The following is a 144,179-nucleotide window of genomic DNA, read 5'->3' on the forward strand; positions in this document are numbered from 1 at the left end:
CAACCAGCAAGGAAACTGCAATGAGCCACAGAAGCCCAACGTCTACACCAACATATCCAAGTATCTTTCCTGGATCATTAAGTAGGAATGAAACAACATAAATGTAAAGTTTTATTTCCAAAACACGTGTGTAAAAAATTCTCTGATTTTTAATTCATAGATTTCAGATGTGCATGAAAGTTTTTTGTTGTTGCATAAAGATATATACATTGTTTAGCTGGAATGGAATGTTTATCCTGTATGTTGGATTGTGAAATGTGGTTGTTTCATTTACATTACATTTACATTTAAGTCATTTGGCAGACGCTCTTATCCAGAGCGACTTCAGCTAGCTATTTTAAGATTAATTTACTTGCTATTATCCAGAGCGACTTACAGTATCTGCTTAATGACTAAAATGTCAAATGTAAATGTTTTACATACAGATCTCATATTACTGTATTGAATTTATATAATATAGACCATGTATGTTGCCACAAATCTAATGTTTGTATATTTCTTTAATTGTTTTTATTTCTTACATTTGACTGCGTAAAACCTAGCAGTACTAATTATTTCTGAGAGTGAGGCAGATGTATAACATTTAAATCAAATCAAAGTTTATTTGTCACATGCGCCGACTACAACAGGTGCAGTAGACCTTACAGCTTCATGCTTACTTACAGGCTCGAACCAATAGTGCAAAAAAGGTATTAGGTGAACAATAGGTAAGTAAAGAAATAAAATAACAGTAGCGAGGTTACATACAGACACCGGTTAGTCAGGCTGATTTGAGGTAGTATGTAGATATGGTTAAAGTGACTATGCATATATGACGGACAGAGAGTAGCAGTAGCATAAAAGAGGGGTTGGTGGGTGGCGGGACACAATGCAGATAGCCCGGTTAGCTAATGTGCCGGAGCACTGGTTGGTTGGGCCAATTGAGGTAGTATGTACATGAGTGTATAGTTAAAGTGACTATGCATATATGATAAACAGAGTAGCTGCAGCGTTAAAGAGGGGTTGGTTGGGGGGGACACAATGCAAATAGTCCGGGTAGCCATTTGATTACCGTATTTAAAAAAATATATTTGTCTGAAATTAAACCAAGTGCTAGAATTAACAAATGCATGTACTTCAAACAAAAGTTAACAAAGTTAACATTTCTGAAAAAGGATAAATCGTGCCTTCGGAAAGTATTCAGACCCCTTGACTGTTTCCACATTTTGCTACATTACAGCCTTATTCTAAAATGGATTAAATTTAAAGTAAACTCAGCAATCTACACACACAATGGCAATGTGAAAACAGGTTTTCCGAAATTTTAGCAAATCTATTCAAAATAAAAAACATGCCTTTATTTACATAAGTATTCAGACCCTTTGCTATGAGACTCAAAATTGAGCACGGGTGCATCCTGTTTCCCTTGATCATCCTTGATGTTTTTACAACTTGATTGGTTCGAAAAGTTCAGACACCTTTTACTCTTTCCACATTTTAAGTTACAGCCTTATTCTAAGATGGATTAAAAATCTCCCCCTGCACAAGGCTGGGCGACAGGACAATAGGCAAGCAGCTTGGTGAAAAGGCAACAACTGTTGGCGCAATTATTAGAAAATGGAAGAAGTTCAAGATGACGGTCAATCACCCTCGGTCTGGGGCTTCATGCAAGATCTCACCTCGTGGGGCATCAATGCTCATGAGGAAGATGAGGGATTAGCCCAGGGATCAGCCCAGAACTACACAGCAGGACCTGGTCAATGACCTGAAGAGAGCTGGGACCACAGTCTCAAAGAAAACCATTAGTAACACACTATGCCGTCATGGATTATCCAGAGGAGGAATGGGAGAATGTCATGTGGTCTGAGACAAAAATAGAGCTTTTTGGTCTAAACTCCACTCGCCGTGTTTGGAGGAAGAAGGATGAGTACAACCCCCAAGAACACCATCCCAACCGTGAAGCATGGAGGTGGAAACATCATTCTTTGGGGATGCTTTTCTGCAAAGGGGACAGGACGACTGCACCGTATTAAGGGGAGGATGGATGGGGCCATGTATCGCGAGATCTTGGCCAACAACCTCCTTTCCCCAGTAAGAGCATTGAAGATGGGTCGTGGCTGGGTCTTCCATCATGACAATGACCCGAAACACACAGCCAGGGCAACTAAGGAGTGGCTCCATAAGAAGCATCTCAAGGTCCTGGAGTGGCCTAGCCAGTCCCCAGACCTGAACCCAATAGAAAATCTTTGGAGGGAGCTGACAGCCCCGAAACCTGAAGGATCTGGAGACGGTCTGTATGGAGGAGTGGGCCAAAATCCCTGCTGCAGTGTGTGCAAACCTGGTCAAGAACTACAGGAAACATATGATCTCTGTAATTGCAATCAAAGGTTTCTGTACCAAACATTGAGTTCTGCTTTTCTGATTTATCAAATAATTATGTCATGCAATAAAATGCAAATTAATTACTTAAAAATCATAATGTGATTTTTTTAATGGATTTTTGTTTTAGATTACGTCACTCATAGTTGAAGTGTACCTATGATAAAGATTAGGTGTTACAAACAACAGATGTAATACACTGACATATTGGCCATATAAATACTCTGACTCTCACACCCTGATCTGTTTCAGCTGTCTTTGTGATTGTCTCTATATTTGCATTATTTAAACCAAATTAATTTTATTGATGTATTAAGTAAAAATAAGTGTTCATTCAGTATAGTTGTAATTGTCATTATTACAAATAAATGAAAAAAATTGTCCGACCCAATCGGTATCAGCGGTTTTTTTTTTTTGGTCCTCCAATAATTGTTATCGGTATTGGCGTTGAAAAATCATAATCGGTCGACCTCTAGCATCAGCCCCGCTCTTCCCTAAGCAGGAAGAGGAGGTCGGCATAATGTACCTACTGTTGTCCGCCGCTGTCGTCATGCCTGGAGGAGAGCCCGGTCGGTCCTCCTCAAGACCACCTACAGGTATCGACGACAAGTGGATCGTCATCGGACCCCGGCTTCCCGGTATCGTCTCGGGCAGAAGGTATGGCTGTCCACCCGGGATCTGCCCCTCCGGGTGGAGTCTCTCTAACTGTCCCCCTGGTTCACTGGCCCTTTCCCCATCTCTAAGATCATTAGCCCATCTGCTGTCCGCCTTCTGTTTTCCCGTAATCTTCGTGTTCATCCTACATTCCATGTGTCTAGAATTAAGCCAGTGTCTCACAATCCTTTCCTTTGTCTTCTATTTCCAGGCCCACCCCTCCTCCCCTGTGTTGTGGATGGCCATCCGGCATACACGGTGAGACGCTCCCTGAGAGCAGGGGTTTCCAGTACCTGGTTGACTGGGAGGGTCATGGCCCAGAGGAAAGGTCCCCGCTAGAGACATCCTGGACCCAGCCCTCATCGCTGACTTCCACCGCCAGCACCCCGGTCAACCAGGTATGCTCCCGGGGGGGGTACTTTCACACCCTGATCTGTTTCACTTGTCTTTGGGATTGTCTCCACCCCTCTCCAGGGGTCACCCATCTTCTCCATTATTTATCGGAGAACACAGGTCTATTTATACCTGTGTTCTGTGCCAGTCATGTTTGTCAAGCCAACCAGTGTTTTTGTGTCCGCTCCTGCTTTTCCATAGTCTCTTTTCTCCTCCTGGTTTTTGATCCTTGCCGGTCCTGACCCTGTACCCACCCGCCTGACCACTCTGCCTGTCCTTGACCCTGAGCCTGCCTGCCGTCCTGTACCGTTGCTGAAATAAACATTGTTACTTCAACACTGTCTGCACCTGGGTCTTACCTTGATACATGATTGTATGAACTGGCCATGACTGACCCAGCAGACCCGGGCCAGCTGCACGACGCCATCTCCTCCCAAGGAGCCACCATCGGTACTCATGAGGAATTGCTTCATGGCCTTGTGGAGGGGGTACAAACGTTGGCTGAATGCCATGCCCGGGCGTTGGCCGGTTGCTGGAGTAATTCCACGGGAGTCCGCTTACCACAGTGGTAACCCTTCAGCTCCTCAGCTGCTAGCAGCTCCTCTCACCTGACACTGAAATATTATTTTGATTTAAATAGATTGGTTCCTATTTTGCCCATTTCTCTTCTCTGCCGGGAAAAGACATAGATGGACAATCTATTCCTAGTATTAACTGAATATCTGTCTCTTACCAACTGAATCCTGTTGTGAATGGAGTTTGGCCGTTTTAAATTGTGTGCACTGAAATAAAATAAGCATTTTTTTTGTATTTGGAGTGGTGTGGCAACACAATGGTAATGTCTATTTGTTCATGGTTCTACTTTTAAAAATCCACCTCTCTAAAAACAAGTCTCTCACTGTTGATGCCTGCTATAGACCCCCCTCTGCCCCCAGCTGTGCTCTGGACAACATATGTGAACTGATTGCCCCCCATCTGTCTTCAGAGCTCGTGCTGCTAGGCGACCTAAACTGGAACATGCTTAACACCCCTGCCATCCTACAATCTAAGCTTGATACCCTCAATCTCACACAAATTATCAATGAACCTACCAGGTCCCACCCCAAAGCTGTAAACACGGGCACCCTCATAGATATCATGCTAACCAACTTGCCCTGTAAATACACCTCTGATGTTTTCAACCAAGATCTCAGCGATCATTGCCTGCATCCGTAATGGGTCAGCAGTCAAACGACCTCCCCTCATCACTGTCAAATGCTCCCTGAAACACTTCAGCGAGCAGGCCTTTCTAATTGACCTGGCCAGGGTATCCTGGAAGATTATTGATCTCATCCCGTCAGAGGATGTCTGATTTATTTATTTTTTAAATGCCTTCCTCGCCATCTTAAATAAGCATGCCCCATTCAAGAAATTTAGAACCAGGAACAGATATAGCCCTTGGTTCTCTCCCGACCTGACTGCCCTTAACCAACAAAAAGACATCCTATGGCATTCTGCATTAGCATCGAACAGCCACCGTGACATGCAACTTTTCAGGGAAGCTGGAAACCAATATAGACAGGCAGTTAGAAAAGATTAGCACTAAAGTCCATGGAGAATAAAAACACCTCCTCCCAGCTGCCCACTGCACTGAAGATAGTCAACACTGTCACCAACGATAAATCCACTATAATTGAGAATTTCAATAAGCATTTTTCTACGGCTGGCCATGCTTTCCACCTGGCTACCCCTACCCCGGTTAACAGCACTGCACCCCCCCTCCCCCCGCACACAGCAACTTGCCCAAGCCTTCCCCATTTCTCCTTCTCCCAAATCCAGTCAGCTGATGTTCTGAAAGACAGGCAAAATCTGGACCCCTACAAATCAGCCGGGCTAGACAATCTGGACCCTCTCTTTCTAAAATGATCTGCCGAAATTGTTTAAACCCCTATTACTAGCCTGTTCAACCTCTCTTTCGTGTTGTCTGAGATTCCCAAAGATTGGAAAGCAACTGCGGTCATCCCCCTCTTCAAAAGGGGGACACTATTGACCCAAACTGCTACAGACCTATATCTATCCTACCCTGCCTTTCTAAGGTCTTTGAAAGCCAAGTCAACAAACAGATTACCGACCATTTCGAATCCCACCATACCTTCTCCACTATGCAATCTGGTTTCAGAGCTGGTCATGGGTGTACCTCAGCCACGCTCAAGGTCCTAAACGATATCTTAACCGCCATCGATAAGAAACAATACTGTACAGCCGTATTCATTGATTCATCACCACATCCTCATCGGCAGACTCGATAGCCTTGGTTTCTCAAATGATTGCCTCCCCCTGGTTCACCAACTACTTCTCTGATAGAGTTCAGTGTGTCAAATCGGAGGGCCTGTTGTCCGGGCCTCTGGCAGTCTCTATGGGGGTGCCACAGGGTTAAATCCTTGGACCGACTCTTTTCTCTGTATACATCAATGATGTCGCTCTTGCTGCTGGTGAGTCTCTGATCCACCTCTACGCAGACGACACCATTCTGTATACTTCTGGCCCTTATTTTGACACTGTGTTAACAACGCTCCAGACGAGCTTCAATGCCATACAACTCTCCTTCCGTGGCCTCCAATTGCTCTTAAATACAAGTAAAACTAAATGCATGCTCTTCAACCGATCGCTACCTGCCCGCCCGTCCAACATCACTACTCTGGATGGTTCTGACTTAGAATATGTGGACAACTACAAATACCTAGGTGTCTGGTTAGACTGTAAACTCTCCTTCCAGACTCACATCAAACATCTCCAATCCAAAGTTAAATTTAGAATTGGCTTCCTATTTCGCAACAAAGCATCCTTAACTCATGCTGCCAAACATACCCTTGTAAAACTGACCATCCTACCAATCCTCGACTTTGGCGATGTCATTTACAAAATAGCCTCCAATACCCTACTCAATAAATTGGATGCAGTCTCTCACAGTGCAATCCTTTTTGTCACCAAAGCCCCATACACTACCCACCACTGCGACCTGTACCCTCTCTTTGGCTGGCCCTCGCTTCATACTCGTCACCAAACCCACTGGCTCCAGGTCATCTACAAGACCCTGATAGGTAAAGTCCCCCCTTATCTCAGCTCGCTGGTCACCATAGCAGCACCCACCTGTAGCACACGCTCCAGCAGGTATATATCTCTGGTCACCCTCAACCAATTCTTCCTTTGGCCGCCTCTCCTTCCAGTTCTCTGCTGCCAATGACTGGAATGAACTACAAATATCTCAAACTGGAAACACTTATCTCCCTCACTAGCTTTAAGCATCAGCTGTCAGAGCAGCTCACAGATTACTGCACCTGTACATAGCCCATCTATAATTTAGCCCAAACAACTACCTCTTCCCCTACTGTATTTATTTTGCTCCTTTGCAACCCATTATTTCTACCTTGCACATTCTCCCACTGCAAATCTACCATTCCAGTGTTTTACTTGCTATATTGTATTTACTTTGCCACCATGGCTTTTTTTTTCTTCTGGCCTTCTTACTTCCCTTATCTCACCTTATTTGCTCATATTGTATATAGACTTATTTTTCTACTGTATTATTGACTGTATGTTTGTTTTACTCCATGTGTAACTCTGTGTTGTTGTATGTGTCGAACTGCTTTGCTTTATCTTGACCAGGTCGCAATTGTAAATGTGAACTTGTTCTCAACTTGCCTACCTGGTTAAATAAAGGTGGAAAAAAGAAGAAAAAGAAAGGAGGGCATCGACCATGTAAGAAATATAGCTCTTGTCTTGAATGAGGGAGAAAGCATAGACTTTAGAAAATGGTAATAACAGGGGATAAGCTGGTGGAATTCTCTGATGTTATGTAAAATACACTCGGTTAATGTTGCACAGTGCATTCTAGGAGGGGAGAATCACTGAATGTGGGTAACCAGCACCATGTTGATTCTTTCCACTGGGGACGCTGCATAATCTTTTGGATGTAAGACTGGATAACTTTCAGAAATATTTGTGACTCTTGTCCCCCTCTGCTGGATATACTACAGTAGCTGAGACACATGGCTGACAAAATGAGTCTACAAGCATTTCTTAACTAAATACAAGCATTACAGTGATATTAAACCATGAATACTATCTGGAATTACAAATACTTTAAGCTATTTTTCAAGTGAAAAAGTAGTGATTAAAACAGTCCATCTGTCTGATCAAAGAAAGGTAACTTATAGTACAATTAGGTAGAAAAAGATATTATAATCCTTCTTTCCAGCAAATATTAAGTCACAATGTGGTAGATGATCTAGGCCTATAAGAGGTGTCAATTGATAGTACCTAAGGAAAGTTCACACTCTGATAGGTGAGATCCTGTGAAGCTAGCAGGTGGTACATCCTGTGAAGAAGTTCATAGAGACACTTCTAAACCCACCAGTCTGAGAAGACAAAGACCCCATCACACTCTCTTACACTCTCTCAAACACGTTCACACGCTCTTTGACAACATGGCTGCCACATCTCTCCTGCTCCTGCTCATCACTCTCCTGCCTGCTCCAGGGCTCACAGGTAAGACCAAACTTAACCTTTTATGTCTACACACTCTTGGGTCAGAGGGCAGCAGAGTGGGACATTTTACCTTCTATTCTCTGGAACAGCAAAGGGACGCTAGGGACATAGACACACAGGTCTTCTTTCTGGTTTTACAATGTAACCTGACAATTATGGTACAATGAATAATTTAGTTGTATAGTAAACGCACAAATATGGAAAACCCTGTGCTGACATACATTTGAAAATATTTTGGTTTCCAGCGAGACAGTCTTTAAACAAATATGAATTGAATTGAAAAGGAGAAGAACCATTGAAACAAAACGTGGAGGGGGTGAACGATGAAGTTCTTGACTTTTGACTTTTGATTTCATTCTCAATTTTTCTTTACAAAGAAATGTAAATGTAATGTATGGTATTGATGTTGAATGAGATTTTTAAAGCAAAAAAATAAAAAATAACAGTAATGTAATAAAAACACAATTTTAAAAAGTAAAGCGCAGTTTAAAAAAATACTCTACCGTTCCAACTAATATATATATATTCTACCGTTCAAAAGGTTTGGGGTCACATAGAAATATTATTGTTTTTGAAAGAAAAGCAATTTAAAAAAAAAAAAGTAATTTCCATTTAAAATATCAAATTGATCAGAAATAGTGAGACATTTAATGTTGTAAATTACTTCTTATTTCCTTAAAATCATTCTCAATCTCTTTATCAAATGTAAATGTGATAATGTATTGATGTTGAATGAGAAATATTTTTAAAGCAATAAAAAATAAAATGATAATAAAGTAATAAACACAATTTTAAAAAGTAAAGAGCAGAATCCAGGCTGTATCACAACCGGCCATGATTGGGAGTCCCATAGGGCGGCGCACAATTGGCCCAGCGTCGTCCGGGTTTGGCCGGTGTAGGCAGTCATTGTAAATAAGAATTAGTTCTTAACCTTTACTTAACTAGGCAAGTCAGTTGTGATACTGCCTGGATTCTGCTCTTTACTTTTTAAAATTGTATTTTTATTACTTTATTTTTCTTGCTTTAAAAGTCTCTCATTCAATATCGTACATTATATCATATTTACATTTGATAAAAGAAAGATTGAGAATGATTTTAAGGAAATAAGAAGTAATTTACAACATTAAATGTCTCACTATTTCTGATCAATTTGATGATATTTTAAATGGAAATAAAAAAATAAAAAAATAAATGCTTTTCTTTCAAAAACAACTTGCCTAGTTAAGTAAAGGATCAAAAATATATACACTACTGTTCAAAAGTTTGGGGTCACTTAGAACTGTCCTTGTTTTGTAAGAAAAGCTTTTTTTTGTCCTTTGAAAATAACATCAAATTGTTCAGAAATACAGTGTAGACATTGTTAATGTAGTAAATGACTATTTTCGCTGGAAATGGCAGATTTGTCATGGAATATCTACATTTACATGTGTACAGAGGCCCATTATCAGCAACCATCACTCATGTGTTCCAAAGGCACGTTGTGTTAGCTAATCCAAGTATATCATTATAAAACCCTTTTGCAGTTATGTTAGCACAGCTGAAAACTGTTGTCCTGATTAAAGAAGCAATAAAACTGGCCTTCTTTAGACTAGTTGAATATCTTGAGCATCAGCATTTGTGGGTTCGATTACAGGCTAAAATGGCCAGAAACAAAGCACTTTCTTCTGAAACTCGTCAGTCTATTCTTGTTCTGAGAAATGAATGCTATTCTATGCAAGAAATTGGCAAGAAACTGAAGATCTCGTACAACGCTGTGTACTACTCCCTTCACAGAACAGTGCAAACCGGCTCTAACCAGAATAGAAAGAGGAGTGGGATGCCTTGGTGCACAAATGAGCAAGAGGACAAGTACATTAGTGTCTAGTTTGAGAAAGAGACGCCTCAAGTCCTCAACTGGCAGCTTCATCAAATAGTACCCGCAAAACACCAGTCTCAATGTCAACAGTGAAGAGGCGACTCCGGGATTCTGGCCTCCTAGGCAGAGTTGCAAAGAAAAAGCCATATCTCAGACTGGCCAATAAAAATAAAAAATTAAGATGGGTAAAAGAACACAGACACTGGACAGAGGAAGATTGGAAAAAGGTGTTATGGACAGGCAAATCTAAGTTTGAGGTGTTTGGATCACAAAGAAGAACATTCGTGAGACGCAGAAAAAATGAAAATATGCTGGAGGAGTGCTTCACGCCATCTGTCAATCATGGTGGTGGCAATGTGATGTCTAGGGGTGCTTTGGTGGTGGTAAAGTGTGAGATTTGTACAGGGTAAAAGGGATCTTAAAGAAGGAAGGCTGAAACTCCATTTTGCAACGCTTAATTGGAGCCAATTTCCTCCTACAACAGGACAATGACCCAAAGCACAGCTCCAAACTATAAAATAACTATTTAGGAAGAAGCAGTCAGCTGGTATTCTGTCTCTAATGGAGTGGCCAGCACAGTCACCGGATCTCAACCCTATTGAGCTGTTGTGGGAGCAGCTTGACCGTATGGTACATAAAAAGTGCCCATCAAGCCAATCCAATTTATGGGAGGTGCTTCAGGAAGCATGGGGTGAAATCTCTTCAGATTACCTCAACAAATTGACAACTAGAATGCCAAAGGTCTGCAAGGCTGTAATTGCGGCAAATGGAGGATTCTTTGACGAAAGCAAAGTTTGGACACAATTATTATTTAAATTAAAAATCATTATTTATAACCTTTTCAACGACTTGACTATATGTCCTAGTCAATTTGCAACTCATTTCATGGATGCTTTAATGGAAAACAAGGACATTTCTAAGTGACCACAAACTTTTGACTGGTAGTGTAAATATATATTTTTAAATGTCATGAAAAATAATTAAATATCTTGTACCGATGTGATAGCCTACCACTACCTACGTTTCATTTAGGCAAATCTCTCTGTCTCAGCCTACCAGGACTCTGGCATAGTGAATGGAGCAGAAGCCACACGCCACTCCAAACCCTACATGGTCTCTGTACAAGCAAAGAAGTCACACATCTGTGGAGGGTTCCTCGTGTCTGAGAGCTTTGTCATGACAGCCGCCCACTGCTACAAATGGTAATTGTGTTTTACTCTTATCCTATTGAACTATTTATGTAAGAAAATGACATCCTACAACTTCAACTACTCACACCTAAAAGTCATAAATAATTCTGTGGTATCTGTTTAAAAATTGCAGATTTGTTTTATGCTGTAGAATGTTCTGTGTGCTTAGCTGCTCAGTAAGTATACTGTGGTTTCCTCTTCATAGGGCTGTGAATCTGACGATTGTGGTTGGTGCTCATGACATCACAAGACAGGAAAGTTCTTCTTACAGGGTTGATGTGAAATATTACCACATACATCCTGGTTACAATGCTAAGAAATTGGAGAACGACATCATGCTGTTGCAGGTACATGACAGAGGAAGTATGCACAATGTGAGAATGTTTCTTAGCTTAGCACCCCATTCCCCAAATAATAAATGCCAAATGTACTGTTATAAATAACATCTATTAACATTTCAATTTTTTTCAAACAAGGTGTAATTTACATCTACATTTTAGTCGTTTAGCAGATGCTCTTATGCAGACTAACTTACAATATTCATACATCTTCATTTTTTCACTTTGTTTGTACTGGTCCTTCCTGGGAATCGAACCCACAACTTTGGCAACTTACAAGCGCTATGCTCAACCAACTGAGCCACACGACCCATAGTCATGTATGAAAACCTTTGACCATGTGCGTACATAGTGGCTATTGATGTTGCATAATGTATCCTATAGCTTCTTAGAAAACCTAACTCCAGTCATGTGCTCTAACTGTAGCTTGTCAAAACGACCCCGAAGAGCAAAGCTGTGCAGCAGATCCCTCTCCCTAAGAAAGACCAGGACATCAAGGCCAAATCCTTCTGTACTGTGGCAGGGTGGGGTGCCACAGAAACAGGGGGCACTGCAAACCCACGCCTTCTGGAGGTGAATGTCACCGTTGTAGACAGACGTTCCTGCCAGAGATCTTGGGGGAACTCTGCCACCATAACTCCGTCCCTGATATGTGCCGGTGGTACCGCTGCTGATTATAAGGGTGTTTGCCAGGTATGGTCATAGAATGTAGTTAAAGGGCAACTCCACCACTTTTAAACCTCATTTTCATTATCACCAGCACAATACCAGTGTGAACATGGCACATGTCAACACTTTGTAGTAAAAAAGTTCTACCCAATGACATCAAAAATGTAAACATTTTCAGTCACTATGTGATTTGTGGTGACACGGGGTGGAAGGAAATACCCTCCCTTGGCCTAGAAACTCGTTACAGGTCTTGAAAATACACTGCTCAAAAAAATAAAGGGAACACTAAAATAACACATCCTAGATCTGAATGAAAGAAATATTCTTATTAAATACTTTTTTCTTTACATAGTTGAATGTGCTGACAACAAAATCACAACAATTATCAATGGAAATCAAATTTATCAACCCATTGAGGTCTGGATTTGGAGTCACACTCAAACTGAAAGTGGAAAACCACACTACAGGCTGATCCAACTTTGATGTAATGTCCTTAAAACAAGTCAAAATGAGGCTCAGTAGTGTGTGTGTCCTCCACGTGCCTGTATGACGTCCCTACAACGCCTGGGCATGCTCCTGATGAGGTGGCGGATGGTCTCCTGAGGGATCTCCTCCCAGACCTGGACTAAAGCATCCGCCAACTCCTGGACAGTCTGTGGTGCAACGTGGCATTGGTGGATGGAGCGAGACATGATGTCCCAGATGTGCTCAATTGGATTCGGGTCTGGGGAATGGGTGGGCCAGTCCATAGCATCAATGCCTTCCTCTTGCAGGGACTGCTGACACACTCCAGCCACATGAGGTCTAGCATTGTTTTGCATTAGGAGGAACCCAGGGCCAACCGCACCAGCATATGGTCTCACAAGGGGTCTGAGGATCTCATCTCGGTACCTAATGGCAGTCAGGCTACCTCTGGCGAGCAAATGGAGGGCTGTGCGGCCCCCCAAAGAAATGCCACCCCACACCATGACTGACCCACCGCCAAACCGGTCATGCTGGAGGATGTTGCAGGCAGCAGAACGTTCTCCACGGGGTCTCCAGACATCTGTCACGTGCTCAGTGTGAACCTGCTTTCATCTGTGAAGAGCACAGGGCGCCAGTGGCGAATTTGCCAATCTTGGTGTTCTCTACCAAATGCCAAACGTAATGCACGGTGTTGGGCTGTAAGCACAACCCCCACCTGTGGATGTCGGGCCCTCATACCACCCTCATGGAGTCTGTTTCTGACCGTTTGAGCAGACACATGCACATTTGTGGCCTGCTGGAGGTCATTTTGCAGGGCTCTGGTAGTGCTCCTCCTGCTCCTCCTTGCACAAAGGCGGAGGTAGCAGTCCTGCTGCTGGGTTGTTACCCTCTTACGGCCTCCTTCACGTCTCCTGATGTACTGGCCTCCTGGTCTCCTGGTAGCACCTCCATGCTCTGGACACTTCGCTGACAGACACGGAAAACCTTCTTACCACAGCTCGCATTGATGTTCCATCCTGGATGAGCTGCACTACCTGAGCCACTTGTGTGGGTTGTAGACTCCGTCTTATGCTACCACTAGAGTGAAAGGACCGCCAGTATTCAAAAGTGACCAAAACATCAGCCAGGAAGCATAGGAACTGAGAAGTGGTCTGTGGTCACCACCTGCAGAACCACTCCTTTATTGGGGGTGTCTTGCTAATTGCCTATAATTTCCACCTGTTGTCTATTCCATTTGCACAACAGCATGTGAAATTGATTGTCAATCAGTGTTGCTTCCTAAGTGGACAGTTTGATTTCACAGAAGTGTGATTGACTTGGAGTTACATTGTGTTGTTTAAGTGTTCCCTTTATTTTTTTGAGCAGTGTAATTTTAACCACAGATCCTACAAATGCGTTTTCACACATGAACAGATTATTTCCAAAATGCTAAATCCACAAATGTTTTCACATTTGTGCTTTTCCATCAGAAATGATTGCTAATGGGTACCTTCATGTGTGTGTAAAATATTTATATTCATGTTGACAGAGTCCACCTGTGGTAAATTCAATTGATTGGACATGATTTGGAAAGGAACACACCTGTCTATATAAGGTCCCACACTTGACAGTGCATGTCAGGGCAAAAGCCAAGCCATGAGGATGAATTAATTGTCCGTAGAACTGCGAGACAGGACTGTGTCAAGGCACAGATCGGTGGAAGGGTGCCAAAAAATGTATGCAGCACAGTTTGAAACCACCAAGACTCTTCCTAGAGCTGACCACCGAGCCAAACTGAGCAATCGGGGGAGTAGGGCCTTGGTCAGGGAGGAGACCAAGAACCTGATGGTCACTCTGACAGAGCTCTAGAGTTCTTCTGTTGAGATGGGAGAACCTTCCAGAAAGCCAACCATCTCTGCAGCACTTCACCAATCAGGCTTTTATGGAAGAGTGGCCACTCTTCAGTAAAAGGTGCATGACAGCCTGCTTGGAGTTTGTCAAAAGGCACCTAAAGGACTCTCAGATTATGAGAAACAAGATTATACAACATTGACGAATACGCTGATTCGGTGTGCGAGTTCATTAGAACGTGCGTTGAAGATGTCGTTCCCATAGCAACGATTAAAACATTCCCTAACCAGAAACCTTGGATTGATGGCAGCATTCGTGTGAAACTGAAAGCACGAACCACTGCTTTCAATCAGGGCAAGGTGTCTGGTAACATGACTGAATACAATCAATGCAGCTATTCAAGCTATCAAACAAGCTAAGTCAGTACAGAGACAAAGTAGAATCCCAATTCAACGGCTCAGACACAAGAGGCATGTGGCAGGGTCTACAGTCAATCACGGACTACAGGAAGAAATCCAGCCCAGTCACGGACCAGGATGTCTTGCTCCCAGGCAGACTAAATAACTTTTTTGCCCGCTTTGAGGACAATACAGTGCCACTGACACTGCCTGCAACGGAAAAATGCGGTCTCTCCTTCACTGCAGCCGAGGTGAGTAAAACATTTAAACGTGTTAACCCTCGCAAGGCTGCAGGCCCAGACGGCATCCCCAGCCGCGCCCTCAGAGCATGCGCAGACCAGCTGGCTGGTGTGTTTACGGACATATTCAATCAATCCCTATACCAGTCTGCTGTTCCCACATGCTTCAAGAGGGCCACCATCGTTCCTGTTCCCAAGAAAGCTAAGGTAACTGAGCTAAACGACTACCGCCCCGTAGCACTCACTTCCGTCATCATGAAGTGCTTTGAGAGACTAGTCAAGGACCATATCACCTCCACCCTACCTGACTCCCTAGACCCACTCCAATTTGCTTACCGCTCAAATAGGTCCACAGACGATGCAATCTCAACCACACTGCACACTGCCCTAACCCATCTGGACAAGAGGAATACCTATGTGAGAATGCTGTTCATCGACTACAGCTCGGCATTCAACACCATAGTACCCTCCAAGCTCGTCATCAAGCTCGAGACCCTGGGTCTCGACCCCGCCCTGTGCAACTGGGTACTGGACTTCCTGACGGGCCGCCCCCAGGTGGTGAGGGTAGGTAACAACATCTCCTCCCCGCTGATCCTCAACACTGGGGCCCCACAAAGGTGCGTTCTGAGCCCTCTCCTGTACTCCCTGTTCACCCACGACTGCGTGGCCACTGCACGCCTCCAACTCAATCATCAAGTTTGCGGACGACACAACAGTGGTAGGCTTGATTACCAACAACGACGAGACGGCCTACAGGGAGGAGGTGAGGGCCCTCGGAGTGTGGTGTCAGGAAAATAACCTCACACTCAACGTCAACAAAACTAAGGAGATGATTGTGGACTTCAGGAAACAGCAGAGGGAACACCCCCTATCCACATCGATGGAACAGTAGTGGAGAGAGTAGCAAGTTTTAAGTTCCTCGGCATACACATCACAGACAAACTGAATTGGTCCACTCACACAGACAGCATTGTGAAGAAGGCGCAGCAGCGTCTCTTCAACCTCAGGAGGCTGAAGAAATTCGGCTTGTCACCAAAAGCACTCACAAACTTCTACAGAGGCACAATCGAGAGCATCCTGGCGGGCTGTATCACCGCCTGGTACGGCAACTGCTCCGCCCACAACCGTAAGGCTCTCCAGAGGGTAGTGAGGTCTGCACAACGCATCATCGGGGGCAAACTACCTGCCCTCCAGGACACCTACACCACCCGATGTTACAGGAAGGCCATAAAGATCATCAAGGACATCTACCACCCGAGCCACTGCCTGTTCACCCCGCTATCATCCAGAAGGCGAGGTCAGTACAGGTGCATCAAAGCTGGGACCGAGAGACTGAAAAACCGCTTCTATCTCAAGGCCATCAGACTGTTAAACAGCCACCACTAACATTGAGTGGCTGCTGCCTACACACTGACACTGACTCAACTCCAGCCACTTTAATAATGGGAATTGATGGGAAATGTTGTAAAATATATCACTAGCCACTTTAAACAATGCTACCTTATATAATGTTACTTACCCTACATTATTCATCTCATATGCATACCTATATACTGTACTCTATATCATCGACTGCATCCTTATGTAATACATGTATCACTAGCCACTTTAACTATGCCACTTTGTTTACAAACTCATCTCACATGTATATACTGTACTCGATACCATCTACTGTATCTTGCCTATGCTGCTCTGTACCATCACTCACTCATATATCCTTATGTACATATTCTTTATCCCCTTACACTGTGTACAAGACAGTAGATTAGGAATTGTTAGTTAGATTACTTGTTGGTTATTACTGCATTGTCGGAACTAGAAGCACAAGCGTTTCGCTACACTCGCATTAACATCTGATAACCATGTGTATGTGACAAATAAAATTTGATTTGATTTGATATATTGTCTGATGAAACCAAGATTGAACTCTTTGGCCTGAATGCCAAGAGTCACTTCTGGAAGAGACCTGGCTGGTGCCAGGGATGGTTCCCTACGTAGGGATGGTTCCCTACGGTGAAGCATGGTGTTGGCAGCATTATGCTGTGGGGATGTTTTTCAGCAACAGGGACTGGGAGATTAGTCAGGATTGAGGCAAAGATGAACGGAGCCAAGTACAGAGATCCTTGATGAAAACCTGCTCCATAATGCTCAGGAATTCAGACTGGGAGCGAAGGTTCATGATCGAACATCTCTGGAGACCTGAAAATAGCTGTGCAAAAACTTGATTTGCCACATGCTCCGAATACAACAAGTGTAGACTTTATCGTGAAATGCTTACTTACAAGCCCTTAACCAACAGTGCAGTTCAAGAAGAAGAAAATATTTACCAAGTAGGCTCAAAAAGTAATAATAAAAAGTAACACAATAACGAGGCGATATACAGGGGCACTGGTACCGAGTAAGTGTGCAGGGGTACAGGCTAGTTGAGGTAATGTGTACATGTAGATGGGGGCAAAATGACTGCATAGGTAACAAACAAACAGGGAGTAGCAGCAGTATACATTTAAAAAAATACTTTTTTTAGTCTAATGGCTTGGGGGTAGAAGCTGTTGAGGAGCCTTTTGGTCCTAGACTTGAGGTAGCAGAGGAAAGTCTAACTTTGGAGACAGGAGTCTCTGACAATTTGTATGGGCTTTCCTCTGACACCGCCTATTATATAGGTCCTGTATGGCAGGAAGCTTGGCCCCAGTGATGTACATGGTCGTACGCACCACCCTCTGTAGTGCCTTGCGGTCGGAGGCCGAGCAGTTGCCATACCAGGCAGCGATGCAACCAGTCAGGAGGATCTCGATGGTGCAGCTGTAGAACCATTTGAGGATCTGAGGACCCATGCCAAATATTTTCAGTCTCCTGAGGGGGAATAGGTTTTGTCGTGCCCTCTTCACGACTGTCTTGGTGTGCTTGGACCATGATAGATCGTTGGTGATGTGGACACCAAGGAACTTGAAACTCTCAGCCCGCTCCACTACAGCCCCATCGATGTTAATGGGGGCCTGTAAGGCCTGCCTTTTCATGTAGTCCAAGATCAGCTACTTTGTCTTGCTCACATTGAGGGAGAGGCTGTTGTCCTGGCACCACACTGCCAGTTCTCTGACCTCCCTAAATGCTGTCTCATCGTTGTCGGTGATCAGGCCTACCACTGGTGTGTCGTCAGCAAACTAAATGATGGTGTTGTTGTTGTGTTTGGCCACGCAGTCGTGGGTGAACAGGAAGTACAGGAGGGGACTAAGAACAGCCTCAGTGTTAAGGATTAGCGTGGCAGACGTATTGTTGCCTACTCTTACCACCTGAGGGCGGCCCGTCAGGAAGTCCAGGATCCAGTTGCAGTGGGAGGGGTTTAGTCCCGGAGCCCTTAGCTTAGTGATGAGCTTTGTGGGCACTATGGTGTTGAACTCCGAGCTGTAGTCGATGAACAGCATTCTCCGATACAGTTGAAGTCGGAGGTTTACATACACCTTAGCCAAATACATTTAAACTCAGTTTTTCACAATTCCTGACATTTAATCCTCGTAAAAATTTCCTGTCTTAGGTCAGTTAGGATCACCAATTATTTTAAGAATGCGAAATTTCAGAATAATAGTAGAGTGATTTTATTTCTGCTTTTATTTCTTTCATCTCTTACCCAGTGGGTCGGAAGTTTACATACACTCAATTAGTATTTGGTAGCATTGCCTTTAAATTGTTTAACTTGGGTCAAACGTTTCGGGTAGCCTTCCACAAGCTACCCACAATAAGTTGTGTGAATTTTGGCCCATTCCTCCTGACAGAGCTGATGTAACTGAGTCGGGTTTGTAGGCCTCCTTGCTCACACACGCTTTTTTCGTTCTGCCTACAAATTTTCAATAGGATTGAGGTCAGAGCTTTGTGAAGGCCACTCCAATACCTTGACTTTGTTGTCCTTAAGACATTTTTCCACAACTATGGAAGTATGCTTGGGGTCATTGTCCATTTGGAAGACCCATTTGCGACCAAGCTTTAACTTCCTAACTGATGTCTTGAGATGTTGCTTCAATATATCCACATCATTTCACTTCCTCATGATGCCATCTATTTTGTGAAGTGCACCAATCCCTCCTGCATCAAAGCAGCCCCACAACATGATGCTGCCACCCCCACCGTTCACAGTTGGGATGGTGTTCTTTGACTTGCAAGCCTCCACCTTTTTCCTCCAAACATAATGATGGTCATTATGGCCAAATGGTTCTATTTTTGTTTCATCAGACAGAGGACATTTCTACAAAGTACAATCTTTGTCCCCATGTGCAGTGACAAACCGTAGTCTGGCTTTTTTATCGCGGTTTTGGAGCATTGGATTCTTCCAAGCTGAGCGGACTTTCAGGTTGTGTCGATATAGGACTCGGTTTACTGTGGATATAGATACTTTTGTACCTGTTTCCTCCAGCATCTTCACAAGGTCCTTTGCTGTTGCTCTGGGATTGATTTGCACTTTTTGCACCAAAGTATGTTCATCTCTAGGAGACAGAAAGCGTCTCCTTCCTGAGCGGTATGACGGCCGCGTGGTCCCATGGTGTTTATACCTGCGTACTATTGTTTGTACAGATAAACGTGGTACCTTCATCCCAAGGATGAACCAGACTCGTGGAGGTCTACAATTATTTTTCTGAGGTCTTGGCTGATTTCTATTGATTTTCCCATGTCAAGCAAAGAGGCACCGAGTTTGAAGGTAGGCCTTGAAATACATCCACAGGTACAACTCCAATTGACAAAAATTATGTCAATTAGCCTATCAGAAACTTCTAAAGCCATGACATCATTTTCTGTCATTTTCCCAAGCTGTTTAAAGGCACAGTCAACTTAGTGTATGTGAATGTCTGACCACTGGTGCACGCTTCAGTGTTGCTTGCCTGAAGGCGAGTGTAGAGCGTCTGGCTTTCCCTTTGTGGTCTGTAATAGTTTAAGCTATGATAGCTAATTTACTCTATTTACAGCAACGTCCACATCCAACCTGACAGCTTGAGAGAATTTGCCGAGAAGAATGGGAGAACCTCCCCAAATAGAGGTGTGCCAAGCTTGTAGTGTCATACCCAAGAAGAATCTATGCTGTAATCGCTGCCAAAGGTCTGAATACTTATGCTGAATACGTATACTTATGTAAATGTGATATTTTATTTTGTAGTTTTTTCTAAACTGTTTTTGCTTTGTCATTATGGAATATTGTATGTGGATTGATGAGGGGAAAAATATTTGAAATCAGTTTTACAATAAGGTTATAAGGTAACAAAATGTGGAATAAGTCTAGGGGTCTGAAAAGTTTCCGAATGCCCTGTATGTCTGTCATTGAACAACCCCATGCATTGATTAGATAGTGAAACAACTCAACAATCTCATTGATAAGTTCTTTAAAAAAATAAAAGGTAATTTACCAAACTCTTCATATTTAAACACTGGTTTGGTGCTGGAGATAATGAATATGAGGTTGAAAAGTGTTGGAATTGCCCTTTAATTCTGATAATGCATTAATTATAAATAAGTGATTTTCTTTGCAAATGTAAAGTTGTTTTTTTTTCTCCCGCCAATTGTTTCAACTATCATTGCAGGGAGATTCAGGAGGTCCTCTGGTGTGTAAGGGGACAGCAGTAGGTGTTGTGTCATTCAACCAGCAAGGAAACTGCAATGAGCCACAGAAGCCCAACGTCTACACCAAAATATCCAAGTATCTTTCCTGGATCAAGTCTATCACTAAGTATTAAGGAATGAGACATTAACTGAGTGACAATTATATATCATTGTATCAAATAATAAAGGATGTCCGTTCTTCAATGAGCTCTGTACCGTGTGTGTGTGTGTGTGCTCGAGTAGGATTAGTGTATATTCACGCACGTGTATGTTTGTATTTTAGTTGATTTTCAGTAACAGCCTCAAGTCATTTGCATTTGGATTACTGTTATTACTGTTAGTGCATTTTATTGATTTGTGTTTTTATTTTATTCAATGTGTGTACTTGTTTGACATTTTATTGCATTGTTAGGAGCTAGTAACAAGCATTTTAACATATGCTAAACTGCGTACATAACCAATAAATGTTTGATTTGAGTATACCTCTTCAGACAGCGAGCTCTTCTCGCATCTTCAGCTGTCCTCACCAAACACCACCACACATTGTATTCTTGACCACAAGTTTCCGAGTAACTCGTTTCATGAAGCTGTCACAATGCTTTGGAACCACAACACAGCTTCTGTTTTCAGGCCAGAGGACATGATCACTGTGGTGTCTGTCTTCAGAAAGTATTTATACCCCTCGACTTATTCCACATCTTGTTGTTACAGCCTGAATTCAAAATGGATTGAATCATTTTTTCTCTCTCACCCATCTACACACAATATCCCATAGTCCCAAAGGGAAAACATGTTTTAGAAATGTGTACAAATGTATTGAAAATGAAATACAGAAATATCTAATTTACATAAGTATCCACACCCCTGAGTCAATACTTTGCAGAAGCACCTTTGGCAACAATTACAGCTGTGAGTTTTTCTGGGTGTCTAAGAGGCTTCCACACTTGGACTGTGCAACATTTGCCCATTATTTTCTTCCAAAATTCTTCAAGCTCTGTCAAATTGGTTGTTGAACATTGCTAGACAACCATTTTCAGGTCTTGCTAAGATTTTAAAGTAGATTTAAGTCAAAACTGCAACTCGGACAGACATTCACTGTCTTCTTGGTAACTCCAGTGTAGATTTGGCCTTGTGTTTTAGGTTATATTCCACCTGAAGGGTGAATTCATTTCCCAGTGTCTGGTGGAAAGCTGACTGAATCAGGTTTTCCTCTAGGATTTAGTATTCAGGACAAAAAGTGAATTGCTTTGCCACATTTTTTACAGTATTACTTTAGTGCCAAACAAAGCATGTGTGTTTAGTGCCAGATCAGAGGCAGTAGGGAAGACCAAGGATGTTCTCTTGATAAGTGTGTGAATTGGACCATTTTCCTTTCCTGCTAAGCATTCGAAATGTTACAAGTACTTGGGGGAGTCAGGGAAAATGTATGGAGTAAAAAGTACATTTTCTTTAGGAATGTAGTGAAGTGAAACTTGTCAAAAATATAAAGAGTAAAGTACAGATACACCCAAAAAAAGGTTACATTTCAATGAGCACAACACAACTTCCTCTTAAACTAACATTACATTTTAGAATGTGATTTACTGTTGTTTCTACAGTGACTAGAAAGGTATGGCCCTTTCATAGTTGACATGTTGTTCTGAATAGGTGCACTGTGCAGGCCTATCTCAACTAGTTTTTCATTGTAAGAAGATATGCCCCCTCTCCTCTTCCTCTAGTGCAGGACCACTGAGAGTGGCAAGGTCTTATGACTGTCACTGTGTCTTTCAAAGCATCAAGAATGTCGTCAGCCTTTGTAAACCAAAGGTTGTTCATAGTTGGCATGGTAACACAGGAGAGCATCAACCAGGAGAAGACACGGCTCTTGCATGAGGGAGAGGGAGTTGAGTTGACCTATATGAGGTAAATGCAGCACTGCATGCAACTATGGGTATTCATACACTCCAAATTACCACCAGTCAATCATATACAAACAGTATAAGGACATCAACACGACAACAAGGAGGATTGGCAACAATCAGTGTGTCACGTATAAGGTCCCCATGATAACCCTCCACCTATTCATATGCAGAAGGGCCGACAGAGTTATGGTAAATGCAGAAAACACGTACCTTGGCTTTACAGGAAAACCATACAAGGATCGATGGATCGAGTCATCATAGAAGTGAAACCACAGCTGTCCTCAGATCGACCATCTTGTGTATACAAAGGGGCCAAGGGTGGATCAGGTATTCCTGACAAGCCCTCCAAGCACGATGCACACCACAAACAAACAACTTACTGTACCCCTGACCTATCTGGGTAATTCTCTCCTGAACTTGATGGGCATCAATGAGATCTGAACAAATGCCTATTACCTTGCTGTTTAGTTCATTGTGGCCACTTTTACTATCTTGCACACACATCAGATAAAATGTAATGTTTGTTGTACCTAAACAGTTTTGCAGGCTATTCAAACCAGCGAATGCTGGGAAAGGTTTACATAAGAAAATCCTGGTAAACACCACAATGTCCCAACAATCCCAACAACGGCAAGTGGTAGCTTCTCATTGCACAAGTGCCTGCAGCAATACCACAACATGGAGCCTTTGCAATTTGCTTTCTAAAATAATGCTTCTGCATGTTTGAGTATCATTTAAAAAAAAGATATATATATTTCACCTTTATTTAAACAGGTAGGCCAGTTGAGAATAAGTACTCATTTACAACTGCAGGCACTTGTGCAAAGCAGTGGGACACAAACAACAACACAGAGTTACACATGGGATAAACAAACGTACAGTCAATAATACAAAATACAGTGTGTGCAAATGTAGTAAGATTAGGGACGAAATGCAATAAATAGGCCATAGTGGCGATATAATGACAATTTACAATAATTACAATTTTGATGTGCAAGTAGAGATACTGGGGTGCAAAAGAGCAACAAAAAAAATACAATATGGGGATGAGGTAGTTGGGTGTGCTTTTTACAGATTGGCTGTGTAAAGGTACAGTGATCGGTAAGATACTCTGACAGCTGATGCTTAAAGTTAGAGAGGGAGATATAAGTATTTGGATTGGAGATGCTTAATGTGAGTCTGGAAGGAGAGTTTACAGTCTAACTAGACACCTAGGTATTTGTAGTTGTCCACATATTCTAAGTCAGAACCGTCCAGAGTAGTGATGCTAGTCGGGTGGGCAGGTGCGGGCAGCAATTGGTTGAAGAGCATGCATTTAAGAGCAGTTGGAGGCCACGGAAGGAGTGTAGTATGGCATTGAAGCTTGTTTGGAGGTTTGTTAACACAGTGTCCAAAGAAGGGCCAGAAGTATACCGAATGGTGTCATCTGCGTAAGAGTGTAACAGAGAATCACCAGCAGCAAGAGCGACATCATTGATATATACAGAGAAAGAGTCAACCTGAGAATTGAACCCTGTGGCACCCCCATAGAGACTGCCAGAGGTCCGGACAACAGGCCCTCCGATTTGACACACTGAACTCTATCTGAGAAGTAGTTGGTGAACATGATGTTTTTGTGTTGGTCAAGTGCAATCAAGTCTGGGGTGAACCAAGGGCTTTATCTGTTCTTAGTTCTACATTTTTTGAATGGGGCAGGCTTATTTAAGATGGTGAGGAAAGCACTTTTAAAGAGCTACCAGGCATCCTCTACTGACGGGATGAGGTCAATATCCTTCCAGGATACCTGGGCCAGGTCGATTAGAAAGGCCTGTTTTAAGGAGCGTTTGACAGTGATGAGGGGTGGTCGTTTGACCACGGACCCATTATGGACGCAGGCAATGAGGCAGTGATCGCTGAGATCCTGGTTGAAGACAGCAGAGGTGTATTGAGAGGGAAAGTTGGTCAGGATGATTTCTATGAGGGTGCCCATGCTTACGGATTTAGGGTTGTACCTGGTAGTTTCCTTGATAATTTGTGTGAGATTGAGGGCATCTAGCTTAGATTGTAGGATGGCCAGGGTGTTAAGCATATCCCAGTTTAGGTCACCTAACAGTACGAACTCTTAAGATAGATGTGGGGCAATCAATTCACATATGGTGTCCAGGGCACAGCTGGGAACTGAGGGGGGTCTATAACAAGCAGCAACGGTGAGAGACTTATTTCTGGAAAGGTGGATTTTTAAAAGTAGAAGCTTGAACTGTTTGGGCACAGACCTGGATAGTATGACAGAACTCTGTAGATTGCAAATCCGCCCCCTTAGCAGTTCTATCTTGTCGGAAAATGTTGTAGTTGGGGATGGAAAATTCTGAATTTTTGGTGGCCTTCCTAAGCCAGGATACAGACACGGCTAGGACATCAGGGTTGGCGGAGTGTGCTAAAGCAGTGAATGAAACAAACTTAGGGAGGAGGCTTCTGATGTTAACATGCATGAAACCAAGTCTTTTACGGTTACAGAAGTCAACAAATGAGAGCACCTGGGGAATAGGTGTAGTGCTGGGGGCTACATGGCCTGGGTTAACCTCTACATCACCAGAGGAACGGAGGAGGAGTAGGATAAGGGTACGGCTAAAAGCTATAAGAACTGGTCGTCTAGTGCGTTGGGAACAGAGAATAAAAGGAACAGATTTCTGGGCGTGGTAGAATAGATTCAGGGCATAATGTACAGACAAGGGTATGCTAGGATGTGAGTACAGTGGAGGTAAACCTAGGCATTGAGCGACAATGAGAGAAGTTGTGTCTCTGGAGGCACCAGTTAAGCCAGGTGAGGTCTCCGCATGTGTGGGGGGTGGGACAAAAGAGCGAAGGCATGTTGAGCGGGGTTGGGGGCTCTACAGTGAAATAAAACAATAATAACTAACCGAAACAGCAGTAGACAAGTCATATTGATATTAGGGAGAGGCATGTGTAGCCAAGTGATCATAGGGTCCAATGAGCAGCAATAGGTGAGTCAGGGAGCCGTTCGGTAGTCGCTACTATGCTAGGCAAGCGGGAGACACGACGATTCAGAAAGCTAGTGGACGGGGGCTAGCAAATGGGTCTTCGGCAACATCGCAACGGAAAAGCCTGTTGAAACCACCTTGGACAATTAAGTCGGCAGACCAGTTGTGATGAATCGACGGGGCTGCGTGTCGGAAATAAAGGGTCCAGGCCAAGGGGTATTGTAGCCCAAGATTTAGCTGGTATACTGTTAAGGGATTTTTTTTATCAATAATGACTAATTATGTATACATTTCAATCCGGACTGACTAATCAGAATACTATTATGTTACTGTATAGATGTATGAATTTTCTTTTAACTCTAATACTGAATATAATGTGTGTAAATATAATCAAGAAGTAGAACAATGACTGTCTGTTCCTTGGTAGAAATGAATGAACTTATAGCCAGACTGGCAGGTATTGACCAAGCTGAAGCTGGCTGGTGTCCGAGCTCAGTGGCTAACTGACTAGCAGTGGCTAACTGACTAGTCAGTAGTCAGTTAGCTAGCAGTGGCTAACTGACTACTAGCTAGTTGCTAGTAGGCTGGCTATCTTCTGATGGGGGTTCCAGTTATAAAGTATAAAAATAGCAGATCCGTACCACATTGGGTGAGGCGGGTTGCAGGCAAGTATATTCAGTTCATAGATGAGATTAAAATATATAAGAAAAAAACAAAGAAACCGACTATTTACACGGGACAAGACAAACACATGTCCAACTGCTACGCCATCTTGAAAGCATGAATAAATTACATTAACTTTAACTGACATGATTTCATAATATCACAGCCATCTTTCCTCGGAATACACCATCAAGGAACCCTTGAAACCAGCCACAGAGTAATATTGGGACACATGCTGTGTGTGGCAATGGGGAAACAAAGACCCCGTACTGTCCGGAATTTGGAAAACAGCAAAAGATTGAGAAATACCCCCCACCACCACCACCACACACACACATTTATATACCCGAGAGGTGTACCATGCCATTTGTCCATAAGCACTATGGCAATCCGCTCAGTGGTTCTTCACATAGTGCTGATCATTGCCGTGAATGGTAAGGCATGTTTAAATTCTATAACACAGTAACTTCCATTAGCACCGAACTGACTACACCATGCAGACTAATATTGAAGTATAGTACTAGTTACGAAAAGTATATTTGACAAATGTTAATGCTTCTGCATACAGCTCTAAAGGCAGTTCATATTATATTTGGCAGTAATGAATACTGACAAATCATTTGTTGTAAGCTGTGCAGATACAGTAGCAATGCAAAGCTATAGACAACAGCTATACAAAAAGTATTCTCTACTTTCTGTTCAAAGGCACTGAAGGGCGCAAGGTGCCAAAGGTGGGTATTGTTGGTGGAAGAGAGGCAGCTCGCAACTCTCGTCCATACATGGCTTCCTTACAGTCCCGAGGTCAACATTCCTGTGGAGGAGTTCTGGTGAGAGAAGATTTTGTCCTCACTGCTGCTCACTGTGACGGGTGAGAAGTCTTTCAGAATCTCTCAAACTCATTTATTTAAATGTTTATTTGTAATTTTTTTATTTGACTTTTTTTGACAATAACCAAAAAGCATACATAGACAAAAACAATAGACAACTTAACAATGACATACATTTCAACAAACGTGAATGACACCACACTTGCTCAGATTGACCCACTGTATCCACACCCGATGTTGTTTCCAACACTTACAAGACTCTGCCTCATATGACTTCAGATTATGTTATGTTGTTTCTGTCTGTAGCCAGATTAGATTCATATTTAAATAAAGCATGTGATTCTTCCATTCTCTTGACGTTGGAGTATCATTTGACGTCCAGTATTTAAGTAATAGCTTATTCAATATAAGTGACACAAATAATACTGCCCAAACCACTGGGTATCTCATCGCACCCTCGAGGATATACTATGTCTTGAAATATGCCAATAGACGGATTAAAAGTACATTTACATTGTAAAACGTCTGACAGACAGCTTTCTAACTCGGCCCATAGCTTTTGGACTTTATAGCACGCCCAGAAGGCAATAATGTTTGAGTCATTAAGACATGACTCTGCCATTGTGCTGTAATTTGTGAATTTTGTCTCTTGTATAATACATTCTCTACATTAGTTTATACTGGATTAAGAGTACATTTTTGTTAACTGTAATTTTAGTTTGTTATGTTCCAACACTCCCTCCATCGGGTGCCAATATCAGTTATTTTTAAGTCTTGGTTCCAATAGGCTCTCTGCAAGGTTTTGTACATCTTATCTATCATACAAGTATCTTTTTCTGACTCAGATAGGATTCCCTCAACATTGCTTTGATTTCCAAATGCTTTCAGGTGGACATTTTGTGATATAAAACTTTTAAGCTGCATGTATTTGAAAATGTCTACATTGGTCAGTCCAAAATGCTTTTTAATTCTGTCATGGAAATAATTGTATTTCCTATTACCACATAATTTACGGTTTCTATACCTTTACTTTTCAATGTGGGCCAATTTAATCGGTGAATTCTAAAATGCTATCCAAGGATTGCTCCATGGTTTTTAGGGAGTGATATTGCTTCTCGTAGAATCCGTTTCATGTTCTTCAATGTTGTTATAGTGTTCTTAACTATGAAGTTGTTAATGTTCTTTGAAAATAGACACGTGAAAACATTCTGGGGATGAGCATGCACATCTTCAATATGTACCCATTGTTACTCTTTAGTGCATTTAATTATGACGCAAGTAAAAGCCTTGGGTCGAGAGTTAAAGGTTAAAACCACACTCCGACTTAGAAAAATGTAAAACTTTCCTTTTTAGTTTGACTTTTATTTTCCCATGAAGTGAATTATGAAGGAGTACACTTTTTTGTTTTAAATACATGTCTTTGGGGTATTACTGAAAATAAATATTGATATTTTGGGAACCATCCCTGTCTTGTGCCCCTTTCTAAAGCAAAATCATCAGATAATGTATAATTTGTGTATATTTTAGCTTTAGGATATTTATATAATATATTTATGGCATTTATTATTTCAACTGGAAAGTTGAAGGCTTCCAAAGTGTTTCATAGAAATTGCCATTCAAGAGAGCCAAAAGCCTTTTCAGGTATCAACAGCCATTATTGATAAATCTACATCTTGTTTTTTAGCGTATTGTATACCGAAAGATGTTTGTGATTATTTTTAATAAACCTTGTTTGATTAATATGTATCAAGTCTGGTAAGACCTTTGCCATTCTTAAGACTTTTGTTATTATTGTCACAATTTATTAAATGTATGGGTCTGTCATCAATATGCAAGGGACACTCCAGATTTCCCTGGTTGTAATATAACTGAGATAATTGTTAGATACATGGAACTAGAAAGCACTGAATTGAGTGACATGTGTTTCATCTGATTATATAGGGGCACTACATTGTCTCAGTGTGTTATGAACAATTTTAATAGAAAGCCATCCATACCTGGTGCTTTTCTCTGAGCCAATGCTTTAACATTGTCTAATATTTATTTTGTGCCAATTTCTAATTTTTGTCTGCTGATAGTTGCTTCAGGGTTGTTGAGTCTAACAATGCTGTAGGATCAATCCAACATGTATTTCAATGTTATTACACCAGTCTGTCAAGGTAAATACACAAGTAAATTCTTTCATCTACTGATTTTCAGGCGTTACAGGGTGGTTCTTGGGGCTCACGACTTGTCAGAGGATGAAAATTCACAACAAAAATTCAAAGTAGTTAAATACATTCCACACCCCAGGTTTGGGGACAACCTGGAGAATGACATCATGCTTCTCAAGGTGAGTGATAACCAAATCAAATCAAATCAAATTGTATTTGTCACATACACATGGTTATCAGATGTTAATGCGAGTGTAGTGAAATGCTTGTGCTTCTAGTTCCGAAAATGCAGTTATAACCAACAAGTAATCTAACTAACAATTCCAAAACTACTACCTTATACACATAAGTGTAAAGGGATAAAGAATATGTACATAAAGATATATGAATGAGTGATGGTACAGAGCGGCATAGGCAAGATGCAGTAGATGGTTTCGAGTACAGTATATACATACGAGATGAGTATGTAAACAAAGTGGCATAGTTTAAAGTGGCTAGTGATACATGTATTACATAAAGATGCAGTAGATGATATAGAGTACAGTATATACGTATACATATGAGATAAATAATGTAGGGTATGAGATAGAAGCTGTTTTTCAGTCTCTCGGTCCCAGCTTTGATGCACCTGTACTGACTTCGCCTTCTGGACGATAGCGGGGTGAACAGGCAGTGGCTCGGGTGGTTGTTGTCCTTGATGATCTTTATGGCCTTCCTGTGACATCGGGTGGTGTAGGTGTCCTGGAGGGCAGGTAGTTTGCCCCCGGTGATGCGTTGTGCAGACCTCACTACCCTCTGGAGAGCCTTACGGTTGTGAGTGGAGCAGTTGCCGTACCAGGCGGTGATACAGCCCGACAGGATGCTCTCGATTGTGCATCTGTAGAAGTTTGTGAGTGCTTTTGGTGACAAGCCAAATTTCTTCAGCCTCCTGAGGTTGAAGAGGCGCTGCTGCACTTTCTTCACAATGCTGTCTGTGTGGGTGGACCAATTCAGTTTGTCTGTGATGTGTACGCCGAGGAACTTAAAACTTACTACCCTCTCCACTACTGTTCCATCGATGTGGATAGGGGGGTGTTCCCTCTGCTGTTTCCTGAAGTCCACAATCATAATCATAGCCTATATACACTCAGTGTATAACAGCCTGAATTATTCGGGGCATGGTGTTCAATCGTTGCTCAGTTGGTATCAAGAGACCTACGTGTACCAGGAAAACATTCCCATACCAGTACACCACAGCCACCAGCCTGTACTATTGACACCAAGCAGGATGGGTCCATGGACTCATGGTGCTTATGCCAAATCCTGACTCTGCCATCAACATGATGCAACAGGAACCAGGACTCGTCGGACCAGTCAATGTTTTTCCACTCCTCAATTGTCAAGTGTTGGTGATCGCATGCCCACTTTTTATCTGACAGGAGTGAAACCTGGTGTGGTCGTCTGCTGCAATAGCAGTGACAAGGATCTACGAGTTGTGCACTCTGAGATGCCGTTCTGCACACCACTGTTGACTTGCAGGATTCTTGCCTTTCTCCTTCGACCTCTCTCATCAAAGAGCTGTTTTCGCCCACAGGATTGCCGTTTTTTGTTTGTCACACCATTCTCTGTAAACCCTAGACACGGTTGTGTGTGAAAAGCCCAGGAGGCCGGACATTTCTGAGATACTGGATCCGGCGTGCCTGGCACAGACGATCATACCACACTCAGTCACTTAGGTCACTCGTTTTGCCCAATCTAACATTCAATTGAACAGTAACTTTATGTCTCAATGCATTTCTGCCTGCTTTATATAGCAAGCCATGGCCACGTGACTCACTGTCTGTAGGAGCGATCCTTTTTCGTGAACGGTGTGGTCTACCTAATAAACTGGCCTATGAGTGAATATTTACAACATAGATGAATACATACAGATTTTGTATAGAGTGTGCTATCTCTGTGATCTTTCTTAGTTGAGAGGGAGGGCCACCCTGAACAGAGCAGTGCAGCTGATCCCGCTGATGAATGGTTCGATGGCTGAGGGAAGCCTGTGCACCACGGCTGGCTGGGGGGACATAGATGATAACAGCACCCCACCAGACAAGCTGCAGGAGGTCAACGCCACCATCATATCACCCAGAGAGTGTGGCCGCCGGTGGAGTGGAGTCAACATCTCCAGGCGCACGGTGTGCGCAACAGGCCCCAGAGCTTTCCAAGGCTTCTGCTCGGTATGACTGCACTGTTACAGGCTAGAACTCTCTGCAATTAGTTTTTCCTGGTCAGGACAGGCTATTATTGGCTATAACTAGATTAGAGTTTCTCTTGGACAAGGGACAAACTATGATACATGACTCCTCCTGTTTTTCTGTATCACAAAGGAGAATTAATTCAAATGCATTGTTTGCTACTGCAGGGGGATTCAGGAGGTCCGTTGGTGTGCAACGGGATGTCAGCGGGCATCGTCTCTTTCTCAGGGCAGATGTGTGCCAACCCTAGTACCCCTGATGTGTACACACGAGTGACTTCGTACAGCCGATGGATTCAGAGGGAGTTAGCGAGAAACCCTTAAGGTTTTTGGCACGTCAGCCGCCAGTGTGTGCTTACACAAAATCTCATAACATGACTTATTAGGATTTCGTTTAGAGCAGGGTTGCCCAAAGTCTTTGTTGAAGTGCTAAAGATAACACTTTTCTCTGATTGCATGTTCCCTTGTTGCTATTCTTATTAAACGGCACTAATTTCAGCTTGTGTGTCTCACTTTGGAGTACTTGAGTTCCCTAAACAATTTAGTAAAATACATTGGTCCATATACTTATCATTTCTTTCCTTGGTGTTCAAAGACTAAAAACAACCTCCACTGATTTTGTTAAGTTGGTAAGTTTTGATGTGAGGTAAAAAAAAACAACACAATGTGACAATAGGATACACAGACTCTCTACTTCATTTAGGTCCTTGGTCACTCACCTGTTCTGGCTGGTCAAGCAGTAACCTCTGGAGAAGCTGACCAATGTTACTGAAGTATGGACACACTATTGGCTCCAGGTTCTCCATTATAGTGTACCGGAGGAGAAGTCAGTGTCAGATACTGCAGGTTGTCAGATTATGTCATTGATTGCTGTAATTGATTAATTCATCATTCCTGCTTAATTTCCAGTCTCAAAGCATAATGTACTTACATCTCTGGAAGGGCAAAGTCTGGTCATGAGACATGTGGCATCCCATCTTTGATAATCTTGTAGAATCAGGTGTTCACCACAACATTAGGGTATGGGCTCTTACCTACAAAAGACAACATCAAGTCATGCATTTCAAAATGTTTCTTTGCTCACTCACATATGTTGCTTCATCCAACAAAAGACAGCATTTTCCATCTTTTGATAGTGTAACCCACCCAGAGAGATTTCCCCACAGCAGTATGTCATCGGACCAGACTTCACTTCAGTGGAAGACGGGCCTGGGAGCACAATAAATATCAGTACCCTACACACCACAGAGATCTGGACCCTACACACCACAGAGATCAGTACCCTACACATCACAGAGATCTGTACCCTACACACCACAGAGATCAGTACCCTACACACCACAGACATCAGTACCCTACACACCACAGAGATCAGTACCCTACACACCACAGACATCTGTACCCTACACACCACAGAGATCTGGACCCTACACACCACAGAGATCAGTACCCTACACATCACAGAGAACTGTACCCTACACACCACAGAGATCAGTACCCTACACACCACAGAGATCTGGACCCTACACACCACAGAGATCAGTACCCTACACATCACAGAGATCTGTACCCTACACACCACAGAGATCAGTACCCTACACACCACAGACATCAGTACCCTACACACCACAGAGATCTGGACCCTACACACCACAGAGATCTGTACCCTACACACCACAGAGATCTGGACCCTACACACCACAGAGATCTGTACCCTACACACCACAGAGATCTGGACCCTACACACCACAGAGATCTGGACCCTACACACCACAGAGATCAGTACCCTACACATCACAGAGATCTGTACCCTACACACCACAGAGATCAGTACCCTACACACCACAGACATCAGTACCCTACACACCACAGAGATCAGTACCCTACACACCACAGACATCTGTACCCTACACACCACAGAGATCTGGACCCTACACACCACAGAGATCAGTACCCTACACATCACAGAGATCTGTACCCTACACACCACAGAGATCAGTACCCTACACACCACAGAGATCTGGACCCTACACACCACAGAGATCAGTACCCTACACATCACAGAGATCTGTACCCTACACACCACAGAGATCAGTACCCTACACACCACAGACATCAGTACCCTACACACCACAGAGATCAGTACCCTACACACCACAGACATCTGTACCCTACACACCACAGAGATCTGGACCCTACACACCACAGAGATCAGTACCCTACACATCACAGAGATCTGTACCCTACACACCACAGAGATCAGTACCCTACACACCACAGACATCTGTACCCTACACACCACAGAGATCTGGACCCTACACACCACAGAGATCAGTACCCTACACATCACAGAGATCTGTACCCTACACACCACAGAGATCAGTACCCTACACACCACAGACATCAGTACCCTACACACCACAGACATCAGTACCCTACACACCACAGACATTAGTACCCTACACACAACTGAGATCTGTACCCTACACACAACTGAGATCTGTACCCTACACACCACAGAGATCTGTACCCTACACACCACAGAGATCTGTACCCTACACACAACTGAGATCTGTACCCTACACACAACTGAGATCTGTACCCTACACACCACAGAGATCAGTACCCTACACATCACAGAGATCAGTGCCTGACACACCCCAGAGATCAGTACCCGACACACCCCAGAGATCAGTACCCTACACACCACAGAGAACAGTACCCTACACACCACAGATATCAGTACCCTACACACCACAGATATCAGTACCCTACACACCACAGACATCAGTACCCTACACACCACAGAGATCAGTACCCTACACATCACAGAGATCTGTACCCGACACACCACAGAGATCAGTACCCTACACATCACAGAGATCAGTACCCTACACATCACAGAGATCAGTACCCTACACACCACAGAGTTCAGTGCCCTACACACCACAGAGATCAGTACCCTACACATCAGAGATCAGTACCCTACACACCGCAGAGATCAGTACCCTACACACCACAGAGATCAGTACCCTACACACCACAGAGATCAGTACCCTACACACCGCAGAGATCAGTACCCTACACATCAGAGAGATCAGTCCCCTACACACCACAGAAATCAGTACTCTACACACCACAGAGATCAGTACCCTACACACCGCAGAGATCAGTACCCTACACACCGCAGAGATCAGTACCCTACACACCGCAGAGATCAGTACTCTACACACCGCAGAGATCAGTACCCTACACACCGCAGAGATCAGTACCCTACACACCGCAGAGATCAGTACCCTACACACCGCAGAGATCAGTACCCTACACACCGCAGAGATCAGTACCCTACACACCGCAGAGATCAGTACCCTAAACACCACAGAGATCAGTACCCTACACACCGCAGAGATCAGTACACTACACATCACAGAGATCAGTACCCTAAACACCACAGAGATCAGTACCCTACACACCGCAGAGATCAGTACACTACACATCACAGAAATCAGTACTCTACACACCACAGAGATCAGTACCCTACACACCACAGAGATCAGTACCCTAAACACCACAGAGATCAGTACCCTACACACCACAGAGATCAGTACCCTACACACCACAGAGATCAGTACCCTACACACCACAGAGATCAGTACCCTACACACCACAGAGATCAGTACCCTACACACCACAGAGATCAGTACTCTACACACCGCAGAGATCAGTACCCTACACATCAGAGAGATCAGTACCCTACACACCACAGAAATCAGTACTCTACACACCACAGAGATCAGTACCCTACACACCGCAGAGATCAGTACCCTACACACCGCAGAGATCAGTACCCTACACACCGCAGAGATCAGTACTCTACACACCGCAGAGATCAGTACCCTACACACCGCAGAGATCAGTACCCTACACACCGCAGAGATCAGTACCCTACACACCGCAGAGATCAGTACCCTACACACCGCAGAGATCAGTACCCTACACACCGCAGAGATCAGTACCCTACACACCGCAGAGATCAGTACCCTACACACCGCAGAGATCAGTACCCTACACACCGCAGAGATCAGTACCCTACACACCGCAGATATCAGTACCCTACACACCGCAGAGATCAGTACCCTACACATCACCGAGATCTGTACCCTACACACCACAGAGATCAGTACCCTACACATCACAGAGATCAGTACCCTACACATCACAGAGATCAGTACCCTACACACCACAGAGTTCAGTGCCCTACACACCACAGAGATCAGTACCCTAAACACCACAGAGATCAGTACCCTACACACCGCAGAGATCAGTACCCTACACACCGCAGAGATCAGTACCCTACACACCACAGAGATCAGTACCCTACACACCGCAGAGATCAGTACCCTACACATCAGAGAGATCAGTACCCTACACACCACAGAAATCAGTACTCTACACACCACAGAGATCAGTACCCTACACACCACAGAGATCAGTACACTAAACACCACAGAGATCAGTACCCTACACACCGCAGAGATCAGTACCCTACACATCGCAGAAATCAGTACTCTACACACCACAGAGATCAGTACCCTACACACCACAGAGATCAGTACCCTACACACCACAGAGATCAGTACCCTACACATCACAGAAATCAGTACCCTACACACCACAGAGATCAGTACCCTACACACCGCAGAGATCAGTACCCTACACACCGCAGAGATCTGTACCCTACACACCGCAGAGATCAGTACCCTACACACCGCAGAGATCAGTACCCTACACACCGCAGAGATCAGTACCCTACACACCGCAGAGATCAGTACCCTACACACCGCAGAGATCAGTACCCTACACACCGCAGAGATCAGTACCCTACACACCGCAGAGATCAGTACCCTACACACCGCAGAGATCAGTACCCTACACACCACAGAGATCAGTACCCTACACACCACAGAGATCAGTACCCTACACACCACAGAGATCAGTACTCTACACACCGCAGAGATCAGTACCCTACACACCACAGAGATCTGTACCCTACATACCACAGAAATCAGTACCCTACACACCACAGAGATCACTACCCCACACAACACAGAGAACACTACCCCACACAACACAGAGATCAGTACCCTACACACCGCAGAGACCACTACCCCACACACCGCAGAGATCACTACCCCACACACCGCAGAGATCAGTACCCTACACACCACAGAGATCAGTACCCATCACACCACAGAGATCTGTACCCTACATACCACAGAGATCAGTACCCTACACACCACAGAGATCACTACCCCACACACCACAGAGAACACTACCCCACACACCACAGAGATCAGTACACTAAACATCACAGAGATCAGTACCCTACACACAGCAGAGATCAGTACCCTACACACCGCAGAGAACAGTACCCTACACACCGCAGATATCAGTACCCTACACACCGCAGAGATCAGTACCCTACACACCGCAGAGATCAGTACCCTACACACCACAGAGATCAGTACCCTACACACCACAGAGATCAGTACCCTACACACCACAGAGATCTGTACCCTACACACCACAGAGATCACTACCCCACACACCACAGAGAACACTACCCCACACACCACAGAGACCACTACCCCACACACCACAGAGACCACTACCCCACACACCGCAGAGATCACTACCCCACACACCGCAGAGAACACTACCCTACACACCACAGAGATCAGTACCCTACACACCGCAGAGATCAGTACCCTACACATCACAGAGATCAGTACCCTACACACCACAGAGATCAGTACCCTACACACCGCAGAGATCAGTACCCTACACATCAGAGAGATCAGTACCCTACACACCACAGAAATCAGTACTCTACACACCACAGAGATCAGTACCCTACACACCACAGAGATCAGTACTCTACACACCACAGAGATCAGTACCCTACACACCACAGAGATCAGTACCCTACACACCACAGAGATCAGTACCCTACACATCACAGAAATCAGTACCCTACACACCACAGAGATCAGTACCCTACATACCACAGAGATCAGTACCCTAAACACCACAGAGATCAGTACCCTACACAACACAGAGATCAGTACCCTACACACCGCAGAGATCAGTACCCTACACACCGCAGAGACCAGTACCCTACACACCGCAGAGATCAGTACCCTACACACCACAGAGATCAGTACCCTACACACCACAGAGATCAGTACCCTACACACCGCAGAGATCAGTACCCTACACATCAGAGAGATCAGTACCCTACACACCACAGAAATCAGTACTCTACACACCACAGAGATCAGTACCCTACACACCACAGAGATCATTACCCTACACACCACAGAGATCAGTACCCTAAACACCACAGAGATCAGTACCCTACACACCGCAGAGATCAGTACCCTACACATCACAGAAATCAGTACCCTACACACCACAGAGATCAGTACCCTACATACCACAGAGATCAGTACCCTAAACACCACAGAGATCAGTACCCTACACACCACAGAGATCAGTACCCTACACACCGCAGAGATCAGTACCCTACACACCGCAGAGACCAGTACCCTACACACCGCAGAGATCAGTACCCTACACACCACAGAGATCAGTACCCTACACACCACAGAGATCAGTACCCTACACACCGCAGAGATCAGTACCCTACACATCAGAGAGATCAGTACCCTACACACCACAGAGATCAGTACCCTAAACACCACAGAGATCAGTACCCTACACACCGCAGAGATCAGTACCCTACACACCACAGAGATCAGTACTCTACACACCACAGAGATCAGTACCCTACACACCACAGAGATCATTACCCTACACACCACAGAGATCAGTACCCTAAACACCACAGAGATCAGTACCCTACACACCGCAGAGATCAGTACCCTACACATCACAGAAATCAGTACCCTACACACCACAGAGATCAGTACCCTACATACCACAGAGATCAGTACCCTAAACACCACAGAGATCAGTACCCTACACACCACAGAGATCAGTACCCTACACACCGCAGAGATCAGTACCCTACACACCGCAGAGACCAGTACCCTACACACCGCAGAGATCAGTACCCTACACACCACATAGATCAGTACCCTACACACCAGAGAGATCAGTACCCTACACACCACAGTATAATCATTCAAGGACCTGAACCTTGATTTATTTACACAGCGTCCTACAGCATAGGTCTACATGCAACATACCTCTACAACTTTCAGGTGTCATCTGTCACTCATAATAATTGATGTGCAACTGTCTCACCCAGAGGTTTCACCCAAGTAGCCTAACATTTGTTAAACCATACCTTTTTTGTTAAACCAACAGGGTCTTACCTTTGATCAATATCGTTCGACAGTTTACCAAAACGAAACCTGAGGTCACCACCACAATGACAACAATTCCCATTGTTCAATGCTCTCACGTTCACCTCCCTCTCTACTTTCATCACTCCTCAATGTTCTATGGGGACTGTAGTTTTTTCTCCCATGGAAGTATCCTCCCATTTTCCATAGGTTTCGCGAGGTTTGCATGGGCGGCAGTCTGCATTTCTCTGCAGGAAGAATTGAATATTTTTGGGATGAAATTCGTGTACAGGTAATTTTATATTTTTGATAGAGAATATAGGCCATCGGTGTATAGCTTATTTATCGGGGACATGGACCCGAACAACAGTATTGTAGAGTTGGCATAAAGACAATGATTTTTGATAACATTTTACGATCAAACAGTGCCTGTGGCGCGTATTATCCATGTCTCATCAGCAGTGTATGCGTTATGTTAGATCTTAAAACATTGACGATTCATTTTTGATACAATCGTTGCGACGAATTCAAATAGGCTGCAATCATTTCTGCATGTTTGTCTGATACAGTGGAGGCTGACGTATTTTCTTGAAGTTGAATAGCGCATCTCTTGATCTCTCATAGCCAACTTGCAATCTTTGTTGTTCATGAATAACGATTGTGTTAGTTCAAGTAGTGACATAATGAATTACTATCGATTGACATTTTGAGTAAAGATATATAACTGCGGCAGTTTTGTTCCTTTAAAAAATAAGTGCATTCTGCATTGATTGCAGTGACCTCCATCGATGCAATGCATACAAGGAAATGACCAGGAAGTTATTCAGACATGCTAAGCTATTGGCTGCTCTCTTTGTCTGTCTCAACCACTACTTTACAGCTCAGTCTCTTTCCAGACTAGTATTATTTTATAGAAAATGGCTGTTTCTCTCACAGAATTTCTGAGCATCGTTGTCTGTTTGTTCCTTCAGCAGTATTTGAATTTTTGGAGGGATGTCCAAGAAAAGGGGCAGGTATGTGTAAATATGTAGTTTTCTATAATTATGTTATCATAACATTAACACTTGGAGATTTTCCTCTTTCCAGACGGTCAGAGAAAGCTGCACGTAGGTAGGCTACACTTACAAACAAATATGATTTGTTTAACTATCCCCCAGAAAGCGGAGTAGCGGGGAGCTGAGTGATTCCACAGTGATGACCCCTGACCCCAACAGTCTCCTGGGAGTAAGAATACAGCACAATTGGAGGGAGAAGGGCAACCAGAGCAAATGGAAAGGCACCGTCTTGGACCGTCTCAGTGTCAACCCCTCACTATTTATGGTCAAGTACGATGGGTTTGACTGTGTCTACGGCATCGAGCTATTCAAAGACGAAAGGGTGTCTAATCTACAGGTCCTGACAGAGAAAGTTGGTGAGTGATGTGATGGGTTCCTTTTTTAGTTCAGGCGTCACATCTTCTCAGAGTAATGCAAAAACATGTTTTTTTATTGTATATCTGATACTGCATGATCAGACAGTAGGGACACAGTGGCTATGTGATGTTGGTCTCTGCCTTGATGACATTTATCTGCTTCCACAGTCAACAACAAGATCAAGGTTCCTCACGGGGCGGAGGAGTTGGTAGGCAAAGCGGTGGAACACCTATTTGAGAAGGAGGATGGAGAGAAGAATGAGTGGCGAGGCATGGTCCTCTCCAGGGCTCCCATCATGACTAACTGGTATTACATCACCTATGAGAAGGACCCCGTGCTCTACATGTACCAGTTGTGGGACGACTACGCAGATGGAGATCTCAGGATCTTACCTGAAGCAGGTACCGACCATTTCTCTGCTTCAGCATCATCTCCGCCTGCAGCAGAGTGTTCAGATACTTCTCCCTAAAGAAAACAGGAGGGTGGTTATAGAGTAGAAATGGTTTGGTCTTTACACACTAATTATAAGATCATGGTGGCTTTAGGAGGGTTGCGGACAATATTTGTGTTTGTTCTTACTCATCCTATGTGACTTGTCGAAATGACAAATATTTCTATATTTGAATACATATAATCATGTTGGTTAATATAGCATCTTTTGATAATGCTCCAAAGTAGATTTGAAGAATAGACCCCGAGCATTGATGTTATTCATTGTTTTTCTCTGTAGAAAATAAGCACTTGCTTCCGGCCGACCGAAAGCCCGGCGAGGAGACTGAGAGCTTAGTGGGGAAGCAGGTTGAGTATGTTACTGACAAAGGTGTGAAGAGAACAGGCCTGGTGATCTATCAAGTCCCTGCCAAGCCTTCTGTATACTACATCAAATACGACGATGACTTTCACATCCATGTCTACGACCTGGTCAAGACCACCTAGGACACTTGATTGCTCACTCCATTGCTTACTTTTCACGTATCCTCCTCACTCTCTCTCCATCTCTCTTAAGGCCCTGGACGGTATAACAGTTACTTTATTATTCAGGAAGTGCAATCTTTTATTCCACATTTAAAACTAGTTCTATGGTATGCACAGCAGAACTGTAGCAATGCTATTGTAGGCCACTAGGAGGAGAGTGGGAACATGTACACTTGGAAGGACCTATTTAAACCTCCTCACTTCTTCAGTTACCCCATTTGGTTGTTGTGCTGCACAGTAGATTCACATCTCGGACAGTCCAGGAGTGCACCTTGCCCTACAATGACAGACTTGCTGTAAAGTGCAATAACGACCGCGTTTGAATTGTCTCCCACATCCTGATGCTCAATTATCTTTATTCAAAGCTGAACTGAATTATATATTATAAAACTAATAGTTAAATCTGGCCCCGATAGCCATTCATATGTGGTCCTTAAATGACCAAACAGCAAGCATGATGTATAGGTGAATATTTGTAGAGACTAGTTTGAGCTGTAGTGTTCAGTGAAGCCTTTGAAGGAGAAATGCAATAAGCTGTGATGCCCCTGAACGTATAATATTTTTTTTTTTTTAAATACTGCCTTTATTAATAGGCAACTATGTTTGATTTGTGTGTCAGTCAGTTCATAGACAATCATTCCTTGATGAACCCACAGTGCTATCATTGGCTTCATAGTACTGGGTTGCACTGGCCTAGGAGTACTGATGGTTCAATTACTAGTTTGAACATCAAAAAAATTATTCATAATGCTGAATTAAGACTTGTTAGAAACAAGGAATACAGGTCTTCATAAAGTTCGGGCAAGTTTTTCCTGACCAGACAAACCTGATTAATTTGTAGAGATTGGGAAAAGGCCTTAACAATACCTGACCAGGTTCAGAATCCCAACATCATCAGACGATGATTAGCTCGAGTGGAATAGAGGCAGTGCTTTACACTACATTCTGATCTTGAATAGAAAACAAACATAAAGTGCCTTCAGGCTGATCATGTCGCCATACTGTATATATTTGCTAACCACTCACAATTTTATTCCATTTACTGTTAAGGCCACTATTTGGTCAGTATTAGTCAAAGTAAAAAATGCTTTAATGAAAAGTGTCAAATGCTGCGTACCAGGTTTTTGCTATTGTCTGTTTGTATAAGAGGATATGTGCAATGTTTGGCAGTTAATGCAGTATAAGACTATTTCCTCCAATCGAACATCCATGACCGTTGATTAGTCTCATTCAAATGTTGATATTGTAGGGTGCACTTTAAATTACTCACATAAATATGCTAAAGATTTGGCACATTGTCTTTTTCTGTCAAGATACTTTTTTGTGCAAGAACAAGTGGCATATTGCAGCATCGGTATATCATAATGGTAAAAACGCATGGAGAAAAGAAAAGTTATAACACGCATACAGTATTTAATCTAACTTTTGTGTAGTGTATTGTAAATGTATGCTGTTGTGATTACTCCTGTTATATTGTAAATATCCCATTGAAATACCAGCTTTAAAGTCCATCTAGAATTCTCACCTAGAGGAATGCTGCAAAGACTGCATTCAAAAAGCCTGCAGCCTGGCTGGCTTCACTTTTTAATCTTATTTTAAAGACTTGGGAGCTACAGTACATAATGTAATCCAAGGAAGTCCAAAACGCAAATGTTTTGGCAAGAAGTATTTAAATTTAGTCTCCTGTCCTTAGTCTCACTCCAGGGCATACAGTGCATTCATTTACACAGTGCATTGGTCCATGGTGTACATAAGGTTCATTCTATCGATTGTCAGATTTGCATGCATCACTTGAATGCAGCCTTGAGTGCATTCAAGCATATTGGTTATTTTGACAGTTGCAGAGGTTAAAAAAAATCTTGTGGGAGTCTTTGCAGACCGATTTTACTAAAATGTTTATGTAGAAAATGTGACTGTAAAAAAAAACATTGTCAGTGCTTCTTTGCTACTTATATCACCACCAGTTGTGCTGTGGTGTTTCTATGTACAGTAAAATGAAACTCCAAAAGATTGTGCACTCTTCTGTTCTCCTCCATCTTTCATTCCTCCCAGGTCTGGAATTGTAGCAATTACCAACCCATTTGTGTAATTATTTTCATCATGAGTAATAAAGTTAGTTTTTTTTGCACGTCCCTTTCCTCTGCCATTTTTCACCTATTCAATATACAGTGAGGCAAAAAAGTATTTAGTCAGCCACCAATTGTGCAAGTTCTCCCACTTAAAAAGATGAGAGCCCTGTAATTTTCATAGGTACACTTCAACTATGACAGACAAAATCAGAAAACAAATCCAGAAAATCACATATTGTAGGATTTTTAATGAATTTATTTGCAAATTATGATGGAAAATAAGTATTTGGTCAATAACAAAAGTTTCTCAGTACTTTGTTATATACCCTTTGTTGGCAATGACAGAGGTCAAATGTTTTCTGTAAGTCTTCACAAGGTTTTCACACACTTGCTGGTATTTTGGCCCATTCCTCCATGCAGATCTCCTCTAGAGCAGTGATGTTTTGGGGCTGTTGCTGGGCAACACGGACTTTCAACTCCCTCCAAAGATTTTCTATGGGCTTGAGATCTGGAGACTGGCTAGGCCACTCCAGGACCTTGAAATGCTTCTTACAAAGCCACTCCTTCGTTGCCCGGGCGGTGTGTTTGGGATCAATGTCATTCTGAAAGACCCAGCCACGTTTCATCTTCAATGCCCTTGCTGATGGAAGGAGGCCTTCACTCAAAATCTCACGATACATGGCCCCATTCATTCTTTCCTTTACACGGATCAGTCGTCCTGGTCCCTTTGCAGAAAAACAGCCCCAAAGCATGATGTTTCCACCCCCATGCTTCACAGTAGGTATGGTGTTCTTTGGATGCAACTCAGCATTCTTTGTCCTCCAAACACGATGAGTTGAGTTTTTACCAAAACGTCATATTTTGGTTTCATCTGACCATATGAAATTCTCCCAATCTTCTTCTGGATCATCCAAATGCTCTCTAGCAAACTTCAGACGGGCCTGGACATGTACTGGCTTAAGCAGGGACACGTTTGGCACTGCAGGAGTTGAGTCCCTGGCGGCGTAGTGTTACTGATGGTTACTTTGGTCCCAGCTCTCTGCAGGTCATTCACTAGGTCCCCCCGTGTGGTTATGGGATTTTTGCTCATCGTTCTTGTGATCATTTTGACCCCACGGGGTGAGATCTTGTGTGGAGCCCCAGATGGAGGGAGATTATCAGTGGTCTTGTATGTCTTCCATTTCCTAATAATTGCTCCCACAGTTGATTTCTTCAAACCAAGCTGCTTACCTATTGTAGATTCAGTCTTCCCAGCCTGGTGCAGGTCTACAATTTTGTTTCTGGTGTCCTTTGACAGCTCTTTGGTCTTGGCCATAGTGGAGTTTGGAGTGTGACTGTTTGAGGTTGTGGACAGGTGTCTTTTATACTGATAACAATTTCAAACAGGTGCCATTAATACAGGTAACGAGTGGAGGACAGAGGAGGCTCTTAAAGAAGAAGTTACAGGTCTGTGAGAGCCAGAAATCTTGCTTGTTTATAGGTGACCAAATACTTATTTTCCACCATAATTTGCAAATAAATTCATTAAAAATCCTACAATGTGATTTTCTGGATTTTTTTTCTCATTATCTGTCATAGTTGAAGTGTACCTATGATGAAAATTACAGGCCTCATCTTATTAAGTGGGAGAACTTGCACAATTGGTGGCTGACTAAATACTTTTTTGCCCCACCGTAGGAGGTACAGTATGATTTACAGTTCTTTCATTTAAATTTGACGGAACCTTTACCAACACACCCTTTACGTTTTAGGACTTCATGTACAAATTGTAGCATGCAATACAGACATGACCTTACACCCAAGTACCCCCAAAAGTACATATTTTAGTTGGCCCCAGACAAGCACACCTGATTCTACTTGTCAACTAATCACCAAGCCCTTGACAATTTGAATCAGGTGTTTTTATCTGGGGCTACAACAAAAATGTGTGCTGTTGGGGGGGAACTCGAGGACCGGAATTTGGAAACGCTGTCCTACAGTAAACCTAAAACCCTGTTCTTGGAGAGCTACTGTCCTGTAGGTTTTAACGCCAACTCTAATATAGAGCACCTGATTCTAATAATTAGCTGGTTGATCAGCTGCATCAGGTTAGGTACAACTGGGGTAGCGTTCCAGGACAGGGATCCAGGAACAGGGTTGGAGAACCCTAACTTAAACATATTCAGTTCAACAGACAACGCATCACACCTAATGTCTCACAACTGACATGTTTAGGTTTATTATAGACTCAGAAAATGGATAAATATCTATATACACATACACAAGACAGTCTTTCTGTATAAAATATGTGTTGAATCATGATGGGATAGGTTGGGAATTGGGTCAAAGCCAGAACAATATATAATCGGTCTTAAATAAAAATCGCAAAATTAACAATGTGTACACGCACTAAACATGTCCATCAGGATATACTTAGATTTCTCTCTTGAGTGCAGGTCTTTCTGTGGTACCCAAGTTCTGTCATCATTTGACTCAAAAAAGTAGGGTAAAAGAAGATTGTTATCTGCTTGTGTTGACAAATTGCTGTCAACACAACAAAATACAAATATTGAGTCCTGGCATTATCAGCAACTAGACTAAACAAAAAAAGTATAATTGGCCTAAACCTAATTCTGCAAATGTTACTGTACCACTGCATTTTTTTGCATTCAAAGCAAGCAAGTGACTTTTACAGGAGGGCTGTATGTATTTGCACCAGTCGCGTTACTCCAGAGGATTTGGTTCTTAAATGTCTGCTAGTTGCATGATGTCACTCATTTGGCGAGGTCTTTCAGGTACTGCAAGCCTTGGTTGGTGTAGTCACCCACTGCTGTAGGGCCCGATGAGAGAGCAGATATGGAGGAGTGCACCCCTGGAACGCAATAAGACAAAAGCTCTTTAAAATAGCTCAATTTTAGACTTGGAAGTCCTTTATGAATTAGCGGTCAACCATTTCTTACCCAAGTTCCACGCTTCAACAGGGGCAAATCCGATTTTAGGGAAAGCTGGAAGCTAAAAGAAACAGTGTACATTTTACCTCCCTCACATATTCTCACTTACCTCATACGCCATAACGCATTGTTCTGTCGGTCAGAACCAGCTAAATCAGTACAATAATGGCATATTTACCTCAAAGCCAAAGTACTTCACCCACTCATCCACTGCAGGGGGAATGGCAGCTTTAGCTTTTCCTAGGACCTCGGAGCCCTGCTCACTTCCCCCTAATAGTCCAGAATCATAGGCAACATACAAAGCACCTCCTGCAATGGTCACCTTAGTCGCCAACCTGTAAGAGAAAAAGATAGGGACACTGGGATGAAACAACTTTGTGGATGGTAAGAAGTGCCTCGTTTTAGATGACAGAAATACCGTGTTAATCTACACCTGACTACCCATATGCACATAGTCAATTCATAGCAACATCATGGAGAATAAGTTATCATGATGCATTAACGTTAGGTTTATCTGGCTGTCAATCGGGTGTAGCTTATTGAGCTAGCTAGCAAACAAGCTGCAGTTAGTGTTGTTAGTTAGGTAACATTACATCTAAACCCAGAGCCGCAACATCGCAAGACTTCTGTGAATGCTTACGAAACAGACCAAGCAGATGCACATTTTACAGTGACCTTTATTGTCGCCAGCACAAGGTGCACCTGTATAATGATCATGCAGTTTAATCAGCTTCTTGAAATGGCAACCCTGTCAGGTGGATGAACTATCTTGACAAAAGGTTCAATTGCTCACTTACAGGGATGTAAACAAATTTGTGCACAAAATTTGAGAGAATTTCTGGGATCTTTTATTTCAGCTCATGAAACACGGGAACAACACTTTACATATTGCGCTTATATTTTTGTTCAGTGTACAGTACCAACTAAAAGTTTGTACACACCTACTCATTCAAGGGTTTTTCTTTATTTTTACTATTTTCTACATTGTAGAATAATAGTGAAGACAACACATATGAAATCATGCAGTGAACAAGAAAAAGTGTTAAACAAATCAAAATATATTTTATATTTGAGATTCTTCAAAGTAGCCACGCTTTGCCTTAACAGCTTTGCACACTCTTCGCATTCCCTTTTTGAGGACTATTTTTTCTCAACTTTAGTTAAGTTAGTAAATATTTTCTGAACTCCATTTCTTGAACTGCATTGTTGGTTAAGGGCTTGCAAGTAAGCATTTCACGGTAAGGTCTACACCTGCTGTATTCGGCGCATGTGACAAATAACATTTGATTTCATGGCATGAACAGACGACCATTAGACCCGATGATGTGTTTCTGCGCATGAGCTTATCTCGCCAATGTCGCCTCCGAGCGTGATCTGTGATTTCTATTGGAGCAGCAGTTTCATACTGTACCGTCTTTGGTTACATGTAACTAGCTAGATGGCCAGCAGATCCGACCTGCTTGCATACAGCTGCACTTACGGTCTGAACATTAAAATTAATCGCTTGCGGTATGGTTTTGGAAGCATAAGGCCGGTTTGTTCATAAAAGCAAAAAAATATATATATTAAATTGATAAACACCTTGATAGAATTAGGGCTTGCGTTCCCACATGGCCATACAGTGCATTTGGAAAGTATTCCGACCCCTAGACTTTTTCCGCATTTTGTTACGTTATACAGCCTTATTCTAAAATGGATTACATACATTTTTTCCCCTCATCAAATCTACACACAATACCCCATAATGACAATGCAAAAACAGATTTTTAGAAACATAAGTATTCAGACCCTTTACTCAGTACTTTGTTGAAGCACATTTGTCAGCGATTACAGCCTCAAGTCTTCTTGGGTATGATGCTACAAGCTTGGCACACCTGTATTTGGGGAGTTTCTCCCATTCTTCTCTGCAGATCCTCTCAAGCTCTGTCAGGTTGGATGGGGAGTGTCACTGAACAGCTATTTTCAGGTCTCTCCAGAGATGTTCGAATGGATTCAAGTCTGTGCTATGGCTGGGCCACTCAAGGACATTCAGAGACATGTCCCTAAGCCACTCCTGTGTTGTCTTGGCTGTGTGCTTAGGGCTGTTGTCCTGTTGGAAGATGAACCTTCGCCCCGGTCTGAGGTCCCTAGTGCTCTGGAGCAGGTTTTCATCAAGGATCTCTCTGTACTTTGCTCCGTTCATCTTTACCTCGATCCTGACTAGTCTCCCAGTTTTTGCCGCTGAAAAACATCCCCACAGCATGATGCTGCCACCACCATGCTTTACCATAGGGATGGTGGTAGGCTTCCTCCAGACACGACACTCGGCATTCAGGCCAAAAAGTTAAATCTTGGTTTCATCTGACCAGAGAATCTTGTTTCACATGGTCTGAGAGTCCTTTAGGTGCCTTGTGGCAAACTCCAAGCGGGCTGTCATGTGCCTTTTACTGAGGAGTGGCTTCCGTCTGGCCACTCTACCATAAAGCCTGATTGGTGGAGTGCTGCAGAGATGGTTGTCCTGCTGGAAGGTTTTCTAATCTCCACAGAGGAGCTCTGTCAGTGACCATCGGGTTCTTGGTCACCTCCCGGACCAAGGCCCTTCTCCCCCCATTGCTCAGTTTGTCTGGGCAGCCAGCGCTAGGAAGAGTCTTGGTGGTACCTGACACGCACTGTCAACTTTGGGACCTTATATAGACAGGTGTGTGCCCTTCTAAATCATGTCCAATCAATTGAATTTACCACAGGTGGACCCCAATCAAGATGTAGAACCATCTCAAGGATGATCAATGGAGACAGGATGCACCGGAGCTCAATTTCGAGTCGCATAGCAAAGGATCTGAATAGGGATAATTTTTATTTTTTATAAATGTACAAAAATGTCAAAAATTCATGTTTTGACTTTGTCATTATGTGGTATTTTGTGTAGATTGATTGGGGAAAAAAACAATTTCATCAATTTTAGAATAAAGCTGTAATGTAACACAATATGGAAAAAGGAAAGGGGTCTGAATACTTTCCAAATGCACTGTATCTCCATGTTAGGGCTTGTTTATGGAAAACAGACCGAAGACAAGAGGCTACCACCTGTGCTAATTAGCTGTTTAGCATGCTCCGAACATCTGTATGTAAGAATAACTCTGGAAGTGTAGTTTCGTCAGATGGAGGGGTTGGTTGTTTAGCAATAAAAGCGATGCGTACACAACTATGGGGCAAAACAGATGCGGTTGGCTTAGATTGTTGACAACATGTAAACTATTATTGAAAACAAATACATTTGCACAATGAGCACTTGTTGTCTCAAATACATTGTTACGGTTGTTGGTTAGCTAGCTAGCAAATTTTGTGCATCGCCATGAAATCAGTCAACATCTCAAAACAAGACATGGTATCAAGAACAAGGTGAAACAAGCTGATACAATCCACTTACGATTCCCCACATGGCAGTTTCTTGTAATTGTTGCTAGCTATCTGGCCATCCAGTATCACAACACACGGACTTCTGCCCCATTGAAGCATGCGCATCACCCCCCCACCCCCCTATTTATAGCTTTATGTGCAAAGCTAATTTTTGTATTTGAAGGATTCTCGCTGATGAAAGATAAGGGCCACATGTTTTTTTCGAAAGCCTTATCGCAAGCGATGATTGATGTTTCTAAACGGTAAAACAGTGTCGGGTTTGTAGTTCACGAGGCAGTTGTGGGCGAAGCTAATGGCTGAGAATTGTAGGGAGAAGGCATACAAAGCTCCCCCGCCCTCCATTTGGCAAATCTGACAATAACTTTATCCTCTTTATTCCTGCTTACAAGCAAATACTCGAAAAGGAAGTACCAGTGACGCTCTCAATACGGAAGTGGTCCAATGAAGTGGACGCTAAACTACAGGATTGTTTCCCAAGCACAGACTGGAATATGTTCCAGGATTTATCCGATGGCATTGAGGATTTTACCACATCAGTAACCGGCTTCATTAGTAAGTACATCAACAACATTGTGCGTACGGTCACTGTTGGAACATATTCCAACCAGAAGCCATGGATTACAGGCAACATTCGTACTAAGCCAAAGGCTTGAGCTGCCGCTTTCAAATCCCGCTACTCCCTCTGACGAACCATCAAACCATCAAAGTGTCAGTACAGGACCAAGATAGAATCCTACTAGACTGGCTCTGATGCTCGTCAGACGTGACAGGTCTTGCAAACTATCACGGATTACAAAGGGGAACCCAGCCACGAGCTGTCCAGCTAAATACATTATATGCACACTTCGAGGCTAGCAACACTGAACTATGTATGAGAGCACTAGCTGTTACAGACGACTGTGTGATCACGCTAGCCATAGCAGGTGTGAGCAAGAACTTTAAACAGGTTAATGGCCAGACGGATTACCAAGACGGATACTCAGCGCATGCGCTGACCAGTTGGCATGTGTCTTCACTGACATTTTCAAGTAGTTACCCGTAATATCTGCATTGACCCTTTTTGTACTAATCTCTTTTGACTCATCACATATGCTGCTGTTACTGTTTATTATCGATCCCCTATCCCTACCTAACGGTAACTAACTCACTTTTGTAGATCGTGTTGGTCCGTACATTTGACCTTATTTTAGCACCCCAAAAAAGTAATACTTCCAGATCAACTGTAATATCAATTATATTGTAAAGCACAATTTCTCCCCTTTCCAACAAAAATCAATGACGAGACCTTCATGAGGCCCATCTCTGCATGATTCAAGCAGGCAATGCGCTCAGTCTGGTCTTTTTTTTAAATGGCAGGTGGGGAAGCAAAACCTATTGCGTGATAGTGAAAGGGAGAGATATGTTGTGTGTGGAAACAGCTTTTTTCACCTGATCTGTCCAACTTATCACCTCTTAAAAGGTAAATAAAACTGTAAAGAGTTCATATAATGTGTCATTCCATACCTATTGAAGGTTTGTGTCAAATTTGAATCGGGTTTTTAGGGCAGCGCTAAAGTTATCTTCAGAAGTAAACAGCAGCTTTTGAGAGTCATGATGGCTTGCAGTGATGACGCAAAAAAAATGACTAGGTCAGTTATCCCCGTTACCCTGTCCCTTTCTTATTTTTAAACGGTGAGAGAAGCGCAACACCTGGTGGAGAGAGGCCGTACGAGAGAATTAGTTGCTTTACGCGTGCTGTACGTTACGTCATGAAATATCACAATTTAACGTACAGCGTCGTAGGGGTCAGTTTTTCAACTATTCTCCAATACTATTGATCCATTACCATGTCAATCAACGCTTGACAAGAAACGTGGTTCACACCCCAGATTTTGACGTCAACTCAGTCCCATTAGTTTTCATTGCAGACTCGTTTGCGCAAATTTGTACGGAATGGGGTTAGTCGCCGTCAGTAGGTTGTGTGTTGTTTCACTAGCTAGTTCACGACAACAGAGTAACTATAACTAGCTAGCCAAGTTCAAGGCAAATCTGTAGCTAGCTAAATTTCAACCTGATTCAAGCTTGCCATATTACTTGCTAGCTAACGTTAGCTATACTAATGTTTATCGTGAGTGTGAAATGGAAAACTTACTTTAGAACAGGTAAAATCTTGCCAGCCATAGTGTCACGGGTAAATCAATGTATTTTTTTTTTTAAATGAACGTTTATTTAGTTGCAACAGCAAGCATGAAATAAATGAGCTCGACCACGAATAGTAACCGGCTACATTGAAGGGCAAACGCTGTGACATAGCTGTGAGTCAATAAAGTTTTTTTTTTTTTTTTTTAAACATTACGAGAGTAGCTGATTCGCAAAGATATGAAAGACATCCAAATAAATATATTTAGAGACTGTCATTTTCCAAAGCGATTTATATTTATCCTACAAATAAAATATTTTTTTCTGGATTTCTACTGGGTACAATAAACGAATAAATGATTGAATACGTTTGATGCTATTTGATGCTGCTGCGGACCGGCTGCTGCTGATCATGAGGAGGGGAGGGAAGGGGGATGAGGATTTTTTATTTTTTTTGTCCATTTCAGAACACAAGAAAACAAATGCATAGTGCAAGCATAAAAAGAATCAAGGCACAATCAAAATCAGAAACATATTTATGACAGTGATAATGAAAGTGATAACAATAGGCTCATTTGCATACCTTGCTGTTTGGGTTTTTAGGCTGGGTTTCTGTATACATCTGCTGATGTAAAAAGGGCTTTATAAATACATTTTATTGGTTGATATTAAACAATAATCATCATAATGTTATAATTTTATTGCACTTTATGGTGGAAATGACAGATTGTGTCATTGGTGAAACCTACTTGATTTTGCTTATCATTTCGCAGGCTGCATGAATCCAAATCCAATAATAAAGCTCGCCCTAAAAAAAAGGATACAGTATGAGGATCGGTTTTATGATACTTGAATTTGGGGCACAATGGTAGGCTGTCTCAAGTACAAAAGACTCCGCCTGCTTCAAGTTAAATGAGATAAGCCTTTTATAAAGGATGTTTTTTCACCAACAAAAATGTGTCTATGAATTGTTATTGCTTGTCCTGTGAAGTTTCTGAAGTGCAGAGCAGCCTGAGAGTATAAATCTAAATATCTAACGAGGGAATTTTTAAAAACGTATTAAGTTGTTTGGCTCACAATAAATAGTAGTTGCATGAAACCGTTGATTTGGTTATAGCAGTCGCAAGATGAAGGTTTTTACTAAACTCTTAATAGTTGGTGTTATAGGTGCAGCTTTTGTTGCTTTCCAATGGAGTGGACCCACTTTTGACCCAGGTAAGATGTGTACATAGCTTCACAATCCTTGACTGGTCTGTGCAACCTTTTGTTGGCTACAGGCTATTTTATGATTACATAATTCGTAGGTAGGCCGTCATTGTAAAATAAGAATTTGTTCTTAACTGACTTGCCTAGTTAAATAAAGGTTCAATTAAATACAACATTAAAATGACAGCCCTTGAACCAGTATAACCTCAGAGGGTAGTTGTCACACTTCAGACAGTTGTCACACATTACAGACACATGATATGCTATTGATTTATGAAACTCATAATAATTCAGTTTCACAAAAATTGCACATAAAGGCAGTATACTGTTTTATTAATTTGTCAGATGAGTACAGATGGAACCAGGCTTGTGTCTTTGAGACAAAAAAAATACCAGCACATTAATTATAGAAAACAAATCCCAAAACATTCTGGTAGATGAAGGCTACTAGAGATGTGTTAATTGGCAACAAAACTAAACAATCAAACTGATATAGTTGGGTTCGGGGCTAGACCTCGAACAGGGAAAGGTTCAAATGGTAATAACATCTAACATGTGTAAGCCACACATTACCACAAGTACAGTATTGTATTTGTCAAAACTGAATGAAATCACACTTTGGTTTGTAAAAAAGTTACTGTGATAGCCCTTGATTGTGTGTCTAATTGTTTATGGTGAGTCTCTTGTGATAGTGACCTTATAAGAGGACCTTCTGTTATTAGATCATATGATATCTTCACATGATCAAATTGGATTGAATGATGATCCAGTTCATTAAGTACCACTGTTTCAAAGTGAATCTAATACATTTGAGGTAATATGACTTTGGTTTTGAAATGCCTTGCTGCAAAGTTTTGATTAAATTGTATATCATTTGCGAGAATCTTTTTTATAAGTACATTGGAAATTCCCCTCATTACCAGTGGTGTGTATTCATGGGTGCCAAGGGAAGCTAGCCCCCCACCCACCTACCCACCCCTTTCACAATTGTCCTTCAACTCACAAGAGGGTGAATGTATCGCACAGGGGATATCATCAGTGGCTACCCGGCAATCATTTTAGCCAGGTAGCCTAGGCCACCAAAAAATAACAGTGTACTGCATGACAAAGTGATAGACCGTTTCGTCAATATGAAAGAGAGGAGGATGGCATTGGCTTTTCTCTACAGGTAGGGTGAGTCAACATGTTTTTCTACTTGCACGAACGCGCACGCACACAAAGACACACACACACACACACACACAGAAATCAGAACCATGGACACGTCATATTTAGCTTACGTTGATTGGACTAAATCGTTTTTGGTATATTTTAGTTGTCTCTGTACTATACTAAGCAGGGGGAATTTGATGATGTTGAAATTATGCTGGAATAGTGGAGGCAGCGCCTGTTTTCTTTGAGTGACTTGCGGTAACTCTGTGGTTCTAAATCAATAGAGCGGTCTGAAAATGTCGCAAATATTATCTTGCTCGACCATGCTGTGGGTCATGTAACTGTATGTTACTGTACATGCAAATTGCTTTCTGGACTGGACAGAGGTTGTTATCCGGTTTTGTGAAAAAACAAATGTGCGGTTGAATTTATTCTGCCACTGTGTCTTCTCACTGTCTCCGTCTTAAATCCTATATATCACGGTCGAAAGGCGTATAAATTAAGTGTGAAGCTTTTAGAGCAAACAACGCATGTATGACAACACATACAGTGCATTCGAAAAGTATTCATATCCCTATACTTTTTCCACATTTTGTTACGTTGCTGCCTTATTCTAAAATGTATTACATTTTTTTCCCTCGTCAATCTACACACAATAACCCATAATGACAAAGCAAAAACAGGTTTTTATAAGTTTGCAAATGTATAAAATAAACGGAAATATCACATTTACACAAGTATTTAGACCCTTTACTCAGTACTTTGTTGAAGCACCTTTGGCACCGATTACATCCTCGAGTCTTCTTGGGTATGACACTCTAAGCTTGGCACACTTGTATTTGGGGAGTTTCTTCCATTCTTTGTAGATCCTCTCAAAGTTCATTCAGGTTGAATGGGGAGCGTTGCTGCACATTATTTAATCTATTTTAGAATAAGGCTGTAACGTAACAAAATGTGGCAAAAGTCAATGGGTATTCACACCCCTTCTGAATAGGTTTTAATTGGCTTGGCTTCCGCAGTGATTTTACACACGCACCGCTACTGCACATTACTTACATGTTTAAATCCAAACCAATACTGGTGTAATGTAAAGAATGTGAAACCAGGTTGAACAGTTTTGGTTATCTTCCCTGTCAAGACAGGTTATAAGTGATGAGTAATGCATGCAGTCATTGATAACCAACCTTATGTGAATGAATTCCCAAACACTTTTCCAATGCAACTTTCAGGGTTATTACATTTTTGAGTGCAATAGAGTACAATAAGTTACACATGCAGTAATTTCGTGACCATGTGCCTGAAAATGATTCAGAAGAGGCAACCGTGTGAAATTGGAATGATACAGAACTACAGCCCACTACGTCGTTCCACTCATAACTGGATTAAGGTGGAACCTGTAGTAGTTGATCAACAGGCTGGAGTAGGCTTTCACTATAGTCAAAGATTATGGATATAGTGACAAGATACTTGTCACTTCGTCCTAACAATGGGACTTGTCCACAAAGCATCACGGTGGGCTCTCTAGCTCCCGCTTCTCCTTTCTTTAGATTGATGGAGACATCTCATTATTTTAATAATTTTTTGAATTTTCGATTAGGGTTGTTGACATCAACCGCCTGTATTCAATGGAGAGATGCTATGCCACTAGAGCGTCATGCCGTGAATATGTATAGCCATCTTGAGACAACTCCAACATAAAGTGCTTTTTCTCAAAGTTGCGGGGATGGCACGTGTCCTACTTATAATAGTACACTCGTAACAACCTATGCATTATGAAACTTCTATTCAATTAAATAAACCTCAAGTAACAAATAAGCAATACATGTATTGTTGTTGACCAAGTTCGACACTCTCATTGACCTCCACACAAAAACTCCTTTCTTGGTGGGCGGAAAAACACCATCTGCTGGAAGGATGGGCCTCTCCCTTCTTCCTCTCTGGATGTTGTGAAACATTAACGCCAAGCAAGCAGCGTGACGTCCTTTTCCTTTTCATGTGCAGTAAAATTGTTTCTCACCACAAATTAGCCTTGGGTTTGTTTCATAACCAGAAAGCAGCAAACTACAATCTAACAATGAACTTGATTCATACATTTTTAAAGTACTAATTCTCTGTGGCCCATAATGAATGTTCACACTGTTTCTACGCATGTAGATCCAGGGTCGTGCACATACCTTTCAGGGGGAAAGTGCTCAAACTGAAAAAAGGTCATAAAAAATAACTTTATAATATGAATTATCTTCTAACTCAATATGTAGTGCATTCGGAAAGTATTCAGACCCCTTGACTTTTTCAACATTTTGTTACTTTACAGCCCAATTCTAAAATCTATTACACTTGTTTTTCCCTCATCACAGTACCCTATAATGACAAAGCAACAACAGCTTTTTAGATAAATTAATAAATTATACATGACATTTACATAATTATTCAGACCCTTTACCCTTTATTCAGAACCACCTTTGGCAGCGATTACAGCCTTGAGTCTTATTGTGTATGCACTAGAGGTCGACCGATTATGATTTTTCGACACGATAACGATTATTGGAGGACAAAAAAAGCCGATACTGATTAATCGGACAATTTATAAAATATATTTGTAATAATGACAATTACAACAATACTGAATGAACACTTATTTTAACTTAATATAATAAATCAATAAAATCAATTTAGCCTCAAATAAATAATGAAACATGTTCAATTTGGTTTAAATAATGCAAAAACAAAGTGTTGGAGAAGAAAGTAAAAGTGCGATATGTGCAATGTAAGAAAGCTAACGTTTAAGTTCCTTGCTCAGAACATGAGAACATATGAAAGCTGGTGGTTCCTTTTAACATGAGTCTTCAATATTCCCAGGTAAGAAGTTTTAGGTTGTAGTTATTATAGGAAATATAGGACTATTTCTCTCTATACCATTTGTATTTCATATACCTTTGACTATTGGATGTTCTTATAGGCACTTTAGTATTGCCAGTGTAACAGTATAGCTTCCATCCCTCTCCTTGCCGCTACCTGGGCTCGAACCAGGAACACATCGACAACAGCCACCCTCAAAGCAGCGATACCCATGTAGAGCAAGGGGAACAACTACTCCAAGTCTCAGAGCGAGTGATGTTTGAAACGCTATTAGCGCGCACCCCACTAACTAGCTAACCATTTCACATCACAGAGTTACACCAGCCTAATCTCGGCAGTTGATAGGCTTGAAGTCATAAACAGCAGAGCTGCTGGCAAAACGGACGAAATTGCTGTTTGAATGAATGCTTATGAGCCTGCTGGTGCCTACCATCGCTCAGTCAGACTGCTCTATCAAATCATTGACTTAATTATAACATAATAACACACAGAAATGCGAGCCTTAGGTCATTAATATGGTCGAATCCGGAAACTATCATCTGGAAAACAAGACGTTTATTCTTTCAGTGAAATACGGAACCGTTCCGTATTTTATCTAACGGGGGGCATCCATCAGTCTAAATATTCCTATTACATTGCACAACCTTCAATGTTATGTCATAAAATTCTGGCAAATTAGTTCGCAATTAGCCAGGCGGCCCAAACTGTTGCCTATACCCTGACTCTGCATGCAATGAACGCAAGAGAAGTGACACAATTTCAGCTGGTTAATATTGCCTGCTAACCTGGAGTTATTTTAGCTAAATATGCTTGTTTAAAAGTACATACTTCTGTGTATTGATTTTAAGAAAGGCATTGGTGTTTATGGTTAGGCACACTTTGGAGCAACGACAGTCCTTTTCCACGAATGCGCACTGCATCGATTATATGCAACGCAGGACACGCTAGATAAACTAGTAATATCATCAACCATGTGTAGTTATAACTAGTGATTATGATTGATTAAGTTTAATGCTAGCTAGCAACTTACCTTGGCTTCTTACTGCATTCGCATAACAGGCGGGCTCCTCGTGAGGCAGATGGTTAGAGCATTGGACTAGTTAACCGTAAGGTTGCAAGATTGAATCCCTGAGCTGACAAGGTAAAAATCTTTCGTTCTGCCCCTGAACAATTAACCCGCCGTTCCTAGGCCATCATTGAAAATAAGAATGTGTTCTTAACTGACTTGCCTAGTTAAATAAAGATTAAATAAAGGTGTAAAAAAAAATCAGATTAATCGGTCGACCTCTAATCTGTATTTGTTGGTGGCAAAGACGCTACTTCATCCTTTCCTACACTTACAGTGAGGGAAAAAAGTATTTGATCCCCTCGCTGATTTTGTACTTTTGCCCACTGACAAAGAAATGATCAGTCTATAATTTTAATGGTAGGTTTATTTGAACAGTGAGAGACAGAATAACAACTAAAAAATCAAGGAAAACTCACGTCAAAAATGTTATAAATTGATTTGCATTTTAATGAGGGAAATAAGTATTTGACCCCCTCTCAATCAGAAAGATTTCTGGCTCCCAGGTGTCTTTTATACAGATAACGAGCTGAGATTAGGAGCACACTCTAAAAGGGAGTGCTCCTAATCTCAGTTTGTTACCTGTATAAAAGAAACTTGTCCACAGAAGCAATCAAACAGATTCCAAACTCTCCACCATAGCCAAGACCAAAGAGCTCTCCAAGGATGTCAGTGACAAGATTGTAGACCTACACAAGGCTGGAATGGGCTACAAGACCATTGCCAAGCAGCTTGGTGAGAAGGTGACAACAGTTGGTGCGATTATTCACAAATGGAAGAAACACAAAATAACTGTCAATCTCCCTCGGCCTGGGGCTCCATGCAATATCTCACCTCGTGGAATTGCAATGATCATGAGAACGGTGAGGAATCAGCCCAGAACTACACGGGATGATCTTGTCAATGATCTCAAGGCAGCTGGGACCATAGTCACCAAGAAAACAATTGGTAACACACTGCGTCTTGAAGGACTGAAATCCTGCAGCGCCCGTAAGGTCCCCCTGCTCAAGAAAGCACACATACATGCCCGTCTGAAGTTTGCCAATGAACATCTGAATGATTCAGAGGACAACCGGGTGAAAGTGTTGTGGTCAGATGAGACCAAAATGGAGTTCTTTGGCATCAACTCAACTCGCCGTGTTTGGAGGAGGAGGACTGCTGCCTTTGACCCCAAGAACACCATCCCCACTGTCAGACATGGAGGTGGAAACTTTATGCTTTGGGGGTGTTTTTCTGCTAAGGGGACAGGACAACTTCACCGCATCAAAGGGACGATGGACGGGGCCATGTACCTTCAAATCTTGGGTGAGAACCTCCTTCCCTCAGCCAGGCATTGAAAATGGGTCGTGGATGGGTATTCCAGCATGACAATGACCCAAAACACACACTTGCTGCGGGCGATTCCCTGATTCACCTCTACGCAGACGACACCATTGTGTATACTTCCGGCCCTTCCTTGGACACTGTTCTATCTAACCTCCAAACGAGCTTCAATGCCATACAACACTCCTTCCGTGGCCTCCAACTGCTCTTAAACGCAAGTAAAACCAAATGCATGCTTTTCAACCGTTCGCTGCCTGCACCCGCACGCCCGACTAGCATCACCACCCTGGATGGTTCCAACCTAGAATATGTGGACATCTACAGTGCCTTGCGAAAGTATTCGGCCCCCTTGAACTTTGCGACCTTTTGCCACATTTCAGGCTTCAAACATGAAGATATAAAACTGTATTTTTTTGTGAAGAATCAACAACAAGTGGGACACAATCATGAAGTGGAACGACATTTATTGGATATTTCAAACTTTTTTAACAAATCAAAAACTGAAAAATTGGGCGTTCAAAATTATTCAGCCCCTTTACTTTCAGTGCAGCAAACTCTCTCCAGAAGTTCAGTGAGGATCTCTGAATGATCCAATGTTGACCTAAATGACTAATGATGATAAATACAATCCACCTGTGTGTAATCAAGTCTCCGTATAAATGCACCTGCACTGTGATAGTCTCAGAGGTCCGTTAAAAGCGCAGAGAGCATCATGAAGAACAAAGAACACACCAAGCAGGTCCGAGATACTGTTGTGAAGAAGTTTAAAGCCGGATTTGGATACAAAAACATCCCAAGGAGCACTGTGCAAGCCATAATATTGAAATGGAAGGAGTATCAGACCACTGCAAATCTACCAAGACCTGGCCGTCCCTCTAAACTTTCAGCTCGTACAAGGAGAAGACTGATCAGAGATGCAGCCAAGAGGCCCATGATCACTCTGGATGAACTGCAGAGATCTACAGCTGAGTTGGGAGACTCTGTCCATAGGACAACAATCAGTCGTATATTGCACAAATCTGGCCTTTATGGAAGAGTGGCAAGAAGAAAGCCATTTCTTAAAGATATCCATAAAAAGTGTAGTTTAACGTTTGCCACAAGCCACCTGGGAGACACACCAAACATGTGGAATAAGGTGCTCTGGTCAGATGAAACCAAAATTGAACTTTTTGGCAACAATGCAAAACGTTATGTTTGGCGTAAAAGCAACACAGCTCATCACCCTGAACACACCATCTCCACTGTCAAACATGGTGGTGGCAGCATCATGGGTTGGGCCTGCTTTTCTTCAGCGGGGACAGGGAAGATGGTTAAAATTGGTGGGAAGATGGATGGAGCCAAATACAGGACCATTCTGGAAGAAAACCTGATGGAGTCTGCAAAAGACCTGAGACTGGGACGGAGATTTGTCTTCCAACAAGACAATGATCCAAAACATAAAGCAAAATCTACAATGGAATGGTTCAAAAATAAACATATCCAGGTGTTAGAATGGCCAAGTCAAAGTCCAGACCTGAATCCAATCGAGAATCTGTGGAAAGAACTGAAAACTGCTGTTCACAAATGCTCTCCATCCAACCTCACTGAGCTCGAGCTGTTTTGCAAGGAGGAATGGGAAAACATTTCAGTCTCTCAATGTGCAAAACTGATAGAGACATACCCCAAGCAACTTACAGCTGTAATCGCAGCAAAAGGTGGCGCTACAAAGTATTAACTTAAGGGGGCTGAATAATTTTGCACGCCCAATTTTTCAGTTTTTGATTTGTTAAAAAGTTTGAAATATCCAATAAATGTCGTTCCACTTCATGATTGTGTCCCACTTGTTGTTGATTCTTCACAAAAAAATACAGTTTTATATCTTTATGTTTGAAGCCTGAAATGTGGCAAAAGGTCGCAAAGTTCAAGGGGGCCGAATACTTTCGCAAGGCACTGTATAAGTACCTAGGTGTCTGGCTAGACTGTAAACTCTCCTTCCAGACTCATATCAAACATCTCCAATCTAAAATCAAATCTAGAGTCGGCTTTCTATTCCGCAACAAAGCCTCCTTCACTCACGCCGCCAAACTTACCCTAGCAAAACTGACTATCCTACCGATCCTCGACTTCGGCGATGTCATCTACAAAATAGCTTCCAATACTCTACTCAGAAAACTGGATGCAGTTTATCACAGTGCCATCCATTTTGTTACTAAAGCACCTTATACCACCCACCACTGCGACCTGTATGCTCTAGTCGGCTGGCCCTCGCTACATATTCGTCGCCAGATCCACTGGCTCCAGGTCATCTACAAGTCCATGCTAGGTAAAGCTCCACCTTATCTCAGTTCACTGGTCACAATGGCAACACCCACCCGTAGCACGCGCTCCAGCAGGTGTATCTCACTGATCATCCCTAAAGCCAACACCTCATTTGACCGCCTTTCGTTCCAGTTCTCTGCTGCCTGTGACTGGAACGAATTGCAAAAATTGCTGAAATTGGAGACTTTTATCTCCCTCACCAACTTCAAACATCTGCTATCTGAGCAGCTAACCGATCGCTGCAGCTGTACATAGTCTATCGGTAAATAGCCCACCCAATTTTACCTAGCTCATCCCCATACTGTTTATATTATTTACTTTTCTGCTCTTTTGCACACCAGTATCTCTACCTGTACATGACCATCTGATCATTTATCACTCCAGTGTTAATCTGCAAAATTTTAATTATTTGCCTACCTCCTCATGCCTTTTGCACACAATGTATATAGACTCTCTTTTTTTCGACTGTGTTATTGACTTGTTAATTGTTTACTCCATGTGTAACTCTGTGTTGTCTGTTCACACTGCTATGCTTTATCTTGGCCAGGTCCCAGTTGTAAATGAGAACTTGTTCTCAACTAGCCTACCTGGTTAAATAAAGGTGAAATAAATAAATAAAACACAGCCAAGGCAACAAAGGAGTGGCTCAAGAAGAAGCACATTAAGGTCCTGGAGTGGCCTAGCCAGTCTCTAGACCTTAATCCCATAGAAAATCTGTGGAGGGAGCTGAAGGTTCGAGTTGCCAAACGTCAGCCTAGAAACCTTAATGACTTGGAGAAGAGCTGCAAAGAGGAGTGAGACAAAATCCCTCCTGAGATGTGTGCAAACATGGTGACCAACTACAAGAAACGTCTGACCTCTGTGATTGACAACAAGGGTTTTGCCACCAAGTACTAAGTCATGTTTCATTGCATGTTTTTCCTTCATTAAAATCCAAATCAATTTCTAACATTTTTGACATGCGATTTTCTGGATTTTTTGTTGTTATTCTGTCTCTCACTGTTCAAATAACCCTACCATTCAAATTATAGAATGATGATGATTTCTTTGTCAGTGGGCAAACGTACAATATCCGCAGGGGATCAAATACCTTTTTCGCTCACTGTAAATTACCCTTGCCTAACGATTGCGTCTGAAGCTGGGCTTGCAGCACGGCTATCCTCACCATCAGGCGATCGTTCTCCTGTATATTATGAGTGCAGCGACTGCAATTAGAAGGCACAATGTTAATGTTACTACTTAGCCTTGGCTGGTGGAGGTCCTGAAGAGCCATGCCCAGATAAAGCGTCCAAGGGAAAACATTTCAATCTAAAACAGTAATTAAAAAGTAAAAAATGTAAAGTTGGCAGGTAGCAAAGTAACGTTGGCAACACTTAAACAAGTCCACAAGTTGTGACAGGAAATGACAATGCTGTTGTGCACTCAATTCCACAAGCGAAGGGAAGCACAGACTAACACTGACTGGAATATGTTCCGGGATTCCTCCGATGGAATTGAGGAGTACACCACATCAGTCATTGCCTTCATCAATAACTGCATCAATGACGTCATCCCCACGGTGATCGTACGTACATACCCCAACCAGAAGCCATGGATCACAGGCAACTAAAGTTAAAGGCAAGAGCTACCGCTTTCAAGTAGCAGAATTCTAACCCGGAAGCTTATAAGACATCCCGCTATACCCTCCGACGAACCATCAGACAGGCAAAGCGTCAATAAAGGACCGGGATCGAATCATACTAAACCGGTTCTGATGCTCGTCGGATGTGGCAGGGGTTGCAAACCATTACAGACTACAAAGTGAAGCACAGCCGAGAGCTGCCCATTGACACGAGCCTACCAGATGAGCTAAACTAATTCTATGCTTATTTTCCACCATAATTTGCAAATAAATTCATTAAAAACCCTACAATGTGATTTTCTGGATTTTTTTTCCTCATTTTGTCTGTCATAGTTGACGTGTACCTATGATGAAAATCACAGGCCTCTCATCTTTTTAAGTGGGAGAACTTGCACAATTGGTGGCTAACTAAATACTTTTTTGCCCCACTGTATATATTCTATTCTATTGTATCTTAGTCTATGCCGCTCTGACATTGCTCGTCCAAATATTTATTTGTTCATAATTCAATTATTTTACTTATATTTGTGTGTATTGTGTGTATTGTTGTGAAGTTGTTAGATATAACTTGTTAGATATTTCTGCACTGTTTGAGCTACAGTAGAAACACAAGGATTGCGCTACACCAATAACATCTGCTAAACGCGTGTATGTGACCAATAAAATGGTATTTGATTTGAAAAATAGCTGTGCAGCGGCGCTCCCCATCCAACTTGACAGAGATTGATAGGATCTGCAGAGAAAAATGGGAGAAACTCCCCAAATACAGGTGTGCCAAGCTTTTAGCATCATACCCCAAGAGGACTTGAGGCTGTAATCGCTGCCAAAGGTGCTTCAAGAAAGTACTGAGTAAAGGGTCTGAATACTTATGTAAATAATGTAAATGTAATATTTCATGTATTTTTATAATTTTTGGAACAAAAAATCTATAACCTGTTTTTGCTTTGTCTTGGGGTATTGGGGTATTGTGTGTAGATTGATGAGGGAAAAACTATTTAATCCACTTTAGAATAAGGCTGTAACGGAACAAAAGTTGGAAAAGTGAAGAGTCTGAATTCTTTCCGAATGCACTGTATATATTATACCATCAACCAAAACGGCACTTAGCAAGTGGGAGGGCAAAGGGGCATGTGCTGGGCACAGGTTGACTCCTATCTGTGCACGTGCCTGCAAAGATTCCACATTGTTCATTGTTACACACTAAGTCCTAGACAGACATGAAGATCCATATCAGCATAATAGTTGGATGCCAGAAAAGTGTCCATCAGGTCTAGGATTTAGCACATACTTTACACCACATCAGTTGCACGTTTTCTTGAACGGCCGTACGTCGACATTAAACAGTCCCCATTCTTTCCCCTTGTCTTTGTTTTCCCCTTTTGAATTGCATTTAGACAAACTATAATGTAAGAAGTAATGACTACTGTAATGACTTTCAAAATGGCTGGTTTTCAGAGTCGTTAAAGGGTGCCCGGGTCCTGGTGACTGGTGCCAGTACGGGAATAGGTGAACAAATGGCATATCACCTCGCCGGCTTTGGTGCCCAGGTGGTTATTACAGCCAGGAGGGAAAAGGTTCTACAGCAGGTCAGTAACACTTCAATTAGGTGTTTTCGTGTGTGTCTCTAGCCATTAGTTCTCCCACTTAACTCTATGACAAGGCCCTCCAGTGGGTGGTGAAGACGGCCCAGTACATATATTAGAAAAGGTGCGTGAGGAAGTCTTGCATCCTCATCATGGACCCCACACACCTCAGCCACAAGCTGTTCACTCTGTTACCGTTGGGTAGACCGTATATGAGCATGAGGTCTGTTACCACCAGGCTCAGAGACAGTTTGTATCTACAAGCCATCAGGAGGCTGAACACTTGAACTGGACTGACCACCTGCACTGACTCTCCACTCCTTAGCACACATGCACTCATTCACGCACACATCCACACAGACATACACACATCCACACAGACATACACACACTATCAGACACGTTCATGCTGTACACACATCACAACTGCTGCTACCAGACTCTTATTTACTATTGCTAATGCTACACTATTTAAACACTAACCCCCAATTCCCCCCTTCCATGATACTTGTAAATATTGGACTATAAATGTTGACTTCCTATATTATACTTCTGCTAAACTATTTATTCTATTCTACTGAGCCATTTACTTTGTTTGTATTCTTATCTTTTATTATTTCATTGGACGGTATACCATGTGTATCCTGTACATACAGTACGTTAATAAAACATGATTACTTCATGTTTTTCATGATTATGTTACCCTTATGCAAACGCTCACTTGTATTGCAGGTAGCAGAGAAATGCCAGGTGTTGGGGGCCCAGAAAGCTCTATACATAGCAGCAGACATGGCCAATCCGTCTGACCCAGAGAGAGTGGTGAGGTTTGCTGTGGACAAGCTGGGAGGACTGGACTACCTGGTGCTGAACCACATAGGACCCAGCCCATTCGCCATGTGGGATAGAGATGTGGAACACACTAGATGGTTAATGCAGGTGGGGTAACTTAATCACAAGTACTGCTATATCACATATACCACTATGCTCTTATCCAGAGCAGCACCTTACAGTGGTGAGTGCATACGTTTTCATACTGAATCAACCCCACAACCCTGGCGTTGCATGCACCATGCTCTACCAATTGAGCCACACAGGACTAACTATTTCTTCCTGCTTCATTTCTTTTTCACAGGTGAATTTCCTCAGCTATCTGCAGATGGCAAAGACAGTTCTGCCTATCCTTGAGCAGAGTAAGGGTTCCATTGTGGTCGTCACCTCCTTGTTAGGTAAATGAGAGCTCTTCTCTCTACACAAAGTGTTCTAATGCTGCTTTTCGACTGTAACACCAGTGTTATACTAGTGTATACACCCGTATGTTAGTGAAATTGTGTTTCCATAGCCAGGGCTGAGTGAGGAGCAGAATCAACAATCTCTGCATCATCAAAACATTTGCTTTATGAGAAGGTGTTGATGTCCACAGTTAGCCATTGCTATGTAAATGCCAGCTGAAAAGTACCGGTGGCCTGGCCTTGGCCCCAAGTGAGAGCAGATCCACCGGACACATGACCCAGTGAGACACGGGTGCCAGGCCCGCGTAGATGCTTTTGGGTAAAACACTGGGGTAAATCCTATATGGAAATGCACCATTAAGTGACCCTGAACCTATGATTGGCTAGTGTTTTGGTCCTTCAGGAAAAATTAGCAGTCCGTTTGTGGCTCCCTACACGTCCACCAAGTTTGCCCTGAACGGCTTCTTTGGGACGTTGCAGCATGAGCTTTCCATGCAGAGGAGCAACGTGTCCATCACCATCTGCACCCTGGGCCTGATCGATACAGACTCAGCGATGGAGAAAGTCAGGTCAGCTATTTTTGATACCAAGTTCAGTCAAGTTTAATATTACAGTATGTGAACTTAAGCCTGGAATACAGTTAATGATTTAATGATTGACCTGATGGTTGTTACATGCAAATACAAGTATCCTTGGACACGTTTCAAATAGTCACCTTTGTTTGTATTATAGGGGCATCACCAACATCCAAGCCTGGCCGGCCAGTGAGGCGGCTCTGCACATCATCACTTCTGGAGCCACGCAACAGACAGAGTCTTACTATCCCTGGTTCTGGTACTATTGCTGTCTCATCAGAGACTGGTTCCCCTACTTCAGGGACATGTGTTTACGTAACTTGTATAAATATGAACCATTTGCTTGAAATATACATTACGATAATATCGCTTTTGCATTTTTCCCAATTTGGTTTACACTTATTTGTTGATTTAAAAAAAAATGCTGTTACAGCCAACTTCTCTGACATTGATCATTTAAACACAGTTCTTTAAATGATAAACAGTTCGGTATATTGGAAGATTTTCATGTAAAACTGTGTTACTTGTTGGGCTTCTTCTTTGTATAATTGGTTGCTTTTCTGTGGTACATTTCTGCATGTTTATGTCACAATTTGAACTTTGTCCATCCCCTCTCTCATTGCTTTTGAATGATATCCACATGTAATCAACAGTACTGGGGAGTAGTGAACTACATGCATGTAGTTCAACTAGTTCTTTAATTACATTTTGCAGTAGCTTGGTGGTAACTCAATTCAAATCTTGGTAGTGTTTTTAGTAGTAAATTACTTTTTTGCCATGTAGCAATGTTGCTAAATACACACTACTGTTTTTGCAAAAATAAATCAAATATGGGTGAATTAGGCAAGAATTCTTTCTCGGCATCATACCTGCCCAATTCTCACTTGAAACCCTTTTTGTGTGCCTAATTCTCACTTGTTGTGTTTAATAGGCTATATTATCAATTCTTAACATCTGACTCCAGAGTGATCTGTTCTTGCAATTTGTAGTCTAGGACATTTCAGATGTACATATGATAATTTATCGCAAAGTAGTTTGGATGTAGTGATCTACTTTTTCAAAGTAACTTCAGTTCAATAAACTAGATGTTCTTAAGTTTAGCTTTAGTGTACCTTAACTTCTTCTAGTGTGAAGTAATTGGTAGCTTCGTAAGCTATATTTTCAGAGTAGCTTCCCCAACACTGGTAATCAATAAGGGGAGAGGAAGGTTCATGTCAGGTAGTGTGTAGCACCTTTTTATAGCCTGATCAAGCAGACTGACTGCTGCACCCACATTTTGTTTCTATGAGTCACAGCATGATCAGACTGGTTCCACCAGGATACCTTTTCTATTACCTCAATGAACAATCCCCATGTCAACCACTTGAGGGCAGGGGCTGCTAAGAAATGAAGCAGAACCTAGACATGAGGCATTTTAGATTCAAACATGCTCACAGTAAATCTGGCATGATTTTTTTAAACCTCAAATCAAAGTTTATTGGTTTAGCAGATGGTATAGTGGGTGCAAATGCTTATGTCACTAGGTCCTAACAATGCAGTAAAATGTCAAACAAGTACACAAATAATTCAAATGTAAAATTACAAAAACAAGACATCAAGAACTTCGGGATGAATCTAATTAACAACCCAAATAGCACTGTAAGAGTAACCAAAATACATATATACACTGGAAGAATTTACACAAGAAATACTAAGAATGATATGTACAGCAGTAGATCTATTAGAGTGAGCTACTGTATGTCGGTAATAGAGTATTTAAATACTCTGTGTGAAACGGGAAGTGTCCAGTGGTTTAATGTCTGTATGACATGGAACAGCAGCGTTGGCTTAGAGAGAGAGAGAGAGAGAGAGAGAGAGAGAGAGAGAGAGAGAGAGAGAGTGTGTGTGTGTGTGTGTGTGTGTGTGTGTGTGTGTGTGTGTGTGTGTGTGTGTGTGTGTCTCTGCCTCTCTGAATGGTCACATGGTAGACAGCTAGTGATGGCTGTTCAACAGTCTGATGGCCTGGTAATAGAAGCTGTGTTTTACTCTCTTGGTCTTGACACTGATGCACCTGTACTATCTCGGCTCGTGTGGCCTTCCCCAAATCCCCCTACCATGATATACCCTCAATTGAATAAAAGTACTGTAGTGTACTGTAATGTGCATGAATCCATACTTCAGTAGTACGGTATTGTTTAATCCTTATTTTAATGCTCGCTTTCCCAGAGATGTATGATTGGGCTGGACTGTAGTGTACTCAATGTGCCTCGTGTTCTCTAGGGTGTAGTTTCACTTACTTTTTTCGTCTTTAGTATATTTTAATTGTAAATCATAGCGGACACCCGCCACAACTACCACCCACCCGCCCACCTCCCAACTACTACCACCCACCCACCTTCCAACTACTACCCCACCACTCCATGTCCTAGCTTGTCACAGTAGGCTGTGTGGCATTCTGCCGGGAGGGGGAGGTCCCTGTTGTGTCCTGATGTCATTGTTCATCAGCCCAGCGGCTCTTCAGGCCTTTTACCAGCTCAGTGTAATCCATCTTGGTGGTCCACTGTATTTAAATACTGCACCTCGGGCGCCATCCCTACAAGAGACTAGGGAGCTCCATGTAACCTTGGGGTGTTGAAGTGAAGGTTGAAACATGGTGGGGCCGGTAGATGACATAATCATGATGTACTATTTCCCTGTGTAATGGAGGTGGTTCAGTGAACCTTGCTTACATGCAAAGTAACCTTGCATGAGACCTGTAGTCTTGCGTTAGCTCCTCGGGCTAATGCTTGGGCTTTAGGTCATCTCAGCTCAGCTAACACAGTATTGTGGCGTGCAGCAGCCCTAGGATTCGAACCCAGTCTGTCCAACCTGTCTATGATATTCCTTTGAATTGGCTGATTGATTCGAAGTGACCACCTCTGTCTTGACATGTTCGATCACATCTTAAATCAGTATTGTATTGAAACAGATTGGTCCACTTAGAAATCAAGTCATTCTCTGAGGTTCCATTTGATATTGTGAGAAGATAGCATGGTCCTTCTAAAGAATGTTGAACTTAACAGAATCACACACACACATGTTGGGGCCTCTTGGGGAAGAGAGCAGGCACCGCCTGGGATAGCAGCCAGTAACACCTGCAACAGATTAGTGCTCCTAATGTTTGGTAATAAATCCCCTCACCCTCGTCTAGCATCTCCACCAAGCATGGAGCCCACGCATGGACACACACACACACACGCACACGCACACGCGCACAGACACACTCACACACACACACACATGCACACACTCAACTTAAAACACACACCAAAGAGACATGCACTGAAGACACACCCAGTCCAGCCAGGTTCTCAGACGGGATCCTACCATGATGTGTTGTTAGAGACTACAGGAGGGCATTGTTATTGACTGTGTACCTTGGGTACTTTTTTGTGCATCATAGCAGCTGTATTTTGGTATTTGGACAGTTATATATCTTGACAACTTTATTGTTGACATGCAAAACATTTTGGAACTATATCAACAATGGATTAATGAAACAAATACCAAAATGTAGTTTTTGGGTGGAATTTTCCTTCAAGTCACCGTAGTAATCTGATGAAATAATGGCCAATGGACACAACCATCACGCTCGCTTTAAGCAACCTATTATTCACCTAATATGTTTCTCATGGCAAGGAACTGCATAATACATTCCAATTTCATGCATTACTATCATCTACAATATGTGTATGAGACCAACAAAATGTGATTTTATTCTTGATTTGATGTAGGGTATTTGTGCTGTCTCGTGATTTGTACCCTGCTGTAATGTCATGGAAATGAGGTATTTGTGGAGAATGTGTGGCCCAGCAAGGCAAATGACAGAAAACATAATTAAGGAAATGTTTCTACTCTGTAGTTAAAAGCAACACGTCAGAGAACATGTGTTTGCATTTGGGGATTTGTGCCACCAGGCTGTCGAGATAGCAGAAATGTCATGCCATAATCATAATCCATTAAAACAGTGTGGAGCACCACAACCATCAGCTGCTGATCTCAATTTATGGTATTGCCTGGCCCTGGGAGTTTGAGCACAAAGCACACCAGTCCACAAATCTTCATCCAGTCGCCATCACTAGCTCCTGTGAGCAACATGGGAAGAATGGCTTTGGATGTTTAGTCAATGTGTGTGTGTGTGTGTGTGTGTGTGTGTGTGTGTGTGTGTGTGTGTGTGTGTGTGTGTGTGTGTGTGTGTGTGTGTGTGTGTGTGTGTGTGTGTGTGTGTGTGTGTGTGTGTGTGTGTGTGTGTGCGCGCAAGCAAAAGTGTGTGTGTGGCATTTATCATCCATAGCCTGGAGAATGGGTGGCCCACTGGTGAGAGTAGGACTCATGAATCTCCTCTCTGTTGGGGAAAGAAGGGAGGATGATGATGTGTAAATCACTAGAAAATGCTGATGTACAGAGAAGCATCTCCTCTATCTCTGGTGGAGGTCCTATTTTCTCCCACATATCTAACCTCTGCACGTGGGTCTAATATGCTTATGGTGAGGTACTGTAGCTGTTGGAGGCTGGGGGTGGTCTCTGCTTGCAGCGTCAGCCTTAGACACATTTGATAGGTTTTATATGTTGCCTTCAGTGTTGGTTCAGTCAGTTCATACTGTGAGAATGTACTTTCCCCTCAGGAAGCATGTGTTTGGTCTAGGTTTGGGAAATAACTCCGCTTTGCAGGTGTAATGAGAAAACATTTGACTATGGTATGTACACTACTTGTTATGTATAAATACAGACTACATGAAGTGTTAGTTGATGTTGTATAAATGAGTGAAAAAAAATGACATTTTATATTTTCATTTTTTTGTCTTCTATCTTTAAGATATGATCAAAGAAAACAAAAAGATGAATAAAATCTCAAAACATGTTAGAGACCACACCAAACCAGGCCTTTGTGTTGTGGTGAAACAGTCAGGAATGTTAAGCCTTTCCAACATGAAGCCTGTGCAAACAGCTAAAAGTATTTGGCGAACAGTTTCCCTTAGTAATAACAAAGGGAGGATGAGAGAAAGGAGACAATATGAAAGAGATGATGGTGAATAAAAACAGTGTGGCTGAGCCGGCGATGTGCCCCCCTGACCCCTGACCCCTCCCCTCCAGCCCCATTCAGAGCAGCACAATGGTTGACACCTGTGTCCTTTCAGTCCTGGCACTATTATTGTTTACATCACTCACTGGGAGAAAGAGGGGCCAGAGGTGCTGTGAAGCAGGCCAACCCTTGTCCCCCTGTCTCTCGCCCGAAGACAGGTCCCTTCCTTTCTCTCCAGCTCCCTCTCTAATTGTATGAGCTAGCCCCAAACACAAGGGAGGATGCAGTGAGAAGGGAGAAAGGGAGGAAAGGAGGAGAGAGAGAGAGTTGCTTTGGCCCATTCTTCTCTATCGGCTCCATTAACAGGGTTTAAGATGAGGTCAAAGAAGCTCCTGATTGGGGATGGTTGTTTAACACATGTTTGGAACTGTTGGGGGGGGATTCTATTTCTTCTATCTTTCCCCCATCATTCTTATCTTAATTTCCACCCTGTACTCAGTCATGCTTTACACTTCACTCTGTGTGAAAAATACATTGAGCGATTATTTTCTGACCGGCCTCCCAATTAAAATGGTGTGGTTGGATGTCATGTGTTCCAATTTAGACGACTTTGGAATGTTTTCAGGCTCCCCAACAAAAGCATCGTTCCAATGACGTGTTATAATAGAATGTGCAATCAAACAGTTTTGGTCCTACATTGGAGCTTAATTATGTTCTGCGAACATTCATGTTGATGTACTCTCGTTGGTCGTTACTCCTTCTTTAACTGATCTGCATGGCTACTGTAGAGGGAGAGAGCGATAGAGAGAGGCTGAGGGAGCATGGGTGGTTGGGTGGGGGTCAGATGAATTCTTCTTTTTTCACAGGGGGAGAGAAAGACCAATTAACAAAGGATAAGAAGTGAACCGTAAACACCCTCAGCATGGCCCAACAAACTTACAACAACAAGAGCTCTCTCTCTCTCTCTCTCTCTCTCTCTCTCTCTCTCTCTCTCTCTCTCTCTCTCTCTCTCTCTCTCTCTCTCTCTCTCTCTCTCTCTCTCTCTCTCCCTCTCTCTCTCTCTCTCTCTCTCTCTCCCTCTCTCTCTCTCACCCCCCACCCCCCTTGGTCACTCTCTCATCCACTTCCCCCACAAAAGGAAGGCTCAGCGCTTACAAAGTGCCAATTAATACTGAATGTTTGCCCCTCGCACCTCCCTCTCTGAGCCACTGACAGCTATGGTGTTTGGGTTAATACCAAAGGCCTGCAAAGAATTATAATTCTCCTCCTTGCCCCATCCCCCCTCTCCCTCCCTCTCCTATCCTTTTATTTTGTTTCCAATGGGGTGCTGTTACAGTTCAATGCACGTTCAAAGGGTGATATAAAATGACTTTCCAAAGAATTTCATTTGGGGAGAGAAGAGGGGCAGGGGTTGGGTGAGGGCGGGAGGGGAGAGAAACAACGAGAAGAGAGAGGGAAAAGTCTTCCTCTGGCCCGTCTGCCTGTGTTGCAGCACGGGTTATTATTAATGTGCCAGGGCTTTCTCAGCATGCTCTAAACACACAAACAGGCATCAGGCACATATTCATGCATGTACACTGCATGTGTACACATGCATACACACAGGCACACACACACACACACATACACGGAGCAACCTGTGGATTCAGTTTTAAACATGCAATGAGATGTTCCTCTCTATTACCATTTGAAAATACCATTGTCCATTCTATGATATCCATAACTGCAGCATAATTGTTTAAAATGTTGTATTAATAACTGGGTCATGAATCTGCTTCTGAGTTTACAAGTGTCATCAATTTACGTGCAAGCACAATTATAGACCTATTGGTCCAAGAAATGCAGACTCACATTTTCTCTCTCTCTCTTTCTCCATCAATCACACTTACACATATTGTATGCAAAACAACAACACGCACAAGGGCCCAATTTACACACAGCAGCCAACACAAAGGCTACAATAGGCCACTAACACACTCCCAAATGCACACTCTCCCGCAGTCACCACATACCTTCCTCCCTGGTGGAACCTGGGGTCTGTTCTGAGATGAAGATAGATGCTTGGGTCATTTATTAAAGGGATGGCCGTGGCACCAGTGTTTTTCTTCCCCCGTACAGCCATAAATCAGCCAATAAAAGAGGCGAATGAGGAGGGGTCAGAGGGGTTAAACCCAGGGAGAAATGGAGACCCTCAGACTCTATAAGGAGAGAGAGCTTCTGCCTGTCCCTCCTCACTCTCTCCGTTCCCCAGTCCTGCACTGGCTTGCCTGCCTCGACACAATTTATAGCTGCCAGAGACTTAGGTTTCCTGAACGCCCTCAGAAAAGACGATTCCAGTCTTTAATGTGCTTGGTTATGGAATATGGATGAAATGGCATGGATGGTCATGGATTATTTGGGGAGATGGTCATGGATTTTAACGTACCTTTACCTTAGAAAGCAAAATGGTATATCGTTAGCATACAGTACAAATACATTTAAACTTGCTTTAAGATGGAGGAAACCCTACCATACTGACATTGTGTAATGAGATGATGAGATGATGGTAGAGAACCAGTCTTGGTTCCCTTTATTTACCTTTAAATACGAGGTGGAGGGTAGACGTGACATGCTCTGACATGATTCTACTGGTTCCATCACACAGGCCCTTGCTCAGGCCACATCCCTTCCCAGGGGTCTCAATGCTCTGCAGGCTCACTGGAATGAGGGATCAGGGATGGTGGGAGACATGTGACTCTGTGTGGACTCCATTATAGAAAATGAGCACTGCAAAAGAAGAAGGGAAAATACTATATAGGACCTTTCCATAACCGAATGTCAAACAAAACACACACTTTCTGATTTCAAGGTGAAGCAGAGCATTCCATATCTAAAGATGTATTTGCAAACAGGTGCTGCTCTTTCCCATTGTGTTGTTATGCTTTCAAGGAGCACTCAGGCCCATTGCTGCAACATCTGAATCACAGAAACTATCATTTATGCTCAGGACAAGAAAAAAGTGCACCACAAGGTCAGTGATGTGGCTCCGTCAACTTGGGGTCGTGAGAAAGCGGGGAGGTACACGTGCCTGGAATAAGATGAACGTCAAAAATCCCCGAAATGGACCCTAGTGAGATGAATCACTCCAGCCAAACTGCACGGGTCTCTCTCTCTTCTCTCTTCTCTCTCTCTCTCCCACCAGGCCGATAGGAATTTCCCCAGGCTTCGGAGCGGTGCAGAGGGTAGGGTGATGTGATCGGTGCGTGTCTGGAGCCGGGGTGACCTCGGCAGAGCAGCCATAGGGCCCGGGCCTGGCCCTTATTAAAGGGAGACTCGGCGGCTCACAGGATCCCTGAGCTGTAACTCACCACTGGTTTGGGACGGTGTGGAGGTACGGGTGAAGCAGAGGTCAGCCAGAGAAGGCTTGTCCTGTCTCTGTCCATGGCGGGAAGGGGTGGGGGATGGAGGGAGGGTCTCTCAGAATCCCTGATTGCTTAAAATAACCTCCTCCCCTTCTCGCCCTCTCTTTCCTCCCTCTTTCTCCTCCTCCTCCTCCCAGGGGTTATCTCCACAAATCCTCCCATGAGAGACAGGTTCACCAATAGGCCTACACGTTTTTACCATTCGTACCATTTAGCTGGGCTATTGGCGGCTACTGGAGGATTGCAGTGGACAATCAGAATCAGTCATATTGAATCAACATCATAAAAGTTATGCAGCTGGAAGATACAGGGCTAGATTAAATCCTGTCAGTTTTGTTTAGATTGGATGTTCTGTACCGTTGGTAATATCAACAGGTCAAAGGTCATACAATTCTCAAGTCAATGAATGTGCGAACTGCACATTGGAGAATTTGATAGTCTTTTCCTCAATGCAAGGGCGTGTAATGCAAATGACCAGAAAAGGCTAAATACTGTAACCTGATCTGTCCGGCCTTTGAGTTTGTCAAATGTGATGATTTCTCACAAGTTGTCGAGTAAGAGTGGAGAAGTGGAGCGTTGTGTAGTTTGATGATTGATGAGGCTAAGATAATTGGCTATGGTGAAGAGCTGTCAGATGGAGACACCATGTCACCTCGCAGCCCAAGGTAGAGAGCAGGGAAATGGAAGTGATTACATCTAATATTGAACATCTGGGAGCAATTGACTCAGAAGACGAGTTTCAAAGAGAATTGAAAAAAGAACGAAGCAACAGTAATTTGCACAGGATTTACAAATCCCTGAATCGAATTTTGGGAATCTCTTTCACATCTTGTTCCATTCCCTCAAGAGCCTTGCTCATAACATGCACGCACACACGCATAAACAAGCCTCACCACATGTATACAGTACACACACACACACACACACACACACACACACACACACACACACACACACACACACACACACACACACACACACACACACACACACACAGACACACGTTCAACTCTGTTAGGTTGAGAGGTGGAAAAGTACATTAAAGCCTATATTAAAGTTGAAATAACCAAAAAGCAATCGAAGGCTGACAGTCCATTTAATGTTTCAACTCAACTTTCAACTCCATGGCAATGCAGCTCCTTGTCTTCTCTGTGCAATCACAAGCCACCCAAGAAACGATTCACTGTCAATGTTGAGCCTAAGCTAGGTCAAAAGTGATCAAAGGCGGTGGAGGAGAGAGGGTTATCTGGTCTCAATTACATTCAATCATGGGAAATTGGCAAATTGCACAGAGAGATCTGCATGAGGAGAACATGAGCCCAGATAGCAGTGGAGGTCCATGGGGATTTTACAGACTTCAGAGGACAGAGGGAGGATGACAGCTCTAAATTGTAATCCCCTCCTTCTTTTCATTTGGTATATGTTTGTCTGTCTGTCGGTGTAATGCATCACAGTATCTTTATAGATGTTGATCCTTTGATAATTGTGGACACACATATTGACAGCTAAGAAAATCTTAAAAGTATATTATAATGTAACAAAGGGTATACAGACTTTTCATTTAGTTAACAATTTTGTCAGATTACATTTTCCACTACATTAGTGCAGATAAATAAAGGAGACAACCAAACAGACATAACAAAGGGTATTTTTCTCTTTGGGTTTCCACTGTGCTTTGTGAAATGGCCTCAGTGGTTTGTCTTCTCTTTTGATTGGATGAGAGAGCTCACCAATGAATGTCAACAAAGTGACTCTCCGCTGTGCCCGACTATCCCCTCATCCCCAACCTCACCAACCCCCCCCTCTCTCTGCCTGCCTCACCCACCCCCCTCTCTCCCTGCTACCCCACGGCTTGCTGTGACCCATCTTGCACCTCCCTGAGCCCACAACAGACGCTTCATGTGTGAAGAAGGTCAGGAGTTCAGGACCGGCTCCATTCCTCTCTCTGCTGTGAAGAGGCCTGCGGGTTTATAATTATCTGGCCGTTGGCATTCAGCGCAGGTTCAAGTGCAGTGCAAGCACTGGCACTGGCGAGGGAGGATGCGCTTGGCTAAACACTAGTGATTAGTTGTCCCTAATTGTCTACCCATTTTCCTTTTTACCAATCCTCTCCCCCAATTTGAAGAATCACACAAACCCAGGAGCTGGGTGAATTGTCCCGTCCATGCTCTCTGCCCTGATTCCTATGTCAGTTATCTGCTGCTACATGACCATCTTCCAGCACCTCTCCCGGTCCCCCTAGTCAGAACAAAGAGAAAGACCAACATCATCTGGACAGACACATAGCGGATTCAACCATAAACTGGCTCACATGTCCTGTACTGTAGACACGTCCTGTACTGTAGACACGTCCTGTACTTTAGACACCAGTGGAGGCTCCTCAGAGGAGGAACGGGAGGACCATCCTCCTCAGTGAAATGTCATTAAAAAAAGTGAAACATTAAAAAAAGTTATCCTTCTTAGATTAAACTATACTAAATATATTCATATGTCATTAAATAATTGATTAAAACACACTGGTTTTGCAACGAAGGTCTTTAGTAATTTAAACAGCACTCTCTGGGGTAGTACCATGGTATAGCCAGCTTACGTTATTGTCTGGCTACATTGACTTCAATACAAAACCTAGGAGGCCCGTAGGCCTCACCCCCTTCCATAGACCTTAACGGTAATTATGACCACTTCCGGAGGATGACCTCCAACCAATCAAAGCTTTTGCATTATGAACTGACATGTTGTCCAAACAATCATATGATTAGGATCAGAGAATTAACCTAGTGTGTTGTGTTGGGGTTGTGCTGCAGAGCATTATGGGAGGTTCTATGTGTTGAGAAGCTTGGTGAGTTGGTGACATTATTGGATAGAGATTGACAGTGAAAAGTGATAGTTGAGCATTTTTAGGATATTATTCAATTCAAATTAGTTTCTTCAAATTACAGGAGATGAAGGAGATATATATATTATACATTTTTTACTTGGTTTAATAACTTTATTTTTGTGTCCAGTTAGTGCAATTTATTTAAATTTAGTAGCAAGCAGAAGTAGCTAGCTAGCTACCAGCTCAAGCATGCAGTTTCTCTGCCAGAATGGCATAAAGGCCAACGCTACTGAAAATGTTGTGGATTTTCGTTGAAGAACCCCTTTCATTCTCTGGGGTACATGGGAAAAGGTGCGGGGGAAAAAACTAGGGTTGATCTCTGCCTGAGATTAATTTCATGAAGAAAGATGAAAAAGTGAGGGGGTTCAATATCAATTGACAACAAAAGTATAGCTAGTTAACAGAGAACCTTTCATCAAGCTGCCTGTATTGTTGGCCTTGCCTGCTTTCTGGAAAGTCTGAGCCTTGGGCGAAAGAGGGGTACAGTGACCTGAAGAACATTGATCCTTCAGCTAAACAGCATCACAAAAGCAAGAAACATAAATTCCCACATCAGTTTCAAGCTTCTGGGAAAAGCTGCATCGATCATTTAATGGACAAAGGTCTGTGTATTCAAACTGTGCAACGTGAGAAGGTAGGAAGAAACAGGGATGTTATCAAGCTGCTTATCAACACCACTGCATTTTCCGGCATGCAAGAATTGGCTTTTAGAGGACACGACGAGAGGGAAAGTTCCACTAACAAGGGCAACTACAAGGAGCTTGCAGAGGTAATTGCACATTACAATGCTTTACTTGCTGAACATATGGAATTTTGGCTGCCTTTTCTGGGATGTCGAAATCAATTCAGAAGGTTTTGATGGCTTCCATCACATCATCCGTTAAAAGTGAGATTAAAGAGAGGGGTTGATGCCCTCAAGTAGGCTTTCCACTTTCCTTCTGTTTCTATTCAGCAAAGGTGATAACAAAACAAATCACACAGACAGACACAAGCAAAAGCTCATAAGCATTTCACTGTAAGATCTAAACGTGTTGTATTCGGAGCATGTGACAAATCAAATTAGAATTTGACTTGAAATGTTGCATTAGCCTAGGCTACACCTAAACATTAGAGATTGGACATGCTGTATGGGATGAAAACGAGACCATTTGTTCAGTCTGATCATCTGTAGTCTACTAATAAGAGAATCTGCATGCAGCCTATGCGTCCTGTCCATCTGGTTAGTGTGAACTAATTGGTAGCTTTATGAAGAGTTGAAGTCGGAAGTTTACATACACCTTAGCCAAATTCATTTAAAATCCATTTTTCACAATTCCTGACATTTAATCCTGGGACAAATTCCCTGTCTTAGGTCAATTAGGATCACCACTTTATTTTACGAATGTGAAATGTCAGAATAATAGTAGAGAGAATGATTTATTTCTGATTTTATTTCTTTGATCACATTCCCAGTTGGTCAGAAGTTTACATACACTCAATTAGTATTTGGTAGCATTGCCTTTAAATTGTTTAACTTGTGTCAAACGTATTGGGTAGCCTTCCACAAGCTTCTCACAATAATTTGGTTGAATTTTGGCCCATTCCTCCTGACAGAGCTGGTGTAACGGAGTCAGGTTTGTAGGCCTCCTTGCTCGCACACGCTTTTCAGTTCTGCCCACAAATCTTCTATAGGATTGGGGTCAGGGCTTTGTGATGGCCACTCCAATACCTTGACTTTGTTCTTCAGCTTGCAAGCCTCCCCTTTTTTCCTCCAAACATGATGGTCATTATGGCCAAACAGTTCTATTTTTGTTTCATCAGACCAGAAGACATTTTTCCAAAAAGTATGATCTTTGTCCCCATGTACAGTTGCAAACCGTAGTCTGGCTTTTTTATGGCAGATTTGGAGCAGTGGCTTCTTCCCTGCTGAGCAGCCTTTCAGGCTATGTCGAAATAGGGCTCATTTTACTGTGGATATAGATACTTTTGTCCCTGTTTCCTCCAGCATCATCACAAGGTCATTTGCTGTTGTTCTGGGATTGATTTGCACTTTTTGCACCAAAGTACGTTCATCTCTAGGAGACAAACGTGTCTCCTTCCTGAGCATTATGACGGCTGCGTGGTTCCATTGGTGTTTATACTTGCGCACCACTGTTTGTACAGATGAACGTGGTACCTTCAGTCATTTGGAAATTGCTCCCAAGGATGAACCAGACTTGTGGAGGTCCGCAAATTTTTTCCTGAGGTCTTGACTGATTTCTTTTGATTTTCCCATGATGTCAAGCAAAGAGGCACTGAGTTTGAAGGTAGACCTTGAAATACATCAACAGGTACACCTCCAATTGACTCAAATGATGTCAATTAGCCGATCAGAAGCTTCTCAAGCCATAATTTTCTGGAATTTTCCAAGCTGTTTAAAGGCACAGTCAACTTAGTTTTTGAAAAACTTCTGACCCACTGGAATTGTGATACAGTGAATTATAAGTGAAATAATCTGTCTGTAAACAATTGTTGAAAAAATTACTTGTGTCATGCACAAAGTATATGTCCTAACCGACTTGCCAAAACTATAGTTTGTTAACAAAAAACTTGTGGAGTGGTTGAAAAACGAGTTTTAATGACTCCAATCTAAGTGCTTGTAAACTTCTGACTTCATCTGTATTTATAGTCCATATGTTTGTCAGGAGAAAATGTGAATGTGATCGTATTGGGTTAATATTTGAACTTGGGCTGGCTAGGCTGCCTTTATTTTCTCTATCCAAAATGATTAACTGGAATGAATCAATCAACATAATAGTTCTGAAGATGTGAGTTAATGTCTTGTTAGGCCTACAGTTGCATGGGCCTGCATGATACAAACATGCATAAAGCAAGCTCAGCCCTGTGAGTGCTATTGTCTATCAGTTGTTGCCTTTGTGTCTGGGTATAGGAAATCCCCCTCGTAATCTAGTCTAAATATAATTCATATGAACAAGTAAAAGGTTGCTGCAGTTTGACAGGGTCTTCATCCCCCAGGGCCAGGAGTTCTTTTTAAACAATGTGACCTTATAAACTGGTCCCATCATAGCCCATATTAAATATTTTTTACAACTGATTAATCACTGTTATACCTTACAGGGTCCAGAGTTTTCCTGGTTAGGTTAACAGATAGGGAAGAAAAAACATGCCCCACCTCTCTGGGACCTATGGTGCCACCAGCCTGCTAGCAGTTATCAGTTATCGTCAGCTACGTGGATGATCAGAGCTTTATTCAGGAACTTTTCTTGGGCTACTTTTTTTTATGGCAAGTGGGAGAGATGCACAGTCTGTGTTTGACTTTGTGAATTCTGAGATGTCTGAGTTTAACAACATGGAGAAGCTCGTTGCCCAAACACATGATGGCTGTGCTGTAATGGAATGTATCTGCTATTTGTATTTGCAGTCCCCTCCTGTCCCCCGATTAAGAGGTGATGACCACTCCACTCCAGTACCATTGTCAGCTCTCACCTGACATGAACTGAAGCCACGTCTCATGTTCCCAACTCATCCACTGGCACATTAATTGTTTCTTCTCCAAGCGCTGTGAGTACCCCTATAAACTCTCTCATATTACTGTATGTAGTCAATCACACACACAAATACAATCACATTACCACACATCAATGATTTTACTCCTCGCTTGGACTAACTCACTCTTAGCTCTTTTGTCTAACTGTGTAGCGTATTGTGTTATTTTGTTGTTGTCTTCCCAGTCAAATGCTGTCCTGCCCTCAGTGGAAGAGTTGAGCTCTTCTCCAACACCTCAACCCCTGTCCTGAAGTCAAACCTCTGAACACCTCAACTCATGCCTCATACCCTCATTCAATCCCTGCTGTAATCCCTTCCCAACACGGTGTAAGTAGCCCTCTCATTCCCATTAAAATATGATGATTTTTGAAACATGCTTTGTTGTCTCCGTGCGTTCTGCGCCTATACTGTGGGTCTCCCATCCTCCTCCATGTTCAAGTCACCAGCCTCCACTGTTAGACACGTGCATGTTCTATACTGTAGGCATCATCTCACTGTTAGGTGACTAAGGCGTGTAAAGACATGCTTTTCTCAACACGGGCAATGCTTCATCCCATGTGCCACAGTCATGAAGCATTTTCTTTGTGGTCAAATGCAGGTATGCAGCCGTTCCATGTTTCTGCATCATGGCAAAAGAGTGGAATTGTTTTGACAAGAATGTATGGAGTGAGTTTCAGCCCGATTCACACGCCAGACAGCTTTGAGTTTAGGGGTAATCATAATAAGGTGTGATAACTTTACAATGTCTTTGTACTGTAAACATACCAGTGTCTGTGTGGGTGAAGAGTTTTGACTTGGATTCTCTCTGGAAATGCATCAGGGTTCACTCCTCAAAGGAAGTACTTCTATCAAAGACCAAAGGGATGAGGGGAGGGCCACAAAGCTCTAAAAGTTTATGGCCCTCACAAATAGTCTCCTGGGTCAAAGTCACTGACATTTGGAGAGCATGTGGCCATGACATTGTTGCTTGTGTTTATATATATATATAATTAAATAATCATTCAATTAATGATTATAAAATAGGGGAAACTGTCAGAAATCGAAATGATTGAAAAGCTATTAGGGATAGAATATACTACTAAGAAGAACGATTACTGAAGTGTTAAGAACCATTCCAGGACTGATGATCTACCACAGATATGCACCATAATCATGAGCAGCAACTTAATTCAACCCATCCCATTCAAAGGGGAATGGGTCCACCTTCCATTTACATTGGCCCCGATAGACCTTTAATGACTGATGCTTGATTCATCTAATCGCTCAATGTGATAGATTCATGTCTTCATGTCTTCATATTACTCACCCATAAACCAGATCTCTGCAAGATCCATCACCATCACTGCTCTGAGAAATGAGAACCAGAGAAGGACCAGCCACTGAACAAATACTGTATGGGACAGAGAGAGCATCAGAACAACAGCAGTGGGGCAGATGTGGAGGCTGGACAGTAGCCAATACAAGCTCACTATACTGTCCTATACATCCCTTCATCTCCAAACAGCCAAACAGGGAGAGAGCTGGGGAGAGACCAAAATGGAAAGAGGGATCAGCTAGATGGGGTAGAGAGTGAGAGAGAGAGAGGGGAAGAGGAAGAGAAAAGAGGGGAGGGATAGAGGGATCAGAGGGTAGAGAGAGAGAGAGAGAGAGAGAGAGGGAAGAGAAAGAGAAAGGAGGGGAGGGATAGAGGGATCAGAGGGTAGAGAGAGAGAGAGGGGAAGAGGAAGAGAAAAGAGGGGAGGGATAGAGGGATCAGAGGGTAGAGAGAGAGAGAGAGAGAGAGAGAGAGAGAAAGAGAAAGGAGGGGAGGGATAGAGGGATCAGAGACGGTAGAGAGAGAGAGAGAGAGAGAGAGAGAGAGAGGGGGAAGAGGAAGAGAAAAAAAGGGGAGGGATAGAGGGATCAGAGGGTAGAGAGAGAGAGAGAGAGAGAAGAGAAAGGAGGGGAGGGATAGAGGGATCAGAGGGTAGAGAGAGAGAGAGAGAGAGGAAGAGAAAGAGAAAGGAGGGGAGGGATAGAGGGATCAGAGACGATAGAGGGAGAGAGAGAGAGAGAGAGAGAGAGAGAGGGAAGAGAAAGAGAAAGGAGGGGAGGGATAGAGGGATCAGAGACGGTAGAGGGAGAGAGATACATTGAGAGAGGGGTTACTAAAGATTCCCTGTTTCTTCATCCCAGAACATCCTCCTAAGCTCTTAGCTTCTTGCAGTTGTGACTGCTTATTCACAGATCAGTCCATAATACTACAACCAATGGTGAAAAAGTGAAGCTCATGAAATAAGTAATGATTCTATTATACAAACATCTTTCTTCCAGAATGTACCACCTTGAATAGACTATTATCTTTTGACATTTTAGTAGAAACAAGAACTTGCTCTTCAAACCTTCCATAACAATCTATATTTAACAAACTCGCAGATGGTTGGAATAAGATCCAGCTTGAGGATCTTTTTTTTCTGTGTGAGGAAGAAGTCGAGATGTGCCATTTTCCAAGAGTTCCATGTGAGATGAGACATTGACTTTTGACAGGTGTTTGTTTGAATATCAAACAGACCGATGGAGGCCTACAGATGGCCAACAGATTGCATTCCAGACAGGGCCTTCATTCTAGGACTGGCCAGTGGGGGAGCAGAGAGAGTAGTCTCGCCTCGATGGCTCTCTGGGGCTCTGGACGTAAAAACCTCTCATCATCACCATCATCCTCAGACAGAGGCTGTGTCAGGCACCAGAAACCTTGTTTATCCATCAGCGCTGAGATGGGATCAGGTCAGTGTCCATCATACGGTACCTACTGTACCTCAACCTCTAGCACTGCTCTGCTGGACGTCGAGCTGCAAAGGGTTGCCTGGAAACCTGGAGACTGTTGATGACCACTGATTGTTTTCAAATGGAAACAAGGCATTGCGAAAATATGTAGAGACGGATTGTGTCATAAACTTGGATTGTGTCCTAAAATTATAATCAAAAAAGAGTATATGTGAGGTTGGAGTATAACTGACTACCGTCATGACAGCAAACAATACATAATAAACCAGACTTCAGAAATAATTCCGTCCGACAATGACTTGTCCTATAATGCCACATAACAGAACAGAGATAAGATGTATTAAGTACTGTTGTTATCTCTTTAATGGAGGGACTATCATAAAGAGTATAGCTTTCCTTTGAACGATGCCAACCTAACTCCGACCCAGCTTGACCTCTGACCTGTGACTTTGAGCTTTATCTGACCAAATTATCTGACCAGTTGGTCCAGAGAAAGTGCTGAAAGTTCTGTTTTTATCTCTGTTGGTGTGCGGTATTAGGTAACCAACCACTAAATCACCAGCTTGTTAGCATAACAACAAAGCTAAAGAAGGGTTTTTGTTTCAGGTGTTTGGTAATTGCAGTTTATTTTAAACAAAGACTTATAGTCAAGTAAATGCATCTACGCATTATTTCTAGGATATTAAAATAAAGAAACAAAACATTCTAGGGGACCATGATCTAGGTATCATTTAGTGAGGAAAGTGTTAAAGGGACATTTCAGTCAAAAACGCATCATCATGATTATGTGGCCGGTGACACAATCCAATATCTTGAAAACTTCACTGCTGACATGCAAAACTTTTCTGGACTGTACCAACAGTGGACTAATGAAAAAAATACCAAAATATAGTTTAAGTGAAATATACCTTTAACGCCTGGGCAGAGGAGAAATATAGTGCTCCTATATGTGTCTAAATGTTCCACAGCCCAGGCTCTGGCCAGCTGGCTGTCTAGAGAGGTGCAGCCCAGTCCGGTGAGTCATTGGGTAGTGGGCGCAGGCTGCCAGCAGGTCCATGTGGCGTGATAGTGTGGCAGGCAGTGGACCTAGGGAGTGGGTGAGGAACTGAACACATCCAGACACTGGTCAGCACAGCAGAGAGCACAGCCAATGTCAACAGGCCCAGGCCACAACCTCAAGCCCCTGGGCCCTAGCCTACACTCCCCTCACCTCAGCCCAAGACAGATACAGCCAACATGGGGAGTGAGCTCTGCACAGTGGGGTCTGTATCGAGGATACAGCAGAGACAAGGTGCATGCTGCTTCTGTGGGGAGGCAGAGAAAACACTGGGCAGGACACTAACTCTCATGGGTCTCTGGGTAAGAGTAGTCTTGAAAGCCAGACTCTTTGAAATAGAAAAGCTTTAAGAGAAGTTGAATCTGAATTTGCATGCATAGCTGCATAGCGTAAGCTAAGCATAGTACATGTCCTCTGTGTCAGAAACTCTTTGAGGAACTGAACAAGCAGAATAAATGCGAAAAGGGAAAATAAATCTCCCCTCGGTTCTATTTTTCGTAAGACGGAGAGAAGTTTTTGAAAGGCAATCCAAAAGCATCTGCACTTTTAAAAGTGGACACAACTTACACCAGATGTGCGTTTGGCTCCAGGGCCAAGTCCTCACCAGCAGCCAGGCTTCTCTCTTTCCCTGGGGGTAGCAGCATACATAATGGTACAACTGTTTCATGCAACAGGTAGCCTCATAGCCTTTTCCCATCGCTCCACTGGGAGGGCCAGAGGGAGGTAAGAGCTAGTCAGTCTGGGGAAATCCTTTCCCTGTGAAGAACAAACCCAGAGAGAAAGACAGAAAGGAGAAAGAGAGGAGCTTCAACCCTGCAAGCTCCATTGTGACGGTCCCCTCATGCTGTTTTACAGTAACAATGACTTGCAGATTCAACTATGGACCACACCTCTCCTCCCCCGCCCCCACCCCGTGCTCGACCCCAACTCCAGCTGAGGTAGAATGGAAGGTTACTTTTCTTAACCCCATTACAAGACAAATAGAACTCACAGGGAAAGGATTGGGGCCAAATGTGTATTTTAATTCAGAAAAGATTGCCAAAGGGGATAGCCGGGCTAGGAATGCTTGACTCCCATCCCTCAAAAACCAAGGGGGGTCTTGAGGTAGTCAAGCAGAACTGTAAGGATTACTGGATTTTTACCACGAGGCTTTTCATTTTATTCAGGAGAAGCTAAAGAAGCTTCCATAAGGTTTCCAGACTTTTTACCAGCCATGAATTGTTGTGAACACTCACTTTACAAGACGTTATCTTTCGACATGCTGAAATGATGACTGAAATCGGAGAAACTGTTTAAATGCAACATGGAGGGGAATGTTGTTCCCCTGATGCTTCAATCTAGGGTCATGTCAGACATTGGCAAAAGTATTATCGAAATAGTTGGGCCAGCTACTTTCCTAGTTGCAAGTAAACCACAATATCTGCGAATTCATAGTGATTTCAGGACGTAGTACTGGCCCAAGGAGGTGTATCCAATTGATGTGAGAAATCTAAAAATGTATGTGCAGGTATTCCCAAACTGGGGTACGTGCAATGCCGTCGGGGGTACGCCAAATAAAAATGTGATTCACATTTTCAAACAGTCCATTTATATTTTCCAACAGGGCTATACATTTGGGTGAGTTTTTTCTCTCGCCTGAGTAGCCTCGTTTCACAGCCAAAAAATAAAATAAAACCATCTAGTGTTCAGCGAAGATAACAACACAATGTCAAATACAGGTACCCTAGTCAAATAATTAACATCCAATCACATTAACTGTTGCTCTCTTGCAGGAATTCCACTAACGGTCCGTATGTAACCAAACGTACCTGCTGCTCATGTTGGTATCTGTACTGATGGCACAAAAGCCATGACAGGGAGACATAGTGGAGTGGTAATTCGCGTGCAAGCAGTTGCTCCCAATGCCACTTGGCTACACTGCAGCATCCACCGAGAGGCTCTTGCTGCCAAGGGAATGCCTGACAGCTTGAAAGACGTTTTGGACACTACAGTGAAAATGGTTAACTTTGTTAAAGCAAGGCCCCTGTACTCTTGTGTATTTAATGCACTATGCAATGATATGGGCAGCGACCATGTAACGCTTTCACAACACTGGTTATCAAGGGGCAAAGTATTGACACGTTTTGAGAGACGAGCTTATTAAAGTTTTTACTGACCATAATTCTCACTTGTCTGAACGCTTGCATGATGACGAGTTTCTCACACGACTGGCCTATCTGGGTGATGTTTAATTTAAGACAGACTTTCTCCAATACAACCCAACATGGCAGAGTTATGTGCATCCTTTCAAGCACACCCTTCTCATTAACCTGTGGTGAGTTATTCACCATTTTCAATTAAGAAATAAGTTAGGTTAAATAAAGAGCAAAATTATTATTATTTTATTATTATTTGTGCCCTGGTCCTACAAGAGCTCTTTGTCACTTCCCACGAGTCGTGTTGTGACAAAAACTCATTCTTATGTTTAATAAATCTATAGTGTGTGGCAGGCTTATAATGATTGCAAAAAACAACATTTGAGAGTACGCTGACCCTGGTGCTAGAGGGGTATGCAGCTGGAGGTTGAGGATTTACGTACAGATCTCTCTTTACAGTGGGGCAAAAAAGTATTTAGTCAGACACCAATTGTGCAAGTTCTCCCACTTAAAAAGATGAGAGAGGCCTGTCATTTTCATCATAGGTACACTTCAACTATGACAGACAAAATAAGGAAAAAAATTCCAGAAAATCATATTGTATGATTTTTAATGAATTTATTTGCAAATTATGGTGGAAAATAAGTATTTTTCCCACCTCATGATGCCATCTATTTTGTGAAGTGCACTAGTCCCTCCTGCAGCAAAGCACCTCCACAACATAATACATCCTCATTCGTGCTTCCAGGTTGGGATGATGTTCTTCGGCTTGCAAGCCTCCCCCTTTTTCCTCCAAACATAACGATGGTCATTATGGCCAAACAGTTCTATTTTTTTTCATCAGACCATAGGACATTTCTCCAAAAAGTACGATCTTTGTCCCCATGTGCAGTTGCAAACTGTAGTCTGGCTTTTTTATGGCGGTTTTTGGAGCAGTGGCATCTTCCTTGCTGAGCGGCCTTTCAGGTTATGTGGATATAGGACTCGCTTTACCGTGGATATAGATACTTTTGTACCTGTTTCCTCCAGCATCTTCACAATGTCCTTTGCTGTTGTTCTGGGATTAATTTGAACATTTCGCACCAAAGTGCGTTCATCTCCAGGAGACAGAACGCGTCTCCTTCCTGAGCGGTATAATGGTTGTGTGGTCCCATGGTGTTTATACCTACATACTATTGTTTGTACAGATGAACGTGGTCCCTTCAGGTGTTGTGGAGGTCTACAATTTTTTTGAGGCCTCGACACAATCCTGTTGTGGAACTCTATGGACAAATCCTTCGACCTCATGGCTTGGTTTTTGCTCTGACATGCATTGTCTACTATGGGACTTAAATAGACAGGTGTGCCTTTCTAAATCATGTCCAATCAAATGAATTTACTACAGGTGGACTCCAATCAAGTTGTAGAAACAACTCAAGGATGATCAATGGGAACAGGATCCACCTGAGCTCAGTTTCGAGTCTCATAATAAAGGGTCTCAATACTTGTGTAAATATTATTTTTTTAATACTTTTTTAATATACATTCGCAAACATTTCTAAAAACCTGTTTTCGCTTAGTCATTATGGGGTATTGTGTGTAGATTGATGAGGGAACACAATTTTTTATACATTTTAGAATAAGGCTGTAACATAACGAAAATTTGAAAAAATCAAAGGGTCTGAATACTTTGCCGAATGCACTATATATACAATAGAATTAAAATATACTAATTATGCTTATGATAAATACTACAGTTTTTTTAAAGGGAATACTTGAATATGGTGTGTTTGGGTGGTGCAGTGAGGTGTTCGGGGTGATTTTGGATTGTAGTGATGGGACCTTTCACATCTCCTCTTGACAGTCTTCAACTTCCTTGTATCCAAGCGGTATTGTCTGTGAGAGAAAGATGAAAATGCTATCAGATGGAAAATTGTTGTGGACTATCTGTATTCTTACTTAATGGTGCAGAATATGAGACATCACACAGACACATGTTAGCTAGCAAGCTGCAACACACAGGTATAGTTACTAGAGCAATATGAGGCATGAAACCAACGTAATTCCTTTACTGTCCACCATCATCATCAAACCAGTATTGCTCCTCATGAGAGACACTGAGTATAGCTAGGTTAGTTAGCTACCTACAGTAGCTACAACATTAGACTACAGTACATTTTAGGTCTATGAAACACAGCTAGCTAAACTTGGATAGTAATGGTACTAGCAGGCCTCGTTATGGTGGAATTGATAGCCAAATTGTACTGTACAGAAGAACACTGCCTTGCATAAAAAGAGAGGTTATATTTCTAGCGAGCTACCAACAGCAAAACAACTTACACGTCAACTTACACGTCGTCTGCCCTTCTGAGTCCTGGTCCAGCTAGTATAAGCTGACACCGCTGCTTGCTGGTCTCGCAAATTATTTTTCTTGCTGCCTTAACTCCTCTTCAGTCTATTCCAGCTCAAATAAATAGGGATGTATGTTCCTAAGTTTAAAAAAACATCATAAAATGTTGTCGTTGTCCAGCTCTTCTTGGAAAGAGGAATCATCCGAAGCAGCCACTGTAGCTAATTATTTAGCCGTCTCAGATAGACAGTGCAAAATAGTGATATTGTGATCTTGCAATCTGCGAAACACAAAGGCCACAATAATTGCTACGAAACATGACTCCATTCATTTTGAAATCAGACAGCAGGCTCAATCAACCAATGGTGTCATCGGTTGAACTCTCCCAGCGCGAAAATTCCAAAATGCAGCCATAGTGCATAATTATATCTGAAACACCTTCTCATCAATCAGAATGATGTAGGGAGACTGGGAAAAACAAATAGTGTCTAGAGGTGAAGTTTCCCTTTAAGTCACAGGTTTGTATGGGAAATTCATTTTGTTGTCTTTTAAACAGGAATTCAAGGTGAGGAAAGATCCTTATACAAACATAAATGTGGAACAAAGGAGTGAAGGGGGAAACTGTGCTGAAAGAATGTGTGGCTCTTGTTTCTACTGCTAGCGTGCTCACGGCACCTCCTGTCAGGGAAGAAAAAACCCAGGAAGAAAGGAACAGGGGAAATGCAAAACAAAGCCACCCTCCCCTAGTCTCCCCTGGTCTGGCGAGTGATTGATTATGACCTGTCTGCTTCTCTGCCCTTTACTATTTACTGACTGTCTTTTAGCAAAGTCTACTAAGATTGACTTTATATGTGCTATTGGAGTTGAAGGATAGGAGTTTTGCACAAGTGGATAAAAGTTTTTGTCCTATATTGCCTAATGGTAGACTAAGAAGTTAAGAGTTTCATTCCAAAACTCTATATATCCATTTTCTGAAATGTTGGTAAATTATCTTTTGTTGTTATAATAAATTATGAAAGAGATGGGTGTGTTTTTTCACAGCCTAATCATGGCATGGGGTTGTTTAATGACAGACGTATCATTTGTTTTAAATCTGTCACTTAATGGTTTTATTTTGCAAAATGCTATATATCCGCCTCACTGTTAGAGAAATAAATAGTACTGCTAGGTTTACACAGTCAAATGTAACAAATAACTCAATTCTTTATAAAGAAATTTATAAATTCAGCATTTGTGACATCAAAATATATACAGACAGATTATTTCACTTATAATTCACTGTATCACAATTCCAGTGGGTCAGAAGTTCACATACACTATGTTGACTGTGCCTTTAAACAGCTTGGAAAATACCAGGAAATTATGTCATGGCTTTAGAAGCTTCTGATAAATTATATCAATTAGCCTATCAGAAGCTTCTAAAGCCATGACATAATTTGAGTCAATTGGAGGTGTACCTGTGGATGTCTTTTAAGGTCTATAGTCAAACTCAATGCTTCTTTGCTTGACATCATAGGAAAATCAAACGAAATCAGCCAAAACCTCAGAAAAAAATTGTAGACCTCCACAACACCTGAAGGGACCACGTTCATCTGTACAAACAATAGTACGTAGGTATAAACACCATGGGACCACACAACCGTTATACCGCTCAGGAAGCAGACACGTTCTATCTTCTAGAGATGAACGTACTTTGGTGCGAAAAGTGCAAATCAATCCCAGAACAACAGCAAAGGACACTGTGAAGATGTTGGAGGAAACAGGTACAAAAGTATCTATATCCACGGTAAAGCGGGTCCTATATCCACATAACCTGAAAGGCCGCTCAGCAAGGAAGATGCCACTGCTCCAAAACCACCATAAAAAAGCCAGACTACAGTTTGCAACTGCACATGGGGACAAAGGTCGTACTTTTTGGAGAAATGTCCTCTGGTCTGATGAAACAAAAATAGAACTGTTTGGCCATAATGACCATCGTTATGTTTGGAGGAAAAAGGGGGAGGCTTGCAAGCCGAAGAACATCATCCCAACCTGGAAGCACAAATGAGGATGTATCATGTTGTGGGTGTGCTTTGCTGCAGGAGGGACTAGTGCACTTCACAAAATAGATGGCATCATGAGGTGGGAAAAACACTTATTTTCCACCATAATTTGCAAATAAATTCATAAAAAATTCCTACAATATGATTTTCTGGAATTTTTTTCCTTATTTTGTCTGTCATAGTTGAAGTGTACCTATGATGAAAATGACAGGCCTCTCTCATCTTTTGTAAGTGGGTGAACTTGCACAATTGGTGTCTGACTAAATACTTTTTTGCCCCACTGTAAAGAGAGATCTGTACGTAAAGCACTTACATTTGACATTTTAGTCATTTAGCATATGCTTTTATCCAGAGTGACTTACACCGTACCTTCTCCGCTGTGCAATCTGGTTTCCGAGCCGGTCACGGGTGCACCTCAGCCACACTCAAGGTACTAAACGATATCATAACCGCCATCGATAAAAGACAGTACTGTGCAGCCGTCTTCATCGACCTTGCCAAGGCTTTCGACTCTGTCAATCACCATATTCTTATCGGCAGACTCAGTAGCCTCGGTTTTTCGGATGACTGCCTTGCCTGGTTCACCAATTACTTTGCAGACAGAGTTCAGTGTGTCAAATCGGAGGGCATGCTGTCCGGTCCTCTGGCAGTCTCTATGGGGGTGCCACAGGGTTCAATTCTCGGGCCGACTCTTTTCTCTGTATATATCAATGATTTTGCTCTGCCTGCTGGCGATTCCCTGATCCACCTCTACGCAGACGACACCATTCTATATACTTCCGGACCGTCCTTGGACACTGTGCTATCTAACCTCCAAACGAGCTTCAATGCCATACAACACTCCAACTGCTCTTAAACGCTAATAAAACCAAATGCATGCTTTTCAACCGATCGCTGCCTGCACCAGCATGCCCAACTAGCATCACCACCCTGGATGGTTCCGACCTTGAATATGTGGACATCTATAAGTACCTAGGTGTGTGGCTAGACTGTAAACTCTCCTTCCAGACTCATATCAAACATCTCCAATTGAAAATCAAATCAAGAGTCGGCTTTCTATTCCGCAACACAGCCTCCTTCACTCACGCCGCCAAACTTACCCTAGTAAAACTGACTATCCTACCGATCCTCGACTTCGGCGATGTCATCTACAAAATTGCTTCCAACACTCTACTCAGCAAACTGGATGCAGTTTATCACAGTGCCATCCGTTTTGTCACTAAAGCACCTTATACCACCCACCACTGCGACTTGTATGCTCTAGTCGGCTGGCCCTCGCTACATATTCGTCGCCAGACCCACTGGCTCCAGGTCATCTACAAGTCCATGCTAGGTAAAGCTCCGCCTTATCTCAGTTCACTGGTCACGATGGCAACACCCATCCGTAGCACGCGCTCCAGCAGGTGTATCTCACTGATCATCCCTAAAGCCAACACCTCATTTGGCCGCCTTTCGTTCCAGTACTCTGCTGCCTGTGACTGGAATGAATTGCAAAAATCCCTGAAGTTGGAGACTTTTATCTCCCTCATCAACTTCAAATATCTGCTATCTGAGCAGCTAACCGATCGCTGCAGCTGTACATAGTCTATTGGTAAATAGCCCACCCATTTTCACCTACCTCATCCCCATACTGTTTTTATTTATTTACTTTTCTGCTCTTTTGCACACCAATATCTCTACCTGTACATGACCATCTGATCATTTATCACTCCAGTGTTAATCTGCAAAATTGTAATTATTCGCCTACCTCCCCATGCCTTTTGCACACAATGTATATAGACTCCCCTTTTTTTCTACTGTGTTATTGACTTGTTAATTGTTTACTCCATGTGTAACTCTGTGTTGTCTGTTCACACTGCTATGCTTTATCTTGGCCAGGTCGCAGTTGCAAATGAGAACTTGTTCTCAACTAGCCTACCTGGTTAAATAAAGGTGAAATAAAAAATAAAAAAATAAAACATACAGTAAGTTAATTCAAGATATCTAGGTGAGACAACCACATATCACAGTCAAATACAGAATATAAACATTCCATTCCAGCTGAACAATGGATACATAGTGCTTTGCCACCACCCCTAAAAAAAAAATCAATAAAAAATATGAGAACGGTAATATTGTACTCACACGTGAAGGTACCCATAAGCAATAATTTCTGATGAAAAAACACAAATGTGAAACATTTGTGGAAATTGCATTTTGGAAATAAACTTTCAAATGCACAGTGTCGATGATGTAGAGAGCCCTCCCTCAGCTGTGTTGTTGTTCATTAATATATATATATATATATATATATATATATATATATATATATATATGATTTATGGGTAATTTTCAATCCTCCACGAACCCCATTGTTTAATTGGCGGTATTCGTAAAGAAAATAAAAAAAGACTTTCTTCTTTTCGGCCACACAGTGGGCGGTTTGTAAGCTCTTTGTTTGTTCTTTTCCTTTTTTGTTTTGCTTTCCTCTCCTCAAGCTGCAAGTCTTTAGTCAGAGCTTTGCTTTGACAGGTGAAGATCAACTAGAGCCATCGCTATTGGCAACCATGTGGGATTGGAAGGAAAGGTGGCACTGGGGTCAGCGGCAGCGGAGTTATTCTATACCTATGCAATAACACACCCAGCCCCTACGGGGTTAAAGTTCACCTACAACATACAGTACCTTCACCAAATTTCTACTAACAGAGCGCTACTATCTCCAAATAAGTCTAAATTTACTCAATTGGGTTTATCTGCAGGGGATGTTTTGAATTTCATCAACAGAAAATCCTGAAGTAAAGTAAATCCTCACAGGATAGAGTAAACTGTTTCAGCAGGCTCCCCAGTGGCGCAACGGTCTACGGCACTGCATCTCAGTGCAAGAGGCATCACTACAGTCCCTGATTCAAATCCAGGACCTATCACATCCGGCCGTGATTGGGAGTCCCATAGGGCGGCGAACAATTGGTCCAGGGTCGCCAGGGTAGGCCGTCATCGTAAATAAGAATTTGTTCTTAACTGACTTGCCTAGTTAAATAAAGGTTCAAATAATAATAATGAAATTCCAGGCATTCTTACACCCAAAATGTGAAACAAATTGTGTCTGGTGTCCTGATGGATGGTCTATGAACAGTGAACCTCTGTTGTAGTACTTAACAACATGAAATAGTGGGAATGCAATTAAGCAATCATATTTTTAATTATGAGAACGTCAATTGAGCTTGTCAAGGATGAATCATTTCAGTGGAGACAGTAAAATATACCTAACAAGGCCTTTCTCAGTGGTAAACACACAGCTTTTAAAACTGTAATTAGCATGTAATGCCTAACACATGGCTTACAAGCCATCTCCTAGCCCATTCTCCCTCCTCTCTTCCACTTTCTCCTCTCTCTGTAGGACACACTTCTCAACCAGTCTGAAATCTAACCACGCTAATAGGAAGTCAAATCTGTGTGGGCGATTTGGAGGCCCACAAGTAGTTAAGTACTGTTCGGTCTGTGTTTGAACATTTTTAAAGACCCAATCTGTCGTTTCAACAGCCTGACTCAAATTAAATGATAAAATAGGGTGATTATCTAATTCTGTGCTAAAACAAATCCATAATTTAGTAATTTGGTTGTAGACACTGAAGTAGGTGTTTCTACTGATTTTGAGTCTCTTACTGGCGCCATATGATGATCATTTCCCTCTTCTGGAGTTCACAAAAAGTAAATCCACTCCACCAAGGACGCAATGTGTCATATTCTCACCGTAATGGGGCTTCCTCTGGTATTTGTGGGCCATAGAAGAGGACAGGGGTTAAAAACGAACAAATCCCATCTTACTGTACATGTCTCTGCCTCTGTACCCCGCAACAACTTCCCCCCTTCCCCACCCCACCCAACTCAACCACCCACCCACCCAAAGTGTTCAAGAATTCCCCTTGAGAGACAGACACAGATAATTGGTCACAGATTTTTGTTGGCAGCATACAAAGGGACCTCCTATTCACCCCTGTGCAGCTGTCCCATTCACATTCTCCCATCCCTGCTCCCAACAACCAGCGTCCCACCACCACCACCACCACCGCTTCCCCCTGCAGTCCTTCCTTGCCAGCCCGGTAGGGCTGCCCCCGTCCCAAACACAGCCCCTTTCACTGGCACAATAGAGCCACCGGGACACATCCCTCTCATGACCCTGACCCAAACCCCCCCCCCCCCCCCCCGAGGCTCTATTGTCTTCAATGGGACACTTGAAGCTGTTATTAGTTCCCTTTGATATGGGCAGCACTACCAATTAGGGATCCATTTGCCTTGAGAATTGCACCTGTAGGATGTATAGGAACTCAATCCGTTGTCAGTGCCGTCAGCACCCATCTATGATGGACCACAGCAGTCCCACATAGATATGGTGTTATCTGGCTGGTGTTCGTAACAAGTCACTGTAGAGAGTAATCAGTGATAGAGATAGGTTCAGATAGGGTTGAGTTCGATGCAATTCAAATCTTCAATCGAATGTGTCCCTCATACACTGTTAATGTTAATCAAGGCAACATGGGACAAGGAATATCTATTTATTTATTTCAGCATGATTTGCTCTCGCTGTTTGCCATTCAGGGGTTTGTTAGTCAAATAACAAATCAGCCATGAAATGCATGGATAAACATTTCATAGTTTGTTTTCGGGTAGGGTTACGGTACTTTTATTGTAACTTGTTCACTTCTTGTTCTGAAATTTCTGCTTGGGATTAGTTTTTGTATGCCATTTCCCAGTTACAAATTGATGCACCTCCACAGTAGCATCCTTGGAATGATCAGAAATCATCTAGAATGGTGATATCACATTTTGGAAAAACACAGACTGAAGATCTCTGGCCACAGGAAACAGAAGTACGTAGAGCAACACATTTCACTGAGGTCCTGTACTTTCTCGCTGCTCTACCTCATTTAATGCATCACATGTGTGCCGAGATGGTGTCTTACCAAGACGAAGGAATAGACTAAAACAGAGAAAAGATAAGAAAAAAAAGTAAGAGAGAGAGAGAGAAGAAGGAATTCTACAACCGTGGGGGGATAAAGAAATAAAAAAGGAAGAAAATAAAGTATATATATATAGAGAGAGAGAGAGAGATAGAGAAAGACTCGGGTTTTAGGGGAAAATAGGGAGAGAGTGATTACAATTCCAGTCACAACTTCCATCCATAGCAGTGTGCAGTGATCCTAGATTTCTTGAACAACCAAGCTCAGCTGTCCCGAGAGACTCCTGGGAAGCCAGAGGTCAACCAGCCCTTTCCTGACGCACCATATGTTAAAGGAATTCTGCACTGCATTGTGGGATACGACACCACCATCCCCCACAACTAGGTTTCCAAATTACTAACACTAACACATACAGCCTTCCCTGCCGTTTCTGCTGTGGAGAAGTTTCCACCATCAGGATTATGTTTTTAGAATGATATGAAAAGGGTAGATTCTCCCTACAAAGATATGCTATAGTTTAATCACAGAAAATGGTCAAACTTTCCATAATAATCTTACATGCTGACTAGACCTGGCACGCGCGTGTGTCTTTGTGCAACATTGGGCGCATGTTGCTTTTATCCATCCACACCAAACTCAATCTGGACACGCAGGTTGAAATATCAAAATTAACTCTGAACCAACTATACTTATTTGGGGACATGTCGAAACATATGAAACATTCATGGACATTTAACTAGCTAGCTTTCTGTTGCTAGCTAATTTGTTCTGGGATATGAACATTTGGTTGTCATTTTACCTGAAATGCACAATGTCCTTTTTTTCTGGATCTTTGTAGAATTGTGACCCCTTTTAAGTCACACAAAATCGTGTGTTCTCTACCCCTACAATGAATCAACAGATAAAAGGGGAAACCTAGTTTGCTTCTAATAATCGCTCCTCCTTCAGTCTTCTTCTACTGACTTTATATGGTGGTTGGCGAACAACTCTAATGTGCATTACCGCGTGTGGGTATATGCTCCTAAAAACCAATGAGGAGATGGGAGATGCGGGACTTGCAACGTGTCACACGTCCAAAATAGAACCAAGTTCATGGATACAGCTGGATGTTGTGGGCATGTTGTTGTTCCAACACTTATTGAGCCACTTCTTGTTATACCAACACCTGTTATACCAACTGTACTTGCTGTGTTTCTTCATCTCGTTTCAATATTAAATGTCACAAGGCTTAGAACCTGTAAACAAAATAAAGTGTTTTACAACAAGGAAAATAACACAGATTGTGTTGCAGCAGAAGTAAATGTATTACTTGGACACTGGTCTGTGGAGAGGGAAGATTCCTTCCCATTGTAAACGTTTTGTATTGCTACATGTCCCCACTTTCCTGTTTTCAGAGAAACTCTCATTAGGAAGGCTAATTAAATGTTATTAGTAATCATACTAGAGGTCTTTGCCCGTTCGGGTGGACCCGATAAACCCGTGACCTGACCCGGGCCCGATCAGGTTTGGGTCTGAAATTCTAACTGTTCCGGTCGGGTCGTGTTCGATTGTCATCTGGTCTCATGTCTATGTATCTACAGCTGATAGACCTAAGTGGACCCGACGACGGCTCTGCATAGCCTATAGCATATTTATTTTATGCTAATAAGGTGAATTTATTGATTTATAAAAGGCCTATCCAACATATAAAGACCTATTTGTTAACCTGAACAACAACTTTTTTTGTCACTCGGTCCAATCGGGCCTGGTCTAGACCTAGAGCTGTCAGAGAACGGGTCAGGTCTAGACCTAGAGCTGTCAGAGAACGGGTCGGGTCTAGGTCGAATGGTTCTCGGATCCATTAGTGTCCCGGTCTCCATTTTTATTATTTTTAATGATCGGTCCATTTGGGTCCGGGTCTGATTGTCCTCGGGTCCAGGTCTAACTTTTTGGACCGGTGAAGATCTCTAAATCATACACACCCATTAAAGGCTCTAACTATCTGCATGGTTCTGCCAGAAATTGAGTAAAGAGAGAATTCATGAATAGGAGTCTCTGAAACATTTAATAAAAAACAAATTATGACTCATCTCATTATAGATATAGTATTATTCCATTTCACAAATGTGATGTCAACGTTTTTGTGTTGTTGGGGGAATTGTTGGAACTTTATATGATAATTTGAGGGAGAAAGTGAATAGAAAAGAATTATGTGCATGTTCAATCATCTATAACAATACACCACTATCTAATTGCTGACAACGTGACTATCCATTTTAATAGTAACAAACTCAACTAATTATTTTCTTCTTTCTCCTTCACCATAACTTTTCCTTGGGAAAAGATGAGCTTCTGACTTTTGTGTTTGAACTGAAAAGTCAACCAAAATGTAGTGCAGCAAAAAACATTGCAGATCAAATCTATTTTTTTCAGATATTTTGACATTCTTAGCTCAAACAAAGCAAACCTTTAAAATTCAGCGCAAACAACATCTGCAACAGACTGAATGCCCATCCGTCTATCTATGGTGTTGAGATGCTAGTCTTTGCTGTGGCTGTGGCTTACTACTTGGTGTGGGGCCGGGTGTGGGGGAGAGGGAGCTAGATCAGCGCCGGTTGTGGTTGATGGATGTCTGTCGACCAGCTTGTGGGAAGTGAACCAAAAGGGAAACAAGCCTGAGGTGGAGGGAGGGACAAGGGGCAGGTCCATGACTCGTGGTCCGGGACACGGGGCAGGAAATACCAACAAAGAGAGTCATCACGGGATATTAATATGGAAATTGTTTCACATTAAAGCAGTGAAAACAGGGTTGTGACGACGCAGACATAAGAAGAGATGGGTGGGTAAAGGCTAGCGGGTATGGGTGCACCAGGAGGACTATTAAGGCTGGACAGACTGAGGATCCAGACAGACTGAGGATCCAGACAGACTGAGGGTCCAGACAGACTGAGGGTCCAGACAGACTGAGGGTCCAGACAGACTGAGGATCCAGACAGACTGAGGATCCAGACAGACTGAGGATCCAGACAGACTGAGGATCCAGACAGACTGAGGGTCCAGACAGACTGAGGATCCAGACAGACTGAGGATCCAGACAGACTGAGGATCCAGACAGACTGAGGATCCAGACAGACTGAGGATCCAGACAGACTGAGGGTCCAGACAGACTGAGGATCCAGACAGACTGAGGATCCAGACAGACTGAGGATCCAGACAGACTGAGGGTCCAGACAGACTGAGGGTCCAGACAGACTGAGGATCCAGACAGACTGAGGATCCAGACAGACTGAGGGTCCAGGCAGACTGAGGGTCCAGGCAGACTGAGGGTCCAGGCAGACTGAGTCTCCAGACAGACTGAGTCTCCAGACAGACTGAGGATCCAGACAGACTGAGGGTCCAGACAGACTGAGGGTCCAGACAAACTGAGGATCCAGACAGACTGAGGATCCAGACAGACTGAGGGTCCAGACAGACTGAGGATCCAGACAGACTGAGGGTCCAGACAGACTGAGGATCCAGACAGACTGAGGATCCAGACAGACTGAGGATCCAGACAGACTGAGGGTCCAGGCAGACTGAGGGTCCAGGCAGACTGAGGGTCCAGGCAGACTGAGTCTCCAGACAGACTGAGGATCCAGACAGACTGAGGGTCCAGACAGACTGAGGGTCCAGACAAACTGAGGATCCAGACAGACTGAGGATCCAGACAGACTGAGGGTCCAGACAGAGGAGGTCCACAGATGGTGCCAGCTGCTGTAGGACTTCACTTCATGGACAAACATACAGAGCGATATTCTCTAAACATACTCCCCACACACACACATGAAGACATGCATTTACTGCAGTACATGCAGACATGCACACGCATACACTGAGTGTACAAAATATTATGAACACCTGCTCTTTCCATGAAATAGACTGACCAGGTGAATCCAGCTGAAAGATATGATCCCTTATTGATGTCACTTGTTAAATTAATTTCCATCAGTGTAGATGAAGGGGAGGAGACAGGTTAAAGAAGAGGGTGTTAGGCCTTGAGAATATTGAAACATGGATTGTGTATGTGTGCCATTCAGAGGGTGAATGGGCAAAGCAATAGACTGAAGTGCCTTTGAACGGAGTATCGTGCACCGGTTTGTGTCAAGAACTGCAATTTTTCACGATCAACCGTTTCCAATGTGTATCAAGAATGGTCCACCACTCAAATGACATCCAGCCAACATGACACAACCGTGTGAAACAGTGGAGTCAACATTGGAGTCATTAGAGTCCATGCCCCAAAGAATTGAGACTGTTCTGAGGGCAAAAGGGGAGTTCAAGGAGTTCTCAATGTTTTGTACACTCAGTATATATGTATACACAGATACAGATACAGATACACTCACACCAACACACACACACCAGTGGAGGCTGGTGAATACAAACATTGAGGAGGATGGGAGACCCTCACCTTTTCATCCTTCTTCATGAAACTGATCTCAGGCAGAGATCAACCATTTCTGTTTGGCCCAGTGAATTAAGGGGTTCTTCAACTAAAATCCACCACATTTTTGGTAGCATTGGACAGTGTGCCATTCTGGCGGTGAAAACTGCATGCTTGCACTGGTAGCTACCTAGCTACTGCTACTTACCAAGGCACGTTTAAATTAAATTACACTCACATGCCTTGGACTCGAGTCACAAATATGGTGACTTGCAAATCAACTTTGACTTTAACACCAATGACTTGTGACTTGTGCAGCGCATCAACTCTTCATTTAACAGATTGCAGTTTGAATCGGACAGCAGCCAATCAAATTGTTGCCAGCTGAGAAAAAGTTGCGTGTGACAGTGCAGAGGAATGTCAGTGTGTAAATTCAGTCTGAGCCACTGGAAAGATGTTATTATTAAAATTACTCATGTATTTCCATAGAAATATAATGTTTATTTGGAAAGTAAAAAATATATATATATTTTTTTAAAGCATTCATTATTTGCGTAAATGTAATATACTAACTATTACTCTTGTTAAAAACAAGAAATGGTATTACATTTGGTGAAAAGTACATTACGACTTGTTTAGGACTCAAAACTCAACATTTTGCCTGTCTTGACTTGGGACTTGGTCCTGTGACTTGGTCCTACCGCTGTCTAAAACCAAGTAAACAATTTATAATCTACCTCCTCTGAAGAAAATTTGAATCGAATAATATCCTAAAAATGCTCAACTATCACTTTTCACTGTCAATCTCTATCCAATAATGTCACCAACTCACCAAGCTTCTCAATCCTTTGAGGAGTCTCCACTGGTATGCATTAATTTGTGCATGTCCATCACCCATTTCATATGATATATTATGTATTACAATTCGTATCATTAGTCCCAATTTTGCTAAACGTATAATAGGTTACGAATTCTAGCTAGGTACAGTTGAAGTCGGAAGTTTACATACACCTTACATTTAAAATACATACATTTTATACATTTAAACTCATTTTTTCACAATTCCTGACATTTAATCCTAGTAAAAGTTCCCTGTCTTTGGTCAGTTTGGCTCACCACTTTATTTTAAGAATGTGAAATGTCGAGAGAAAGATAGAGAAAAATATTTATTTCAGCTTTTAATTCTTTCATGATATTCCCAGTGGGCCAGATGTGTACATACACTCAATTAGTATTTGGTAGCATTGCCTTTAAATTGTTTAACTTGGGTCAAACATTTCTGGTAGCCTTCCACAAGCTTCCCACAATAAATTGGATGAATTTTGGCCTTTCCTCCTGACAGCTGGTGTAGCTGAGTCACGTTTTGTAGGCCTCCTTGCTCAGGCACGCTTTTTCAGTTCTGCCCACAAATTGTCTATAGGATTGAGGTCAGGGCTTTGTGATGGCCTCTCCAATACCTTGACTTTGTTGTCCTTAAACCATTTTGCCACAACCTTGGAAGTATGCTTGGGGTCATTGTCCATTTGGAAGACCCATTTGCGACCAAGCTTTAACTTCCTGACTGATGTCTTGAGATGTTGCTTCAATATATCCACATAATATTCCCTCCTCATGATGCCATCTATTTTGTGAAGTGCACCAGTCCCTCCTGCAACAAAGCACCCCAACAATATGATGAAACCACCCCCGTGCTTCACAGTTGGGATGGTGTTCACACTTTCCCCTTTTTCCTCCAAACATAATGATGGTCATTATGGCCAAACAGTTCTATTTTTGTTTCATCAGACCAGAGGACATTTCCCCAAAAAGTACGATCTTTGTCCCCATGTGCAGTTGCATTTTACTGTGGATATAGATACTTTTGTACCTGTTTCCTCCAGCATCATCACAAGGTCCTTTGCTGTTGTTCTGGGATTGATTTGCACTTTTCACACCAAAGTACGTTCATCTCTAGGAGACAGAACACTTCTCCTTCCTGAGCGGTATGACGGTTGCGTGGTCCCATTGTAACATTTTTCTTGTGGTGAAGGAGAGGCGGACCAAAGCGCAGCGTGGTTATTTAGATTCATGTTTAATAAAACGATAAACACAAACTCTACAAAACAAGAAACTTAACGTGAAAACCTAAACAGCCTATTCTGGTGCAAACTAACACAGAGACAGGAACAATCACCCACAAAGCCCAACACCAAACAGGCTACCTAAATATGGTTCCCAATCAGAGACAATGACTAACACCTGCCTCTGATTGAGAACCATATCAGGCCAAACATAGAAATAGACAAACTAGACATGTAACATAGAATGCCCACTCAGATCACACCCTGACCAAACAAAACATACACACATACAAAGCAAACTATGGTTAGGGTGTGACAGAACCCCTTCAAGGTGCGGACTCCGGCCGCAAAACTTGAACCTATTGGGGAGGGTCTGGGTGGGCATCTGTCCGCGGTGGCAGCTCTGGTGCTGAACGTGGCCCCCACTTCACCATAGTCTTAGTCTGCCACCTTGTCCGCTTCCGTGGCCTCCTAACCACGGCGACCCTACTAAATGACCCCACTGGACTGAGGGGCAGCTCGGGACAGAGGGGCAGCCCACTGGAGAGGAGGAATGCTCTAGCAGCGCCAGAGAGGCGGGAGACTCCGGCAGCGAGAGACTCTAACACCTGCCTCTGATTGAGAACCATATCAGGCCAAACATAGAAATAGACAAACTAGACATGTAACATAGAATGCCCACTCAGATCACACCCTGACCAAACAAAACATAGAAACATACAAATCAAACTATGGTCAGGGTGTGACACCCATGGTGTTTATACTTGCGTACTATTGTTTGTACAGATGAACGTGGTCTCTTCAGGTGTTTGGAAATTGCTCCCAAGGATGAACCAGACTTGTGGAGGTCTACAAATTTTTTCTGGTCTACAAAGCACCAAAAAAGTAGCAAGTAGTTGAAAAATTGCTAATTAGCTAAAATGCTAAAGTTCTCAATGATGAGATTTGAACTTGCAACCTTTGGGTTGCTAGAAGTTTACATTATACACCAACCCATCCACCCCGACCAGTTTTTACCTTTAGTAACCAGCTGTCTTATGTAACTATACCAAATGTAACATATCATACTAATATTCATATGTTATAAAACACATTGTTTTGCAATGAAGGTCTATAGTAACTTAAACGGCACTCTCTGGGTTGGCATCATGGTGTAACAGGAGGACAGCTAGCTTACATTTTCCTTTGGCTACATTGACTTCAATACAAAACCTAGGAGGCTCGTAGGCCTCATCCCCTTCCATTGACCTTCATGCTAATTATGACCACTTCAGACACAGGTTACATTAGTCAAAAATGAAACTGCATAAAATATTCCCGGACACATCACCACTGTGTGAGAGGTGCAAGCAGGATGAGGGGACATTGACCCACTTGCTTTGGACCTGTCCTAAGTTACATGCTTACTGGGTTCTATTTTTTGATGACTCATCTTCGACAGAGTTCTAGCCCCAGACCCATTGATTGCTCTGTTTGGTACAGTTGATGGGAATAACCAGGAGGGGAAGGCTGTCTCTCTTTGTACTATATTAGCCAAAATGCTCATATTGCAATTTTGGAAATTGGAAACGTACCTACCTTTGAAATGTGGTTATGGGATTTATGGAATGTAATACATATGAAAAAGATTCGATACAATACCTCCAATAGAAGTCCAATGTTTGACCAAATATGGCAACCTATACTGGATAAAGGGTCTAGACCCGCTTCATAACTGGGTTGACGATCTGCTGCTACTCTGTGCTGTACTCCACTCAATATTTTTTTTACACTGCTTGTAATAACTATATGCTGTCTTCTTATACATGTACCACCTAATAGGATTTAGTTTTATTTTGTGTATATGTGAGTTAAGTTTTGTTCTGTCCTCTAAATTGGTCATCCCATTCAACAGTACAAGGAATGTCAATGTATCTCTGTCATTTTTTAAATTTGTTATTGGAAAATAATATATATATATATTTTTAAATGATGACCACTTCCGGAGGATGACCTCCAACCAATCAAAGCTTTTGAGTTATGAACTGACATGTTGTCCATACAATCATAGGATTAGGATCAGAGAATGAAACTAATGTGTTGTATTGGGGTTGTGCTGCAGAGCATTATGATTGGGGTTCTATGTGTGAAGTGGAGGACCATCTCCTCAGTGAATTTCAGCAAGTAACATATAAATGAAATATCTCAGATTTACATACAGAATAATACGAAATTCTCTGAGACCAGGTTGACACACACACACACACGCACACGCACACGCATACGCACACGCACAGCCACAGCCACAAAATCACATTTTCCCCTCCTACTTTTCAAAAATACATACCTGAGTGCATCCATTCTCACACCCACACAGATTCCTCAGAGGAAACTCCATCTCCTTGCCTTATTGCAACTGCAATTGTTAGTTTATAACCACTTTCTTAATTTAAATTTGAGGGGATAAGTTATGTGACATCTCCAATATCCAACAGCAATATGTTTATAAAGAATACCATTAGATAAAGTAAATGGCCATTTGCTGAAAGAGCGTAACTTACAATTAGGTCCGACAATGGCGTTCTAATTCAAAGGAATTCCAGTGTGAGCTGACAATAAAAAACGGGAATTACAAATGAAGTTTTGCATTCTCAGAAAAGACACGATCAGTCATGAAAACTCTACAATTGTCCTTTTCACACACGAGCAGTTGCCTGTCAAAACGTCATCACTATTGAACGGTAATGTGATTGAAACACAGGACGAAGTTACACAAGAGAACGTGGACGTGCTCATTTAGGATTTTTCTAACGTGATTACACAAAAGAGCAACAACGACGTCACAATTGACACTACAGTGAGACACTGTACAAGCTGCAATGTCCTTCACAAGTTTGGCGGTTAGCATGGAGGTCAAGTGCTCTGGTCTATTACGTACTTAGAGAGCAGAATCAGTGCCTAGCTGCCTGACCCTCTTGATTGCACTACGGGATAATTTTAGATCCAAAACGCTGGGGCTGGGCTAGGGCTTGGCTGGGGGATGGGGCTGGGGGCTGGGCCTGGGGGCTGGAGGCTGGGCTGGGCTGGGGCTGGCTTCTGGTACTGTACTTCTGCCTGTACTTCAGCAATATACATGCACTGTGAGTATCACAGAGAAACAGAGAAAGCCCAAAGCTCACGTCTGTGTTCTGCCAGGTAACCACTACCAGCGGGAGAAAACAACAGAGTTGGCATCTCCAAATCCTGGAGCTCAGAGCAAGAGAGAGGGATTCTCTCAGGTGTACACTCTGAATTGAGACTCCCTTCCTTGGGCTAGTTCCTCTCAGACACAAGGATCTGGGGTGGGTTAGAAGATGGGTCTGTGTTGTTTTTGCGTGACAGAGCAACAGCAAGTTCAGGTTAGGAGGGCAAAAAGTGGAATGTTTTTCAGCAGGGCTAGGAGAGTGGTATATGTAGCTCATATATGTGTGTATGGAGGGGGTTAGCATTCCCACCTTTCCCCCCACTTTCTCACCCGCCTCCCCCTGTCTCCCCCCACGTCTCCCCAGAGCTGACACGTTTCATGGCTGCTATAAAGAGGAGACACTGCCCTCAATTTCCTATGAAAGAGGCCTAAACAGGGTACAGGCAACAAAGGATACTTTCTTCCCCCCAACTCTCTCGGCTTGGAAAATGTGATTATTATTAGGAGAGTCCAGCTCTTTTATATTTCTTGAAAATATTTATGTAGAAGAAAAAGAGAAGGGGGAAAGGTGAGAGAACATGTCTGAAACGGTCTTGTGGCCAGAGACTTCCAGGGAGTTGGGCTTTTTAATTTACGAGGTGTTTGGGGAGAGATTAACTGGCTGCTTTTTCTTGTTTATCTGTCTGTGTTTGCTTGTGTGTTTTTCTCTCAATATGTGTTAGGTGATGGATTTAGTGTGTGTAAATGTTGTCAGAGCCTTTATTTTATCGAAGTATTTTTTGTCAGGGCCTTTTGAATCCATTAAAAAACACCTAAGCTTAAGTCCGGGGGGGGGGTGAAATACATGATGGTCGTGTTGCTGTCTGTGTCAGTTGATGCAGTAATGCTGTGTGAGCCGGGAGGTTATCTGTCAATACAGCAGACTTTGGCTTGCTTGACTCAGTATAGACACACTGTATCTATCTCTCATCACCACTTTGCCTGGGGGGGAGACAACTCTCTTTGGGGTGCCTATGTGTTTCAATTTATTGTTTTGGCTCTGAAGTTTGTATTTGTCTATCAGGAGGTATAGGGGTGAACCCTAAAATCGGACAAATTGCTGAAAATTGCCTACACGCAGTCATTCCTGTTTGGACACACTTGGCACATCTGGTTGTGATCTGGCTACAAAAGGGCCGCTGCGCAGAGCTTAGCCCTCAGACTGGTGCCACATTTTATCCCTGGCTGGGCTCGGTGCGAACGGAGATGTTCCTCTCTCCTCACCAGGGGAGGGGGGGGGGGTCGTGATGCTTGGCAGATGTCTCTCAGTTTAAGAGCAGCAGTAGGTTTTAATTGAGGGGAGCTGCAGAGATGAATGCAGCACCATGACAGTGCACCCCTTTCAAAGGGCTCACAATCTGGCAACTTTAAACACAGCAGATAAAAAGATGTGGAGATACATTTCCTGTGTTTGGCATCACACACACACAGCCACATTAAAATGATTAGTACTTCAAAAGGCAGAGCAGCACTTTTGGGAATGAGCTCCTGCATGAGGTCCTACATGGCTCATCAAGCTTCTGACGCTGCATGGAGGATAGGTCTGGTCAATCGGCAACTCTCTGTTTAGGCAATAGATCATTTTCTGTTGACTGGAGTCCAGACGTACACTATCGTTCAAAAGTTTGGGGTCACTTAGAAATGTCCTTGTTTTTGAAAGAAAAGCAAATTTTTTGTTCACTAAAATAACATCAAATTGATCAGAAATACAGTGTAGACATTGTTAATGTTGTAAATGACTATTGTACCTGGAAAAGGCAGATTTTTAATGGAATATCTGCATGGGCATACAGAGGCCCATTATCAGCAACCATCACTCCTGTGTTCCAATGGCACATTGTGTTAGCTAATCCAAGTTTATCATTTTAAAATGCTAATTGATCATTAGAAAACCCTTTTGCATGTATGTTAGCACAGCTGAAAACTGTTGTCCTGATTAAAGAAGTAATAAAACTGGCCTTCTTTAGACTAGTTGAGTATCTGGAGCATCAGGATTTGTTGGTTCGATTACAGGCTCAAAATGGCCAGAAATAAAGACCTTTCTTCTGAAACTCATCAGTCTATTCTTGTTCTGAGAAATGAAGGCTATTCCATGCGAGAAATTGCCAAGAAACTGAAGATCTGTCACGACGCTGTGTACTACTCTCTTCACAGAACAGCGCAAACTGGCTCTAACCAGAATAAAAAGAAGAGTAGTAGTTTGAGAAACAGACGCCTCACAAGTCCTCAACTGGCAGCTTCATCAAATAGTACCCGCAAAACACCAGTCTCAACGTCAACAGTTAAGAGGCGACTCCGGGATGCTGGCCTTCTAGGCAGAGTTGCAAAGAAAAAGCCATATCTTAGACTGGCCAATAAAAATAAAAGATTAAGATGGTTAAAAGAACACAGACACTGGACAGAGGAAGATTGGAAAAAGGTGTTATGGACATACGAATCTAAGTTGCTGTGTTTGGATCACAAAGAAGAACATTCGTGAGACACAGAAAAAATGTAAAGATGCTGGAGTAGTGCTTGACACCATCTGTCAAGCATGGTGGAGGCAATGTGATGTCTGGGGGTTCTTTGGTGGTGGTAAAGTTTAGGATTTGTACAGGGTAAAAGGGATCTTGAAGAAGGAAGGCTATCACTCCATTTTGCAATGCCATGCCAATTCCTGTGAACAGTGCTGAATTGGAGACAATCTCCTCATACAACAGGACAATGACCCAAAGCACAGCTCCAAACTATGCAATAACTATTTAGAGAAGAAGCAGTCAGCTGGTATTCTGTCTCCAATGGAGTGGCCAGCAGTCACCGGATCTCAACCCTATTGAGCTGTTGTGGGAGCAGCTTGACCGTATGGTACATAAATTGGATTGGCTTGATGGGCACTTTTTATGGGAGGTGCTTCAGGAAGCATGGGGTGAAATCTCTTCAGATTACCTCAACAAATTGACAACTAGAATGCCAAAGGTCTGCAAGGCTGTAATTGCTGCAAATGGAGGATTCTTTGGCAAAAGCTAAGTTTGAAAGACACAATTATTATTTCAATTAAAAATCATTATTTATAACCTTGTCAACGTCTTGACTTTATTTCTAATTTCATGTATGTTTTCATGGAAAACAAGGACATTTCTAAATGACACCAAACTTTTGAATGGTAGTGTATACTGTATGGTTTCTCAGCTTTCGTTACTGGTATTCCCCAAAGTGTAATTAAGTCTTTGGAAAACAATTCAGAAAACGTCAGAGTAAACTAATTCAACAATTCAAGAAGTTGTCAAACCCATTGACCCATTTTGTAAATCTGCTGGATGTATTTTCAGTCTTCAGCTACACAGCACGTGACTGATGGAGTAAATGCATTGAGCAGAAGTTGTTGTCCAGCTCTCCTTTCCCATCTTCTTTCACCTCTTTTCTCTGTAGGTATATGGGGAGAGAGGTCATAGGTGAATAGTTGGGAGCGTCACATGTCGCTGAGCTGTTGGAGGCAGGAAAACTGAAAGCACAGCTGCAGACGCTGAGGTCTCAGCTTCTCAAATTGCCTCTGCCACAGTTTCCTGCCCTGCTTACTGCCAGGCCAGGGGTTATTGCTGGCCTCTTAATAGCCCCACCCCCAGCTTAATAATCCATGATGTCACCGCAACATTACTTTTTGTTTTTGTTAATTTTTTCGACCCAAACATTGGTTCTTTCCCATTGTTTTAAAATATTAACAGGGAGCCAGGGATAGGGAATCCATTTGGCCACTCTTGTCCATCCTCTACTATCACATCTGCTTCAGTTTTCACTTCCCCTTGTGTGTTTGTCCACGTGTATTTGTTTCTTCCCCCCGGTTCCCCTTTGGAGGAGAGAGGCAGAGGAATGATCAGTGGGTCTTTGATGCCGCTGGCCCCTGCCCTGGCTTTCCAGAGCACATGAGCCCAGGCAATTACGCAGTGCTTCTAGCAGACTGCTATTAGTGTGTAATGCCCCAGTCTGGATGAGGATTTGGTGGAGCTGGAAAAGGTTTTTGCAATTGTACATAATCTCACTCCCCAGATTGTAAACATGTGTTATCATACAGAGTGGTACTAGGGGTTGGTGTTTGAAACAACTCTCAAAAACACAAATAAATAGTAGACATTTACTTATTGATGAAATAGTTTGTGTTGTTATTCTCACTGCTAGCCACTCTCCACTCTAACCATTCACATTAAATACGTTGCATATATGAGAAGAAATAATCTTGAATTTTCCACTGCTTTCAACTATGTGGACAGTGGTTGTATGGCAGAGTAGGCCACCTCTGAGTACCCAGGGAGAGATGGAGGAGAGGGGAGAGGCCTAGACCAAAGTCATCATAGCAAACCTGGAGCTCATTTATCTTGGTGATTGGCAGCTCCTCTCTGTATTCCCCGTCTGAGAAATGAGCACAGAGCACATGTGTTGGACAGGAAGAGCCAGGGTCGAGGGGGGCCAGAGAGATGATGGTCCCTTTATCCCTGCAATCACCGCCATTAAGTAGAAGAGTCCAGGAAAAGAAGAAGAAAAATACACCGGTCCATCTGTCATACTCTTCCTGTCTATTAACCCCGGCCCAGACTGGGAGCTGCAGTAACAGAATGTACTGTGTGCTCCCTCTCTGGTCTCTAGGTCACCAGGCTGCTCGTTATGGAGCACACCTGTCACCATCGTTACACGCACCTGCGTGTCATCAGACTCACCTGGACTCCATCACCTCTGTGATTACCTGCCCTATATATGTCACTCCCTTTGGTTTCTTCCCCAGGTGTCATTGACTCTGTTTCATGTTGGTGCGTTGTTTGTGTGTCGTGTTTAATGGTTTGTTTCTTTATTAAAAACACTCACTCCCTGTACTCGCTTCCCGACTCTCAGCTCTCTCGTTACACAGAAATGCTCCACAGACTTAAGGAGTGAGTTTACAGTTGGAGAAAAATATGTCCATTAAAATATATAGGCTGTACCAGATCCATTATAAATAGGCCTGTAACGTGGCCCATCTTTTAGGTTAGGGACAATTTATGCTTAACACTGACAAAGTGCCTGGGCTGCCAAAAAGAAGACGCCAGGAGACAGAGGGCAGAAGAAAAGAAATCACAGAGGGCCCTGTGCTACTAAAATACAATTTTCAAAGCAGTATGGAAAACAGACAGACAGGGATGTCCTTACTTCTTCATTGAGAATGACTGTTACTGTATCTCCCAGATGTACATTGACCGTGTTGCACAATCCACTCCTCCTGACTAACGGCTTGGGACTGTTCTGGCAGTGTGCACTAAACCAGAGCATGCAGGAATGGGGACTGGAAAACGGTGGTGCACTTAAAACAGACTTTATCCAAAGTGCCTGGATGTACAGCCATCTCCTCTGATGTTGTCTGGTCAAAAAATAAACATGACAACAGAGCAGCGTGGGCTAAAACAGGATCTGATCTGGCTACCATACTTCAGAGCAACAGCCTTGTCCTGACAGAAACAGCTCAGTCCCAGGTCTTTGATTCTCCCAGGGTGTGAGTGAGTGGCACCAGGAATACTCTCTCCTCTCTCCTCTCACTGCTCCCCTGGCTCTCATTTACATTACCTAGAATAAGTCCTGACAGCCAGGGGATGTTTTTGATTTGTTGAAGCCCCTGCTGAAAGAGGATGATGTTTAGAACCAAGGCCGCTGCTCTCTCCTTCTCCACATGGCGTCTGATGCACATGCCAATTTGGACGCCACGTTGGGTGATGACAAGGAATTACAGAGAGCAGGACTGGGAGGTTTATGAAAGGAAGATGTACGTGTTTTTGTCCAGGAATGTCTGAAATGTATAATGAATACAAGGGCAATCCTTTAAAGGGCTACAAGCAGCAAACTGCAATTCAAACCAAATAAGAATGTGTTATACATTGCCACTTCATATGAGTGAAATTGCATGGCCAGGGTATAATCCATTCAATTTTCCGATCCCATTCCAGTACTCCACATACATTAGAGACAATAGCAATGCAGTTCTTAAGGCTAAGCTAGCTGACCCCCACCAGCAGTCTATCAGAGCCCGCCTGACACCTGCTATGTTTAATGAGAGCAAGGGACAACTGGAGGCATGGTGTGTGTTTGTGTTTCTGTATAGATGTGTGTATGTGTGTAAGTATGTACAACAATGTGTGAGTGCATGTGACAGGAGGGCGGCACACACACATTGGCATGGTCCCTGCTCATTTCAACCCTCTCGCATGCCACTCTGTCGCCAGCGGGGCTTTGTGTGGTCACATACCTCCACCATGGCAGACATGGAAAACATTCATAGACCAGTAAGGCCAAGAGATTAGATGGCTCCTCATAGGCTCTGGCTCTAATAATGCTTCAAATTCAATGGTGCCATGTTGCCGCAATTTAGCCTCTTTGTCTTTGGAAAAAATGCACGCCATGTATCACCATACTATCACACTATCATTGGTCTCTTGCCCTATTTCGTTGATGGCGCCGTTTACGAGTGGGTGCATGTCTTAATGTGTGTGTGTGTGTTTGTGTGTGTGTGTGTGTGTCTGTGTCTGTGTGCGTGTGCGTTTGTGTGCATGCTAGTACCAGAATGGGTGTGTGTGAAAAGAGAAAAGAGGCATGACAGGGGATTACTTGTAGAACTAGCAATGGATCAACTGAAACACAACATTGACTGAATGACCAAAGCAGCTGTCTTTGAACAGCTGCCCAACTGAAAAGATTTGCTAGAAACAGGAAGAAAAAAAACTATAAGGATGAAGCAAACGAGGCCTGTGAGGCCTTTCGCAATTTCCCAAGTTTGAAAAATGCACGCTGGATTAGGTACCCTTTTACTGGACATTCATATCGGCTTCAAGGGAGTTTCACAGGATGTTTGAATAGATGCATGTTTTGTACTACACTGTGAGTACAGAATGTACTGTAAGCATGCTACCAAACTAAAAAGCACAAATCCAAAATCTACACACATGTCCAACAACCCAAACTAATTCAGAGCAATGCAACAAACTGAATGGAACACATTCATTTTTTCAGATATTCCATAGTGTTTGGTTGCTTGGCTTCATGGAATTTACAGGCTGGGGCGACTGCCTTGGTGGCACAGTCAGCATGGATTTCCTGTAGAATGTTAGTCAGATTGAGGCCTCTCTCTCTCTCCCATTCGCTCTCTCTCTCTGTCCCCCTCTCCCTCTGCCTGAGGCTTTCTGGCTGCTCTGGATCTCATAAATCAGCCGTAGCACAGCCCTATCCTGGAGCTACCATGCACAGACATCCTGGCAAAGTTGATCACACTCACATCACTTCGGCCTATTTGCAAGAACCAACTGATAACCAAACACATTTTATGGGGCCCCAGCACATGATCAATCTTGTCGGGGAACGCCGTTCATGTGCTTGCAGTCTGAGTCTAAACCACATAAAAGAATTGGATGAGGGTAAACGCATAGGAAGGCTTTTTCTTTGAAGGTGTTTTGATGCTGGAGTTTCAGCAAACTATGTCTGCAGGGTAAAAATGACAGAAATTAAGCTGTGGAGCTCACTTTACCCTTCATATTTGTCAAGAAAGATATTTTCCTTAATTTAATAAATGAATTGTATGACATGATAGTATGGATCTAAGACTAGGTGCTGCAAATCAGTGTGTGATTGTAGACGTTGGGGGTTGGAGGTGAGAGAGAGATGAGGATAGAACATGACAACACAGAGCTCTCATTCACTTTGTACAGCGGTCCACATGCTCTGTTAACACTAGTGCATGGCCGTCTACACCATTCCGTCTGTCTGTCTGTCTGCCTCGTAGGCCTTTGGAGAATATGGGATGCCGTCCAAAGGCGACACATGTTGTCAAGCCAATGAATGTCTATGAGTGTGAGTGTGTGTGTGGGTGTGTACAATACGTGTCTGTGTGTGTGTGTTTGTGCATGTTTGTGTGCATGCATGTGAATGTGTTTGAATCTTTTTTCCATTCTATTCTATTCTTCTTTTTTTTCCTTTTAGAAATGCCCTACCCAGATATGTAGGAATTAAAGAACATTGATCACTACTAATCAAAGTGCCGATTCTTTTAACGGACAGCTGTTGTCATATGCTTTATTTCCCAGCTATCTCCCCCTGTATAGCAGAACAGCACTTAGTCCACCAGTTGAGGTTGCAGGGGAACGAGGGTTAACTGTCTCTGCCTGGTCCAACTGCCCATACAGCATACAACAACGCACACATAGAAATCCAAGGTAAGTGACATTTTTTTCCCTCTGACATTGCTTTCCAACCAATCAATCACTGTCAGATGCTGTACTGAAAAGAAAATACTAAACGCAAACTGTTGTTCATGACATACACTGTGAAAATGTCATTCTGGTCAGGGTCAATATTTGGCAATTTTGTATCTTAATTCATTCCTGCCAGTACTGAACAGTAAAATATAACTAAAAGCATCAATCCTCCTATGTCTATTCGAGTCCTTCTGCCCCTCTGGCTATACCAGGAGCTGATGACAATATGTGTTGACAAAATACATGTACTACCTCTCTGTGAGAAAGGAACGCGACTGCTTAGGGGTGACTATGATGTCTCTTTATACCGAATATAAGAAACATCTGTTAGAAGCCAAGAAAACAACAGTAATATCCATTTCCAAGCAGTGAACACTGAATTCTTTACACGATACCCGGATCCTGTATCCTCAGTATTGTATTCAGTCAAGCAGCCCTGATCGGTGGGAATGTTTCCCCAAGAAACACAGTTTTGGGTTCCTTGCCCCACACAGAAGCATTCTTTACAAGCCTCCAGAGGTAAACCTTGGAGAATAGGGATTAGTAAACTAAATTTCCACACTACTCTCATGAGTTACCGTCTGCCTCTCCATCTATTCCTGGTCTTGGACTGTTGTTTGTGTGAGCTAAGGGTGGGAGAATAGCCTTTACTCATGTCAGATAGACCAGTTCTGAAAGACTATCAGATTGATAGGCTGAGTCACACAGTGACTCATTTTGAGTTCATGCCATGTCACTTCAGGCATAGAATAGAGCACATTGCAATGGGACTGAAGGGTAGAAAAATCAAAACTCCAATAAAAATGAATAAATATGTAGGATTGGCCCCACATGGTTTGTAGAATATGGAGCAACTTACTTGAACTGTCACAAATGTCAGCTGAATTGTTAGACACTGAGGCCAAAAGGTATTGTGGTCACAAATAAAATAAAAAATCTGTTTTATGGCCAAAGGTGCAGTGAAATGTGGTTTTAAATGTACACTCATGTTAATTGTAGACCTATGCATACCTTGGAAAATATATATGGAGATGGGCAATGGAGAGGAACATTTTTCCCCTATTGTCTTAACCTTCATGTTTGCTTAACGCTTACCCATATGTGGATAGGTCATGGATAAGTATCATTGCACTCAGTCAAATGTTTACAGTTTCTGCAGGAGAAGAAAAAAGAGAGCGGTAGTAAAAGAGGAAAGCACAAGAGGAAACCGTGGGTCTTTGGTGACAGCATGGGGCAGATGCGGGAGGCTATAACTCTCTCTCTCCGGGCTGAGGGAGAACCTGCCTTCTTAGACAAATGGACTAACACACACAACCCACATCCCTCTTTCCACCTCCCTTACCTGTTAATGTAGGAAGCACTCAACTCCGGAGTTGGAGAGGTCTGCGGTTTGAAGGTTCAATGATAGAACACAATCATGCGCTAGAGTCGATTCTTGGAAATATTCAACAATGTGTATATATTTTGGATTAAATGTACCATTACTAGTTCAGGTAACCCATAAACAAGGCAACATACTGTATATCCAACCCGAAAGAATGTATGTAAATTGGGAAGTCTTTTTTTCCCATTATGTGTCGGACCCCAGTAAGACTACCTGTCGCCATTGGCATCGTCTAAAGGGGATCCTAATAAATCAAATCAAAGCTCGTAACATCGAAGAAAAGTGTGGTATGGATCACGGTCATTATCGTTTTATTCACTGGTGAAGCCTTTTAGAGCGGATTGTCCATCATTTCCTGGCGGAACGAGTGTCATTACAAAGCAAAGCAATTGGCTATCTGTCTCTACTATTCAGCCTGCCCTAGGAGTCCAGATGAGGAGGAGGGGTGTCAGGAGAGGTGGGAAGTGGAAAGCCCAAGCATGTTCTAGCAAAGCAATGGAAATCAAATCAGCTTGCGACCTGCATATGGCATAATGGCATTATCAATAAAGTACTGAAAGTGCTATTTGTGGTTGTGTTATAAAGTCTGTTTTTCAACACAATAAATGTTTCTTGCTTCATCACTATCTATTTCACAGTCCTTGCAAATATATATTTGTTGCAATACCTAATGAAAGGGAGTGCAGGGCAGGCACAGGTACTTTGTGGTTAGATGACAGTTGAAAGATTAGGGAAGCTTCAGTGCTGATCTGTCTGCATGTTACACACACCTTTGCTAATCCTCCCACACATACCTCCCACCTCAGGGGCCCTGAAGCTTACTGGCTCCTGACTCACCTGCACTGCAGATACACAGGTAGTGTCAGGGTCAAAGGTGAGATCCCCCCTTTACTGTGGTCGGCCAGGCCTTGCTGCCCTCTCTCCCTTCGGGGAAGGATCAGAGGTCCCTCTGTATTCTGCTCTGCATGTATTTGCTCCATCATCCCTCATCACCCCCTGACCTAAAATCTATGGTTACCTGTCAGTTGACTATCTATTGAAAGGCACTGAGCTTGACGCTATGTCAACTACATTTGTTCTGTTGGAAAGGGGGAGAGAATTATTGCAAGAGAATAACAGAATTGAGAACAGGGACACTTCGGTGAAATTATTTACATTTTAGTTTAGGATTAGATTTAGGGTTCATAGATAACTGTATTTCCTTATATACAACGTTTTCATTGTAGGCCCCTAGTCAAGATAATAACAATATGTTTTATCTACTGTCTGGATCAACAGTTAGTCAATGCAAAGTGCAAACATATTTTTTTCAAATAGGAGATATGCAATATTGCCCTCTCTCATGACATAACCGCCTTCACATGACCCACAAATAAATGAATCTGAATATTCTGGGGACAAAATCTTCAAGCAGTCCTATTACTAAATCCTTTTCTGTTGAAAACCAGTGACCACACAACATGTTCAAAAAGCATAGCCTCTGAAAGTAGATATACAGCTCCTTGATAACAGCTTATGTTGACTCAGGCACACACATTGCCAAAACACTGTAAACAGATGCACGCATGGCCTGCTATGGAGAGGGCTGCAAGCAGCTAGAAAAACACTGTGAGGATCCCCCTCTGTGCTCTGTCAGGTATCAATCAGGGCTCGTAAGTGGGATCCTCGAGAGGAGATGCTATCAGGACAGCCCTGTACACACTCACACTGCTGGATGTCTTATCTACCTACAGATAACAGTCCCCTCGCTGTGAGTGGCCTGCCCTGCATCATGAAGCCATGCTCTCCCTACTGCTGCTCACTCAGAGACTCACACTCACAAGGTACTAACTAGGCCACTTACCTTATACAAGAGCCCTTTAAAAGAACATTTGAGCACTTTCCACTTTAGACTTATGGAGTGGCTGCAGATCCAACTTTTCTAGACCCCTTATCCCATGGGCTAAAGGTCTCAAAGCTTCTGCGCATGTGCGGTATTCTCTACTTACGCAAGTCTCTAATCTATCATAGAGAACAGGCTACTCTGGTGTATGGTGCTTGTTTAATAAAGTTCAACCCAAGCTGATAAAACAAGTCTGCAAGATCACGTTATGATAGTATTGTACATAACGGAACCAAATATAAGAGCATTATATAATGTTACTGTAAGACAAAAAACACCATCTAATTTCTTATGAGATTTTAGGATGATTGTGCAAATCATCACATTTTTCCTTCATGCGGCCACACTCAACAGCTCGTGCCACTAGGCAAAATATGTGATTTGATAGAAATATTCAGTGTGGTTACCTGCATATCGTACGGCCTAAATCTTACCCCTCATATTACAGGTGTATCAGAGAGTAAGCATTTCTCTAGATTTTGTTATCAGATTATTTCCCAAAAAATCTGGGGACAATTTCAATGGACAAAGTTAGTGTGAAACAAACCCATGTTGTTTTGAATCATAATGTTTTAGATAAGGATTGCTCTAAACAAGAGGTGTGTACTAGTTTGTAAAGGTTTTCAGGAGAGCACTGGCCCTGTTTTCTGGTTTCATCCAGACCACAGCGCAATGGACCTAGTAACAAAAACAAGCACCACGGTGTGGAGCTGGTCCCGCAGTGTGAGGACCTTAATGAGGAACATGTGGCGCTGCCCAGACACACAGTCAGAGGAAACCCAATCCCCTCTCCTTTTCTTCCCCCTCTCTCCTACTCCTGCAAACTCCCCCCCCCCCACACACCTTCTCGTTTCACTCTCTTCTTCTCTTTTACGCTACAATTGCCAGATTCCTGGGGATCTTTCTCTCACTGTCTGACTCTCAAAACCCTTTCCCTCTTCTTTAATTCCAGTGTCCTTACTCATACTACTCATTCTCATCAAACCCCATGTTTTCGTCAGTTACTCTCTCCTTACTCCTTTTTTTACTATATATTATCACTCTTCCAATCCCTATCTTTGCTTCTTGCCAAAATGCATCTGATCCCTTTCTCTTTATTTCTCTTGTTTCTCCAACTCACAAATGGAGCCCAGCTGTTCCTTCTCACTGGCCTGGCATTCAGGCCTGCCGTGAGGCGGATGGCTAATTTTACCAGACTGACCTCATTTTTCTATTGTATTAGAACAAGTGATCCAGTGTCGGGAGAAATGTACTGGCTTTAAGAGGCAGAATATGCATATTTGCTGGGTCATGCAATGCAATATGCTCAGAAGGAAAGGGGGAAGAAAGAGCTCTTTCTCCGCCTATCAAGCTCTACGGACCATCTATAGGGGGTCTCTTTCATGTGAAGAATTCATCTGGTCCATCCATCTGGATGGATTAGCTGTTTGCTTCACTGAGCTATGTTTGAATGATTCACAAATTAGGACTGTAACGGTCATGGAATTTTGGATGACGGTTATTGGTTGGCCAAATGACCGCGGTCACTGTTAAAACCGTTCAAATAGCAAAAATATGTAAAAATGTTTCTTCTCTTCCGCTCCTGACTGCATATGCTGTCGTAGAAATAGAATGAATAGAACCGGCATCCGCGTTCAAGTTAATGATGGCATAATGGGTGGACTGGTGGCCATTGTGAGTGTACCCATAGGAGCAAAGCAGGAAGTAAAAGCAGGAAGTGTACCCATCAATATGGGTTTTGACTAGGTGGTATACAGCTACGACAGGAAGTGACTTTTTCGTGGCAGGTCAGGAGAACCTACGCAACAAGTTAGGAGAATTAACGTACAGTAGCAGGTTAGGATAATTTAGGGTTAAGGTTAGCTAAAATGCTCTCCTAACCTGCTACGAAAAGTCACTTCGGGGCGTAGCTGTATTTCATCTAGTCACAACCATCAATATGTGCTGTGATTGGTTGAATCAACTCAACTGACATTACATAAAATACATTCCATTGCATGAGCGACACATATAATTAAGAATTAGAATACTAGAATGGACATCAATCAATCAATCAAATGTATTTATAAAGCCCTTTTTCCATCAACAGCTGTCACAAAGTGCTTATACAGAAACCTAGAATAAAACCCCAAAGAGCAAGCGATGCAGATGTTGAAGCACGGTGGCTAGGAAAAACTCCCTAGAAAGGCAGGAACCTAGGAAGAAACTTAAAGAGGTACCAGGTTCTGAGGGGGGCCAGTCCTCTTCTGGCTGTGCCTATATAAACAATATTTATAATTACAGTATATGATCATATTTTACGTTGACAATAATTCTATTACACAATTTATGACATATCACAACTTTTATTTTTAACTTTTAACTTTTATTTTATTTTCCTGCATAAGTTAAATCAGGATTATGCCCCTACTGCCATTCATTCCAATTAGACTTATCCCTGACCAATATGGCTGCCATTTTCCACCCATTCTGGAACTTTGAGGGTTTATGACATTGTCCCTCCAGTAATTTAATAGGATCTCTATGTAGCCACATCAGTTAACATCATTCGAATGAACATTCTACACGTCACAATACTAGGCAGCCATTGCGAGTATACCCATGAGTTTACCAGTCAAATTGCCATGGTTATAGGTTCCAAGTCCGTTCTATTCATTCTATTTCTATGTGTGCTGCTGCAGGGAGGTGGGCATTGTCTAAGGCAACCGAAGACTTGTTTGCTACAACACCCTGCTTGCTTCAGCAAGGAGTAAAGAGTCCATGTTACAGCAAAAATGGACTTAGCCATGTGAATGGCCGGCTGTCCCGTCTTCAGTCAGCTGTTTGTTCTACAAAAAAAATCATAACGGTCATGACGGTTATTTTTATTTTCATGAGGGTCTTCATTCATAACATGGGTTACATGGTTATACGGTAATGGTGCTATCCCTAGTGAAAGTCATATCAATTCTTCAATGGACAAAGAGTCTACATTTATTTCGAGAGGGTCAGTTCACAATTCAGGACAAACCTGGAGAAGTGTTATCATTTACAACTGACGTCTTGGAGTTATTGTTTGGATTCAGTTACTGAAGTAGGCTATAGAGAAAATATAAACAAGTGAAAAAGGTAGCACTAAGCATGTTGTATTGGTTTCTCTTTAAAGACGCAAATCACAAATTGCCCCAATTGACTTTTTCATAAATACATATTCAAAAATAATTGTATTTGCCTTCAATCACAATAACTAATTATTTTTTTTCTTGCAGAAAATGTTGTCGACAGATCCTGAAGATGAGCATTTTGAGAGGTGAGAGATCCTGAAACTTTGTTAGGAATATGCACATGCCTTGCTACGGTCTCATGTCTAAGAGTCCTAATGACTATCTGCAAACCAGTGCAGCAGGGAGTTTGAAATGTGTCCGTAGTAGTGAACAGCCATGAAACAGATCAAGCCCAAAATTAGCTGAACAAACACAGTACGTTGACCCTCGCGGGACAGACTTGGCACAGTGTATCAACTGTGGTGGAGGAGGCCCTTCTGACAGAACAGAACAATCCAAACGTTCCACTTAGGTTGAGCTGTCTTCATTTCCCCCTCCAACATATATATCAACCCCACATCAACAAGGACTATGAGGACCTTTCACAAGACTGACAGAGCACCTGAATCACACCATTTTGTGGGCCAGAGGAGCCAGCATGTGTATAGAGACACCAGTGATCCAATACCTGTCTGGGTTCAAGTTTCAAGTTACAAGTTTTTGGGGTACGCATGGTATACATCGTCCAATGAAATTCTTACTTGCAGGTTCCTTTTTGTCAGTGCAACAACAATAGGAAATAGTAAAACATAAATGGCAGTAGAATAGAATAAACATTTTAGCATAAGTATAATACAGGCACAATTTATAGTCCAATATTTACATGGGTATTGGGAAGGGGTGGGGGTGGGGGGCAAGTGTATAAATGGAGCACAGGAGCTTGGTGGCATCTTAATTGGGGAGGACGGGCTCGTGGAAATGGCTGGAGCAGAGCTAGTGAAATGGTATCAAATACATTAAACACATGGTTTCCATGTGTTTGATGCCCCATGTGTTTGATGCCATTTCATTCGCTCCGTCCCAGCCATTATTATGAGCAGTCCTCCGCTCAGCAGCCTCCAATCAAATTGAGCAGTATAATAATTCAGTTGCTTCTAATAAAGTAAAAAGAGGTATGCAGCCCGGCACACAGAATGTTCAATTTGTCTGAGTCAATTCCGTTTTAAATCCAATTGAAGAATTATGCTGAGTATGATTGTTGATCTTCTTTACACCAATATTTGATTGACTAATTAGTTGTCCATTAAAAACCCTACATTTACATGACATGAGAACCACAGAAACACAGTGGTGGAGATGGAACAAAACCCAATGATTCTGCTCCATGCAGATGGACCTGCTTTGCAGCTGTGCAAATGAAAGATGAGTGTCGTTCAAGGCAAGGGATGGAAAGTTGGCCACAAAAAGAGAAAGAGTAACATACAAGTTGCTAACTGAAAATGTAATGGAAAAAATAATAGCAGCAGTTAGCTGAGAGAAAATAATTCATGGAGAATGTCTCTCCTGTATTGTGAGTGTTCAATTAATAAGCTGCCCATCTTTATGGAGATATAATACTAGGGGGGAATGCTACACATTGACCGGATTTACCATCTCTGGCAATGTTTAGTGACCTCAGGTATGAACAACATCCAGGGTAACATATTTAAACCCATATGTATGCATACCAGTGGAGGCTGCTGAGGGGAGGACGGCTCATAATAATGGCTGGAATGGAGTCAATGGAATGGCATCAATCCTGTGGTTTCCTTTTGGTTGATACCATTCCATTGACTCCATTCCAGCCATTACAATGAGCCTCCACTGATGCATACATGATTGTAGGTCACCACTGAGGTGTATGACCTGCCTCCCCAACAATGTTTCAACTTAATAGCAAAGCGACAAGAGTATCTTCACACGGCGAGCTCACTCCCTCATGCTGTTCATATGCCACAAATATGTTATTCAAACCTAGGGTAATTTACTACCACATAATGCCTAACTTTGTTATTCATGCTAGGTGTTATGACACCATTGTTCTCCTGGGTGAGCATTTTCTTCAGAAAGTAGGGAAAGTAATGTAATGATTTAAGTGAAGCAGAGAGAAACAACAGGGTTGTTTGCATTGGGCCATTTGCTCTCCAGCTATGTTGAGACTCAGGGAGATCAAACAGGACAACTGACACAGCTGAATGCTTTATAGTGCAGAGTGGGAGCTATGTGGACAGAGCTACAACTCCTATCTCGAACTCTCTCCTGAAAGAGGTTTACTATTTCTTTCAGATAAATCATGTAGGCTGCAAACATCATGTTTTAGTTGTAAGTGTAATTAGATGTGAGAAAAATTAATTGTCATCAGCCCTATCCTGGCCGAATACTTCTTATAACTGGCTACCAACTACGACAATGATAATTTCGAAACGACTTCATTGTCTTTAGAAACACTTTCCATTGGCTTAGTCCCAATGTCCCATGATTGCCATAAACCGCATTATGTAAATATAAAGCGGTCATCGAATAATTAGTATTTCATTGGCCAACAACCACATCTGAGCCCCGTCTACTATGTTAGACCCCTCCCACGTAGAGCCGCCCTGAAGACCGGGCCCTTTTTGAATGACAGCGCAGGGGAAAGAATACGAATGTTTGTCTAATTTCACGCAGCTACAGCGTCGATGAGCAGCAGTCGAAGAACTCCATTCTAACTGAATGGATTGGCATGGGGAGAAGCGGACCTCAAAACTTGGCTAAGCGGCAGCTTTGGAACTGTATTACTTTTACGATGGTTTTACTTTCACTGCTGCTCCGACCAGGTAAGGCAACATATTATGTATGTTCTCATGTGTGCATGCAAAACATTTTTCCCGCACCCAGAATGATTGGTGGAAGACTTTATTGGCTGTGTTAATGGTGCGAGACTAGTTCACAAAAACACTTACGCTTTCGGGAATAGTTATGAACTGAAACATGGAGTTGTATTTTGTTTACCCTGTATATTGCTGTTAATTCGGAGTTACAGTTAAAACAGTGATTTGTTACAAGTTAAGTCGGTAATCAGCGAGCTAGCTTGCTGCGTGCCTAAAACGGGCAGTTAGCGGCTAGCTAAACTACACGATCTAAGTTTGCTAACCGTTTGCTCAAAGTATCTAGTTAAATGTATTATCCCGAACAGTTTTTGTTTCACGGTCGAAACTAGCTATAGACCTAATGATGTATTCACACACGAAGTCTAAAATAAAGTTTCACGTTTCTTGTAGAAGTTGGCTAATTAAGCACATTAGCATTTAGCTTGCTAGCCCTTTGACGTCGCATTTGCAAATGTATATTCGAAAATGTTTGTAAAGTAGCCACACATGGCTAACACGTTTTAACATTTAAGTTAGCTTGCTAACTGTTAACGCCGTGGTTAGTTTTAGTCGATGGTGTCTTTAAGTTCACGCTTCATTTGTTATTACAATGCTTTGGTCAGACTTTTCGGCCTCTGAACGTGTCCATCGTAACTTTAAAAAACTTCGGCCCGAACTTTGTATGCATGAGCGACACGACACATTGTAAGTGTGGTGATTTGTTAGTTTGAATAACTTTCGAAGTTATTTGAAAAATTACGTAATGCCTAGTTAACGTTACAAGTTTAAGTCACAAGAGTTGTTACAGATAAATGCATGGGGATTTGAGACGAAGGTGTTTTTGATCCAATCGTTTCGTGATATGTTGTAGTGTTTTGACAATTTTCAACGTAGATCCTTAGATGAGCTTCAGATAGAGTTGGACGCTATAAATTCAATTAAATGGAATTTCATTGCAACACAGTATCCTATAAATTGGTATTGTTAGTATTAGTTGAGTTTTAAATTCTTACTTCCCCATAATGTTGTAGACTGCTATGACATGGTTATTGTGCATTTTGGTTGGTGTATTCATGTACATAGCAGGATACGTAAGATCATTGTTATAATACTGGATATGCCATGCTTGCCTTGTTTACACTCTAAAGCCACCCTCTTATTTTGTTTCCATTAAAACTGTTCTCACGCGCCTATGCAAATTCGTCATTCTCGTAATCCTTTCCCATTTCCGCACATAGTTCTCACATTGCGTCTCGTCAAGGTCTGACCATACATAAAGCCTTTAGAGATGGACATGGTTGTTGATTGCGCTGTGATTGGCAGACAGACAACATTCTAAGCAGAGTTTGGTGACCTCCCTCCAAGCACATGAATCATTGGTGGAATTTAGAAGAGGGATGTAAAATGCTTCTAAAATGACCTCTCACACGACATCTCACTTTTGATGAACGGTTGCCGAGACCCATGTAGGGCATTAGTCACTTGAAAATGTTTTCACACAGTTTGCAACCAGTTCTTTCCCCACTGTCTGGGGAAAAAATAAATAAAATGACAAGATTTGTATTATTGTAAGATCATCATGCCTTTTGATGTTAACAGTCTGGAGGCCTAGTGTTAATTATTATATCTTCTGTCAATGTGAATATGATTATTGTTCATAGTTCTGGTTTTAGTCTTGTTGAGGCTGTAGTATTACAGTGGATGTAATATATGTGACATTGTGTGACATGCACAGGTGAGGCAATAAATGAATGTCATGCAATGCACCTGTCACCTCAAGATAAGCCTATGGGCTTCTCAAACGTAAAACATCGGAATACATAGTCTCCTTGTTACCCCCAAAACATATTTACTGCCAGATACACAGTGCTGAGTAATAACTTAACACAGGAAGTGCTGAATTTATACGATCCTGACTGGGTCTTACATCCTTGCCTTCGACCAGCTGTTAGTCGGTTGCTGAACAAGCACTGCTCTTTGTGCAGTTCCTCTTGGGTCTGGAGTCAACCTCATAAACAGTGGGCATGTGCACCTTTATTGCGCCTCCTATTGGCCAAGCAAAATCCAAACCACATTCATCACCTTTTAGCAAACTAGATAGATTGGCTTCCTCCAGCAGTGAAGCACTGTTATTTTTGTGTCAGTTAGTTGTGGGGGCTATTAAGTTGACTGATTTTGTTCTTAGACCGGGTATGGTACCATGTCCCTGTGGGCTGGTGCATTTGGGGTTTAAGTAGCAATTTTTTCAAATGTGAACTCGATATGTGGAATAGTTTAACTGTCCTGCTGCAAGTAGCTGGGTTGTACAGCTGATGTGTTAACTCAGAAAATTAATTATAACAGTTATTAAGCGGTGAATAGACTTGCCCAACTACTGTGATTTCTATTGGAATCCTATTTTATATGGTCGTTTAGAGTAGTGTTAAGCCGTTTTTGCCTCAATTTTTCATAGGAAGAGTTCAGACAAACACATTCGTATACACCACCATTTAACTAGTTTCCGCTTCGGTGTACACAATGGTTCATTATCTAAATGACTTTCCTCACATGTTTCTGTTCACCTGTTGTTGGCAATGATAAACATCTAACACCTGTCCCCTGTTTCCTCCCCCCTACAGCACACTGCCAACAGTGCCGGATCCAGCGCTGCAATGCGGAGTACGTGGCCTCTACCTCTCCCTCTAGTGGTCTCCAGGAAGACTCCCTGTCCGATGTGGACTACTGCATTGCCTTGCGTGCCTACGCCCTGTGTACCCGCCGCACAGCGCGCAGCTGCAGGGGTGACCTTGTCTACCACTCGGCCGTGTTCCGTATCAAAGAGCTCTTCACCCAGCACAACTGCTCCAGCGAGGGGCCCACCTCCTCGGCCAGGGCCCCTAGCACCTCCAGGCCAGTTGTGTCCGAGCTGTGCGACTACGAGAGCCGTGTGCTGGCCTCCGGCCCTGCCGGCCAGGGAAAGAAGTATGCCCACTGTGGATTATTCGGGGACCCACACCTGCGGACATTCCGCGACGAGTTCCAGACCTGCAAGGTGGAGGGGGCGTGGCCTCTTATCGATAACCGTTACCTGTCGGTGCAGGTGACCAACGTACCTGTTGTCCTGGGCTCCAGCGCCACCGCCACCAGCAAGGTAGGCCAAGTCATGGGTTCATGTATAGTGGTTTTGCTGTCAGTAAAACACAGGGCCCCAATCATAACAAAGGTACCTGAACTATGTCATACATTACATTTGAAAGGAGACTGACCCGTATATCTCAAGTTAGGTACTGTCTCCAGTGACTACCTCTCCTTTTCCAGACACCAGGGGAGAAGGGCTACTTAGTGGTGTTGGATCATAGACATGCTTGAGCGCTCTACCTTTAACACATGGGTGGCCAGTCATGTGGTAGTGATTAACGCTTGCCCCAACAGTTCCCTCTCCCACAATTGGATTTTAAAAATAAAGTTCTCCACTGTAGTCAAATAATGAACAGATTTTTCTTGAAATATGGAATCATTTGAAAAATAATTAGATTTAAATTAAATAAAAAATATATATATATTCTACTGATTTTGTTTGGTTTATCGTAATACCATTTTTATCCTCAAGTCGACATTTAAACCTGGTTCTTCATATTGAAGGCCACACTTGGAGCTTTTCTTACTACATTTGTAGATATGCACTGGATGAATACAACACTTGGTAGACACTAAAAAGTAGGGCTAAATTTAGACTTGCTTACCATGCCACATTTGCTCAAATAATCTGTATTCATTAGTGAATTTTTCAGCTCATGTAGATTACAAGCAAATACACAAAGGATTGGGTCTTGGACTACCTAGACCTCTGAGAAGCTCAATAGACCTAGGCCAAATCATCTAGACAGGCTAGATTTGATAAAAGTGATAGTTTCTTTCAGATCAGTTTGCTGAACCTCAAGAGCTTTTGTAAATAACCTATGCTAGATTGCGTATGAATTCAAAGTAAACCAAACACTACTAAAGGGAGAACAGATTTCAGAGCCAACTATTTCAAATTATAATTTTTTGTTCATATGGGTGGAGGGAATGCAACGCCAATACCGCATGCCCCCACCGTCCGCTTGAACGGGGGCAACTGTCAGTACAGAAAGGAAAATCCTTCATCAAATACAGTATCCCCTTAACTGTGAAGTGAACCATAGCCAGCTCTTTGACAAAGCCATGACAATGTTTGTGTAGTACTAAAAATCCAGACTCGACTCCAGAGTCGTGTCAGAGCTCTGGCACAGTGGCAGTTGTGGTGGATGGTATTTCTGATTTTCCGGGACTATCAGACAGTTGGGGTTGTTTTGATCCATCACTCTTGTATGGCTCCACACTCTTTCTTACATGTGCCATGGTTTATGACATTTACAGTATTTATTTTAGATTGCACAGATTAATGTGGGAACACTCATTAGTTGGCCTAGTCGTTTCTTTGGATTTGGTTATTATAAGTTAGTGGTCCAAGACATCACCAATGTGTTGCTGATGCTTTATAGTCCATATTTACTGGAAAATAAGTATAATGAATATTTCTGCTCACAGTGCATTCCTTCCATCAGATTACACAAAAGCTCTTATACCTTTTCTAAGAGAAAGACTGGAGTTTGTTTTCAAACTTTAAAATTAACCTTTCATGCCATTAAAAGTTAAGGTCCTGCTGACACACTGTGGCTCAAAATGGTACTACACCCGTTGAAGGCCTCTGATGGCATCTGCTGCTTAGTAGTTAGTAATCAGGGTGTATCCAGGATAATGCCTCAACAGCTTTTACCATCAGCATAGAACTATAATAATTATGTACTAACAGTTGTCCACCAAACAATACTACAGAAAGTAAGATTTTGATTTCAATGTAATCATTAATTGACTTGCCTTTGTCTTGCCTTTTTGTCTCTTCATTGTTCTCTTCCAGATAACAGTGATCTTCAAGTCGTACCACGGCTGTACAGAGCAGAAGGTGTACCAGGCTACCACCGAGGACCTTCCCTCTGCCTTCCAGGACGGCTCTCGGAGTGGCGGGGAGGGGGGCAGTCTGTGGATCGTAGAAAAGGTTGGCTCCGGAGGCCGCCTGGTGACGATCCAGGCCCGCTACATTGGGACGTCCATCATAGTGCGCCGAGTGGGGCGCTACCTTACCTTCGCCATCCGCATGCCAGAGGACACCCTTGACTTTTCTGAGGAGAACAGTGGGCTGCAGCTTTGTCTGCACGGGTGCCCTCGCAACGAGCTCATCAAGGAGCACACGCTGGGGCGCCAGCCCCTTCACCCCCACCTCCCGGGCTCCGGGTCTAATCCTGAGCTGGGGCCTCTACTGCCCCCACATCAGATCTACACAGTGGAGCGTGCCACAGCCAAGTGCAGGGAGACCCTGCAAGTGGAGGACATATACTTCCAGTCATGTGTGTTTGACCTGCTCACCACAGGGGACCCTGAGTTCTCCATGGCAGCCTACGGGGCTCTGGAGGATCTGAAGGCCCTTCCTCCCAGCAAACTGAAGCAAAACTCTCCCAGGACTCCTCATGTTCAACAAAACAGAGGGGGGCTACACATGTTGGCCACAGCCACCCCCAGTCTGGTCACACTCCTGCTCCTGGTTCTACTGCTTTTGTAAAGAGCGAATACAACACGCAAACAAAGTGGAAGTGATGCCAGCTTGAAGGAGTTTTTTTGCATTTGTGAATGTTGTAGTTCTTTTCCTGTCACTAAATCATTTTGTAGGATTGATCCCTCAAAGGATACCAGTGCTTCTTGTTCCCCCCAGACACATGTTGGCTGCCAGCTTCTACCACTTAATTGAGTCTGAGCCTGAATGCACGCAATCAGGTGGGATCGGTGGTTAAGTGCGTAATGCACTTTCTATTTTCACACTTGTAAATTGGATTAAGACAGTTACTGGATGCTTAAATGGGAAATTCAACATAACGTGGTTCTGTGCACCGGCTGTAAATGCATCTTATCAAAAATATTAGTGAATTTGATATTTTTGGGGAATACATCAAGATGCGCACAATCGTGTCATATCATCAGAGAACGCATCAGGCTTACGTGTAAATAGTCTATAGTGCAGGGACTTCTGGAATGTGTATCATTAGGCACTTAACGGTTAACGCTCCAGGTTTAGTTCCTCAATGTTGTCATATTTACTGGAAAATGTTTCTTACATGGGATGATCCAACAACTAAACGAAAATACTACCTATCCAAATGTATTTGGGTTTTGGTGTAATATTCTCAGTACTTTTCACTCCACCCAAGTGTGATCGCATTATCAGTTTGGTGAAACACTCCCTCTTCAAGCTGCTTGGCTTCCCAGTTTTTTTTAAAGGTAAAGAAACAATCTCTATATAATAATAATATATTGAAAGAGTGTATGTTTTATATTGTGTACATTTGCCTGTGTATAGATTGTTTTACACTTGTTGTGATTAGTTAGGTATTTTTGAATGAACTAATGCGTTTTACCTTATCTGTAATTTTCCATATTAAAAAGTGTTGGACACCATCTTTGTATGTCATTTATGATTAAGCTTTCAAAAGTCGCCGTCTACAGCACAAGGATTCAGTATGTGAGTGGGACCATGGAGAATATTTGCTGGTGTAAATCTGTCAATTCTGGGTAAACTCTAAGTCTTCCTAAAGGATTGCAATTTATATTTAGCATAGGCCAGTGACTTTCTACATACAGTGCCTTCGGATGTAGTCGCTCCTTGACCTTACATTTTGTTACAGCCTGAAGTTAAAATGGAATACATTTAGATGTTTTTGTCACTGGCCTACACACTATCTCGATATCAAATTGGGTTTGTTTTTAATCTTTACAAATTAATTGCTGACATGTCTTGAGTCAAGTATTCAAGCCCTTGCTAACCTAAAACACAAGGCCAAATCTATGATTGTTCCTGAGTTTGACTTAAATCTGGCAAAACCTGAAGGGTTGTCTAGCAGTGGAGACTGCTAAGGGGAGGATGGCTCATAATGGCTGGATTGAAGTCTGGTGTGGTATGAAATACAAAGATTGTGGTTTCCATTTGCTCGATTCCATTCCAGCCATTATTATGAGCCGTCCTCCCTTCAGCAGCCTCCACTTAAGCAATCAACAATTTGACAGAAAAAAACTGGCAAATGTTGCACAATCCAGGTGTGGAAAGCTCTTGGATTTACTTAGACTCGGTTGTAATTGCTGCCAAAAGTGATTCGAATGTATTGACATTTTTAATCCCACTTTGTAACAAGAAAATGTGGAAAAAGTCAAGAGGTGTGAAGACTGAATGTAGGCACTTCATGTAAGTCTTAAATGAGTGAAACCAATAAAGCCTTTAATTGATAGTGGAAAAACCTTTTGTTTAAAAAAAATATGAATGCATTTGTCATTGACAGACTGCCCACTTTGCTGTTTTGGGTAAAATAGAAAACTTTCTAGAAACACCCAGGATATGATGTATTTAAGAAAAAGGCAGGTGTTCTGATTGTTGCACGATGGGAACATTTGTGTCGTGAACCGTGTGGAAGGGATTTACGTGCCAACAAAAAAGATAACAAATTTCTGCTGCGCACTGGAGCCTATTCCACAGATTGACAAGCCAGGGATATTGATGGCTTTCCATCTAGCCCACTCAACAGGGTTCTCCATGTTAACCGTTCTGGAATTAATTTTATTTCAGCCATGTGGGTAACTAGTATTTCTAAAAAATAAAATGTTTCCAAGATCTAGGCCGAATCATGTATAATTTTTGACATGAAGAGGGACAGGGTGTGATTTGGCCTGGGATCCAGCCCCAAACCTTTCAGTCTGAGTTTCCAGAACCAAATACATGTTTTATTGACAAATGTTAATGAAAAATATTAACAATACAATATCCTGCACTAGGCAGTAGCAAGCACTGCAAGAAGCCCCTGGAGTGACATCGGTGCCTGCTGTGATTGGTCGCGATTTCTCAACACAGTGGACCGCTTGTCCCTTGACCCCACCCCTACAGCACCGGTTAGATGTCAATGTGACTCAGCAAAATGCCCCCCCCCCTATGGACAAAAGCTGAACTTTACTAAAGCATTTTTAACCCTGCTTAACATTAGCAATGTTGAGGAAGTAGAACTGACAAAATGAAATGAATCATAAAGGTCCTCTAACCTGTTCCATTCTACAGGTAAACATGTTTGGCTCGTGTGTTATTTCCATATAGGTTGTAACTATTTGTAAAAAAAACTGCCTATTATGGAATTGGTGAAATTATTTAATTGAGCTTTTATTTGTATTTTTATTTATTTGACACTTTTTCAGTTGATGTTGCAGTGTCGAGAGGTCAACCTGCAAGTAAGTATTTCATTGCACTGTGTACTCCATGTTTATCACGTGTATATGATGAATAAACAAACTTGACCTTAGAAGAGAAGGGGGGCAGCTAGAAAGAGAGGGGGAAAGATGGCCAGCTTTGTGGTTAGATTGTAGGTGGACTAAACATTGAAAAATAGTTAGGCCATTAAATTGTGTCCACGAATGTTATGTAATCTAAAAATCTCACATTAGCTGGTAGAACTGACAAAATCAAATTAACCTTAGAGTTCTTATAACTTATGCCATTCCAAAGGTAATCTTTTTTGGGCTCATGTCACTTTATATTCATATAGCCTACAGGCTACGTAGCTTCTTATCTGTCATGTTTGGAGTTGTGTTGCGCTGTTATGCGGAAATATCCCTATGGGGTTAGTTAGGGACCATTTGATAAATTACACAATGTACATGGGACAATATGTAAATATTCCAATAGCTCCAAATTTCAATGACATAAGAACCTCAAACCAACTATAAATTGTAGAAATGTATAAACAAATACTGAATGCATTTAATGAGAACTGAAAGGTGTGCAGCATGAAAATATTGTCTTATTCACATTGTGTAATTTATTGACGGTCCCTAACTAATCCCGGGGCTAGACTATCCAAAGCCAAAGTCAGGTTGCACACCAGTCAGCTAAAGCTAATTGAGAAAATAATTTGGCTAACTCTTTCCACCTACGAACACACTCATCAAATCACACCCTGAAACCAACACACGTTTGCATTCAATCATAGCTGTTCGCATTTCTTAATTAACCAAATCCAAAAGGAGGCCAAATCAGGTCGTGCCATCACCCTTTAAAACAAATTAATGACATGTTGCACCTCTACCTTTCAGATGAGCCAAGGACAGATGAGAACAGCAGACCAGTGGAGCATTTAGAACAGCAGCAGCCAGAGGCAAATGGAGGGGAAGACAATGATTTAGGTGACCCTGATACAGGCCAAAACAAGTTAAGTTACCCCAGTATCCCCTTGACCATTTTGGATTGGAAAACTAAAGAGACACTCGAGAGAAGATAAAGAGACAGACAACAGAAGAGTAGGATATGATGGAGAGAGACTCTACAAAAACATAACAGTCCATAACAGAAGAGGATAGACAAAGAACACAGTAAGAAACAAGAACCTTAGACAGCAACAGACAAGACAGAGAAAGTGGCAGAAGAGGGCAGATGGACATAGAACAGAGGTGAGTTGATCACACAGACTGTAGCACTTCAAGCTGCTTTATAGATTCTAAATAGTTGTATTTATTTGCACAAATTCTAAGAGGTGAAATACAGGCAGTGAAAAAGTTAAACATAGTTTCCAAAGAATAGCTGAGGTAAAAAGGCCTGTGAAATTACTATTAAAACAATTGTTTCTTTTACACTTTTACCAACCAGGACAGGACGAGAAAGGAGTTTAGACAAGAGACAGCAACATAAACAGCAACAGAAGAGGGCAGACGAGAGACAGCAACAGACAACACAGAGAAAGTGATGGAGAGAACCAGAGGAGGGGTGAGCACACAGAAGTTCCAGAGTAGATAGTAGAGATTGTTCTTGAGTGGAGAGAGCCACAGTAGCAACTGTAATTGAGTGCTGGCAGTGTCTGCAGATGTTCTCCGTATCCATAGCCAGAATGATTTTGCAGTGCATGGTGATCGAACAGGTTTCCTGTTAAAATCAGAGGTGTAGGGAGGGTGAAGTCTGTGAATCCCAAAAATAGTAATTATACAGATGATTATCAAAACATGCACACAACTGGGTTTTTTTTGTGGTAAATGTAAGAGAAAAAATACTATTGTATTTGGATTTCATATCACTCTCAGAAAGCATGAACTATTGAGTCCTTGTTGGTTTTACACCCACAGTGCCTTCAGAAAGTATTCACACCCCTTGACTTTTTACACATTTTGTCTTACAGCCTGAATGTAAAATTGTTTTAATTTGGATGTTTTTTGTCACTGGCCTACACACAATACCCCATCATTTGTATTTGTATTTATTATGGATCCCCATTAGTTTATGCCAAGGCAGCAGCTACTCTTCCTGGGGTCCAGTACAATTAAGGCAGTTATACAATTTCAAAAACATTACAATATATTCAAAACAGATTTCACAACATACTATTCCCACAGGCCCTTACTCCACTACCACATATCTACAACAGAAAAAAAATCCATGTGTATGGAGAGTGCATATGTTATTGTGTGCATATGCATGTGTCTGTGCCTATGTTTGTGTTGCTTCACAGTCCCTGCTGTTCCATAAGGTGTATTTTATTTGTTTTTTAAATCTAATTTTACTGCTTGCATCAGTTACTTGATTTGGAATAGAGTTCCATGTAGTCATGGCTCTATTTAGAACTGAGTGCCTCCCATAGTCTGTTCTGGACTTGGGGACTGTGAAGTGACCTCTGGTGGCATGTCTTGTGGGGTATGCATGGGTGTCCGAGCTGTGTGCCAGTAGTTCACTTTGAGCCAGGAGAGAATAATATGCACATTATTAATGTTAGCTCTGTGTACATCCATGGGCCTTGTTAATAGTACTGTTAAGAAGTTAGAGCAGCAGTTTATTACGGACAGACCTCTCCCCATCTTAGCTACTGTTGTATAAATATGTTTTGACCATGACAGTGTACAATCCTTGCCACCCCATTCTGAAACTAACTGCAGCTCCTTGTTGAGTGTTGCAGTCATTTCAGTCACTGTAGTAGTTGACGTGTATAGTGTTGAGTCATCCACATACTGGCTTTACTCAAAGCATGTCATTAGTAAAGATTGAAAAAGTAAGGGGCCTAGACAGCTGCCCAGGGGAATTTCTAATGTCAAAGTGGAATTATGCTTTTAGAATTTTTTACAAATTAATTTATAAGTTTAAATGTATTGAGTCAATAAATATTCAACCCCTTTGTTATGGCAAGCCTAAATAACTTCAGAAGTAAAAATGGGCTTAACAAGTCATATAATAAGTTGCATGGACTCTGTGTGCAATGGTGTTTTACCTTTTACTGAAGTAGGCTAAATTAGGGTCAGATGCTGTTTCTTGGTAGTCTTAAACAAATCTACTTTGAAACAAGTATACACCTCACACACATGGATATGGGTCTAAAAAGAAGACTCCTGTACCATGTCAGTAATAGAGTTGAAATGTATTCAATTATGAGTTTGCATCCAAATATTACCCTTTATATACACAGTACCAGTCAAAAGTTTGACTGTGAATGACTTCCGGCGCCGACAGAGATGGCCGCCTCGCTTCGCGTTCCTAGGAAACTATGCAGTTTTTTGTTTTTTTTTACGTGTTATTTCTTACATTAGTACCCCAGGTCATCTTAGGTTTCATTACATACAGTCGAGAAGAACTACTGAATATAAGAGCAGCGTCAACTCACCATCAGTACGACCAAGAATATGACGTTTGCGAAGCGGATCCTGTGTTCTGCCTTTCACCCAGGACAACGGAATGGATCCCAGCCGGCGACCCAAAAACGACTTTGTAAAAGAGGGAAACGAGGCGGTCTTCTGGTCAGACTCCGGAGACGGGCACATCGTGCACCACTCCCTAGCATTCTTCTCGCCAATGTCCAGTCTCTTGACAACAAGGTTGATGAAATCTGAGCAAGGGTAGCATTCCAGAGGGACATCAGACTGTAACGTTCTTTGCTTCACGGAAACATGGCCCACTGGAGAGACGCTATCTTTCTGGTAAAAAGAGGGGCGGGGGCGTATGCCTTATGGCTAACGAGACGTGGTGTGATCACAAAAACATACAGGAACTCAAATCCTTCTGTTCACCTGATTTAGAATTCCTCACAATCAAATGTCGACCGCATTATCTACCAAGAGAATTCACTTCGATTATAATCACAGCCGTATATATTCCCCCCCAAGCAGACACATCGATGGCTCTGAACAAACTTTATTTGACTCTTTGCAAACTGGAATCCATACATCCTGAGGCTGCATTCTTTGTAGCTGGGGATTTTAACAAGGTTAATCTGAAAACAAGACTCCCTAAATTGTATCAGCATATCGATTGTGCAACCAGGGCTGGCAAAACCTTGGATCATTGTTATTCTAACTTCCGCGACGCATATAAGGCCCTGCCCCGCCCTCCTTTCGGAAAAACTGACCACGACTCCATTTTGTTGATCCCTGCCTACAGACAGAAACTAAAACAAGAAGCTTCCACGCTGAGGTCTGTCCAACGCTGGTCCGACCAATCTGATTCCACATTCCAAGACTGCTTCCATCACGTGGACTGGGATATGTTTCGTATTGCGTCAGACAACAACATTGACGAATACGCTGATTCGGTGTGCGAGTTCATTAGAACGTGCGTTGAAGATGTCGTTCCCATAGCAACGATTAAAACATTCCCAAACCAGAAACCGTGGATTGATGGCAGCATTCGCGTGAAACTGAAAGCGCGAACCACTGCTTTTAATCAGGGCAAGGTGACTGGAAACATGGCCGAATACAAACAGTGCAGCTATTCCCTCCGCAAGGCAATCAAACAAGCTAAGCGTCATTATAGAGACAAAGTAGAATCTCAATTCAACGGCTCAGACACAAGAGGTACGTGGCATGGTCTACAGTCAATCACGGATTACAAAAAGAAAACCAGCCCAGTCACGGACCAGGATGTCTTGCTCCCAGGCAGACTAAATACATTTTTTCTCGCTTTGAGGACAATACAGTGCCACTGACACGGCCGGTAACAAAAACATGCGGACTCTCCTTCACTGCAGCCGAGGTGAGTAAAACATTTAAACGTGTTAACCCTCGCAAGGCTGCAGGCCCAGACGGCATCCCCAGCCGCGCCCTCAGAGCATGCGCAGACCAGCTGGCTGGTGTGTTTACGGACATATTCAATCAATCCCTATCTCAGTCTGCTGTTCTCACATGCTTCAAGAGGGCCACCATAGTTCCTGTTCCCAAGAAAGCTAAGGTAACTGAGCTAAACGACTACCGCCCCATAGCACTCACTTCCGTCATCATGAAGTGCTTTGAGAGACTAGTCAAGGACCATATCACCTCCACCCTACCTGACACCCTAGACCCACTCAAATTTGCTTACCGCCCAAATAGGTCCACAGACGATGCAATCTTAACCACACTGCACACTGCCCTAACCCATCTGGACAAGAGGAATACCTATGTGAGAATGCTGTTCATCGACTACAGCTCGGCATTTAACACCATAGTATCCTCCAAGCTCGTCATCAAGCTCGAGACCCTGGGTCTCGACCCCGCCCTGTGAAACTGGGTACTGGACTTCCTGACGGGCCGCCCCCGGGTGGTGAGGGTAGGCAACAACATCTCCACCCCGCTGATCCTCAACACTGGGGCCCCACAAGGGTGCGTTCTGAGCCCTCTCCTGTACTCCCTGTTCACCCACGACTGCGTGGCCACGCACGCCTCCAACTCAATCATCAAGTTTGCGGACGACACAACAGTGGTAGGCTTGATTACCAACAACGACGAGACGGCCTACAGGGAGGAGGTGAGGGCCCTTGGAGTGTGGTGTCAGGAAAATAACCTCACACTCAACGTCAACAAAACTAAGGAGATGATTGTGGACTTCAGGAAACAGCAGATGGAACACTTGGACAGAGAGACTGGGACAGAGAGACTGAAAAACAGCTTCTATCTCAAGGCCATCAGACTGTTAAACAGCAACCACTAACATTGAGTGGCTGCTGCCAACACACTGACTCAACTCCAGCCACTTTAACAATGGGAATTGATGGGAAATGGTGTAAAATATATCACTAGCCACTTTAAACAATGCTACCTAATATAATGTTTACATACCCTACATTATTCATCTCATATGTATACGTATATGCTGTACTCTATATCATCTACTGCATCTTTATGTAATACATTTACATTTACATTTAAGTCATTTAGCAGACGCTCTTATCCAGAGCGACTTACAAATTGGTGAATTCACCTTCTGACACCCAGTGGAACAGCCACTTTACAATAGTGCATCTAAATCATTTAAGGGGGGGGGTGAGAAGGATTACTTATCCTATCCTAGGTATTCCTTGAAGAGGTGGGGTTTCAGGTGTCTCCGGAAGGTGGTGATTGACTCTGCTGTCCTGGCGTCGTGAGGGAGTTTGTTCCACCATTGGGGGCCAGAGCAGCGAACAGTTTTGACTGGGCTGAGCGGGACCTGTACTTCCTCAGTGGTAGGGAGGCGAGCAGGCCAGAGGTGGATGAACGCAGTGCCCTTGTTTGGGTGTAGGGCCTGATCAGAGCCTGGAGGTCTCCCCTCACAGCTCCGTAGGCAAGCACCATGGTCTTGTAGCGGATGCCTCAACTGGAAGCCAGTGGAGAGAGCGGAGGAGCGGGGTGACGTGAGAGAACTTGGGAAGGTTGAACACCAGACGGGCTGCGGCGTTCTGGATGAGTTGTAGGGGTTTAATGGCACAGGCAGGGAGCCCAGCCAACAGCGAGTTGCAGTAATCCAGACGAGGGATGACAAGTGCCTGGATTAGGACCTGCGCCGCTTCCTGTGTGAGGCAGGGTCGTACTCTGCGGATGTTGTAGAGCATGAACCTACAGGAACGGGCCACCGCCATGATGTTGGTTGAGAACGACAGGGTGTTGTCCAGGATCACGCCAAGGTTCTTAGCGCTCTGGGAGGAGGACACAATGGAGTTGTCAACCGTGATGGCGAGATCATGGAACGGGCAGTCCTTCCCCGGGAGGAAGAGCAGCTCCGTCTTGCCGAGGTTCAGCTTGAGGTGGTGATCCGTCATCCACACTGATATGTCTGCCAGACATGCAGTGCGGTTCGCCACCTGGTCATCAGAAGGGGAAAGGAGAAGATTAATTGTGTGTCGTCTGCATAGCAATGATAGGAGAGACCATGTGAGGTTATGACAGAGCCAAGTGACTTGGTGTATAGCGAGAATAGGAGAGGGCCTAGAACAGAGCCCTGGGGGACACCAGTGGTGAGAGCGCGTGGTGAGGAGACAGATTCTCGCCACGCCACCTGGTAGGAGCGACCTGTCAGGTAGGACGCAATCAAAGCGTGGGCCGCGCCGGAGATGCCCAACTCGGAGAGGGTGGAGAGGAGGATCTGATGGTTCACAGTATCGAAGGCAGCCGATAGGTCTAGAAGGATGAGAGCAGAGGAGAGAGAGTTAGCTTTAGCAGTGCGGAGCGCCTCCGTGATACAGAGAAGAGCAGTCTCAGTTGAATGACTAGTCTTGAAACCTGACTGATTTGGATCAAGAAGGTCATTCTGAGAGAGATAGCGGAGAGCTGGCCAAGGACGGCACGTTCAAGAGTTTTGGAGAGAAAAGAAAGAACTGGTCTGTAGTTGTTGACATCGGAGGGATCAGTGTAGGTTTTTTCAGAAGGGGTGCAACTCTGCTCTCTTGAAGACGGAAGGGACGTTCAGGGATGAGTTGATGAGCGAGGTGAGGTAAGGGAGAAGGTCTCCGGAAATGGTCTGGAGAAGAGAGGAGGGGATAGGGTCAAGCGGGCAGGTTGTTGGGCGGCCGGCCGTCACAAGAAGCGAGATTTCATCTGGAGAGAGGGGAGAAAGAGGTCAGAGCACAGGGTAGGGCAGTGTGAGCAGAACCAGCGGTGTCGTTTGACTTAGCAAACGAGGATCGGATGTCGTGACCTTCTTTTCAAAATGGTTGATGAAGTCATCTGCAGAGAGGGAGGAGGGGGGAGGAGGATTCAGGAGGGAGGAGAAGGTGGCAAAGAGCTTCCTAGGGTTAGAGGCAGATGCTTGGAATTTAGAGTAGTAGAAAGTGGCTTTAGCAGCAGAGACAGAGGAGGAAAATGTAGAGAGGAGGGAGTGAAAGGATGCCAGGTCCGCAGGGGAGGCGGGTTTTCCTCCATTTCCGCTCGGCTGCCCGGAGCTCTGTTCTGTGAGCTCGCAATGAGTCGCCGAGCCACGGAGCGGGAGGGGAGGACCGAGCCGGCCTGGAGGATAGGGGACATAGAGAGTCAAAGGATGCAGAAAGGGAAGAGAGGAGGGTTGAGGAGGCAGAATCAGGAGATAGGTTGGAGAAGGTATGAGCAGAGGGAAGAGATGATAGGATGGAAGAGGAGAGAGTAGCGGGGGAGAGAGAGCGAAGGTTGGGACGGCGCCATACCATCCGAGTAGGGGCAGTGTGGGAAGTCTTGGATGAGAGCGATACAAGGTAGTGGTCGGAGACTTGGAGGGAGTTGCAATGAGGTTAGTGGAAGAACAGCATCTAGTAAAGATGAGGTCGAGCGTATTGCCTGCCTTGTGAGTAGGGGGGGAAGGTGAGAGGGTGAGGTCAAAAGAGGAGAGGAGTGGAAAGAAGGAGGCAGAGAGGAATGAGTCAAAGGTAGACGTGGGGAGGTTAAAGTCGCCCAGGACTGTGAGAGGTGAGCCGTCCTCAGGAAAGGAGCTTATCAAGGCATCAAGCTCATTGATGAACTCTCCGAGGGAACCTGGATACATGTATCACTAGCCACTTTAACTATGCCACTTTGTTTACATACTCATCTCATATGTATATACTGTACTCGATACCATCTACTGTATCTTGCCTATGCTGCTCTGTACCATCACTCATTCATATATCTTTATGTACATATTCTTTATCCCCTTACACTTGTGTGTATAAGACAGTAGTTTTGGAATTGTTAGTTAGATTTACTTGTTGGTTATTACTGCATTGTCGGAACTAGAAGCACAAGCATTTCGCTACACTTGCATTAACATCTGCTAACCATGTGTATGTGACAAATACATTTGATTTGATTTGAAGTTTGGGCACCTACTCATTCCAGGTTTAAATTTGTTTTTATTTATAGTACTGGTTTCTTTGCATCAATTTGACCATGAAGGCCTGATTTGCGCGGTCTCCTCTGAACAGTTGTATGTTGAAATGTCTGTTACTTGAATGGTGAAGCATTATTTTGGGCTGCAGTCTGAGGTGCAGTTAACTCTAATGAACTTATCCTCAGCAGATGTAACTCTGGGTTTTTCCTGTGGCGGTCCTTGTAAGAGCCAGTTAAGGAAAGAAATTCCACAAATGAACTTTTAACAAGGCACACCTGTTAATTGTAATGTATTCCAGGTGACGACTGTATCTCATGAAGCTGGTTGAGAGAATGCTAAGAGTGTGCAAAGCTGTCAAGGCAAGGGTGGCTATTTTGAAGAATCTTGAAGGAGTAGGTGTGTCCAAACTTTTGACTGGTACTGTACATCGTTTGACAAACAGATTTTCAGCTGTTATTTTAAATAACGTTTATTAATTATGACTGCAGGAAAGGGCTACCATTATTTTTTTATGACTGCCTCATTTCTGTACCCCACACTTATCTGTAAGCTCCCTCAGTTGAGCAGTGAATTTCAAACCCAGATTCTATAAGGGCACAAGGTGAGGCCCAGATGCAGACACGGGAGGCAGATGGTTTGAGTCTTTGATATTTATTATAATCCAAAAGGGTAGGCAAGAGAATGGTCGTGGACAGGCAAAAGGTCAAAACCAGTTCAGAGACCAGGAGGTACAGAGTGACAGGCAGGCTCGAGGTCAGGGCAGACAGAATGGTCAAGCAAGTGGGTACAGAGTCCAAAAAGAGGTAAGGGTCCAAACCGGGAGGACTAGCAAAAAGAGAAAAGAAAAAGCAGGCGCATGGGAAAAACACACTGGTTGACTTGAACATTCAAGACAAACAGGCACAGAGAGACAGGAAACACAGGGATAAATGCACCGGGGAAAATAAGCGACACCTGGAGGGGGTGGAGACAATCACAAGAACAATGCCTTGCAAAGAGGGGCACCTATTAGTAGATTTTTTAAAAAGCAGACAATGAATATCCCTTTGAGCATGGTGAAGTTATTAATTAAACTCTGGATGATGTATCAATACACTCAGTCACTACAAAGATACAGGCATCCTCCCTAACTCAGTTGCCAGAGAGAAAGGAAATCGCTCAGGGATTTCACCATGAGATCAATGGTGACTTTAAAACAGTTACAGAGTTTTAATGGCTGTGAAAGGAGATAACTGAGAATGGCTCAACAACATTGTAGCTACTCCACAATACTAACCTAAATGACAGCGTGAAAAGGCAGTACAGAATACAATTTTCAGAAACATGCATCCTGTTTGCAATAGAGCATTAAATTAAAACTGCAAAAAAAAAAAAGGCGAATAAAAAAACTTTATGTCCTGAATACAAAGTGTTATGTTTGGGGCAAATCCAACACAACACATCACTGAGTACGACTCTTCATATTTTCAAGCATGGTGTTGGTTACATCATGTTATGTGTGTGCTTGTCATCAGCAAGAACAAGAACTGAATGCTTGATATCAACATAACCTGAAAGGCCGCTCAGCAAGGAAGAAGCCACTGCTCCAAAACCGGTTTGCAACTGCACATGGGGACAAAGATCGTTCTTTTTGGAGAAATGTCCTCTGGTCTGATGAAACAAAAACAGAACTGTTTGGTCATAATGACCATTGTTATGTTTGGGTGAAAAAGGGGGAGGCTTGAAAGTTGAAGAACACCATCCCAACCGCGAAGCACGGGGGTGGCAGCATCATGTTGTGGGGGTGCTTTGCTGCAGGAGGAACTGGTGCACATCACAAAATGAATGGCATCATGAGGGAGGAAAATTATGTGGATATATTGAAGCAACATCTCAAGACATCAGTCAGGATGTTAAAGCTTGGTCGCAAATGGGTCTTCCAAATGAACATGAACCCCAAGCATACTTCCAAAGTTGTGGCAAAATGGCTTAAGAACAACAAAGTCAAGGTATTGGAGTGGCCATCACAAAGTCCTGAGCTCAATACTATAGACAATTTGTGGGCAGAACTGAAAAAGCGCGTGCGAGCAAGGAGGCCTACAAACCTGACTCAGTTACATCAGCTCTGTCAGGAGGAATGGGCCAAAATTCACCCAACTTATTGCGGGAAGCTTGTGGAAGATTTGACCCAAGTTAAACAATTTAAAGGCAACGTAACAAATACTAATTCAGTGTATGTAAAATTCTGACCCACTGAGATTGTGATGAAAGAAATAAAAGCTGAAATAAATCATTCTCTCTACTATTATTGACATTTTACATTCTTAAAATGAAGTGGTGATCCTAACTCACCTAAAACTGAATTCTTACTTGGATTAAATGTCAGGAATTGTGAAAAACTGAGTTTAAATGTATTTGGCTAAGGTGTATGTCAACGTCTGATTTCAACGGTACCCTATGGATCCACAAACCTATTCTTTCCCGTCCTCCTACACATATTCATATTCACCCTCCTTCACACTCCCATCTCTCACACACACACCTGCCATAGAACAGTTATTGACATACATGCCATATTTCCTATTTTGTATTGTCTTTCAGTGTCCATTTAGCCCATTGGAATTTGCTACTTATAGCTTTATTCCCTAGAAAAGAACAGTTACTTGGGGAAAGTAGAGTATAGATTGTGTAGGAGGGGGAAAGAATATTGTCTCAATTTATGATAAGCCGGTCTTAACTCTTCCGCTTGTTTCGGTTAGACTGGCACCTAGCCGAAAGAGTGTGCTCGCATACTCCCTTAAAAGACCTCTTTGGGCTAGGGGGCAGTATTTTCACGTCCGGATGAAAAACATGCCCAAAGTAAACTACCTGCTACTCAGGCCCAGAAGCTAGGATATGCATATAATGAGTAGATTTGGATAGAAAACACTCTGAAGTTTCTAAAACTGTTAGAATAATGTCTGTGAATATAACAGAACTGATTTGGCTGGCAAAACCCCGAGCACAAAAGACCTTTGCATGAAAAATGAGAAAAAGCGGCAATAGTGCTGTTTGCCAAAGAACAACACAAACAAAAACATCACAAAATGTTGTCATAATACAGAGCCTTCGGAAAGTATTCAGACCCTCTGACTTTTTCAAAATATTGTTACGTTACAGCCTTATTCTAAAATGTATTAAATTGTTGTTGTTTTCTCACCAATCTACACACAATACCCCATAATGACAATGCGAAAACAGGTTATTAGACATTTGTTTTAAACAGAAATGCCTTATTTACATAAATATTCAGACCCTTTGGTATAAGACTTGAAATTGAGCTCAGGTAAATCCTATTTCCATTGATCATCCTTGAGATGTTTCTACAACTTGATTGGAGTCTACCTGTGGTAAATTCAAGTGATTGGACATGATTTGGAAAGGCACACACCTGTCTATATAAGGTCCGACAGTTGTCAGAGCAAAAACCAAGCCATG

The 144,179-nt window shown here is 42.7% G+C and overlaps 6 protein-coding genes and 1 long non-coding RNA gene across 11 annotated transcripts; 5 read left to right on the forward strand and 2 right to left on the reverse strand.

Moving 5' to 3' along the window:
* The first annotated feature begins 7,789 nt into the window (after positions 1-7,789).
* LOC135512761 (mast cell protease 1A-like) lies at positions 7,790-20,975 on the forward strand. Of its 2 annotated transcripts, none has more exons than XM_064935109.1 (5): positions 7,790-7,932; positions 10,839-10,989; positions 11,183-11,351; positions 11,742-12,008; positions 20,475-20,975. In XM_064935109.1, the coding sequence occupies exons 1-5, from the start codon at positions 7,872-7,874 to the stop codon at positions 20,625-20,627; spliced, it is 801 nt and encodes a 266-aa protein (XP_064791181.1). In that variant the 5' UTR covers positions 7,790-7,871; the 3' UTR covers positions 20,628-20,975. The 2 variants fall into 2 exon arrangements, with proteins under 2 accessions (XP_064791181.1, XP_064791182.1); XM_064935110.1 differs by having other exon boundaries at positions 11,183-11,324.
* Positions 20,976-26,361: 5,386 nt separating this feature from the next.
* LOC135512762 (complement factor D-like) lies at positions 26,362-31,734 on the forward strand. Its single transcript, XM_064935111.1, has 5 exons — positions 26,362-26,469; positions 26,741-26,903; positions 29,062-29,194; positions 30,965-31,219; positions 31,405-31,734. Exons 1-5 carry the CDS (start codon positions 26,418-26,420, stop codon positions 31,558-31,560), a joined length of 759 nt encoding a protein of 252 aa, XP_064791183.1. The 5' UTR covers positions 26,362-26,417; the 3' UTR covers positions 31,561-31,734.
* Positions 31,735-31,807: 73 nt separating this feature from the next.
* Positions 31,808-38,707, reverse strand: LOC135512764 (uncharacterized). 2 transcript variants are annotated; one of them, XR_010451454.1, is made up of 4 exons: positions 38,637-38,707; positions 32,383-32,445; positions 32,168-32,270; positions 31,808-32,076 (listed from the first exon to the last, which is right to left on the reverse strand). It is a non-coding gene; the product is annotated as an uncharacterized LOC135512764 (long non-coding RNA). The 2 variants fall into 2 exon arrangements; XR_010451453.1 differs by having other exon boundaries at positions 31,808-32,270.
* A 97-nt stretch (positions 38,708-38,804) lies between these two features.
* Positions 38,805-43,121, forward strand: LOC135512763 (spindlin-Z-like). Of its 2 annotated transcripts, none has more exons than XM_064935112.1 (5): positions 38,805-38,898; positions 39,578-39,619; positions 39,764-40,017; positions 40,186-40,419; positions 40,749-43,121. In XM_064935112.1, exons 2-5 carry the CDS (start codon positions 39,600-39,602, stop codon positions 40,952-40,954), a joined length of 714 nt encoding a protein of 237 aa, XP_064791184.1. In that variant the 5' UTR covers positions 38,805-38,898; positions 39,578-39,599; the 3' UTR covers positions 40,955-43,121. The 2 variants fall into 2 exon arrangements, with proteins under 2 accessions (XP_064791184.1, XP_064791185.1); XM_064935113.1 differs by having other exon boundaries at positions 38,811-38,898; positions 39,581-39,619.
* Positions 43,122-45,255: 2,134 nt separating this feature from the next.
* Positions 45,256-51,690, reverse strand: LOC135511718 (MICOS complex subunit MIC13-like). The gene is made up of 4 exons (XM_064933190.1): positions 51,520-51,690; positions 46,171-46,327; positions 46,002-46,053; positions 45,256-45,913 (listed from the first exon to the last, which is right to left on the reverse strand). Exons 1-4 carry the CDS (start codon positions 51,546-51,548, stop codon positions 45,816-45,818), a joined length of 336 nt encoding a protein of 111 aa, XP_064789262.1. The 5' UTR covers positions 51,549-51,690; the 3' UTR covers positions 45,256-45,815.
* A 1,010-nt stretch (positions 51,691-52,700) lies between these two features.
* On the forward strand, positions 52,701-67,306 carry LOC135511719 (hydroxysteroid 11-beta-dehydrogenase 1-like protein). Of its 2 annotated transcripts, none has more exons than XM_064933193.1 (6): positions 52,701-52,721; positions 64,487-64,617; positions 65,347-65,550; positions 65,747-65,840; positions 66,247-66,412; positions 66,576-67,306. In XM_064933193.1, the coding sequence occupies exons 2-6, from the start codon at positions 64,546-64,548 to the stop codon at positions 66,763-66,765; spliced, it is 726 nt and encodes a 241-aa protein (XP_064789265.1). In that variant the 5' UTR covers positions 52,701-52,721; positions 64,487-64,545; the 3' UTR covers positions 66,766-67,306. The 2 variants fall into 2 exon arrangements, with proteins under 2 accessions (XP_064789265.1, XP_064789263.1); XM_064933191.1 differs by lacking the exon at positions 52,701-52,721 and adding an exon at positions 53,718-53,885.
* Positions 67,307-123,362: 56,056 nt separating this feature from the next.
* Positions 123,363-130,114, forward strand: LOC135512765 (repulsive guidance molecule A-like). The gene is made up of 3 exons (XM_064935115.1): positions 123,363-123,574; positions 126,226-126,737; positions 128,526-130,114. Exons 1-3 carry the CDS (start codon positions 123,481-123,483, stop codon positions 129,222-129,224), a joined length of 1,305 nt encoding a protein of 434 aa, XP_064791187.1. The 5' UTR covers positions 123,363-123,480; the 3' UTR covers positions 129,225-130,114.
* The last annotated feature ends 14,065 nt before the right edge of the window (positions 130,115-144,179 follow it).

Source organism: Oncorhynchus masou, chromosome 24 (genome assembly GCF_036934945.1).
Source record: "Oncorhynchus masou masou isolate Uvic2021 chromosome 24, UVic_Omas_1.1, whole genome shotgun sequence".
NCBI lineage: Eukaryota > Metazoa > Chordata > Actinopteri > Salmoniformes > Salmonidae > Oncorhynchus > Oncorhynchus masou.

Bases quoted from the DNA above. Each gene is read 5' to 3' on its own strand.
- LOC135512761 (XM_064935109.1), top strand. From the start codon at position 7,872: ATGGCTGCCACATCTCTCCTGCTCCTGCTCATCACTCTCCTGCCTGCT. The intron at 10,990-11,182 runs GTAATTGTGTTT...TCCTCTTCATAG, and splicing joins GCCGCCCACTGCTACAAATG to GGCTGTGAATCTGACGATTG. The intron at 12,009-20,474 runs GTATGGTCATAG...CTATCATTGCAG, and splicing joins ATTATAAGGGTGTTTGCCAG to GGAGATTCAGGAGGTCCTCT.
- LOC135511718 (XM_064933190.1), bottom strand. From the start codon at position 51,548: ATGGCTGGCAAGATTTTACCTGTTCTAAA. The intron at 46,328-51,519 runs GTAAGTTTTCCA...TTTCTCTTACAG, and splicing joins AAGATTTTACCTGTTCTAAA to GTTGGCGACTAAGGTGACCA. The intron at 45,914-46,001 runs GTAAGAAATGGT...ATTGCGTTCCAG, and splicing joins TGTTGAAGCGTGGAACTTGG to GGGTGCACTCCTCCATATCT.
- LOC135512765 (XM_064935115.1), top strand. From the start codon at position 123,481: ATGGGGAGAAGCGGACCTCAAAACTTGGCTAAGCGGCAGCTTTGGAAC. The intron at 123,575-126,225 runs GTAAGGCAACAT...TCCCCCCTACAG, and splicing joins TTCACTGCTGCTCCGACCAG to CACACTGCCAACAGTGCCGG. The intron at 126,738-128,525 runs GTAGGCCAAGTC...GTTCTCTTCCAG, and splicing joins GCGCCACCGCCACCAGCAAG to ATAACAGTGATCTTCAAGTC.
- LOC135512762 (XM_064935111.1), top strand. From the start codon at position 26,418: ATGGCAATCCGCTCAGTGGTTCTTCACATAGTGCTGATCATTGCCGTG. The intron at 26,904-29,061 runs GTGAGAAGTCTT...ACTGATTTTCAG, and splicing joins ACTGCTGCTCACTGTGACGG to GCGTTACAGGGTGGTTCTTG. The intron at 29,195-30,964 runs GTGAGTGATAAC...GATCTTTCTTAG, and splicing joins ATGACATCATGCTTCTCAAG to TTGAGAGGGAGGGCCACCCT.
- LOC135511719 (XM_064933193.1), top strand. From the start codon at position 64,546: ATGGCATATCACCTCGCCGGCTTTGGTGCCCAGGTGGTTATTACAGCC. The intron at 64,618-65,346 runs GTCAGTAACACT...CTTGTATTGCAG, and splicing joins GGGAAAAGGTTCTACAGCAG to GTAGCAGAGAAATGCCAGGT. The intron at 65,841-66,246 runs GTAAATGAGAGC...TTGGTCCTTCAG, and splicing joins GGTCGTCACCTCCTTGTTAG to GAAAAATTAGCAGTCCGTTT.
- LOC135512763 (XM_064935112.1), top strand. From the start codon at position 39,600: ATGTCCAAGAAAAGGGGCAG. The intron at 39,620-39,763 runs GTATGTGTAAAT...ACTATCCCCCAG, and splicing joins ATGTCCAAGAAAAGGGGCAG to AAAGCGGAGTAGCGGGGAGC. The intron at 40,420-40,748 runs GTACCGACCATT...TTTTCTCTGTAG, and splicing joins CAGGATCTTACCTGAAGCAG to AAAATAAGCACTTGCTTCCG.